Source organism: Trifolium pratense, linkage group LG5 (assembly GCF_020283565.1).
Source record: "Trifolium pratense cultivar HEN17-A07 linkage group LG5, ARS_RC_1.1, whole genome shotgun sequence".
Lineage (NCBI taxonomy): Eukaryota > Viridiplantae > Streptophyta > Magnoliopsida > Fabales > Fabaceae > Trifolium > Trifolium pratense.
The window spans coordinates 42,653,646-42,778,274 of record NC_060063.1 but is presented as its reverse complement, the minus strand read 5'-3'; the positions used below and the strand labels follow the sequence as shown (position 1 = coordinate 42,778,274).

Genomic DNA, 124,629 nt, shown 5'->3' with positions numbered 1-124,629 from the left:
TGTATACTGTATGATAACTAATACTGGAGTATTGTTTAATTCGCAAAAGTTTTTTAGTTTAGCTAAAAAAAACAAATTGTCCACTAATTCAAAATCTTTGTTAACTTTATTATATTTTATTAATGCAACAAAAAATATAATTGTATTTTTCTAAATTACATCATCTCTTACTTTAATTTTCTATGAAAACTTATTTTTATGAGAACATTAGTTAAAATTTGTTTTTAGAATAATAATAACATTGAATTTGGTAAAAAAATAAAAGAGAACTTGTTTTTATGAGAACATTAGTTGAAATTTGCTTGAATCCACCAAATATAACTTTTATTTTATTTTGACAAAAGAACTTTTCTTTTATTATTTTATATCGAGTTTATAATTTTTCACCGAATTTAATCCTCGATTTTTTTTTTCTTATTGTAAAAATCATATATATGACTTATTTTATATTTGCACTTTTGAGTTTTGAAACCCAAACTAGTTTACTAGTCCAATTGGTAGTGGGAATGCGTTAGACATTACTTGAATCCCATGGTATATGGTTCGATTCTCACGGAAGACAAAAACTCCACTAGTGATGGAGGTAGAGAAGATCGTGAGATAATAGTGCCGGGATGCACCAAGGTGGGGCCTGGGCTGTTACACCTAGTGGCTAGAAATTAACTTTTTTAAGGTGAAATAGTGGGAGTACCAGGGTTCGAACCCCGGTCCCTACATTTTACATGCAATGTCCCAATCAAGTGAGCTATGTTCACGGGACAAAATTTCACCATTTTCAAGGTGTGAAAAAATTAAGGGCATAAACGCACTTTTGGTCCCCCTATTTTGATATTTTTAAACTTTTGGTTTTCCTATTTTAAAAATCAACTTTTTAGTCCCCAATTATCAAAGTCAACACATTTTTTTGGTCTCCTTTCTATTTTAGTGATGTGGCACTGATGACAGTGAATTTATAGCTATTTTAGTATAGTTATTTAGGTAGAATTAGCAACAAAAGCCATGGAAACAAGCCAAGAAACCGAAGAAATGAAGAAATCAGAGCTACAACACAAGGAAATGAAGAATCTTGAAGAAAAGACCAAAAAAGGGCAAAAAAGGGATAAAAAGGCTGTGTCCATCGTGCCACGATGGTTTGTGCCACGATGGAAACCATCGTGGCACGATGAGGATTTGTTTTAAAAATAAAAACAAAACAAATCTGCGCAAGCCTTTGTCCCCAAGTAACCCATCGTGCCACGATGGATCTCATCGTGGCACGATGAAGATATGCTTCAGAAATATGTCTGCACCTTTTTCTCATCGTGTCACGATGGATTTCATCGTGACACGATAGATTTGCATGCGAAACCCTAATTTTACTGGGCCATCGTGGCACGATGGGTCTCATCGTGGCACGATGGTGCGTAACTTCCAAGTTAGAAAAAACTATAAATAGAGTCCTCCTCCTCACTATTTTACAGACAATTCAAAGACTGAGTTAGACACAATTCAGCAAACTCAGAGAGGAGCAAGAGAGGAGGAGCTTAGGAAGGCTTAGGGCTTCCAAAGGCAAGGCATCTACGCCATTGGTAAGCATGATTCTTTTCATGTAGATCATTTGTCTAGGTTTCTTGTTAGGTTTTAGGAGGTGAATTGAAACCACCTCCATGATGCTTGTAACCCTCTTGGCCCACGCTGTTAATATAATGTATTTCAATTATGTTATTTAGGGTTGGTTCGGTCGTGACGTGAAACCACCAACCTGGAAAATATAAATAATAAGGCTAGTTGATGAGGTATGATAACTCACAAACATTCTCAGCCTATGAACTCTGGAACGGAGGGAGGCCAGTGAAAGACTGGGCTGGATAGCTATCGTATTTAGTTGTTCATACGAGACTAGGGGCCAATGCGTCCGATGCGCAGAAAATATTACCACGCATGTAGTGAGGCCAGACTATGGGTTGGGATAGTGACATCTTGGAGGCCACCAAGAGTCCCTTCTCATAGGACTGGAAGAATCTTGGGCTTGTGAAGGGCGGTATAGGTACGCCTATATTGCCAATAATGATTATCGGTCCGACCGGGCACATAATGCGAATACTGTTGTTAAGCGGCAAGCGGAGAGGGTCGGATAGGATCCTACCTAAAACCTACTCTTTTTATCTTTATTCTTTACTTTGAATTTGTCAACTTTACTTTTCCGCACTAAAGCCTATCGCGCTTATAATCAAAACCTTTTCAAAACCAAAGCGAAGGCAACTATCATGAACTCAAATAAAGTTGGTTGCACACTGATACGGTCCCTGTGGATACGAACTCATTCTATCTCGATAGAGTGTGAATTATTACTCGACGAACGACTGGTCCACTTGCCAGACTGCGGTCAAGTTTTTGGCGCCGTTGCCGGGGATTGTATTCTAAGGAGCACTAAGTTTGTTTGAGTTCATCAAAAAAAATTCAAAAATACAAAAAAATTAAAAAAACCCAAAAGTTGATGACTGTTATCTTGAACTATGGATGGTCTGGCTAGGCAAAGTCTTGGTACTTAAGCGATCCGTTTGCGATCCACCTCACTTACCTGGGACGTACCATAGAGAGAGAGAAAAACATGAAACACCCAAAAAGAAAACAACATATTTCTTCCAGTGCTACTAAGGTATTTTTTGTTGAGCATGAGAACAGGTACCTCAAGGCACGAGTTTAATCCGGAACCGGAGAGAACATTAAAGAAGAAATTAAGGGCGAGGAAGTTCGCCCTATATCAAGTCAGTACTCTCAAACAAAAAGGACGCTCTCAACAACAATGGGAGACCAGTCACCAACGAGTTACAATGAGAGGGTACTTCAAGAGAACTGACAACAATCAGATCTCTTCAAAGTGGTGGGAGGATGAGTCCAATGAACACTACGACAAACCACAACAAAGAAGAAGAAGAAGAAACAACACCAGAGACAAGTCTAGCAGGACAGAAGAACTAATGGATGAAGAACCTCCAAATATCATGCAATGAGACAACAAAATCCAAGTTTGGGGTGAAAGAAACCAGTTTCAAGAAAACTTCAAAGAAGAAAAAGACGCCAATTTGAGGTAATCAAGGGATGGTTATACCAATTATGCTAGACAGAAGATGAAGAATGGAGTGCTACGAGAGAAATTACGAAGCACATAGAGAGAGACATGCGAACCTATCCTTCTGAATAAGGAGGAAATGCGTCAAGCCAATGTGACGTGAAACCAGCGCTGCTTGGGAGGCAACCTAGGGTGTCAAGCTAATGAGACGTTAAACAAGCGCTGCTTGGGAGGCAACCCAAGGATAAGTTTTTAATTTCAGTATTTTCAATTCAATAAACAAAAATGCTATAATATTCCAGTCATGTCATCTTGTTAAACCCTTTGAGCTTTATTTAAAAATTCAATAACTGCTGTCGTTTATTATCTTGTGCATGCTAACACTGTTATAGGCAAGAGTGCGGCGGTTCGATAAATGAATTTCTGTGATAAGAATTTCATACCTCTAAATACAAGAAACCAAAGGTGAAAGTTCGGTAGGTGATGAAGTTCGAGAGACAACGAGACGAGTGAGGAAGTTGATATTGCAAGATAAGTGTTCAAATCTTTCAGATACCTCAGCCGGTGAGATTTTGAGCCAAATATTTCCAAAGTGGTATCACCAATCTTTTTTCGATCTACTATGAGAGTACCGTAAGTTTGTTTATTTTCTAGAACTTGCTTTAATTCTCTACTTGACTGATTATTTTGATATTACGCGCATTGAGGCAATTGTTTGTTATAACCCAGAGCCTTTTTCAAGCCATCCCTTATATTATTATTATCCTTTGCTAACCACTTTTGAGCCTTATTGTTGGTGTTTTGATTGGCTACATTTTGCAAAAGCCAACCAGCCAGATGCTGGACTGAGATGCTGTAGCATTATAGTACAGCATACTGAAGCTCTGTTTTTCGTGCAGAATTTTTATTTCAAATCTGAGTCAAGATTTGCTTCAATTATATGTTCTAGCACGTGCGCCTGGGCAAAACGAGCCTTGCTCAGCAAGCTTTATTGAAGTCGGTCAAAGGAAAGTTATTTAAAACAAAAATATAATTATATTATATTTTTGCGTTTTTTTTGTTTGGTACAACATGAATTATATTTCTGGAAATAATTTAGGGTTGGCCACAATTCTCACAGCTGTATTTGTCTGAAGACCTAGCTTGCCCATCAAGACAATTGAAGACTATAAATATGTGAAGCCTCAAGCTATTCTATTCGTGTATTCAAAACCTTGTCTTTTATAAAGCGTGCGTTTTTTAAGGTTTTGGTTGTGTGTCTTTTGTGAGCCTTTCTTGTATCGTTTTGATGCAAGTTTAGGACTGGGTTTGTGTTGTTTATTGTCAACTGCTCCTAAGCTTTTAAGCACGGAGTTAGTTTGTGTGATTCACTCATAAGCTTTTAAGCAAGAGTGTTGTCTAGTTTCTAGGAGAGTGTCTCCATCTTGATTATTATTATTGACAGCAACATGGTGCGTGTTGTTAGAGGGAATTTGGGACGGGGTCTCATTATCTAAGAGGTTCTTAGGTAGGATTGCACGGGTAGTGTCTAGGTGATAAGTCAAGTACCGGGTGTTGGTCGAGGGCTTTGAACTAGAGCTATTATAGTGGATTCATTCCTGGATTGGTATCCCCCAGAGTAGGTGACGTTGCACTGAACTGGGTTAACAATTTCTTGTCTTATTTATTGTTCTGCAATTTATTTATTTATTTACTGTGTTCTGCGACTGTCTTGCTGCAACGTGTGCTATAGCATCTTGTGCAGCATTGTGTTCACTGCGTGCCAGATTTCAATTGGCATCAGAGCAGGCACCCTTTCTGGTTATAGGGTGAGCTCCAGGGAAAATGTCTGGCAACATTGAAAAGGAAGGAGGGCTTGTAAGCAGACCACCGCTTCTAGTTGGTGTCTCCAACTATGATTATTGGAAATCACGCATGATTGCTTTCCTAAAATCTATGGATAGCAAAACTTGGAAGGCTGTTCTGAAAGGATGGGACCCCCCCGTGGTCATTGACAAGGATGGAAAGCCAACACTTAAACTAAAAGCTGAGGAGGACTGGTCTAAAGAAGAGGATGAGCTTGCTTTGGGAAACTCAAAAGCATTATATGCATTATACAATGGGGTAGATAAACACATCTTCAAACTAATCAAAAAATGTGTCTCAGCAAAGGAAGCTTGGAAGATTCTTGAAACTGTTCATGAAGGTACTCCTCAGGTAAAAATGTCTAAATTACAGATTCTTACTACTCAGTTTGAAAATTTACGTATGAAGGAGGAGGAAACAATTCAAGATTTTCATATGACTATTCTAGACTATGATAATCAATTTGATGCTTTGGGGGAGAAAATTCCCGAAGAAAAGTTAGTAAGAAAAATGCTTAGATCACTTCCAAAGAAATTTGATATGAAAGTCACAGCTATGGAAGAAGCCAAAAACATATCTGAGATGAAGCTGGATGAACTGGTTGGATCACTCCAAACTTATGAAAGTGTTGCAAATGGAAGAAGTGAAAAGAAAAATAAAAGCATTGCCTTCTCATCTAAAAATAATGAAGAAGAACTGGAGGATGAAGAAGAATCTAATGAGAGCATCTCTGAGGCCATGGTGTTATTGGGAAAACAATTCAACAAAGTTCTGAAACGAATGGATAAGAGACCCAGATCAAATTTCAAAAACAATGCTCCAGGCACTATGCGCAGCAATGAAAGTCAAGGAAAACCAAAAGGTGATGAAAAATCAAACTTAAACAGAAACATTCGATGTCACGAATGTGAAGGATATGGTCACATCAGACCTGAGTGCCCAACATATCAGAAGAGAGCAAAGAAAGGGCTAACTGTCAGTTGGTCTGAGGATGATGACTCAGAAGATGATACAGCATCTGTATCTGCTAAACATATCTCAGTCTTAACAGGTATTGTTACATCTGATACAGAATCTGATGATGGAGAGGTAACCTATGAAGAGCTTTCTGCATCCTACAAGGAACTTTGTCTTAAAAGTGAAGAAATCTGCAGGGTTATTGAGAAACAAAAGGTAACCATCAATGAGTTAAAAGTAGAAAAATCTGAGAATATCTCAAAAATAGAGGAACTTCAAAAGAAGGTAAATTTTCTGTCCTCTGATCTTGAGATCTGCAGGGTTATTGAGAAACAAAAGGTAACCATCAATGAGTTAAAAGCAGAAAAATTTGAGAATATCTCAAAGATGGAGGAACTTCAAAAGAAGGTAAATTATCTATCCTCTGATCTTGAAGAAGCTAAAGAAGTCATTGAAAAATTAAATACTGACATTTGGCGGCTGAGAAAATTCTCTGACATGTTGTATAAAGATGATGAGCATCTTGACAAACTTCATAAGGCTGATGGACAACTGGAGGAAATCTTAGAGAAAAATGTTCGAAAGCCTAGAAATATTGGGCTTAGCTATGATAATGTCAACAAATTCAAAAATTACAGTCCTGACCTCATGTACATGGAGCCTAAAGAAACTCAAAAGCAAAGGATGCCTTATCAGAAGCCGCAGCATCATCAGCAGCATCCCATGTCAAGAAATAGAAGAAAGCATCATGCTTGGAGATGTCATTACTGTGGTAGAAAAGGGCACATAAGGCCTTACTGCTACAAGCTATATGGGTACCCTAACAGACGTCCTCAGCACAAACCTGTTTCCACAACTGCTCCTACTCAACAAGAATGGAAACCTAAAGGAGAAAATGAGAAGAAAAGTGATACAACTCAACCTGAAGAAGAGATTACTGCTCTGATTGCTCACACATCACTTAGAGCTTCATCAAGGGAAGACTGGTACTTCGATAGTGGCTGTTCAAGACACATGACCGGAATAAGTAAATTTCTTGTCGGAATAAAGTCTTACTCAACTAGCTTTGTTACCTTTGGTGATGGTGCAAAAGGAGAAATTGTTGGGATAGGGGAGCTCAGAAGTAATAGCTTGCCTAAACTAAACAATGTACTGTTAGTAAGAGGATTGACTGCAAATTTGATAAGTATTAGTCAACTATGCGACCAAGGAATGAAAGTAAACTTCACCAAATCTGAATGTCTGGTTACAAATAACGAAGGTGAGATTTTGATGAAAGGTGTCAGATCAAAAGACAACTGCTATCTATGGGTTCCCCAAAAAGAAGCAAATATGTCAACATGCTTAATCACTAAAGAAGATGAAGTAAAACTATGGCACCAAAAGCTTGGTCATCTTAATCTAAGAAGCATGAAGAAAGCAATATCTAAAGAAGCCATCAGAGGACTGCCAAATCTCAAAATTGAAGAAGGTAGCATATGTGGAGATTGTCAGATTGGAAAGCAAACCAAGATGCCACATCCAAAGCTGCAGCATCTTACCACTACCAGAGTTCTTGAACTTCTACACATGGACTTGATGGGTCCTATGCAAACTGAAAGCTTGGGAGGTAAAAGGTACGCATATGTTGTTGTTGATGACTTTTCTAGATACACCTGGATAAATTTTATTAGAAAGAAATCAGAAACCTTTGATGTGTTCAAAGATCTATGTATTCAACTTCAAAGGGAGAAAAACAATGTGGTATTAAGGATCAGAAGTGATCATGGTAAGGAGTTTGAGAACTCCAGTTTCTCTGACTTCTGTGCCTCTGAAGGCATCATACATGAATTCTCATCTCCCATTACACCACAACAAAATGGTGTAGTAGAAAGGAAAAATAGAACTATACAAGAGTCTGCAAGGGTAATGTTACATGCAAAGAAGCTTTCACATGGTTTTTGGGCAGAAGCTATGAATACTGCCTGCTATATTCATAATCGTGTCACCCTGAGATCTGGAACAACAACTACTCTGTACGAATTATGGAAGGAGAGGAAACCTACTGTTAAGCACTTCCATGTGTTTGGTAGTAAATGCTACATCTTGTCTGATAGAGAACCAAGAACCAAAATGGATCCTAAAAGTGATGAGGGCATATTCTTGGGATACTCAACAAATAGTAGAGCCTACAGAGTATATAATAATAGAACCAAAACCATGATGGAGTCTATAAATGTGGTAATAGATGACACCTCAAGTGAAACTGCTGAAGATGATGCAGAAGATGCTACAGCATCTATAACAGGTGATGTAGATTGTGAGACTACTAATGAATCAAAGAATGATACAGAGGTTACTGCATCTGAACAAATCTCTGCTACTCCAAAGAAAGGACCTTCCACTCGTACTCAAAAGAATCATCCTACAGACCTGATTATTGGTAATCCCAATCAAGGAATTACTACTAGAAGGACACTTGACTTAGTTTCTAATGCTTGTTTTGTGTCTAAATTTGAGCCAAAAAATGTGAAGGAAGCTCTGACTGATGAGTTCTGGATAAATGCTATGCAAGAAGAGCTAAATCAGTTCAAGAGGAATGAAGTTTGGGACTTGGTTCCTAGACCTGAAAATGCAAATGTAATTGGTACCAAATGGGTCTACAAGAACAAGTCTGATGAAAGTGGAACTGTGACCAGAAACAAGGCAAGGCTGGTTGCACAAGGATACTCACAGATTGAAGGGATAGATTTTGATGAGACTTTTGCTCCGGTTGCTCGTCTTGAATCCATTAGATTACTTCTAGGAGTGGCATGCATTCTAAAATTCAAGTTATTCCAAATGGATGTGAAAAGTGCCTTCCTCAATGGGTACTTAAATGAAGAAGTATATGTGGAACAACCAAAGGGGTTTGTTGATCCAAGCTTTCCAAATCATGTTTACAAATTAAAGAAAGCCCTTTATGGATTAAAACAAGCACCTCGAGCATGGTATGAAAGATTGACTGAGTTCCTTATTAGTCAAGGCTACAGGAAAGGAGGAAATGACAAGACTCTATTTGTGAAAGAAGATCAAGGCAAATTTCTAATAGCACAAATCTATGTTGATGACATTGTCTTTGGAGGAATGTCTAGTGAGATGGTACAGCATTTCGTGCAGCAAATGCAGTCTGAGTTTGAGATGAGTCTTGTAGGTGAACTAACCTACTTTCTTGGGCTCCAAGTAAAGCAGATGGAAGATACTATTTTTATCTCCCAAAGCAAGTATGCAAGAAATATAGTGAAAAAGTTTGGTATGGAAAGTGCTGCTCATAAAAGAACACCTGCAGCAACCCATTTAAAGCTTACCAAAGATGAAAAGGGAGTTGATGTAGATCAAAGTCTTTATAGAAGCATGATAGGAAGCTTATTATATCTTACAGCCAGCAGGCCTGATATTACTTTTGCTGTAGGAGTATGTGCTAGGTACCAAGCTGAGCCAAAGATGAGTCATCTTGCTCAAGTGAAAAGAATTTTGAAGTATGTGAATGGTACATGTGATTATGGGATCTTGTATACTCATGGTGAGAACTCTATGCTAGTAGGATATTGTGATGCTGATTGGGCAGGTTGTGCAGATGATAGAAAAAGCACCTCAGAAGCTTGTTTCTTTTTGGGCAACAACCTTATATCTTGGTTCAGCAAGAAACAGAATTGTGTATCTTTATCTACAGCTGAAGCAGAGTACATAGCTGCCGGTAGCAGCTGCTCCCAGCTATTATGGATGAAACAAATGTTGCTGGAGTACAATGTGGTACAAGATGCTATGGCATTGTACTGTGACAATCTTAGTGCCATCAATATTTCAAAGAATCCTATCCAACATAGCAGGACGAAGCATATTGATATTAGGCACCACTTTATTAGAGACCTAGTTGAAGAAGGTATTGTGACTCTTGAGCATATTTCAACTGAAGAACAATTGGCTGATATTTTTACTAAGGCTCTAGATGCGGTCCAATTTGAAAAATTGCGAGGCAAACTTGGGATTTGCCTATCTGAAGAGTTATAGCAATTATTGCAAGTGTGGCGTGCAGTTTTCTCTTCAACTTATTTGGTAATGCACGCTGTTATGGGTAATGTTGAAACATCTGAAGATTTGGTAAGAATTGTGTGTTTGTTGATGATAAGGATGTTTCTTGTGGTGAGAAAGTATTTGTCAGAGGAAGTTATGTGGTGTTCCCCCCTGCTGTGTTTAACATTTGTTGGTAATGATATTAGCGCTCCAACTGAGGTCAAAGATGACTTTGTGTTGGAACATGTCAAGAAGAGTGTTCCTGAGAAAGATGTTGCACATGATGCTACAACATCTGCAGCACGGGAAAATTTGGATAACATTGTTATACCCGAGTCTCCAGATAATGTTATTGTTTCTAACAAAGAAAAGGGTTCTGAAGCAACTACTACTGATAATGTTTTTGTTCATCATATCTATGTGATCCCTTATGTTGATGATAGTGGTAAAACTATGTCTGTTCCTTTGAATGTTGATGAATCTGCTGAGAAAGATTCAAATGTTATTTATGTGGACAATCTCACTGAGAGGACTCCTGCTTCTAGTACTAGGAGGTTAAGGAGCAATGCTGGTAAAGGTGTAGCTGTTTCTAATGTTCCTGTCAAGACTGCCAAGGAAAAGAAAATCTATGGTCTTAAAAGACAGTGAAGTAAGATTACTAGGCCCTCTGAGCCAAAGAAGAAGCTTTTGAGGAGGAAGACTATTTCCTCTAGTGATTCAGAGTTTGAGGAAGACCAACATGCTACTGCATCGCCTGCAGCATCCTCAAAGAAGTCTGTGAAGAAAAAGAGGATCCCTCAAGATGTATCCCCTGTACCCATTGACAACATTTCCTTTCATCATTTTGAAAATGTTGACAGGTGGAAATTTGTGATAAAAAGAAGGCTTGTTGTGGAAAGGAATTTAAGTGAAGATTTTTTACAATGCCAAAAGCTTGTTGATTTGATTAAAGCAGAAAACTGCAACCGGCTTCAACTACTCATTCCAATACTCTGACTACAGGTTTGGCTCGGTTTATAAATGTTGTAGGGACCAGATCACCTCTTGACCTTGGTTTCCATATTCTTGATGAAACTGTTCTGCATGGTAAGTCATGTGCTGTGAAAATGCCTATAGTTTTCCCTACACTGATGTGTGATTTTATTCTAGCTCAACATCCTGGCATTTGTACTGAGGCTGGTGTTTCTAGTAAGAGAGGTTGTGATTTGTCTTTTGATTTTAGACTGTTTGAGGGTACACATGTTGCAGACTGTGCTGCATCATCTGTCAATCAGTCAACTGATGTTTTGTCTAGGAAGCAAATGATTGTTGACCTCAAGGTGTTCTCCAATGTCAATCCTGGTGTTCTTGATGATAATTCAGGTGGTGATACTAAGGTAGAGGAGGAGGACTCTGACGCATGTCCTTCTATGTGACCTGCTTATGCTTTATTTGCATGTCCTCTCGGATTTTAATTTTGTGGGCTACGCCCTGATGCTCTCTGGGTTGTAACATGTACAATCCATGTCTTTTGGCTCTGATACTCCAGATTTTCTATGCCCTGATGGTTTGTCATATGCACTTTATGAGTTCCTATGCTCTTATTCTCTCTGCACTCTATGTTTCTCTATGATCTGATAACTCTGTGGAAGTTCTGCTCCTACTGTGTGATACTGATTTTATTTGTCAGAATTTATGGCTAAAAAGGGGGAGTAATATGTTGTGCATGATGTGATGCATATTGCTATAGCATCTAGTATAGCATGTCTGTTCTATGTGATATGCAAGTTTTGAGGGGGAGTAAAGTTTATGCATATATTGAGGGGGAGTAGGTAGAATTTACTTTTCTACTACTTTTAATATGCATGCTTATATAGGAATTTATTTTTCCTATTCTCTGTGGCGTTGCTTAAATTTTAAGGAGTTTATTTCTCCGATCTTAAATCCACTATGTGAGAGTTTATTTCTCTCTGTCTGTACTTTGAGGCTAAGATGTGTTATGTTCCGCTGTTGCATGCCTCTGATGCTTACGTGCTAGCTATCTATTCATCTGATGAATTTCTTTACTCTCTTTCCTAGTTGTGTGCGTATGTTGACTCGAAGGAAAGTTTAGACTGTATCTCTCTATGCACTGGCCTAAGGTTGTTTTAGCCAAAATTTGCCAAAGGGGGAGATTGTTGGTGTTTTGATTGGCTACATTTTGCAAAAGCCAACCAGCCAGATGCTGGACTGAGATGCTGTAGCATTATAGTACAGCATACTGAAGCTCTGTTTTTCGTGCAGAATTTTTATTTCAAATCTGAGTCAAGATTTGCTTCAATTATATGTTCTAGCACGTGCGCCTGGGCAAAACGAGCCTTGCTCAGCAAGCTTTATTGAAGTCGGTCAAAGGAAAGTTATTTAAAACAAAAATATAATTATATTATATTTTTGCGTTTTTTTTGTTTGGTACAACATGAATTATATTTCTGGAAATAATTTAGGGTTGGCCACAATTCTCACAGCTGTATTTGTCTGAAGACCTAGCTTGCCCATCAAGACAATTGAAGACTATAAATATGTGAAGCCTCAAGCTATTCTATTCGTGTATTCAAAACCTTGTCTTTTATAAAGCGTGCGTTTTTTAAGGTTTTGGTTGTGTGTCTTTTGTGAGCCTTTCTTGTATCGTTTTGATGCAAGTTTAGGACTGGGTTTGTGTTGTTTATTGTCAACTGCTCCTAAGCTTTTAAGCACGGAGTTAGTTTGTGTGATTCACTCATAAGCTTTTAAGCAAGAGTGTTGTCTAGTTTCTAGGAGAGTGTCTCCATCTTGATTATTATTATTGACAGCAACATGGTGCGTGTTGTTAGAGGGAATTTGGGACGGGGTCTCATTATCTAAGAGGTTCTTAGGTAGGATTGCACGGGTAGTGTCTAGGTGATAAGTCAAGTACCGGGTGTTGGTCGAGGGCTTTGAACTAGAGCTATTATAGTGGATTCATTCCTGGATTGGTATCCCCCAGAGTAGGTGACGTTGCACTGAACTGGGTTAACAATTTCTTGTCTTATTTATTGTTCTGCAATTTATTTATTTATTTACTGTGTTCTGCGACTGTCTTGCTGCAACGTGTGCTATAGCATCTTGTGCAGCATTGTGTTCACTGCGTGCCAGATTTCACTTATAATCCTATTCTTTTGGTGACAAACCATGTTATAAGCCAAATGACCAGAAAAACAACTACTAAACCCTTGTTGGAGTTAGGTAGAAATAGTTCTCTAGTCACGGCAACAACATAAGTTTGGGGTTACTCATGGAACTAGCAACATCTAAGTTTGGGGTGGGGTAACAAGAGAACTATCACAAAAAGAAAAAAATGAATGAAAAAAGAGACGGGAAAACATCAAAAATCCCTAAAAAAATAGTCTCTACAAAAAAAAAAAAAAAAAGAAGAAAAGAGGTGATAGAAAAAGAACCATACAAAGACACATCCGGTTCTCATTCTCTTGTACCAAACACAAAAAGGCCCCCAAAGGTAATGTTGCATATAAAAATCAAAAGTAGAAGCGCTTAACTCCAATATTTTAGCCTACTTTTCCAAAATATATCCCACCTTTACCTAAGTCACGTTATAACCCTTAAAGACCTCCAAAAATGCGTGAATATCAAAGTTGATCGGTTGTTTAGAATTCTTGCAAGTCTATGGTAAAATGGCAAATTTTACGATGATTGAGAGATAACCCTTTCAATTATGAGTGAAAAATGTGAGAAGAGAGAAAAGATTGAACACAGACTCTTGTGATTATCGGTCCGACTTGCTACTATTGACGTCTCTCGAACCAAGGTACCAACTGAACAGGATCGCAGAGGTAAAAAGATCAGCGGTACCATTGCTGACTATAGAGGATGAAATTCACGTCATCAGTTATTTTGTTTCTTGAACCGCTAACGCTTTTGTTTGACAGACATGTTACTCGAGGACGAGCAACAGTTTAAGTTTGGGGTTGTGATGACAGTGAATTTATAGCTATTTTAGTATAGTTATTTAGGTAGAATTAGCAGCAAAAGCCATGGAAACAAGCCAAGAAATGAAGAAATCAGAGCTACAACACAAGGAAATGAAGAATCTTGAAGAAAAGACCAAAAAAGGGCAAAAAAGGGATAAAAAGGTTGTGTCCATCGTGCCACGATGGAAACCATCGTGGCACGATGAGGATTTGTTTTAAAAATAAAAACAAAACAAATCTGCGCAAGCCTTTGTCCCCAAGTAACCCATCATGCCACGATGGATCTCATCGTGGCACGATGAAGATATGCTTCAGAAATATGTCTGCGCCTTTTTCTCATCGTGTCACGATGGATTTCATCGTGACACGATAGATTTGCATGCGAAACCCTAATTTTACTGGGCCATCGTGGCACGATGGTGCGTAACTTTCAAGTTAGAAAAAACTATAAATAGAGCCCTCCTCCTCACTATTTTACAGACAATTCAAAGACTGAGTTAGACACAATTCAGCAAACTCAGAGAGGAGCAAGAGAGGAGGAGCTTAGGAAGGCTTAGGGCTTCCAAAGGCAAGACATCCACGCCATTGGTAAGCATGATTCTTTTCATGTAGATCATTTGTCTAGGTTTCTTGTTAGGTTTTAGGAGGTGAATTGAAACCACCTCCATGATGCTTGTAACCCTCTTGGCCCACGCTGTTAATATAATGTATTTCAATTATGTTTTTTTGTCTTTTATTATTTAAGAGCTTATTCGTTATTATTGTACAGCCATATAATAATAATGCCATTAGGGTTGGTTCGGTCGTGACGTGAAACCACCAACCCGGAAAATATAAATAATAAGGCTAGTTGATGAGGTATGATAACTCACAGACATTCTCAGCCTATGAACTCTGGAACGGAGGGAGGCCAGTGAAAGACTGGGCTGGATAGCTATCATATTTAGTTGTTCATACGAGACTAGGGGCCAATGCGTCCGATGCGCAGAAAATATTACCACGCATGTAGTGAGGCCAGACTATGGGTTGGGATAGTGACATCTTGGAGGCCACCAAGAGTCCCTTCTCATAGGACTGGAATAATCTTGGGCTTGTGAAGGGCGGTATAGGTACGCCTATATTGCCAATAATGATTATCGGTCCGACCGGGCACATAATGCGAATACTGTTGTTAAGCGGCAAGCGGAGAGGGTCGGATAGGATCCTACCTAAAACCTACTCTTTTTATCTTTATTCTTTACTTTGAATTTGTCAACTTTACTTTTCCGCACTAAAGCCTATCGCGCTTTTAATCAAAACCTTTTCAAAACCAAAGCGAAGGCAACTATCATGAACTCAAATAAAGTTGGTTGCACACTGATACGGTCCCTGTGGATACGAACTCATTCTATCTCGATAGAGTGTGAATTATTACTCGACGAACGACTGGTCCACTTGCCAGACTGCAGTCAGACACTTATGTGGCATTAGTGAATTGAGAAACTTGTTTTTCGTTTGCATTTGACACTTTTTGTTTTTTAGCTCCAGAGGCCGTACACCTTTTGAAAAGAGTTCAAAGGGTCATGCATAGTAATGTTATGTCGCCTAGGTCTATGAATGTCGTTTTTCAAATATTAGGTTTTGCTATACAGAAAGGTTTAGCGGCGCAACTTATTGTCCGTCTACCTTTTGTTCATATGTAATTATATAATAATAATATATTTGCTGTTTAAAAAAGTCATTATTATTTATAATTAATATTATTATTTAATTTCTTTACAAATTAAAATATTAAAAATCAATTAAAATAAATAATAATATTAATTATAAATGACAATGACATGGAAAATAAGTGCCACATGACTAACATAGGAGGAGACCAAAAAAATGTTGACTTTGATAATAGGGGACCAAAAAGTTGATTTTAGAAATAGGAGGACCAAATTTTTTATTTAACTAAATGGTCAAGATTCTAGTATCTTCCTCTTTTTTCTTCTCTCCTTCTTCTCCGCAGCCCCCATTCTCCCAACCCTAGTTTTTCTTATTCTTCATCCACCAAAAGAGGGGTGGTTTTTGGGTCAATTTTTGATCCAAAATCACCCCTCTGAATTGTTTTTCCTTTTTTAATCAAATAAGTGATTTTCACATATCTTTAATTTTTCCTTTGTGTTTGTCGTTGTCTTTTGCGGCGTTGTGTTTATCGTCGTCCTGTGCGGCGTTTGTTGGCTTTTTGTTTTAGTATCGTGATTTGTTGATTCAGATTGACATATCTACCTCAATTCATTACAGATCTGATGAAGATGAAGACATGGATATCAACGTTGCATATCCGGGAGTATGAATATTCCGGTTACATTTATTTTATCATATTTGTAGGCACTTTCATGATGCCGTTGTATGTTATTAACCTAGGTGCTGCGATATTCTTTGCAGATTCACCTTTTTCAGTTTATAGCAATCTTGAATTTGTAATGATCTATGTAAGTTTCAATTTGAATGAATGAATTTTATTTTTAGTCAAAAAAAAAAAAAAATAGGAGGACCACAAGTGCATTTAAGCTAAAATTAAATATTTTCTGATTTTACTTTTATGCATAGATTTGCTCAACTTGGTGTTATTAGATTGTGTAGTTCATATTTTTATGTGTAAATTTCTTCAAAAAATAAAAATTATTATTCGGGTAAAATTACATTTAAAGGTCGAAAATATGAAATCTAATATAGGAAAATCGACTAACACCAAAGTTACAAATTTATCCTTAGTAGGTTTAACCACGTTCCACGATTTATATACTTCATTGTAATTTCACTAAAAATAATATTTTAAAAATACAGATAGAATATAAGATAAATACAATAAGAGTCTGTTTGGTGCGCAGGATAGGATATAAAGATGATATTATAAGAAGTTGGATAAGAAAATCGTAGAATAGTGGAAAAATAAGCACATATAATAACTTTTTATTAAAAATAACAATAATAATAAACAATAAGTAGAAAAAATTGACTACACATATATATATATAGACGAAAATTAAAGAAAAAACTTGCAAAAAAAAAAATACTATAATGTTGCTAAGCTAACTTAAAATAAGGATTGAAAATTTGATAAAAAAAAAAAAATAAGAATTAAAATAACAAAGAGCCAACATGATAGTATTAAAAATAGGTTAAATTTATTTTTCCTATTGGTGCACCAAACAAAAGATTTAAACATGATAGATTAATTTTATACTATCTTGTCTCTCTATCCAGCGCACTAAACCGACCGTAAGAAGATGATATGGTTAAAAATAAGGAAAACAATTATAGATAAGAACAATAGAGAACAATCTATATTCATTGAAAATGTAAAGAAAATTATACATGAATCTATGCATAAAAATAGAAAATAAACAAAACAACATTAAAAAAAAGGAAAATGCTAACGAGTGCCCCCGAGACACTCTTTAAGCACTTAAAATAGTAATTTTTTGTGAAATTTTTATTAAAATGCGTGAAGTTAACGCATTGGAAATTGTAATGTTTTACTTTTTGAATGAATAATTTTCTTAAATAGTATGCTTAAAGAGTGCCCCGGGGCACTTGTTCGCAAAACCCTTAAAAAAATTATAGAATATAGAAAAAAAATAAATTAAATGCACATAAAAATATAAACAATAGAATATAGAAAAAATAAAATAAATACACATAAAATATAAACTTATAGAAATATAAACAATATTTCTGTCAAAAATAAATAAATAAACAATATTTTTACTAATAATGTAAATAAAATATAATAAAATTAATTACTTTCAAATTTATTAAATTACCGTAAACAATTCTAATAAAATTTAATATAATGATCCTAAACGTGATTTTGTTCTGTGCATTACATAAACTATAGCTAAATAAATATTGAAGTGTCATACTCATACCAAATAGGAAGTGATCAAGACTTTTGTTAGGCACATATTCATAGATAAGTATCTTTTCTTGATCTTCAAGGCAAAATCCTATCAATCTCACCAAATTTCTATGTTGAAGTTTGGCTATTAACATCACTTAGTATTCTTTGTGACTCTTTGTGTCCTAGATGTCAAACAGGACCTGAGACTATGGAGCATGCTTTCATGCATTGTGAGTGGACAAAAAGGGTCTGGTTCAGTTCTCCTCTAACCTTACATCATGTTCATGACATCAATTTTAATGAATGGTACCAGAATATGCTAAACATTACAGACCGACAGTGCATGCAAATGATAAACTCTATTCTGTATAGCATTTGGAAGTCTAGAAACGATTTAGTCTTTAATAAGAAAGACATACCTGCCTATAGTGCAATGGAGAAAGCTCTTCAATGCCTTGAGGATTACCAGCGCAGCTGTGATACTGAGAAAGCTCACCCAGATGACTCCACCTCTTCGAAAACTCGGAACGATATAAGCTGGAGTCCACCTCCTATGTCCTGCTTGAAGCTCAACGTGGATTCTCACCTTCTTGAAGGTGTTAGCCGTTGGGGTTTAGGTATGGTTCTGCGGAGGGAGGATGGCCGCTGCATCGGGGCGATGACGAAATTGGTAACAGGGTCGGGGGATGTGGCTTTAGCTGAAACAACAGGTCTCTTTGAAGCTCTTCAGTGGGCAACAAACATCAAGGATATGGAGGTCATTGTTGAGATGGACGCTGCGGTGGTGGTTCGTGCGATTCAGACACGGCGGTTCCCTAAAAAAAAACATCACTTCATTTTTGAATTCTTCTGCTCCTTGGCCAGAAGTTTTGGACCGTCTCTCACAGCTATTTCTTGTCCATTAGGAAGTGTTCCCTAAAACTAAAAAAAATCAGCAGAATGATGGGAAAAAATGCATTATTTACTTATCACATTCATTCATATATTACCTTGTAGACTTGTCCACTCCATATCCCCTTTGCCAATTTTGCTATCATCTGAAAATTTGTTTGTTGCTATTTCAATTGTAGCAAAATCAAATTCCAAGGACTCAGTGTTACTAAATTCAAGCCCGGCCAACTGCATCATATAACAGAAGAGCATTTTTTTTTTTTTTTTTTGGCTTTCGCACTGGTTCCGACCCACCAAAGGTGGACGACTAATCCAACTCGTGCGTAGAGGCATGCGCACTGGCCAAGCGTTGTTCCCCCTGGGAATCGAACCCGGTATTCCCCGGGTACGTCCTTGGAAGGAGCTCCTTGCCACTTGAGCCCAATCAACTTGGTTAGAAGAGCATTTTGAAATTAGTACTCATAGACATACCATATACTAATAATTAATTAAGGGAGATTCTATGATAGAGTCTCTAAATTGAATATTTTGATAGAGTCAATTGTATTGACCAATAGAAAATGAGCTAATACCACATAAGCAAATATAGTGTGACAAGTCCATAGTAAGCCCTTTTTATATAAAACTTCTTATTATTGCATATAAGTCCCCTGTTAAGTTTATAATTAACAATAATTTGCAATAGTCAAAAACAAAAATTTACAAAATAAAAACAATTTATATTTGACAAAATTAAAAACAACTTATATTTTAGAAACTTAAAAACAACCTATAATCATAAAAATGAATCGTGAAATTATTAGGGACTTATAGTTGCAGTTTTTAATTTGTGTTTTATTTGATTTTTACATTTACAATAAAATACAAATTAATAAATAATATAAAGATTGTGATAATTTTGTCACTTTTAAATTATTAGGGACTTAGTTGCAACAATAAAAGATATGAGGGTGCATGATATGTGAGATGTATAATATAATCTTACGTGGCATTGACTAAGTCATCTCTGCTTTCTGATTGGTCAGACACGTGACTCTATCAAAAGAGTCAATTTAGAGACTCTATCATAAAATTTCCCATTAATTAAGGGAGATTAAGCTCAAACATTAAATGATAATACGTTTTTTGACATTACGGTTTTCTTTGTGACTAGCCTTGAGTCTCTTTTTCGCTTTTATCCATAAGAAATAGCAGCCAATGCAAAAAATCACCACCAAAATGACAACCAAGACAACAATGATGGCAACCAAATGTGCTGAAATATTTCTTCCCCCCCGTCAAACATTGTCATATTGACATTAATTCCATGCACAATTAAAACTTATAGCACGCTGAAAGGGTCTAATAAGTCTTGATTTGGGAAGCAACTCATTCCATGTGGCACATATCCTAGGATTATTCTTGTAGCACGCTCAAAAGGTCTAAGCTATAATAAAGATACTTTGGCGCGCCTGTTGGAGTCAAATACGCTAATTGCAGTAGAATAAAAAAAAAACATTATGAGACACATCCATCACAAAACATCAGAAAACAGAACAAACCCTTGTTTGAAGTTACTATTGATGTCGAGGTTCCAAAATGCTGATAAAACGGATAAGTCTCATATCTAACAAAACAACTTGAAAACAAAATAGTCTCCCCTATGTATGCTACCTTGTTGAAAGAACTTTCGGCAAGTATGTTTCAAATATCGTATCCACAGGGACTAGTGTGATATCAATTGTAAATACACAAATTCCATGATTCTAAGTGCGGGTTTGTTTCGATTTGGTTTCGTAACAAAAAATTGCGATAAAAGTGCGTGATAAACTTTTGATATAAAAACTTGTTGGAATTGGATTTCATCAAATCATTCACATGTATCAGTTTAACTATTGATATATATATTTCATTTACCAATCAATATCGTCACGTATTACTCGTTGATCATATCCGTGTCCGGAATATGTCTTTGAAATCTATTGTATCTATTAACTTTCCGATGTCTCGAATCATTAATTGATAAAATAGCATTAAGCTCTAATACTTTAAGTGACTATTAAATCTCAAAATCTATGTCTAGAACTCTGAACTTTAACAAGTGATTATCCTACCTTTGATTCAAATAACATATGTCTATATCATTTAAATCTTTTAATAACAACATGAAAACAAGGATATCACTAATATTGATTAATAAATAAAACACATATATAAAAGTTAAGCTAGATTCATGATCATAATTCAATTACATCCAACCCCAACAAAAGAGATTTAGCTATGAATAGCCATGATAAACTTACAAAAGAGTGAAGATGAGAAGGATTGAAAGACCATAGAGCTTGATTTCTCAAGTTGTGTGGAATCCACCTTCAAAACCTCACTAACAGGAGACCTCTATGAAAATCGTGTTTTTCTCTCTAATATTGACTCAAATCCCCCTTTACAAAATGATCAAAATGCTATTTATAGACTTCTGAAATAGGCATGTTCGCTGAGCGAATCCTTGTTCGCTAAGCGAAGAAGTTGCTTAGTTGAAGAGGTTTGCTGACACGTGTATTTAACTGTGACTCATCCTTTGCTCGCTGGGTGTTCGCTGCAGCGAGCTTATTCGCTGCATGCTCGCTGGGTGTTCGCCAAGTACCCTGGACTCCCTGCCTTCGTTCGCTGAGTGTTCGCTGTGGCTTCGCTGCAGCGAGTTTGTTCGCTGAGGACTCGCTGGGTGTTCGCCAAGTACCCTGAACTCCCTGCCTTTGTTCGCTGAGTGTTCGCTGATGCTTCGCTGCAGCGAATGCTTCAGAATTTTGTTTCTTTTCTAAGTCTCAGCATAAACCTAACAAAATGGTTGGATTTGATAATTCTTGCACACATTCTTAGTACATACTATATTTACATCAAAAGTGATTTCTATTCCAAGGATTTGTTATCAAAATTCATTCAATAAGTGCTTTTTAAACATGTATTTTAACCAATATTTAGCACTTATCAAATCTCCCCAACTTAGGACTTTGTTTGTCCTCAAACAAAAGGTATTTTAACAAGCTCAAGTTTCATTCAAAAGAGTGGGTTTGTAATCAATCAAAGTTTTCAAAATCTTTTCTCAGAGCACAAGTAAAGCAATGTCATCTCAGAGACTAGTTCCCAAAACTTTCAAAGAAAACAAAGCATGATCATGAAATGATTCCTATACTTAAGCAAAATTCTCAACATTCTTATCAAACAATCAAGACTCAAGTGTTATCTCAAATTTCTCACAATTATTTCTCTCAAGGGTAAGTGTTTAACTCACTCCAGGCAATGTGCATGCAACAATTTAATTCAAACATTCATCCAAGCAATATCACAAAACATGCTATCAGTCGTGGATCACTAAGGACTTTATCAAGCTTGTAATGGGGCTGGGCTACAAAAATTCATTGTTTTTCTATGGATTCAAAAAGCCTCAAGGATAAGAGAGCACAAGATCTGCAAAATTCATCTCATGATTCATTCACTCCCTTTCTTTTTCTTTCTATTTCCATTTGTGGTGATTCTTTTGTTTTGACACTTTTTTCACAAAATTTTGTTTTCTTTTCTCATTTCCTTTTGACTTTCAATTGTGTCAAGCAACTCTTTTATTTTTTTCACATATTTTCTTTTCTTTTTCAATCACCACAACACTACCTTTTTCAACCAATTTATTTATCTATTTTTTTTTTTAACCTACTTCTCCCCAACTTGAATCTTCTCATAACCCTCATAAAAATACACTTGCTCTCCTATCCTAAGACAAGGGTAGAGTAGTTGTTTTTCTTTTCTTTCGGTTTCAGGGTTTATAAAACAAACAATTTTCAAAATTTAAGGCTCAAATGGGGACACAAAAGATCACTATCTCACAAGGTAGGTTAAATTTGGCCAAGTAGTTATCACTCAAAAAGAAACAAGGCCTTGATCATATCCACAACATCCAACACATTAGTGACAGCAAGATTAAGCTAAAATCAAATGAGCATACACAATTGCCGGCACTCTCATATTTATGTAAACAATGGAAAGTTCACACATTCTCACCCGGCTAGATTGGATAACACAAGTTTCAATCATGTTCAACAAAAATAGTGAGAATCATCTTAGGACAAGTAACACATTTCAAAAACATGTTAAGTTTCTAAGCCTATTTTGAACACTAATCAAAGAAAATTGACATACATCTCTACAAATCAACTATCATGTTCAACACATTGATTTATCACAAACCTATCTTTCAATTTCAAACACATGTGAGCTTGTTCATCAAAATGCTATTCACAATATTTCACATTACTAGACTACCATACTACTATATTATACTACTAATTATCATGCATTAAACTTCAAACATTCATCATATATTCACAACAAAACACGAAACAAGTGACACACATTCATACTTCCACATGTTCCACATAGTTAACACAAAAGATAAACTACTCAAACTTAAACATTAAATGACTGAAAGCTTTTTAAAGTTCACTCATTTTGGCGAGCTTTTCAGCCATCTCCTTGCTTGCTTTACTCGGATGCAGAACCGGCTTCCGAACCAGATTCGGAGCCAGATGCGGAACCAGATCCCGAGCTAGCATCACTTTCATTTCCTTCTTGCATAGATGCATCCGAACCAGCTTCTCCTTCACTTGCATTGTCTCCTTCATTAGCAGCTTCAGCATCTGCTACATTACCCCCTCCAAGAAAAGTAGGCCTGACCTCAGGCCATGCAACATAGGCTTGGAAATCTTGCGGTGTCATCACGGACTGCCCGATGTGCTGATTATAGAAGGACTGCTGTATTGCACTCAGGGCTCTATACCCTGCATCATTCTGATCATACAAATAAGTGAAATGGTTATAAAAATTCTGATCATGAACAGCAGAGGTGGAGGCCTGGGGTGGTGGGGGTGGTGGTGGTTGTTGAGCAGCTCTTCTCTTCTTCGGCTTGCAGTACCGATCCACATAATTATCATCAATTGTTCCAATTTCCTCACTTCCAACTTCAGGAATGTGTATCCTATTAGCTGTACACAATCCCATAATTAAGCACGGGAACCCCATAGGACTATCGGATCTTACAGCAGTGGACTTAAGGTTTTTGTCAGGGTGGCCACACATGGTAATTTCTTTCATCCAATGAGAGATGATACCGGCCAAATCCACTTCGAGGCCTTCATTTAAGTAATGAATGAGGCCAAGGATATTCATGATAGCATCAGAAGTGTGGGAGTTAGGCAAGATGTTATAGAGGACAAGCAGGAAAAGGAGTTGGGTGAAGGTGCGCATATCATCTCTAAGGGCCCTCAAGGGTTTGTTGGTTGTGCCATATTGGAAGTCATGGTTAGGCCTGAGAAGTTTCCTTCGCATTAGGTCAATATCCCAATTCTTGCGGGCTCTTTGTTTCTGAAAATCACACAAGGTTTCACGGGCGGGTAGGGTGAAAGGGTTGCCGAGAAACTGATTGATGGCATTGCGGTCAAAATGGATAGTTTTTCCGCGCACCATGGTGGTGAAAGAGAAGGGCTCATCTTCAGAAGGGTAAGCATTTGCATAAAATTCTCGCACAAGGGTGGGGTTGAATTTTTTTGGTGGGTCAATAATCTTACCCCAACGCCTATCATTGATGATTTTGGCAAACTTCTCATAGCTTCCGTGCTTAAAAATGTCAAATTTCCTTTCATTCCAAATCTTTTTCCTTTCAAGTATTTGGTAACGCTTAAACTGTTCTGGTCCACGAAACCTGCTGGGGTCAAAAGCTGTTTGCGATGAACTTGCCCCAGTCTTTTGCTTCTTTCCGGTGCTAGCTGCTGGTTTTTTTGGTGCCATTCCTGAAATTACTTCTAAAAACCACATAAGTCTTTTGCTCAGAAAATTAGGTAATTTATATTACAGAGCATGAATTTCAACTTTTCAAAGTTTCTTTCGCGAATTGTTAGCGAAAAATTCTGGTTATGAAGTAACACAAGGGTTTTCAGGATTTACTTTAGCAAACAACAACTATACACACACAGAGAGTTGGATTTAGGGTTGACAAATTCAATCTCTTGAGATTAGTTTGTACCATGTGTGAACCAATTTACAGAATTCAAAACAAATTATTTATTCACAAATGTTCACAATTTGTCAAAAGGAAATTCAAAATGAAGAGATTCAAATTTGTGTACCCTAATTCATTGAAGAACACCCACAATTTCATCAAAATTTGCAAACAATCTACACAATCATGCATCTTTCTACCCACAATATCATGCATCTTTCACTTTAAACAAAAATGGATGAGAATTGGAAATTGAAATTAAATTTCTACATACCTTAGTGATGAAGATGCACAGAAGTGAAATTATAGATGAGTGGGTAGTGGGTGTTGTCTTGATTTTGAAGGATGGAGATGGAAAATTTTTGGGAATTTTGTGAGAAGAGGGAGTTATGAAAATGGGATTAGGGTTGAAAATGGGGAGATTTCGTACTCCCTCTTGTTTTTGTGGAAGTGGTGTGTGAGGTGGCATGTGAGGTGGCCAAAATTGGCCAGCTGTCACTTAAATTTTAATCTGCAGAATTCGCACCGTTCGCTTAGCGAATGTATTATTCGCTTAGCGAACAAACACCAGAAAAAAAAATTTCTGCATAATTGGCCTTCTGTGTCTGGCCAACTTGCTTCCTTCATAACAAAAGTGTTTAATGCATGCTAAAACTCAAAAATACTTACAAAATTGGGTTGCCTCCCAACAAGCGCTTGTTTTACGTCATTAGCTCGACGTTCTTCTTGGAGCTTCAAGGATCGGAAAGTGGGATTTTGGTAGTGACACGATCAAATTCACCACCAAAATAGAGCTTCAATCTTTGACCATTCACAGTCCATGTGTCATTGGTAGCTGGATCTTCCAACACAACTGCACCATATGGTTTTACTTCACGGATTTTGAAAGGACCGGACCATTTGGATTTGAGCTTTCCGGGAAATAACTTCAATCTTGAGTTGAAAAGCAAAACCATTTGGCCTGGCCTGAATTCTTTGTTGACAAGCCGTTTATCATGATAGCTTTTGACCTTCTCTTTGTACAGCTTAGAAGATTCATAAGCTTGGCATCTCAATTCATCCAGCTGTTGTAGCTGAACTTTTCTTTTCTCTCCGGCTTGGCTTTCATCAAAATTCAAAAATTTCAAAGCCCAATAGGCTTTATGTTCAAGCTCGACCGGAAGATGACATGCCTTACCATATACCATCTGAAAAGGTGTAAGGCCTATTGGTGCTTTGAAAGCAGTTCGATATGCCCATAATGCCTCGTCTAACTTCAATGACCAATCTTTTCTTGATGCGGACACAGTTTTTTCCAGAATTTTCTTTATTTCACGATTCGAAACTTCTGCTTGTCCGTTGGTCTGAGGATGGTATGGTGATGCTACTTTGTGCTTAACTCCATAATGCTCGAGTGCTTTGGCTAGTTGAGAATTGCAAAAATGTGACCCTCCATCACTGATAAGCACACGAGGAGTTCCAAAACGAGTGAAAATGTTTCTTTTTAGAAATTTTATCACCGTTTTGCCATCGGCTTTTGGTGACGCAATTGCTTCCACCCATTTAGACACATAATCTACTGCCACAAGAATGTATTCATTTGAAAATGATGATGGAAAAGGGCCAACGAAATCAATACCCCAGCAATCAAATACTTCAACAACATGCATGTTTTGAAGTGACATTTCATTGCGCCTTGAAATTCCACCAATTCTTTGATAGTTATCACATCTCCGAGCATGTTCATAAGTGTCTTTGAACAAACTCGGCCAAAAGAATCCTGACTGCAAAATTTTTGCTGCTGTTCTCTCTCCATTATAGTGACCTCCATATGGTGAGTTATGACAATGCCACATGATGCTTGTGGCTTCCTCTTTGGTAACACATCTCCTCAACAGGTTGTCAGCTCCAATCTTAAACAAATAAGGATCATCCCAAACATATTGATTTGCTTCACGGAGGAACTTTTTCTTTTGGTGCCAATTGAGATCATCCGGTATTAATCCGGATGCTTTGAAATTAGCCATATCAGCAAACCATGGCCTCTCTTGTACCATAAGAAGTTTTTCATCGGGAAATTCTTCACGAACCTCACGTTCATGTTTGGTCACCTCATTGTTTACAAGTCTTGATAAGTGATCAGCTACCAAGTTTTCTGTTCCCTTTTTATCCTTTATCTCAAGATCAAACTCTTGTAATAAGAGCATCCACCGAATGAGTCTCGGCTTAGAATCAGCTTTTGTAATCAGATACTTGATAGCTGCATGGTCAATATACACAACAATCTTTGAACCAATCAAATAAGAACGAAATTTCTCAAGTGCGTACACTATAGCAAGCAATTCTTTCTCGGTTGTTGCATAATTAACTTGTGCATCATTTAATACTTTGCTTGCATAGTGTATAGCATGAAAAATTTTGTTCTTTCTTTGTCCAAGGACTGCACCAACTGCATAATCACTAGCATCACACATCAATTCAAATTCGAGTTTCCAATCGGGTGCTATGATTATGGGTGCAGTCACCAATCTTTCTTTCAATTCATTAAAAGCAATTAAACATTCATCATCAAATTTAAAAGATGTACCTTTGTTAAGCAAATTGCTTAATGGTTTGGCAATTTTGGAGAAATCCTTGATGAATCTTCGGTAGAAACCGGCATGACCTAGAAAACTTCTGATTCCTTTGACATTTACTGGAGGAGGAAGCTTTTCAATGACCTCTATCCACCTCAATACCTTTGGAAGAGATCTTGTGACCAAGAACAATACCTTCGGTCACCATGAAATGACACTTCTCCCAATTAAGAACCAGATTTGTTTCAACACACCGCTTCAGTACGATGTCCAAGTTCTTCAAGCAATGTTGGAATGACGTATCGAACACGGAGAAATCATCCATAAATATCTCAATGCATTTCTCTATCAAGTCAGCAAAGATTGCTTGCATACACCGTTGAAATGTTGCCGGTGCATTACACAATCCGAAAGGCATTCTTCTATAAGCAAAAACACCGAAAGGACATGTGAAAGCTGTTTTTTCATGATCCTCGGGGTTGACTGAAATCTGATTGTACCCCGAATATCCATCTAGAAAGCAATAGAACTTCTGACCGGATAATCTCTCAAGCATTTGATCCATAAATGGTAATGGAAAATGATCTTTTCTGGTTGCTTTGTTGAGTCTCCGGTAATCTATACACATCCGCCACCCGGTGACGGTTCTTGATGGAATCAATTCATTTTTGTCATTCGCAATCACTGTCATCCCTCCTTTCTTTGGAACCACCTGAACTGGACTAACCCAAGCACTATCGGAAATCGGATAGATCATACCAGCTTCAAGTAACTTTACCACTTCTTTTCTTACAACCTCCTTCATTGTTGGATTTAAACGACGTTGAGGCTGTGCAACTGGCTTATAATCATTCTCCATCATAATACTATGCATACAATAAGATGGACTAATACCTTTCAAGTCGGATAATGCCCATCCTATTGCTTCTTTGTTGTTCTTTAGTACTTGGATCAGACTTTCTTCTTCACCTTCTGATAGAGAATTACTGATTATTACTGGTTTTTGCTCATCATCTCCAAGGAAAACATACTTGAGGTGTGATGGTAGTGTTTTCAGCTCAAGTTTGACTTCTACCGGCTTTCCATCCTCCTTCAACTCTTCAATCTCAACTTCAGGTTGCGGTATTTCTTTAAAAGCATCAAGTTGCTTCAAGAAGTCCTCAATCTCTTCTTCTTTCTCGGGGTCTAGTGCTTCGAAAGCATCGGTCAAGGCCTGTTCAAGAGATGAAGGCCTATGAGCTTGCTTCCTCACATCTAATATGGCTTCTTCAGTTGCATCAAGTTTGAAGCACATATCTTTCTCATGTGGATGCTTCATAGCTTCCCACAAATTAAAACTGACTTCCTCATCTTGAACTCGGACTTTCATCACCCCGTCATCAATATCAATCATCATACGAGCAGTTTTCATGAATGGTCTTCCAAGAATTAACGGAACATCATCATCCTCTTCAATATCCATCACCACAAAGTCTATAGGGAACATAAACTTATCCACTTTCACAAGAACATCTTCAGCCATTCCCGATGGACGAGTGATGGATTTATCAGCAAGTTGCAACGTCATTCTTGTACGGGTGATGTCAAGACCACCAACCCGTTGAATCACCGATAACGGAATAAGATTGATGCTTGACCCTAAATCAATAAGGGCTTTTCCAACATTCACATTACCAATGGTAACCGGCAACGTGACTCTCCCCGGATCTTTTTCTTTTGTCGGAAGAGTTCGTTGAATAATGGCACTACAGCTTGCATCAAGTTGAATAACTTCATCATCATTGTACCTTCTCTTCTTGGTAAGGATTTCTTTCATGAATTTTGCATAAGTTGGCATCTGCTCCAAGGCTTCGGAAAATGGAATGTTAATCTGCAATCTTTTAAAGATATCCAGAAACCTTGCATACTGCCTTTCTTTGTCCTTCTTCGATGGAGCATGTGGATATGGTAAATGTTGAGGTAAACTTTTCTTTTCTTCTCTCACTTCAACCTCCTTCTTTCCCTTCTCTGCAATTTTTTTATTTTTTTTCTGTTTTTTCATTTTTTTTCTTTTTCAACTAATTCTTCCTTTTTATTCTTTTCTGCTTCATTCTCGCTTTCTCCTTCCTCCTCTTCATCTGCTCGTCTCATAACCTCCTCTTCCTTCCTCAAATTATCACCTATTCCCTTACCAACTTCCTTACCGCTTCTTGTTGTAATTGACTTGCATTGTTCTTTTGGATTCGGTTCGGTGTTGGCTGCAAATGATCCTCCTTGATTTTTGTTATTGGCCATTTCTTTTGCTATTTGACCAATCTGAGTTTCAAGATTTCTTAACACCGCATCATTGCCTCTTTGGTAAACTTGAGTTTCCTGCACAAACTGATTTTGTTGTTGATTCATCAAATTTTGTTGTTGATTTTGTTTGGTCTGCATCTCTATGAATGATCTCAAAGCTTCTTCCAAATTTGAATTTTGAGTTTGTTGTACCGGTGGTTGACTGTAGTTTTCATATTGTCTTTGCCTATTTGATGAGCCAACGTCTTGTCTCCAACCTTGACCATAGTTTGAGTTGTTTCCCCTTTGATAGCCAGCATTATTCGGATATTGACTCTGTCTTTGTTGATTTGCCATGAAGTTCACCTCTTCATGAGATGGAGGACAATGACCAGTTGGATGATCTCCGGTGCATAATTCACAAGAGGCTACTTGCTTTGCTTTCCCCGATCCTTCTTGTAAGGTGATTAGCTTAGACATTTGCTTTGATAGCTCTTCCACCGTGTTAGTAAGAAGCTTGTTTTGAGCTAACATAGCATCTGAAGTGTCAAGTTCAAGAATTCCGGGCTTCCGTTGAGTTTTGTTGCGTTCACCTTGTCGATCACTAAGTGCCATCTTCTCAATGATTGCCGTGGCATCTGCTGCACTTAATGATAACAAGGAACCACCAGCTGTGGCATCTAATAGAAGTTTTGATTCCTGCATAAGACCATTTCTGAAAATGTGAATTTGAGTTAGCTCATCAAACCCATGATTCGGACACTTTCGTAACATTGCTTTGTATCGGTCCCATGCTTCGCTTAGAGTCTCATTTAAACCTTGAGAAAACACCGCAATAGATGTCTTTGACTCCATGAACTTGTGATGTGGAAAGAATCGATCAAGAAACTTCTCCTCCAATGTATTCCAATTGGTCATTACTTGAGCTGGTAAATCAAGGTACCAATCTTTGGCTTTCCCTATCAATGAATGAGGGAACATTCTCATGAACACCGCTTCCTCCTCCGCTTCAGGGGCTCCAAGTGAACCGGCTATTTCATAGAACTTCACCAAATGATTGTATGGATCTTCATGTGATAAACCTGTAAAAGGGTTAGCATATAACAGTTGTAAGAGACCGGTTTTCATCTCCGTCTGTCTTGCACCTCTGGGAGGTCTTGCAAGATGTGCAAGCCTTCGTGGACTGTTATGACACGGCATCGTACCGTCACCTCTACCGTCGTCACGGTTTAGTTCTTCTTGTCGTTCAGCCATCTCTTCGGCTATTAAGGATGTTGAAGAATTAGAAGCAGAATTTTCTTCTTGCAGCCTCTTTTGTTTGGCTAATTGTTTCCTTTTCTTTCTTTGATTGTTATTCCTTCGCGCTGTTCTTTCGATTTCTGGATCAAAAAGTAAATTCTCTGCAGAAACCTTTCCTCGCATAAACAGGACAACAATCTAACCAGACAAGTTAGCGTGCACAAAAGATAACGAATAGTAATTGGAATTAAAAAGTACAAAATTGCTTAAAACGACAGAAATTGCGATTAAACAACTAATATCAAACGCCAGTCCCCGGCAACGGCGCCATTTTGTTGAAAGAACTTTCGGCAAGTATGTTTCAAATATCGTATCCACAGGGACTAGTGTGATATCAATTGTAAATACACAAATTCCATGATTCTAAGTGCGGGTTTGTTTCGATTTGGTTTCGTAACAAAAAATTGCGATAAAAGTGCGTGATAAACTTTTGATATAAAAACTTGTTGGAATTGGATTTCATCAAATCATTCACATGTATCAGTTTAACTATTGATATATATATTTCATTTACCAATCAATATCGTCACGTATTACTCGTTGATCATATCCGTGTCCGGAATATGTCTTTGAAATCTATTGTATCTATTAACTTTCCGATGTCTCGAATCATTAATTGATAAAATAGCATTAAGCTCTAATACTTTAAGTGACTATTAAATCTCAAAATCTATGTCTAGAACTCTGAACTTTAACAAGTGATTATCCTACCTTTGATTCAAATAACATATGTCTATATCATTTAAATCTTTTAATAACAACATGAAAACAAGGATATCACTAATATTGATTAATAAATAAAACACATATATAAAAGTTAAGCTAGATTCATGATCATAATTCAATTACATCCAACCCCAACAAAAGAGATTTAGCTATGAATAGCCATGATAAACTTACAAAAGAGTGAAGATGAGAAGGATTGAAAGACCATAGAGCTTGATTTCTCAAGTTGTGTGGAATCCACCTTCAAAACCTCACTAACAGGAGACCTCTATGAAAATCGTGTTTTTCTCTCTAATATTGACTCAAATCCCCCTTTACAAAATGATCAAAATGCTATTTATAGACTTCTGAAATAGGCATGTTCGCTGAGCGAATCCTTGTTCGCTAAGCGAAGAAGTTGCTTAGTTGAAGAGGTTTGCTGACACGTGTATTTAACTGTGACTCATCCTTTGCTCGCTGGGTGTTCGCTGCAGCGAGCTTATTCGCTGCATGCTCGCTGGGTGTTCGCCAAGTACCCTGGACTCCCTGCCTTCGTTCGCTGAGTGTTCGCTGTGGCTTCGCTGCAGCGAGTTTGTTCGCTGAGGACTCGCTGGGTGTTCGCCAAGTACCCTGAACTCCCTGCCTTTGTTCGCTGAGTGTTCGCTGATGCTTCGCTGCAGCGAATGCTTCAGAATTTTGTTTCTTTTCTAAGTCTCAGCATAAACCTAACAAAATGGTTGGATTTGATAATTCTTGCACACATTCTTAGTACATACTATATTTACATCAAAAGTGATTTCTATTCCAAGGATTTGTTATCAAAATTCATTCAATAAGTGCTTTTTAAACATGTATTTTAACCAATATTTAGCACTTATCATACCTCCACAACAAGCCTTAGGAAACTCCGCGGCCACATCCTCAATATATCGCCTACAATCCCCAGCTGACAGGTCCGGCGTACTCACACTAACGGAAGCTTTTTTTTTTTGGTTTACAATGTTGGCAACGAGGATCGAACATTCGAACCTAAGACCTCGTGCATACTACCCAAACCCCTCACCACTAGACAAAACCTAGTGGCTTACAAACATTTTCTTGCTTAACAGCATATTTATTAAAACCACCAATAAAAACCGCAGCTTCATTTGGAAGCACATTCAAAACAGATCTTAAAGCAGGATAAAACCCTCTAGTAACAAAACAGGGTCCCTGTTTCCATTCTTGAGAAGATGAATCTATATGAATATATATCTTAACAAACACTCGTTATACCAAATCACAGCTTCTCTTGAAGATGGACAATATTTTGGACGCCAAAACCAATACACTCTCTACATAAAGCAAATGGAACATCTCCACGACACAAATAAAGACCATAGACTTTGTCAAAACCTTTTCCTGATGTTGTGTTGAAGAATCTAACGTCATTTGTTACATTAGAAGAAAGTGATGAAATTATATAATGAACATCGGTCCACAACTCCACATTTTGAATTATAGAAAGTTGGTGCTCACTTTGTCAGTTAAGAATTTTATTGTCCTTTTGTGTGGGAGAAGAAAAACATGTTTCAAATTAGGAAAAAAAATGTATGAGTTGAATGAATGATTTCTTCTTTGTTTGTGTTGTAAAATTTGGCCTAGAATCACACCAACATAATAAATAACATGTAAATATTATCATCAAGTAAATATGAGAATAATATAACCAAGTTGATTGGGCTCAAGTGGCAAGGATCTCCTTTCAAGGACGTATCCGGCGAATAACGGGTTTGATTCCCAGAGGGAACAACGCTTGGCCAGTGCGCTTGCCTCTACGCACGAGCTGGATTAGTCGTCCAACTTTGTTGAGTCGGAACCAGTGCGAAAGCAAAAAAAAAAATATGAGAATAATATAAAGTAGAGATCAAAAAACTTATCTTTGATATTTGCCGTAATTTGATATTGCTAACGGCGAACTCAACCATCCTTAACTGCAAAACCGTAAACAAGGATATAATACCTGAGGTGTGCTGATCGCACTGTCCTTGAAGAGGTTGAACTTCTCGGAAGATGACCAAGTTCTTTATGTGGTGGCTTTATGTGATATCTCAATACTTGGTCAGTGTATGTGTTCTAACTTCCTTAGTTCCATAACAATGAATTCTCTTCTTATTATCCATGCACTCAACATTATATTTTGTTTCATATTGTCTCTAGAGTTAGTTACTGCTGGAAAGTAGATAGTGTATTTGTAATGTTTGTTTTTATTTAACTTAGTAGGTAGACTTAGTGATATTATTTCTAAGAGGAGTGTTATTAGAACATCAAATTTTTAGATAAAAATACGATAATATGACTAATTCACTCTATTCAAAATAGCAAAAAAATTATTAAAAAGGTCAAAAAGCACACAAATTGCCTTGATGTGGTATTTTTGTTAGGATCTTTGAAGTTTAGATAACATTTTTCTATTTCTAAATATAGTATCAACTTGCATAATGAAATTTGTATTTCTTGGCTTATACTGCATGCATTTCCTTTGTCTTTTGGAGGAGTGATGGGAAGATGATGAAAATGTTCAAAACATGTTTTTTTTTTTATTATCTTGCTCTCTTTTATAAGTTAATTGTATAACTCACAGTTTGTAATGGTGTAAAGTTTAAAAAAATAGCTCCTGATTAGTTGAAAATGATAGCTTAAAGATCACATTGTATTGTTGCATATATGTCACGAAAGGGTAAACAGATAGGTATAATGTTGCATATTCTCATAAACTTGGAATTTGGAAGCACTTGGAGGAAATTATTTTAAGTCTTATGCATCTAAAATAATATCCATTTTTAAATAAAAAAAAAAAAGTGTTTTTAAATAAATTTTGCTCTCATGAGTACTCATACATGTGAGCCTTTTAGGTATTAGTGTTGCTTTGCTCCATGTCAATTATCATTATTGTTCATACATTTTCTACTTAAATTTATGAGATGTGATATTAGAACATCTCGAATCTAAACATCATATTAACATTTATACCAAAATCTGCCCTGCACGCATACCGAGATGAGAGAGAAAATATTAAAAAAATAAAAAACAGTGCAACAACATATAGGGTGTCGTATATTTGTTGGTAATGAGATGTTCAAATAACTTTATTCTAATTTTATGTTATACATTGAACTTAATGAACTTTATATTTTGTCAAACTATAATGCAACACCAAGAAAGGTTAACACATTATTCATACTTAAAAGGATTTTGACCAAAAATAATATATTCCGACATGATTGACCAACAATAATTTGAAATCTTTCCCTTCCTTCTTAGCTTTCACTCTCTTCCTTATCCATATTCACCGATTCACAAAAAGATCCATTTTGGTGAATATATATGTTATTCTGCTAATTTATAGGCATGAGCTAATTCAAAGAGTTTCATGATTTATGTTTTGAATTTCTTTTTTTTTGGATACAAAAAGGGGCCAAAGCCCATGTTTTAAGTTTCTTGAAAATTCGGTTATCCATCCAAATTAAATTTTCGGATTTTGTTTTAACTAGTTAAAATTCGGTTATTACTTTTAGAAGCTAATATGACAACTTTTAATACTAGGTTTGTCCAATGACATACACGTAACATATATTGTAGTGATGAATTAAAATAAAATAAAAAACAGAAACTTTATTTGTATAAGTTTGTTTAAAAGGAAGACAAAACGCTTACCAAAAAAAAAAAAAGACAAAACAAAATTTCTATAATTTGGGATTTCTTCGTCTTCATCACGATTGTGTTCTTTTCCCTGATTTTTTTTATCATTATCTCATAAAATTCAAAACAAAAAACTTCAATCTTCTTCCTTATCATGCAACACAAAATTTAAGATTTAAACAACAACAAAATTGTTTAAACATTTTTCATAATCATAACAAAAAAATTGTTTTATTTTTATGTGACATGGTAGTGTGGCGGTGGGTGTTGAACAATTGGTATGCAAAGTTTCAGTTACGACAGAAGCTTTTCAAACAGAAGTTTGCTCAAATCTGGAAAATGAATATGAGACGAAGAAACACAGAAGTTCTGTGAAATTAAGGTTTATTTGTTAAATTGGATTTCTCCTTATTCCTACAACCACGATTTTTTTCACAAATTTTGATAAACTATAAGACATGGCTACACGATAGTAAGACGCCATTGAAGAAGAAGGTGAATCGTTACACGATTAATTAAGTTGTAGATTTGCAGAAAAACATAGGGAGTTGCTGCTGCGATGAAGAAGATAAGAGAAGGAATTTGAGGAAAGTTTTTAATTTAGTCTTAAAAATAACCGGTTTAAAATTGGTTTAAAAAATTAACCACTTTTAAACCGGTTTTATAAAAATATCCGGATATGTATCCGCATCCAGATTAAGAACCAATTATATAACCGGTTTATAAAAAAATATAGTTATGGTCATGTATCCAAATTCATATAAGTGGTTTTGGTTTGGATATGATTTGGTTTGTCAAAATATCCGACCATACACAAGCCTATTAAATTGTGTTATTTTGTACTTCTTTCTAATATTATGCACTAAATAAAATTGGGTTATGCTAAACAGTATCCTGTGACACTTGTTAAACATGTTAAAAAAGGAAAAAAAAATATAAAATTAATGGTGATAAAATAATTTTTTACAATTTTAGTGCATTGAATACCCAATTTTCAAGACAAAATGTCTATATGCTTAATTAGTGCACCCGGGGCACTGTTTAACATTTTCGAATAAAAATTTAGAATTACAAGAGAAATATGGTTAGTTTTGTAAGAGACTATGACTGTCCGTTTGGTGTGCTGGATAGAGAGGCAAGATAGTATAAAATTAACCTATCATGTTTAAATATTTTGTTTGGTGCACCAATAATAAAAGATAAATTTAACCTATTTTTAATCCCATCATATTGGTTCTTTGTTATTTTATTTTAATCCTTAGTTTAAGCTGAGTTAACAATATGATAGTATATTTTTTTTTTCGCACACTTCTCTTTCCAAAAAATTGAATATATTGTTTACAAAAAAACAACAAATCTAATTTTTCAAATATATAGCATTAATTAGTTTTATTGAAAAGAATGCTTATTCTGCATGCACCAAACGCATGACAAAATATGTGCTTATCCTGCCACTATCCTATCATTTCCTTATCCAACTTCTTATATTATCTTATCTCTATTCTATCCTGCGTACTAAACGGACCCTAAAATTTTAGAATTTCTATCCCTCCATTTATCATTCCTTCAATTGGAGAAAAATAGACACAAGTGAATGTTAGTGGTGGATCCCACTAATCATCATGGAAATTACCATGTTACCCTTACAAGAATATAAAAATTACACCTTTTATGTCGTATTTTTGTTTCCTACGTGTGATGTTGCTATAACATTCATGTTTTTTCTATTTTGTTTCATTTTTCTCTCTCTGCAAACTCCTTTTCTTCGTCTTCTACCCACATCACCACCGCCACATTCAGGCCACCAATGGCTTTCTGTGCAGCGACCACCGTATTTCCACCCCCGTTGAGATCTACATCCTCCACCGCCATATTCAGATGCCATTTCCGGCCACCTTCACTGGATCGCGAGTAATAACACCAGATTTGTACCACTCGTTCTCCCGTCTACAAAATCCATAGACTTATTTCATGATCCGAGCATTTTTTCCGGTTTACTTTCTTCAGTCAGATTCATAAGGTAAGAAACGTTTTTTTCTAATAAAGTTCTTTTTTTATTCCTACAACGATTCGACCCCCTAGTGATGCATGATACTTTATATGTATTTCCTTCCGTTAAACCCACATGAACATACGTTTGATACTATTTTTTTAATTTTGTTCTGGATTTTTATTTGCAACACAAATTTGTATTTCCCATTGTCTCTTCATTTTATAGGTTTATGGTTTGTTTTAAGTTAGATCTGTAGTGTAATACAGGGTTTTGATTGATGTATTTATTTTTTAGATTTTTTATATTGAATTTGAATGTTTCATTTTGGATTTCATCGATTTTGATTAGGTATTTTACGAGGAAGCTGAAGTAGGTGAAGAAGGATTTGGATTCATGTTTTGTCTCATTTTGCTTAATTTGCAAAAGAAGAGAAAACCTAAGGAAAAATTGGAGAAATCCAAATCGGGTGAAGAAGAGCAATGGTCAAGTTCTTGCTATCAACGAGGTAAATTTTCACTCAGCCTATTTATACAGATGTTTTGACAATGAATTGAATGGAAAGTATTGCAAAGTCTCTTCAAAATATGAGAAGGATTCTGCATTATTTTTTTCTAGATCTGGTATTGTTAGTTTCGTTTTTTTGGAGATCCCATTTTTGTAACAACTAACAACATATCCCTCTTTTTTAAAAGGTGATAATAAATTTATCAACTTTGGCAAAAAATTAATTTAATCTAAAAAAAAAAAATCTAAAATTGCGATTTCTAGAGTCGGTAGACCTTTTGAAAGAAGTTTGAAGGATCATACATTCATACTGCAGTAAAGTTATGTCGCCTAGGTTTAAGAACATAGTTTTACAAAAATTTTGATATACACAACGGCTTAGTTTGTTGTCCGCCTATATTTCACTCCAATGTAATTATTTGATAGCAAAAAGCTAACATGTGGTACATTTTAAGATATTTTATTTGGTTGGTGAATTCTTATCTTTTCCAATTTAAAACTTCTATAGTTCTTTTGTCAAAAAAAAAAAAAACTTCTATAGTTCTAGTATTTTAAACTTCTTATCAATATATATACTCCAAGATAGAGAGAGAGAGAGAATTTTTAATTGCTATATTTCATTTTTTAAGTGTTTTGTCCACGCGTGTCGTGTGTATTTGAAGGAAGAGAAGGAAATGACATGATATAACCACGTGTCAAGTGGATATTGGAAGAAGGATTGGTGTTAGTGACAGATGCACATGGGAGAGAGGGAAAAGACTTTGCTTCCCGTGCAGCTTTCTTGGGACGAGAATTACGGAGACTTTTCATGGAATCCAATGTTTGATGGGCACACTAGATTGTGTCTTGGATTTGAGAAGAGAATTACGCGGCCAAGATTGAAAGTTATTCTGCTGACGCGCTGAAAGTGTCAGACACGTGAGATCCGTGGAAAAATATCCAATGGTGGGTAAGATCTATCTCATTTTTTTGGAAGTACGTGTCTTCGTATAGTACTCCGCTTTATAAATGAGAGAATACACGATTATTTAGCCACAAAATTTAATCAATAGTTTAAATATATAATTTTTTTTAGGAGTATGAATAACAAAAAAATTAAAATAAAATAGTCAATTAATTAATATTATGTTAATAATAATTTTCTCTTTATTTAATCATATGACAACATGTCATACTGGCTAATTGCAATTTCTCCATAAAATTCCAGCAAGACAGAACATTTTTATAGTTTCTTTGTTCGATATTTTCTTTCAAACATAGTGTTGTGCCATAGAAAGGGAATTTGCATGTGTAATTGACACTGAGAGGTGAGAGATACGTTTTCTGTCTTCTTAAAGAGGAGGAAGACGTGGGAGAGAGAGCGAGGGATTACATGTGTCCTTATTTCCGTTTTAAACAAAACCTTCTAAAGTACTTTCACTTCACGTGTGTCCTTAATTACTTCCTTTTTGTAACTTTTCTTGGCATCGTCAGTACTTGTTTCTACCTCTTCTTTCTCATGATTTTCTACGACCTTCTCTATTTACAACTGGGTGGATTCGCAAGAAAGGTGAGAGATCCAGTTCATAATAATATACTATATATTTTTATTTCTATTATAACTGCATGAAGGTCATGTTTTTTTTTTTTTTTAATTTTTTACGAGCATAACCATTTATTTATTTTTTTGACAAACATAATCATTTATTTATTTATTATGATTTAGAAAACAAAAAGCGTGGCAGTGGACTCTTTTTTTTATGTAAAACACCCAATTAAAAATTGGGCCTTTGAGTCATGCAATAAAGCCCAAATTATATATACCAAACCCTAAATTGTAGATACAAATATGTTACATACTGTGGCCGCCACTTCTGTCTAAAAAAGCTTACTTCTTCTACCTTCTGCATATCATGCTGCCCCCTATCATCTTTCTCATATTTTTTTTTCTTTGAATCTCTTTGGTCAGGCTGTGCAAAATCCACAAACCAAACTTTAAAGGGTTCAACGTGAAAAAATATAAGATGCTATGTATATTTGTTACACCCACACTTGAACTTGGGTCCGCCCCGTGTGTAATTGTTGCAGCTAATGAGTCATATGTTGCTCTGCCGGCCTCATAATCGGGAATGGCAAGATATGTAAACCCAGGTATTTTATTTCTACCATTTTGATATTAAAATAATTTATTGATCTATTTTGCTTGGAATTTGTCATTAAATAATAATAGTTTTTTTCTTTCTTTCTTTCACAAATTACTTAATAAATGGTGCTTTGGTCTAATATAATCCTTTTAATTTGAAGGAAAAACAAGTTTAGAGACCCTTACAACATTCACACAAGTCTATTAACTTCTATTTGACATTTAAGTTCATTATAAACAATTTATTTAGAATAAAACATTTAAAATTTGTTATGATTACAATTTATAAAATTAATAAATTCGTTTTATTAAAACTATTGTCTCGTCCATATTTTTGAACAAGTTCTGGTTTTTTTGTTGATCAAGGAGCTCGTAGTTTGAATTTCACCTTTTTTAAGCTGATATTCGAAAGCTTTTCATCACCCTTAGAGCATCTACAATGGTGCAACTCAACTTTGAGTTCTTGAGTGGGCTCCACAGTGCCAAGTCATTATGCAGCAACTGATCTATTTTTCACTCCAACCATACAACCCATATGAACTCATAACGGGTCCCACAAATTATCCCACATATTGTTTACTTTGTTTCAGTTTTTTTTTTTTTTCCTTTATCGTTCGATCCATCTAGAAGAGGCGAATCCATCTCTTTACCGGAAAATACGATCTTTCTTTCAAGCTTCATCTCTCACAACAATAGAACATCATTTCCTCAGGCTCTCTAGAATACAATCTTTCTCTCAAGAAGCTTCAAATACAGAGACATGAATGTTTTCCATCTCATCTTCAAGCATCTTCAATCCAACAAAAATTTCAAGATCTGAATTTTACTTTTGCTTTTTAGTGTGATATGGGTTTCTACTGGAGAGTAAATGTAAATTTCAAGATCTAACTTTGTTTGATGTTAATTGATGGCGGGATGAATTTTATTCCTCTGGTTTTGGTTAATTTCTCAGTTATGTGATGATTATTTTATTATTAAATTACAGCGTTCTTTCCTCAATGAACATTGCGTCCTGACGGTCACGTGTCACCAGCTTGGCGGACTCCACTGGTAAAAGACAACAAAAGTTGGTTCGTCCTTCAAAGAACCGAGAAAGAATGAGCCGTTGGAGGGTGCTCTTAAGACCACAAGTAAGTATACTTAGCCTTCATCAACTACTCATGGTTTAAAACCCGCATATTTTTTGAACCCAAGACCCCTTAACAATAGAAAATTATTATAAGAGTAAGAATAAATAGGACATGAAATCAGGATATTATTAAAAGCTATGCATAGGTACTCCATTTTAGACAAAGTGTTGGTACCGGTACAACCCACATAGTACTTTTTTTATTTTTTATGTTTATTTATTTGTTTTAGAACGAGTCAATTCATGTATCGGTGCATTATGGACAAATAGTGAGAACTGTTGGATTAAGTAAACTCATAAAAGAGGCCAACCAAATAACAAGAAAACCGCCACTAGAGACTCAAAAAGAGTTTTGCAAATTTAAAAAGATTTGTAAACAGTCAGAGCATCAAGTATCGTAGAAACACCAATTACACACGACATCAACCACCCACCGGCGGCGCTAGATCCAAACGCCACAACAACAGCATCTCATCCCCTCTAGCCACCACAACATCACCTCACCACCACGACCGTGCCATAACCACCACTGGAGCCAAATCTAGTTGGCGGCTCCGCCAACTCCATCACCAAAAACAGCCTCGCAGTGTCTCAAAATCCATAACCAGAGAAGCAAAGGCATTACCCACTGACCAACGACCACCGCCACTACGGAGACGCTGTCAGTTGAAATCAAAATCCATAAACCACAGTCAAAACAAAAATTCGACCCAAAATAGCGGCAACTACTAACACCAGGAGAAAAAACTCGATGGAGAAGAATCAAACACAGTGAGGAAAGATCTCATCGCAGATCGCACCACCATCTGTGGTGGTTACATTGAGCCGGTTTGATTTTGGATCTAGGTTTGATTTTGGATCTGTGGTGGTAGTAGATATCATTTATACTACTATTTTGTTAGGCATTATATATATGCAGCCAATTGGGTCGGTTTCCGATTGGGAGTTTCTTGCTTAGGTTACTTCCCATGTGATTGGATGTAAAATTATAGCTGCTTCTCTTATTTTTCTGATAGCACGAGTTCCACCTTCTCACTCTCCACTGTTCTCTATTTTTTAGTAAAGATGTAACCAGTTTTCTCATTCTGACTTCAGGCTTTTGGAAAAACCGAAACAAAGATTCAAAGTGAAAATATGGAGCTATTAGAAAGAAAAAGGTGAACCAAGAGAAAGATTAAACTCTTGGATTATACATCTAAATCTATCACCACAAGTAAGAACACAACTCATACTCACAATATTCCTCTTTTCTCGAACTTTATAATTTTGTTATCAATATATAGTATTGATAACTTGATCGTTATACACAGATACCTAATTATATTGCTATGCTATGTGCCTATATAATATAATTTTTTTTATTTAACCTTATTTATTGTATACTACCGTCCCAAAATATAAGGGAAAATTGGTCAAACAAAGTTGATGTGTTTGGTCCAAATTTATAACCTAATACATAAACTTTTTTTGACCAATTTTCCCTTATATTTTGGGACGGAGGGAGTACATTGTATCGGTCCATTTTATATTATGAGATGAACCCATTTTATGTTGTGTCTGGTTTTGAAGAGAATGATTTCTCTAGTTAAGTGCTACAATGATTTTGCATGTTAAGAAGTATTAAAAGATGTATAATTTTATATGAATTGTATTGAAACTTGTGCATTTTATATTAAATGTATAGTTTTTTAATAAATAATTGTAATTTTTCAGTAAAAAGTAACTATTTTAAGTTGGCTTAACATGTGCATAATATTACACATGTTAGACAAACACATTAGTTAAAGGATAACTTCATGCACTTATTCTCTACCAAAAAAAACCTTCATGTGCTTATTTTCAATCTATAAACCTGGTTTACAAGAATTAGTTTTTTTGTGCAAAATCCTATTTTTAAATTATTCATAAAAGCGCTAGCCAAAATTATATTTGTGTTAATTTATACTTGAGTTAAAGTTGTAGCCAAAACATCACTACCAGGCAGAGTGCATTTTGCTTACAAAAAAATGTTGTAGCCAAACATTAGTTTGCTTAAAAAAAAAGTTGTAGCCAAACCATCACTACCGGTTGGTATAAGTTGTATCCAAACTATCACCACAATTGTCTTTAATGTAGCCAAGTGATAGATGAAGTCATTGCTTTGTAGACCATTTAAGATTGTAGGGAACTTGTATGAGAGTGCATTTATTAAAGTTTAAGGAAAAATTCTTGTTTCAAATTTTTATTATTGAAAAAAATATTCACTAAAACATTCCTAACATAAATATAAATATAGTTACCTTTCGTTAGTTGGTTCAATGACTATTAGCGCTAATTTTGGTAGGGAGAATCACGGTTCGATCCCCACAAAGGGTTGAAACCACCCTAAATAAAAATATAAGTAGTTATATTTATCAATGTTATAAATATACTACACTTTTTTATACAAAGTTAGTTCTTTAGGTTGCTTAATCAATACTCGTAAGACACTTGTCAATATTCTTATTAATTTATAATTTATTGTAGTGCAATGAATTGACTACGTGGAGACAATAATATCATATAAGTAAACCACTAGGTTAATTGGTATAATGGTGAGAGGTTTGAATAGAATACATGATGAGTAGATTGGATCATCATTGCCTCTATTGTAAACTAATAAATAAATCACATAACTGTGTCACATTGTATAAATATGACCCCACTGTCCCCACAATAGATTCGTGCCTGCCTGTTCGGCGAAGGCGGGATTGATGTCCCTCAGATTAGTAGTTCTTAGACCATATACTGAGTCTTAAACATAATATCATATAAATGGGTCACGATATATAAATATATAATAGAATAAGCAAGTGGAGTTCAGTGCACTAGCAATATGTATGATGTAGTCTCACTGTGTTCGGTTTGTATCCTTTCCACTAACAACCTTCCATCATTATTTGATTCATAAAAACTCTTCAATCTTCTTAAGATTGACGGAATGGGGCAGATGATGGCTAGCAACATGATTGGACTTTCCTGGTATGTACAAAATGTCAAAGTTACACCTTGTATTTTTGAAGCCATTTTTGTATGGGTGTTTGAATCTTGTGTTAGCATATTAAAATGTGAAATTGATGACCAATGAGATCTTGACATCATTTCTTAACTGCCTCTGTTACAACATTCATTTCGCAGACATATGAAGCCAATTGCAATCGAGGATTCAAGTTTTTGTTGAAGAAAGTGAAGGTGTGGCGAGCTTGTGATAAAATGGCGACAAGCATCTTCATTTTTGTCATTCTAATTTTTAATTTTGTAACTGCATTAGTGGCTTATGTACTAGATGTAAACTTATTGTGATTCCAAAGATCGGTGGGCGGAACTGCGAGAGTGGCGTAATGGCGGACGAATCGCCCATAAAAGCCAACATGATCTTAAATTCGTGAGAGTTGTGAGTGAACTTGGCAGCAGTCAATCGAATATTACTTTCATGTTATATGTGGGCAGCACCCCTATTAGAAATTAGATGACCTAGGCAATCTACAATATCAATCTAAAAACACATTTAATGAATTTGGCAACAAAATAAATTGATAGGTCCAAAAATGTGGAAAACGATGTAATTGAAATTTTGTCATTAACATTTGTTAATTAATTTAGTGATAAGAATTAAAAAAAATATTTCAGAATTTAAACCAAAACTACAAAATAATTGTTTATAATACTAAGTTATATTTGCAATGTAATTATGTGTTTTTCTTCACAAAATAGTTGCATTAGAAAGTAAATAACGTATAAAGAAATGATAATTTTAATTTTGCTACTACGTAGTGTTTTTTACAATTAAACTTCAAAATTAATGTCTCCATTTTTTTACTGTGAAGTGGGTTTATTAAAAGCCCAAACACTGTTTGTCAAAAACAAAAAGCCCAAACACTGAAAATGTGCTATAAAATAGGGAGTCTCTGAATTAGGGTTTAGGGTTTGTTTTTACTTTTGTTCTGCCGCATAACATTTCTAAATCCATTTGACCTTCAATTCACATTTTGTCAAGGTTTGGATTCAGCGAACATTTTTAATATTCCTCTAATGGGTTTTGTTTTGCTAGCCTATGTTTGTGGAAGTTCAATTAGGATTATCTACCTCTCAATTAGGATTAGGATTAATCCGTTATTGCTAGCTCATAAGATAACAGATTGAAGGAAAAAGTTTTTATGTTTTTACACAATTTCATTGTTCATTATTTGTATAATCTTTCTGGTCTATTAGGTGTTTTTTTGGGTCTTAAGAGTAAATTGTATCTTTTCTTTATTCCTGGATAGTGTATCGAGTTTTCTCAGTTGCTAAATAGAGTATTCTATAACATTTGCATCATAATTTAATGTACCCAAAAAATGATCATCTTATTTAGAGTTATCTCATTTGTGTTTTTGAGGAATCATTCATTAGGTGGTTTGGTTTCATCAAAAGATCATCTCTTATTTTTGAGTTATCTCAGTTGCTTTATATGTTGTAATTTGATCTGTTTCTTGAATATAGAGTTATCTCAGTTGCTATAGAGTTATCTCATTTTTGTTTTTGAGGAATTATTCATTATGTGGTTTGGTTTCATCAAAAAGATCATCTATTATTTTTGAGTTATCTCAGTTGCTTTATATGTTGTAATTTGATCTGTTTCTTGAACATAGAGTTATCTCAGTTGCTATAGAGTTATCTCATTTGTGTTTTTGAGGAATCATTCATTAGGTGGTTTGGTTTCATCAAAAAGATCATCTATTATTTTTGAGTTATCTCAGTTGTTTTATATGTTGTAGTTTGATCATATGTTATTGAGGAATCGTTCAATTAGATGGTTTGGTTTTAATAGATGTTGTTTTTAATAGTTTGTATCTTGCTGTTTATTCCACAGATGGGATTCAAGACCAAAGAAAAAGCCAAAGCCAAAGCTAAAGCTGGTCCGTCCACCGCCCATGCTGCAGCTGCTGCAGCCGTTGCTCCACCTGAAGTAGCTGCCGGTAACCCTGCTGCAGCCGTTGCCCCTGCTGCAGCCCTTGCTCCACCTGCAGTAGCTGCCGGTGACCCCGCTGCAGCCCTTGCTCCACCTGAGATAGCTGCCGCTGCCGGTGACCCCGCTGCAGCCCTGGCTCTACCTGAAGTAGCTGCCGGTGACCCTGCTGCAGCCGTTGCTCCACCTGAAGTAGCTGCCGGTTACCCTGCTGCAGCCGTTGCCCCTGCTGCAGCCCTTGCTCCACCTGCAGTAGCTGCCGGTGACCCCGCTGCAGCCCTTGCTCCACCTGAGATAGCTGCCGCTGCCGGTGACCCCGCTGCAGACCTGGCTCTACCTGAAGTAGCTGCCGGTGACCCTGCTGCAGCCCTTGCTCCACCTGCAGTCGCTGCCGGTGCCGGTGCCCCTGGGCCTGCTGGCCCCCTGGTCCCCCTGAAGATCCTGGTCCCATCCCTGGTCTGCCAGATGTTCGTATTGTCAGTGCTCTTGGGTTTCGAAGTGTTCTTGCTAGAGCTAGGCGGGAGCACGCCAGATTCAATGTAGTTGTGGGATGGGGTGTGTCCGACCGCGACTATCGAATCATCAACAATCAAGTCTGGGCTGATAATGTCCGTCACCATAGGGATGATAAGGTTAAAAGTCGGTGGAGGGAGGGTCATGATGGGTGGTATCTCGTCATATAAGGTAGTTGGGTGTTTATGTGACGTTTTTATGTGATGTTTTTTGAACAAGTGTTTATGTGATGTTTTTTGAACAATTGTTTATGTGATGTTTTTATGTGATGTTCCTTGTTTATGTAATATTTCAGAACCTTAAATTGAAATATTTGGTTTTTATGTGATGTTCCTTGTTTTTTGAAATATTCGATATAAGTGTTTCACTAGCTACATTAAGTAATCTCTTTTCCTATAAATATGTGACAGATGTGATGTGCTATATTACCAATACATTGGTCGTAGGAAAAGAGATGTATTGGTAATATAGCACATCACATCTGTCACATATTTATAGGAAAAGAGATTACTTAATGTAGCTAGTGAAACACTTATATCGAATATTTCAAAAAACAAGGAACATCACATAAAAACCAAATATTTCAATTTAAGGTTCTGAAATATTACATAAACAAGGAACATCACATAAAAACATCACATAAACAATTGTTCAAAAAACATCACATAAACACTTGTTCAAAAAACATCACATAAAAACGTCACATAAACACCCAACTACCTTATATGACGAGATACCACCCATCATGACCCTCCCTCCACCGACTTTTAACCTTATCATCCCTATGGTGACGGACATTATCAGCCCAGACTTGATTGTTGATGATTCGATAGTCGCGGTCGGACACACCCCATCCCACAACTACATTGAATCTGGCGTGCTCCCGCCTAGCTCTAGCAAGAACACTTCGAAACCCAAGAGCACTGACAATACGAACATCTGGCAGACCAGGGATGGGACCAGGATCTTCAGGGGGGCCAGCAGGCCCAGGGGCACCGGCAGCGACTGCAGGTGGAGCAAGGGCTGCAGCAGGGTCACCGGCAGCTACTTCAGGTAGAGCCAGGTCTGCAGCGGGGTCACCGGCAGCGGCAGCTATCTCAGGTGGAGCAAGGGCTGCAGCGGGGTCACCGGCAGCTACTGCAGGTGGAGCAAGGGCTGCAGCAGGGGCAACGGCTGCAGCAGGGTAACCGGCAGCTACTTCAGGTGGAGCAACGGCTGCAGCAGGGTCACCGGCAGCTACTTCAGGTAGAGCCAGGGCTGCAGCGGGGTCACCGGCAGCGGCAGCTATCTCAGGTGGAGCAAGGGCTGCAGCGGGGTCACCGGCAGCTACTGCAGGTGGAGCAAGGGCTCAGCTGCTGCTATGCATAACTGTATAAGCCATCATAGCTTGAGATAGCAACTCAAATTGAACTTATTATACAGTAGAAGAATACAGCCTAAATGACAATGATACAAAAGAAGCTCCGCGTCACCCAAGCTATAGTTTAAAATACAACAAACAATACATTTGATAACAGAGGAACTGTTGGTGTTGCTATTTTGCATCAAATTGCAGGACGGCGTCTTTTGTAAGTAGTGCAGGAATTGCCCCTCTCTCCATCACCGTGATTCCACCACATACATTGGCGAAATATAGCGCTTTTCGGAGATTCTCTTTGTCCTGCCACATAAAATAAACCCATCAGCTCCAAACATAACATTCACACATTTTCTGAAACAACAACTAGAATGTGTAAAAATATCTGCCTTACCTTGAGTATACTTGGGTCAGAAGCTAAGCTGTACAGAAATCCGCTAACAAATGCGTCGCTAGCACCTGTTGTGTCAACTGGTTTAGCTTTGAAACCTGCAACTCTGCCCTTAAAATCCTGAATTGCACACAAATTTGACAATCACTATTACACTGGTCACTGGCGTGATAAGATAACATTGTGAAATACTGAACCTAGAAGCAAACCTTGCTCAAGTCAAGTTTCAGAACGAAGAGCAAAATAAAATATTGAAATGAAGGATTATAACTGAGTTAACTGACTTTGGCAAGCTTACCTAGTTACCTTGGTGTAATGTCTACAACCCTCTGACCCTTCGGTAACAATTAGAAGCTCGATATGAGGGTGAAAAAGCTTATTTAATACAACATCATCATCATAAGGATCATCACCACAAGTCAAAAAGGTAATATCTTCTTTACTAATCTGCATTACATATTAAATGATGGAATGCTTATTTTTGAAACAAAACAGAAAATAAAATAAAAAATTAAACAATGGGTAGTGGCATTTATGAAGTGTATATGATAAATGGCACATGTGTCCTCCCATATGCTAGTTCAAATAAAAACTAATCTTTATGACATCGGCTAGTTCCCATATGCTCATTATACCATTCCGAGCAGCCTCAGCTGATGGCCATAGTGCCTATCTCAAATTGGTTGGGATCATATGAGAGGATGCAATTATTCAATCGGAGTCTTTAGCCATTCTCAAAGCAGCAAGATGAGCTGATTTGCATGGCTCGTCAATCAAACTGATGGAACCATAATGGAATATTTTTGGCTGCAATTAGTATTAAAACTTTACAGACTTATATACCAAAGAGGCCTTTATAAACATTTTATAAACAGAGACAAAAATTCAAGACACCTTCTCAATGAGGTTTCGATCAAGCTCTGACTTATCCAGAAGCATATCATCTTCAGAATACTACACCCAAGAGTATTATTTCAAGGTACAATCTACAATTAAGTACATTATATTTCTAAGGAAGTTTTAAAATTTATTTAATTCAACAATAAAAATGGGTTAAAAAAGGTAGGACATGAGTTTTGACTTTCTCAACTCTATGGAAAAAAAATGATATGGCCTTCACCTGATACCAATTATAACACCCCTTATCTAGAATATCAACAAGAGCATACATATCTGAATCGGAATACATTAAAGTTCGGAATAAATTGAGTTCTACACAAAGTAGTCTGAGGAAAATACCAACATTACATGGTTTAACTAAACTGAATAAACTGTCATAATGTAATCGTTAACAACTTTACATCAGAGCCATGATAGCTCATAAATACATGTACATATAGCATTATCCTATAAAAGAGTTTCTTAAGTTGGAAACAAGTAACCATCAAACAGACTTCCATAAACTCGCTAATTTGTCCAATCCTTAGCTTCTTGAATGATCAACCTGTTACCTATAATCAAATAATTGTGGGGTGAAACTACTAAGCCTCAGTGGATTTCTTACTACCCATCCACTACTTGGTGTGCTAACACCGTGCTTTGAACAAATGTTCACCAATAATATATATTCATTAAAGAATAGCATAACATAATTAGAGGTGTAGAACACTGTTGGAAGAAAGTTCACATTTGTGTGTGAATTGAAAATAAAATTGAGTCCCACATTGGATACTAAAACATTTTAGTGTGTATATTATACTAGTGTATTTGAGAATAAATAAATGAATAAAATTATACTAGTGTATTTGAGAATAAATAAATGAATAAATGAGGTGTTAAATCTCACTAATGTGAGACTTCATTGTACAATTTATTTATTTTCTTCGGTTACAATATGTGTCACAATATATGTGCAAGTCTTTTGGGATAAAGACATTTGGAATAGAGAGGAAAAATACCACATTCTAGTGATGTGCCGCCACCGCCAGTTAGTTTTCCCATTTGAGTCCTAAACCTAACATATGATACGGCTGGAACAATGAGAGGTGCTTGCAATGCGAGCAAATAATTCTGATGAATATCTCATATCGTGCTACCTACTATTATTTCAGGTATGCTCATTTTTACTTGTTTTGAAAATGTTCAAGTGGTCATGTGGAACAAGAACCAAAATAAAATTTGGATGCATATATGTGAGTCTTAAATTAGAATATGCATTTGCTGCTTTCGGTATAATTTGCCGTAAATACGAACTTTGAATGTTTCTTATAATATCGAGTTAACAATATTGCTTGTTCCTATTAAAAACATGACTGCTACATTTGATAATATTTATGATTGGAGTACATAAACATTTTTTGTCATATTTGTAAACAAAATAAAAAGGGGTTTTTCATTGATGATGATATTCAATTGTTAATATGCTTTTGGTTATCAAATTGTTGTTTTCAGTTTTGACGAATTTATTTGATTAAGAACTTGATATCGATCACGAACCTTGTCGATGTCTGTAACATGGATTCTCTCCTTGTTATTTCACTAGTTTGAAATTTTGAACATAAAATGAACCTTATTATTATTAATTTGGTTTAAAGGTGAATAATGTATCACTAGTTTCCTACAAATCAAGAATGATCTTAGTACCATAATCCCTGAATGATCTTAGTACCACATTTGAATGATATCATATGAGAATGGTATTGTAGTACCATTTGTTTATCTATTGATATTGTAGTATCAATAAAGGTGGTATCGTAGTACCATAGATTCCTATATTGATATCGTAGTATCAATTCGAGTGGTGTTGTAGCACCATTCATGAAGGTGTAATTCTTGACCGATTTCTACAGTGCAGTAGCTAATCGGTATACAGTTGTAATTGTGCTGTTTTATCCTGGGGACTTCGTGGTTGATAATCTGCTTGCACAATTTTGGACAGTGCCGCGAAACGTCTTAAAGAGAGCGACCTAGTCCGCGACTCAACATAGTAATATCTTCGGTATCTGAAAAATCTTTCTTAATCGGTTTTAACACCGGTAACAACAAAAACAATTATAATCTTTATCCATTTTACAGGAAGCTTCCGAGGTGAGTATGTCTCGAAAGGTCCACTAGGATGTTCTCCGTTTAGGATGTTCTCCACTCAGGATATCCACTCAGGATGTTCTCCTCTACCCTTTGTGACACAGCTATGCCACATTGGTCACTGCTCACATTATTTACTTAAAGGATTCCTATTAATGTGGGCAATCCTACTATAATCGAGTTTATACTAAATGATGGTTTGGGCGTTAACCACTAATCTACTCGACTATTCTAGTTCTTAGTGTTCTTAATTTGACAACTCATCTCGGGGAACTAAATAGCTTATGCTCTCACGAGTCGATATACGTTAACACTCATTTAGACAATTTAGGATTTACTTATGTTGTGCTAAGCACTTAGAGTTCACGGATAGATTAACGGTTATAAAAACAGTCAACTCGAAATGGTCACCACAATATAAACCATAATCGAATATGATGTTAAAATGTCTAATCTATGGGGAATTTGCACAAGTCATAAGCCTCTAAGTTATCATCATTTCACCCTAAACATTGATGTTGAAATGGTGTGGAAACATGTTTAATATTTAAGGATCATTATTGTACGAATCGGGAGTCGTCCGGGACTTAAAACAACAAAAACAGTTCTTAAATCCACTCTTAGCAAAGCCCCATTGACCCCTAACTTATACTTCATGAAATTATGATTATTAAACACATTCACATCACTTATAAGCAATGGGGAAAGAATTACTCAAACATTTCAAAGGTACTAATCTAACTATATCATCAATGTTATTAACTTGTAAAATAAATAAATTCCTATGCTTTGGACATATGGTTGCCATGTCTCTACTTAAACAAATCCACCTGAAATTGCAGTTGAACCGCACTAACGACGTCTCTGGAACTCGCCGAAATGCAGAATTTGTAGTTCGAGTACGTTTGATCCGTATCCATAATTTTCTTCATAAAATACTGCATCAGACCCTCCAATTAAAAATTGTCTACAGACTTCAATTGTTATCCAAAATTCACAAACCTGACACCCAAACGACCGAGATTTCATTAGCTTTCCAAAGAATCAAGCGGCATCTCAATCCGAGTTATAGGGAGAGAGCAGTTGCCTTTTTACTGAAGGCATGTCCAAGAATACGGGTTTCAGAACTCTTCCAATTCCTCTTAATTTCTTCAAGCTTTGTTCTTCAATCTCAACCTCAATCTTTGTTCTTATGTTGAAAGCTCAGTTTAAAATCATTACCCAACTGATAATTGCTCACCTCATCACATGTAAGAGGGTCAAAACTAAGAAATAACTACGGGGTTCATTAAAGTGGAAAAAGAAGAGAAATCTGAATGCATTATTCTTACCTCTCTCTCTCACGAACAGAACATCAACACCACCACAACTCCAAAAGCTTCTCTCTTTTCTATCTTTCAACTCATGCATGCCTTAGATTTAAGTTTCAAAACCCAAAACCACCAACACTAATTAATTTGCATTTTTTATTTCCTTTCTAAAGAGCCAAGAATTATCTCATGAACAACTCCCTCACCTCTCTCGTCCCATATTGATTTATCTAGAATATCAATAGGAGCATGTCTAAATGGATCGGAATACATTAAAATTGCGGAATTAAAACTGATCTATTACACAAGTAGTCTGAAGGAAATACCAGATATACATGATTTATTTAAAATTATAATTGTCACAATGTAATTGTTAACATATTTACATTAGAGCCATGGTAACTACTAAATACATGTACATGTAGCATAATCCTATACAAGTGTTTATTTAGCTTGAAACAGGTGATCAACGAGCAGAATTCAATAACCTCACTAATCCGTCCAATCCTCAGCTTCTTGAACGATAAACCTGTTACCTATAATCAATAATTATGGGGTGAGACTACTAAGCCTCAGTGGATTTCTTACTACCTCTATTTGGTGTGCTAACACCGGAATCCTGAAAAATAGCTGATCACTGAACTTATATCCATTAAAGAATAACATAACATAAATAAGGTGTATCACACAAATATTATCTTGTTCATTTTACAGGAAGCTTCTGAGGTGAGTATGTCTCGAAAGGTCCACTAAGAATGTACTCCTCTTAGGATGTTCTACACTTAGGATGTTCTCCACTACCCGTTGTGACATAGCTATGCCACGTTGGTCTTACTCACATTAATTACTTAACTCAACGGATTCCATATTAAAGTACGAAAACTTTTCATAGTATAAAGCTATACTAATAAGTGGTTTGGGAATTAACCACTGTTGATCAACTATTCTAATTTCTTAGTGTTCTTATTAACAACCCATTCCGGGGGAAACTAAATGGCATATGCTCTTATGTGTTGTCACATGTTAGATCACATTTAAACGATTAAGGATTTATTTACATCGTACTAAGCATTTGGAATTCACGGATAAGTTATTTGTTGTAAAAGAACTCCGTCAACTTGATGTGATCATGAGTTGCCTAAGCATGTGGAAAGAAACTTAAAAAAAAATGCACTAAAATATTTTTGATGAAGATGCTTGGAGCCCAACTTGAAGCCCAATTCACATGATTAGAAGCATCAATGGTTTGATTTTGTAGTCTAATAATATTGGACTAAATAAAAAAGAATTAAGTCCAATTTTCTTAATTTTTATTGTAATTTTCGTTTTTGGTATTAGGAGGATTTTTAGATGACTTTTAGTTGCTCCCTAGGCTCTCTAGATGCTTCCTAGTGGTGCACTAAGTCATTATAGTGGTTAGTGGGAATTTTCTAAGATCTATCATGAATGTACTCCCTCCGGCCTCATTTGTAAGCAAAAGTCAACAATAAAATTTGGCCTTAAATATAAGCAAAAGTTACTAAAAGTAACTTTATTTATTGCTATTCTTACAAAAGTACCCCTATTAATTGTTATACTTTTTAACATGATTGCATAGTCCCAATACAAATTTAATATATTATAAAGGGCAATTTAGTAAAAATAACAACTTCTTTAATAAGTGTGCAAATGAACATTTTTGCTTAAAAATGAGGCCGGAGGGAGTATATGGTAGTGGACAATAAATCCTACTATGTAGGATAGACTATAAATAGGGATATCATGTACTTTTCAAAACAACTTGAAGTTTAGTAAAAATATGAGATTTGTTCTCTTTGGTTCTATGAACCCTATCTTTAGCTTATCGGTTTTCCGTGGCGCTATCCTTTGACTTATCAACCGGGACTTTCATAGTCGGTTGTGGCGTCCTCACGACTTATCAATCGGTTTTCCACCCCGATTGTGGCGTCTTTCCACCACATCCACCATCTCAACTCTTGTTTTTTGTTCCGACCGCTCCGTGTTTCTCATCATTTGGTAATCAGAGCTTACGTTCAAATCTAGTGTTATCTATCCTTTTCAATTTTGTTGTTGATTTTATTTTATTGTACTTTTTCATACCTTCAAAAAAAAAAGTTGAAAAAAAAAATTTCAAAAAAAAATGTTTGGAAAAAAATTTGATGAAGAAATAGAACTCTTTCTCAATGATATGGAGAAGTTGTTTCATAGTGAGTTTAAAAAAATTCATGAAAGTTTTGACCGCATCGAGAGGAAACTTGGAAGAAATTATGGAAAAAGAGATAGAGAAAAGGAGAGAGAAGATAGAAGAATGAAAAGTGAGGAACAAATAAAAAGTCATTCGGCAAATTTTGATGTGTTGTTGAATGATCTCCTTAAAGCTCTAAAGAAGGATAGAGAAAAAGAAAGAGAATGGAGTAAGGAGAAAATTGAAAGTGTGGCAAAAGAAAAAGATATTATTGTGAAAGAAGGGGACAATAAAAAAAATCATGAAGAAAAAGAAGAATTAGAGGAGACGAGAAATAATGAGACAATTGAGTTCAAGGAGAGGGAGACAAAAATAAGTGCTAAGAAGTCATGCCTACAAACTACACTAGTACCTTCTTCTAAGTTGGTTTGTATTGTCAAATGTTGGGATTCTTCTAATATTATTCAATTGCCTAACAATTTTTCTTTATGTCATGAAGGCAACCAGGTGAATGAAGAAGAACTTTCTCAACGAGTGGAAAGAAATTACGATTTTTGGAAATATGATTATATCCATGAATCACAAGGGAAAGGAAAACACACATTTCTTGCTAATCAAATTGAAAAGTTCTCTAAAGTAGAAGTTGTTACATGTCATGGATTCTTTAGATTCATTTTTGATCCAGGAGGTATTGAAGCTATAAATTCGAGGTCGAATTCTCTCTAAGAGGGAGAGAAAGATGTGATCATGAGTTGCCTAAGCATGTGGAAAGAAACTTAAAAAAAAATGCACTAAAATATTTTTGATGAAGATGCTTGGAGCCCAACTTGAAGCCCAATTCACATGATTAGAAGCATCAATGGTTTGATTTTGTAGTCTAATAATATTGGACTAAATAAAAAACAATTAAGTCCAATTTTCTTAATTTTTATTGTAATTTTTGTTTTTGGTATTAGGAGGATTTTTAGATGACTTTTAGTTGCTCCCTAGGCTCTCTAGATGCTTCCTAGTGGTGCACTAAGTCATTATAGTGGTTAGTGGGAATTTTCTAAGATCTATCATGAATGTATATGGTAGTGGACAATAAATCCTACTATGTAGGATAGACTATAAATAGGGATATAATGTACTTTTCAAAACAACTTGAAGTTTAGTAAAAATATGAGATTTGTTCTCTTTGGTTCTATGAACCCTATCTTTAGCTTATCGGTTTTCCGTGCCCTATCCTTTGACTTATCAACCGGGACTTTCATAGTCGGTTGTGGCGTCCTCACGACTTATCAATCGGTTTTCCACCCCGATTGTGGCGTCTTTCCACCACATCCACCATCTCAACTCTTGTTGTCGTTCCTTCCGCTCCTTGTTTCTCATCACAACTCTCAAGAATTACCACAATACAAACCATATTCGTACGTGATGCTAACATGTCTAAATTTATGGGGGAGTTGCACAAGTCATAAGCCATAATTATCATTATTCTAATGTAGCATTGATGTTGAAATGGTGTGTGTGTACATGTTTAATAATTATTCTAACCTAGCATTGATGTTGAAATGGTGTGTGTGTGTACATTTTTTTAGGGATCATCTAGGCCTTTAAATAATGTTTTTCCATGTACAAAGCTTGGGTAAATAGATTTACATTCTGCATGGTTTTTTCTTGGTTGCATGAAGAGGTGGGCAAATTGCACACCATGATGTGGATCCAATTAAAATTGGACAGTTGGATAATTTATTCCTAACTTTTAATTTAAAGATTTGGTGTATATACTTTTAATTGCACACATGTATTATTCCACTATCTTTTTTTTTTTAGGGCTAGAATTGCACACATGTATTATTCCACTATCTTTTAATTGCACACATGTATTATTCCACTATATATCTTTTAAAGATTTGGCTAGAATTTCACTTTTTTAAAGTGAATAAGTGGGAGTACCTGAGTTAGAACCCCGGTTCATGCAATAACTTACAATGTCGCTTACTAATTAAGCTATGCTTAGGGCTGAAAAATGGAAATGAGTCAAGTCGAACCTGTCTGAGCTCGACTCGACTCGATAAGAATTGGTTTGGCTCGAAACTCGACTCGAGTTCGACACGAACTCTTTTTTCAGCTCGAGTTCGGCTCATTTAAAGTTCACGAACAGTTTGGTTTGACTCGTTAGGTTCATTTAGTTTATTTGACTTAAATCAAATGAACGTATCATATGATTCAAACTAAACCCATACTATTATGAATAGCTCATAAATCTCTTAGTTGGATTCAAAATAACTTACATGATTAATAAACTATATAGCAATGGATTTGGATCATCTCCAATTTTTTTTCTCCAATGGTATTCTTAATCCTCCATTTTTTTCTCTCTCTCTCTTCTTAAATTCTTTTTTACTTTTCATGGTTTACTAACTATTAGATGAAGAATTGGAGACAAAACATAAAAAGAAAATTGGAGAGGATCGAATTTGTATATCAACTAGATATCCCACCCGTGCAACGCACGGGCAAGAATTTGTTTAGACCCTATGATTGAATATTATTTTTGTTAGTATGACAAATAAATAGTTTCATATGATATGGCGATGTGGAAGATTTTATAGCTTAACACCTGTTTTTTTTTCTTCAATTTGTTGGTTCTAATTTCTGTAGTTTTAAAGATATATACTATTGAAAGCTTGAGGAAAGAAGATGAAGATTTTAGATTTATTTCAGTTTCTCTGTTACTCTTTTTACTCTTATTTATTTATACTAAAAAATAATGAGGTTTAAGGTGAGAAAGATGGGTTGATGAGAAATAAGAATTGCAATGCAGCTGTGTTGCGTGTTGTTTTAACTTTAAAGTAGGTAGTACTATTTTTTGCAATCTATACATTTGAAACACTAAAATCGAAAAGAAAGAGTTATTGAAGAAGTCCTCAATATTTATAAGGTTGGTGAATGAGAAACGGAGTTATGAGATATAGGTGAAATGAGTTCATGTGTATGACTTTATGAGAGGGCAAAACAGAAAAATTAATTTGTACAATATTTTTATTGTAATTAAGAAATTAAATGTAAATTAGTCCCTCGTAATTATAAGAAAAATATACTTTTTAGATAGATTGATAGTTTGATGTATCGAGCAAATAAAAATATTACTTCTTTGTCATTAGATTAAGTAGAAAATAATTATACAGCTCAACCAATACAAACAACACATGGTTTTTAAAATAAAAGTTGAAACTCATAGTAAACAAAATATAAAACACTACATGGTTTTTAAAATGAGCGCAATTAAACAAAATGACCATCATAGAATTGTGCATTTTAATTGATGAGGCCAACGCTCAAAACTCCGGGTGGATCTGAAATAGTTAACTTAATTCTGCGGCCGACATTGATATTAGCTTGATTGAGAAATGCAATCCACTCTTGAGATAGATACTTCTCATTCCTATTCCTTGGTGTTGTTTTTATACTACAATTGACTGAAATGTTTGAGTTGTCTAAAACCATCACAATACCATGTTGGTGATGTGGCAAATAGTTAGTCACAATACTGCGGGGAAAATGCTGGCAAGTGAAAAAATTGAAAATTAAATTAGTAGTCGAATTCAACAAAATGTGAAAGTAATGCTAAAATTAAAAGTAGACAAAATAAGGCATAGTACCAAAACTCCTCTGCCTTGAACATGAGCAGCAGTGATAACCATCTCCCAAGATCTCGGTGGTTCAACAGGTTCGTCATTAACAACATTCATCTGATAATATGTTAATTGTAAGATACAATGAAAATTATAACACATATGCTATGTTTTTCAAATTGACCATATATAAGAAATCATTTAAAAATTAGATATTATATAATTTTTTAAAAAAGTTGTAATATTGATGATTTACTGCAATAATCATCAGAATTGTAGGTCTATGAACAGATTTAGAATAACCAATCTCAAAAACCAACAAAACTACTAATATTGATGTAGATCAATAAGTCTATCAACAGAGTTAGCATAATCAATCTCAGAATGGTACAAATGGTGAGGTATAAAATAGATATAGAATAGCATAAGAGTATCTTATCATAAGCTTTAATAGGTTGAAAATATATCCAATTCAATATATACCACTACAAAGTGCATTTAACTGTAACAATTCAATTCAAAAAATAATCACCTAACATCAAAGGTAAACTAATTATAATTTGATTCTTATATAAGCTATGTGAACTGAACTGTAGAGGAGAGAAGATTACACGTATCAAACATTGATTAGAAAAACAGAGCATAAAATCAAAACAAACATGAAGCACAACATTAATAATTAGCTTAGCAAAGGCCACTACCACCATTAACAACCTTCTCATAACCACAACATTGAAACAAACTCCCCTACATAAATGAATCATAATTGGATATACACCAATTCCTTAAATTTAGGTTTTAGATAAACATGGAGAATAGATTGATAGTAAAAACATACCTTTGTATGGATTGAACACTAGTGCAGAAAGGGGATTCCACTACCGGCCAAATAGGGATTCCACTACTGGCCGCGGCCGGTAGTAAACACACTCGTCGTTGTAAGTCAATACTTTCCACGACGGGTCTTTTTATACCCGTCGTGGTATGTCAGGTTTCTACTGTATTATTAATTAAATTTATGAGGATTCCACGACGGTTTTTACAAATACCGGTAGTGGTATGTATGAGATTCCACTACGGGTATTTTCAATATCCGTAGTGGTATGTATGGTTTTCATTTTTTTTTTTTAGAGTCTGGGATTCCACTACCGGTATTTGTAAATACCGGTAGTGGTATGTATAGTTTTCATTTTTTTTTTTTTAGAGTCTGGGATTCCACTACCGGTATTTACAAATACCGGTAGTGGTATGTATGGTTTTCATTTTTTTTTTTTTTAGAATCTGGGATTCCACTACCGGTATTTGTAAATACCGGTAGTGGTATGTATGCTATTCCATTTTTTTTTTTAGAATTGAGGATTCCACTACGGGTAATTACAAATACCCGTAGTGGTATGTTAGTTTTCACTACTGATTGTTATAAATATCAGTAGTGGTATGTTAGTTTTTTTTTTTTTTTTTTCGTTTTTTTGTAGCTTCCTGTGCCTGCATATTAATATGAAAAATCAAAACTCTAGAACAGTAGTGGTATGTATGGTTTCAAATTTTTTTAATATAAATCATGGGGATTCCACTACGGGTAAGAAATTTGGCATTCACTTAAAATGTCTATATAGAGCAGATACAACTACAAAACATAATTTAAACGCCAGCCTAAAAGGAACGGTACAACTTGAGTAGAATCAAGTGTTAAAATACTGGAAAATTATGGGTTACAACTTACAACAATAAAAAGTCACAAGGTTTTCATATAATCAACTATAATTTTCATGTTACTTAAGGCTAGTTACCTAACAAGGCTTTCTTAAACTCATATAAACATAGGAATAGAGAGGAGAAGAGAAGATGCAATGAAGAAAGCAACCATACTTGTATCATGAGCTTGTGTGTGCGAGAATGATGCGTGATTTGTTTTCAATAATAGGTCGCAGCTGTCTTCTTTCTGCCTCCAAAAATAAGTGACGATGAAACTGATCCTGTAACAGAAATAGAGACATAAGATAAATAATAAGCATAACAAACACACTAAACTATACCAAATCCGTCCGAGCTTATGCATGGATATCATTGTCATTAAGAAATGTATATGTGGTATCAAATTGTAAATGCTCACTAAGAAAGAAGAAGCCCAAAAAGATCAGCAGGATCAATTAAACTTGTGCGTGCCCCTTTCTCAATTTTGTTGGACTAAAGAATAAATATATTTAACACTGGTGAATAAAGAATGTGCAGGCAACTTATAAGTTATATCTAGTGCAGCACAAATAAGCTTATAAAGATTTGAGTATACAAACTCGCAGCAGATCACTAGCACATATTCTTTAAATTGAACAAACTATATATATATATATATATATATATATATATATATATATATATATATATATATCACGAATGAGAATAAATGCTAAGCATGAGAAATACCAGTACTCGGGAAGAATTTACCTGCAAAACATTCTCAAAGAACTTATTCAAAGCCTACAAAAAGGAGGACGATGATTTAGAATTGGAACAGTCATGTTATAGAATTCATTCACAGCAGTATGTAACTATTATCATTTTAAAAGAGAGGCAGACAGAGAGAACATACTTTCTCAAAACCAGCAATTGCAGCCCCATGCTTGCGAGGAATTGAAGCTTTTATCCGTGAACGAGTAACAGTCATACTGTTATGTCAGTCATAAGATGATGAATAAATACATCAACAAGAAGAACCAGTATTTAATATACATGTGGTATGTGGTTCCACACAGAAATCAAACACACCCGACACCAACAATCCTACTACTCTATCGAATGGTCATCTTAATCTTAATATAAAAATGATAAGTGAAACCTATTTAATGAATGTTACTAATATAGTACCTTCTACCAACAAGGAGGATATGGGCTAATCCTTCTTGCATTAACACCACGGCTAGATCAGCACTTGCAGCAGGATCTGCAAAATAAACATGGAATATTGTTTACCATATTGACATTATTTACACCAACAATCATATTACAAGCCGACCAGATGAAGAACATGACTTCCATTTTGCTTAATGAATATGAATGTGATTCTACATGAAACATTTACTTAATTACTTCACTTTTGCACATTTTTCCCTACTTTAAATGGGTGCAGGGTTAAAGATATATTACATAAACTAGCAGATCCATTATTTCCCATGGTTCATCAATCAAACAAATAGCACCAGTTTGAATCAACTTAGGTATCAAATGAAACTCAGTACCTTCAACATCCATTTTCACAACAACAAAATCTTTACTTGTAACAACAATCTTTAACCAATAAGCAAAATCAATACCTTGAATCTTATCCTTATCACCCATATGACTTGAAATTGTTTGAACAGGATTAATCCTATTCCTACCCATTCCTCTACCTTTCATCATCATTTTCTTACTCGGGTCTCTCGTAATCTCGAAAAATGATGTCTAACCCAAGCGAATGAAAACGAATGAACAAGAATGAAAACGAATGAAAACGAAAACGAATGAAATTTGGAGGAAGTTTGATTTATTCATACCTTTACCGAATAAAAACGAAGAAATTTGGAGGCGATTCAAGCATTCTAGGGTTTGGAGAATGAAACCGAATGAAATTGGAGAGATTGGAGAATGGAGAATGGAGAATGGAGAATGGAGAGATTGGAGAATGATTGGGAAATTGGAGTGTTTGATTTGAAGAACTTGGGACGATTTGGAAGAACTTGGGACGATTGAGAATGGAGAGTTTGCAGTGGGAGGGAGATTGAACGCGTATGAAAATTGGGAATGAAAATGACAATATGAAAAATATTATAACACTATTAGGATTCCACTACCGGTGAATCCTAGATCGGTAGTGAAAAGTGGGAATATGAAAAAAATAATAACACTATTAGGATTCCACTACCGTTGAATCCTAGATCGGTAGTGGAAGATAATTAAAACAAATTTGTACGTAATTACGACATTGCCACCGTGTCTACTTTCCACTACGGATTTAGCAAAGCCGGTAGTGAAATCCCTTGTCTCTGAACTTTCCACTACCGTTTTAAAAATATCAGTAGTGGAATCCTTTGGTCAAATGTATTTCACTACTGGTATTCACATACCGGTAGTGGTATCTCCAAACCAAAAGTCATTTTTCTACTAGTGTGAATCAAAACTGTTCCTTGAAAACTGATGTCTTTGATTGCTTGCTACTGTTTTTCTTGTTTGGAGAGGCGCAATATTGACAACTTGTTGTATCTTAATGAGATGTATGAGATGTGGTTTGCAAATTTATGATATAGGCTTTGTCATAGGCCAAAATTGAGTTTCGGCCCAAATTCTACATCAATAATATTGGTCCCCCATTTGGCCACATTCTAAGTACCTAATACCTTAAGTATATAGAATTAAAACAAATATATTAAAAAAGTAAGCATAGGTTCATATAATTAACAAAATAACATATGTAAGATATTATGTACGAAAAATATAAAATATATACAATAATAGATACATATATAACATATAAATTTAATTTATTATATTTAAAATAATAGTGGCTTATATAAAGAATATCCAACAAAGGGGGTAATTTTTACCTAACTAATAAAATTTGAATGTCAGGAACCAGTGATTCCGATCCAAAAAATGCACCATCAAAAGATAGAAAATATAATATCTTGTGAACCTGAAAGAATATGACCACATTATATTATAATTATTTGTCAAAAAACAGTTAAACTAACAATACCATAATAATTTTTAAGTCATTCAACTGATTAAAACTATAAAACTTACCATGTGTTGCTGAGCTTTGTTTTTAAACCTTTAAATTCTCAAAAATTTCAGGAAATACGACATTTTTAGTTGTCGTGCAGGTCTTGCCATCTTCATCTAATATAAGAAACTTTAAGCCTTTCTTTGTTGTTACTCTTGAAACTGCTACGTACAATTGACCATGTGTAAAAACTGGTCGAGGTAAATAAACCGCAACCTTGGAGAGAGATTGTCCTTGGTTGTTGTTGATGGTCATTGCAAAACACAAGCATATGGGAAATTGGCGGCGACAAAACTTGAAAGGAAGTCCAGGATCTGAAGGAACTAAGTCCATTCTTGGAATATAGACAACTTCACCGTCATTTGTTGCATTGATAACCACAACTGTTATAACATTCTTGCCTAATTCTCTAACCTGTAACCTGGTACCATTACATAATCCCCTTGCTTGATCAATATTGCGCAGCAGCATAACTGGGACACCCTCTTTTAGGGTTAACCGATGATGAGGTATCCCAGAACATGTGATATCATTTAAAAATTCCGATGTAAACCAATCTCCTTGAACCTCATTATCCTCATCAGATTTACATGGTGTATCACAACTTAAATAATCTTTCGATTCACCTGGAATCATAGATAGCACATAATCGTTTACCTCTTTAACAACCTCCAATGTTGGAGCAAGAATTGCTTCATCCTCAAAGAAATTGTTTTTGCCAATATCGTTAACAATATTAGGGTAAACAAAATCAACCAAAGAAAGCAAAGGGTTGTCATTTTGTAGAACAGACAATTCTTCAGGGATTTTAATTTCAGCCTCTCCATTTTCATCTCCATCTAATAAGCCATCTCCAATTTTCAAAATCCAATCGGCAAATTCTTTGAGTTCAATTTCTGAGTTGTTAGTCAAATCACCTTTCAACCTCATGTTTTTGGTCAATTTCAGAACTTTGCAATGCTTCCATATCTTTGATGAGCCAATAGCTGCCCTAACAACTTCACTTCTCGATCCTTTCCTAATTACCGGCAATATCTGTCTAAAGTCTCCACCTAAGACAATAACTTTTCCACCAAATGGCTTGTTTCTGTTATTCTTATCCACCTTTCCCATCAAGTCTCTCATCGTACGATCAAATGCTTCAAAGCAATATCTATTCATCATTGGAGCTTCATCCCATATGAATAGACTGGCAGCTCTTAATAGTTCTGCTCTAAAACAATTTTGTTTAATGTTGCAAGTAGATTTATCATTGATTTCCAATGGGATGCAAAAAGTTGAGTGAGCTGTTTTTCCATTAGGAAGCAATAAAGAAGCTATTCCGCTCGAAGCAACATTGATTACAATTTCTCCTTTAGATCTTAGAGCTGCTGAAATTGTCTTCCACAAGAAAGTCTTGCCAGTACCACCGTAACCATACAAAAAGAAGAATTGACCATTACCAGATAACACAGATGTCATTATTTCTTGATAGACACCATGTTGCTCTTCAGTTAACTTTTGAACCAAACTTTCATGAAGAGCAGCTAATTCAACTCTATTATAGTTGAGTTCATCGGCTATGAGTTTGTTATGAAAGGTATTGACATCTTCAACTATAGGGGTAGGCATAGACGGGTAATCACTTAATGTTCTTCCATTTTCAGTCAACAGTTTTGCAATTTCAATAAGACAGAGATTCTGCAAGTCATCATCAGATATTTGTAAATCTGCAATTATATTATCATCGAATCAGCACGGAGTTGTTATATAATTCGTAGGTTAATAAACAAAATATTATATGCAAAAACGTAACAATCATTTGATTACCTGGAAGATTGAGTTCCCTTCTCCTATTGTAAAGAATGCCATCAGCCAACATCTTCCAAGTACAGCTCCAAACATCGAATGGATTAGTCATTGTATTCATGTTAAGTAATCTAACAAACAAACTCCTCATCTGCCAACCTGACGCTGTTTGATAAGACTCTTTAATTGCATCTTTGAACTCCTGGTCATCTTTTAAAAGCCTTAACTCACTACACGCCTCTTGGAATGTTTTGCATATCTTGCCATCAACTGTTTTAATATCTTCGTAACTTGTGCATCCTTTTTGTTGTGTCAACAACACCCTCAAGTAGTATAACTCACCGGCTCCAACAGGAACATATGTTAATCTTCCGATGCTAAAACCCCTTTGTCTTGGTTGCCAACGATGTTCCTTTGGTATATAAACAAATTTTGTAGGAAACTGCGAATATGTCAAATTGCGACCTTCTTCGTAGTCCATATTAGCTTTAAACCAAGCAAGAAACATTGTGTCAACCATTTCCCGATAACGGACAACATTATGCAGTGAACTATTATCATCAAATTTAACTACTTGTTCATTTTCCAAGTGAATAGATAACCTAATAACAGCTGGAAAATGTTGATGAATGTCAAATGCAAATGTCCTCCAAACAGCTTCTGCCGGAGATAAATACCGGCAGTCATAAAATCTTTTAATTTCATCAACCGGCTCTTTTGAATTTTTGGCATTGGATATTTCAACATTTGAACGGTCGGGACCTTTATTTACATATTTGAATAAGTACTTGATGGCATTGGATTTATTGCAATATTCAACATTAATATGAGCTTGATATCTCATCAAAAGAAAAGGATTGTAAGGAACAACAAAGCCGTTGTCTAAGCTGGCCTTAGGCTTTTTTACTGTAACTCCAGTATTACGTCTCCGGTAAGAAGGATAGCCTTCATTATCAATAGTTGTGGACGATTTATACTTTTTTGGAAAGAACTTCGAGCAACGGTAACCAACCATGCAAGGAGAATTGACATTTGCTTCACCACATGGGCCATGCATCATAAATGATGATACAGCGGCATAAAGTTTTGGATATAATTTAGGATGAGGAAGCTCAGCAGATATCACCTTGTCAATATCATGACCAGTTTTAATCTTATTTTTTTCATCTAACCACATTAACATATGTGCATGTGGAAGACCTCTTTTTTGAAACTCCACAGTATACATACCTATTATAACGTAAACATATCAATGTACTATTACTAATTAAGCTACAATAAATGACAAAACGAATTGAGTGGAGTAAATCATCTATAAATAGCACGTACCTGCTATGACGTTGCCAAATATTTGTTCTTTTTTTAAGTCCGACATCATTTGATCCAGTTTCATCTTGAATACTCTGGCAACAATATCTGGTTGGTCCGAAGGTTGAAGTCCTCTCGGTTCAATGAAATTACGTATTTCAGGCCAATTTGCATTACATGTAACTGTTATGAACAGATCAGGATAACCAAATCTCTTGCAAATTCCTTGAGCATCTTGACAATTGTTGAACATGTATCGCGGACCTCCAGTGAAAGAATCAGGCAAAATAATGCGTCTTCCGACTGTTGAAGCATCCACATCCCCCCTATCGACAGCTTCTTGTAGACCACTTAGTACATCAGAATGAATTTTATCTTGGTTTTCTCTTATGAATGATAGCCTTTGGGCTTCTATCATAGTGTAATAATCCACCACAAACTGCTGAAACAATCTCCTAGAAAAAACAATGTTCCCAAATTCTTTTTTTCTTTCTTGAATGCGGAACGCCATGAATTCTCTAATTTTAACTCTTTCTTCCTTCTCACTTGTTGGTACTTCTTTTGTCTTTCTATGTGGAATATCTGGTTCCCAACCATTTTCACCCCAAGGAAACAACAACGGGTATTGAAGAGGCAGGAACAACACATGAGTTTCATGAATTCTAGTCAAGCCATACTGTTTATCATTAACAATAATATCTCTTCCAATTTCTGAGTCTTCAAAGTCACCAACTATCAAACCAGCAACCTCATCAACTGTAGGTATATTATGCATTCTTGAATCATTTGTTCGCTTTCGATATAATCTTAATGACAAATTATGAGTAGTACCGGATTGAATAGCATCTCTAACCTTCCTAAAAGACTTAGCAAGTGGATTGCAATAATCTATCATTTCTTTAAGATCTTTAACTAAAGAAATATCAATGGGATCTTTTTTGTTGTTATCAGACCTGAAAAATAGAAAAGTATTAGGCATATATAACACATGTAATTGTAATTATGTTTCGATTAAACTTTACAAACTACTAACCTAAAGCACGCAGCTCGGTTGTTCACTTCATTTTCAGTATCATGGATATATAACTGTGCAAACTTAGGAGTTGTTCCTGCTTCTGGTACTAAAGATCCAATTCTGTGATAATTTTGACCACTTAAAATAAATTGAGGAGGTCCACCACCATCATTAATGTTGTAATTTATGTGACCGCCTAATGACGTGAAAGCAAACATACTGTTGAAAGCTCTATAGTTCTCCTGAAAGTTCTTACTACGTCGATCACGGCCATTTATTAAAGCTAGTAAAAGGTCTGGAGGTTTTTTAAGAAGAGGAAGTTCAACTTTTCCTTTTGCACAACAAATTGAAAATTCTATATCAATACCATGCCTTGTCTTTTCCGCTCTTTCCTCATACCATAATTCAGCATTACACCACTTGCATGTAATTTCAGGCATGCCAAAGTTAATGACTCCTGGTTGACCATTATAATCAATATATTAATAAAGACTAATTTAAAAAAATATTCTTTTATACATATAGAAGTAGATTCAATACATACCTTCAATTTCAGAACTTGCATACAAATTGGATTTATATACATCCATGTCATTTACCACATTAGAAGAACCTGAATTGCAATGTAGTAATTAGTTTAGTAGCCCAACATTATATTTAACGCATTAGACAAATAAAACTTAGTAGTAATATACTGACCATTGGTTTCATCATCAAAATCTATTCTTTGAACACCAATATATTTATTATGTAGCGGAAACCTTTTTGAAGTGTGATTATTTCTTCTTGATAACGCAGGAACTGCAACTTTAGATTTACCTGTATTTGTTCCTGTATATGTAAAACCGTATAATATTAGATTAATAAATCGCTTGCTTTTATGATAAATGCAAAACCAGATAATACAAAGTGTCAAATAAATAATATTGTAATTAACCTTGTTGCTTAGGTCTTGATCTTGATGATTTAGAGCTCGACTCATTTGAAGAGTTAACAACACATGATACAGGAGAAAAATACTTAGGATTTGGAATTCTAATTCTTTTTGCAGGAATGTTTTGGTTCATATCACTTTCTACGTTTGTAGTCAATATGCTTCCTGTTTCAAATAGAAATATATCGTTACGGTATGCTACTTGCAAAGAATCCTATTGACATTAAAAATATCATTTGCAATACCTTGAGTCAAAGGTGACAATGGAATCCTGTCTGCTTTCCTCTTAAATAGTTCTCCCTTTGTTGTATAGTTGGATTGGATACTGATATCCATTGGCATGATATTCTCTGTCATTTCAAATATACCTCCAAGTTATAAAAAATAAAGGTAAGTGAAATAACAAAAAAAATAGCCAATTGTATACTTCAAAAATTATGGAAGCTCATGAATCTTGTTTTACCTGAACCAGATGATGTATTATTGAAAGAGCTTTGACCCAAATTTGGTTGAATATTTTCTGTCAGTAAGAACAATTAGATTAGACATGAATACTAAATATAAATATTAAATATAAACCTCTAAGTATTTTGAAGAAACAAAGGATTGGGAAGTACAAACCTGAAGAAGAGCCATTCTTGTTGCTTGTATGATTATGTAACTTTTGTTTCCTACTGAATCTTGCTATCTTTGATTGAGAAATATTCATTGATTGAACTTTGAATTTATAAATATACCATGAAGGTATTTTAGTTAAACATATTTTGGCTAACAAATGTTGAAACCTATAGGAGTGATGATCCTCAAATTATAGGAACTCATGAAAATTTTTGTGAAGAATGCATTGGTTTGAGGAGAGATGAAACCCAAGGCTTTTCACAAAGTTGTTCGGTATTGGTGTAATAAACAAATTGGGAAGAAAACAAAAAAGATAGTCAACTTAAGATAAACCTTCTTTAGGTTATATTGTGTGTTCACTTTCAACATATTGGTATAAGTGGCATAAAAAATGGAAATGCAAAAGAGTGTTGTCTCTTTCATCAACCTATAATATCTAACTTTCCTATAGGAAAGTAAAATTTGGAGAATAGGTAATACTTTGTATTGTCTTTGTCAAGACAATAATGTTGGACGAAAAAGGGCAAATATGCCTTGAGAATAAGACAATTTGCTATGTGCTTTGAGGATTCAACAATTAAAAATGATATTTAGGCATCACATGCAATTGTGGATGCAATTGCTTGTCTTCTTATACTTGTTATTACCCTAACAGGTTATAAGTTTAGCATGATATTAATAAAAAGAAAACCTTTAAAACTGAATTTGTATGCATACCATCAAACCATATATAATTGAAATTTATATAGAGATACGATGGCCAAGCATTGTTTGTATATCGTAATTAAAAAACCTTCAATTAATAATGGAATACTAATAAACCAAGAATGCATAAAACAACATTATATATCAAATGCCTAATATTGGCATAACTCTTGTAGCATTGAAAATATTACAACAAATTCTCACAACATGTTCCACTAACACAATAATTGAAATATTGTTTAAAACACAATATATATTAAATATCTATATACAACAAAAGGCTAATACAATTTGAACCCTCCATTGACTTCTACATAGGTTGATTTCATTTTTTTCTGAACCGCAAGACATCGCCAACCATCAACCTATTTTTCAACTTAAAGTGGTAACACCCTTCACCAACATCTTTTTTGACTTGGCCAACATGATTACATGGCATTATTTCGCAATTCCAAACTTCGCTTGTGTCCAAAGCCGTAACAGAAATTTTCTCAGCCTTGACTTTGAGAACATACTTCGACGATGTGTTTTGAAATTCCTGATATAAAATTAAAAGTGAAACTCAAAATAGTAAAAAAATTTAGTTGAAACACAACAGTTATTGATGGATTAAATATGACCTACTTGAAATTCATTATTGTTAATGATTGCACTTGTGATCTTGACATCAAATTTATAGATATGTGATTGATCCATATCTTCAGTACCTTGAGTATTAAGTTGTTGAACCTCAACATCCTCATTGTTTTGCTCATTATAAAAAAAACCAGAACATGGATGTTCATCGGATTCACAGGGAGCCTCATAAGGAGGAGCGAATTGACTCATAATTGATTCGAACATCAATAAATTATTACGCTTCATTTGGTAATAAAGATAAACTTCCGTTGGTACTGTAAATCCATTTCTCACGGCAACTATAATTCCAGAACTAATATACCATTTACCATTGTCACAGTTGAACACCACCATAGTTCTCTCTTTATTACCATTTATAATCCATCCAGTTTTTTCAAAATTCATCTGACTTGACCAATTCTTAACAAAAAGTGGACACATATGAATTTCGTCCTAAAACAAAGTTGATGTATGCAAATTATATCAGCATCAACGCTAAATATTAAACCAATGTATATCTAAATAAAATATCAAATAAATGAAATAAATTGAGAATACCTTATCAGGGTCAATAACTGTTTTAAACCAAGCAGGTCTATCATGGAGAGATTGTGAAGGAATGCTGAAATTCATTGTATAAACACATTAACATTATTACATTCGTCAGTATTATGTCAATATTTCTATCATTTAGATGTTCGCTGAAAAAAGATTTAGAAATTAGAGTAATGTAATTAACTTTTTGACTAATTATGCGAATGATGAGGAATTCATATTTTCTCCAAAAACAAATCTGCTCCTAATAACCTATGTCACTATCCTCTTTCTATCCAACATTAGATGACGATTAAAAAAAATTGTGGGTCGCAAATCAATTGAATGTCGCAAAGAGTAAGGTATAGATAGTTGTTACCTGTTAATTGAAGATTCCATTGTAGAAGATGGTGTGAACAGTATGACGAAGAAGAGGATGAAGGAGGAAGATGATGTCGTGCCACGATGACTTTTCTAATATGTATTTGCAAATGTAGGCTGGATCAAGAGTTGGGCCTAAATAATCTATGATATTATCAGATTTGTAAGCCCAATTGAAGTAGACGATAAAAATGTGTGTATAAGACTCTTTTATATTAGAGTTTAATTGTTATGCACCGTCGGTGTAATTTTTTTTTTACACATATATCTAATGATGCGTTGCCACACCATTTAAAGAATGTGACACATAATGTATTTTTAATTAGCATAGATAATGCGAAGGAATGACATTATTGGACGCGTGTGCAAAATAAGTTTATACATACGGTGCATATAAATTAAATTCTTTATGTTATTATTGATAACCATAATCTTTTCAAAATTGAAGTTGACGTGGTAATGAAAACTGCATCGAACGGGTTGGATATATAATTTTTACCATTGGCTTGTTTGAAACTAATGAGAGCTTATACATTGACATAAATTGTTATAATAGTGTGTTGATAAATTAAAAAGAACTGATATTTGTCGCGAACAGTGTTCCACTCAATTTCACGAACTTAGGTTTTCTATTTAGTTTTTTATATTTTGTAACAAAAAGTTTTGCAAAATCGAACCAGAGAAGTGCTATTTGTCATTAACGATGTTCCACTCAACTTTCACGAACTTGGGTTTTCTATTTATTTTTTTATTTTCTTCAAAAATAAAAATTGCAAAATCGGATTAGTATTCTTTGAAATTTTTTATACATCATTATTTTAAATATTTGGTATGGCAAAATAAAAGTTCAATAAACCTTTGTTATATATTGAATGATGCTGAGATATTATGTCATACTTTGCCATAGTGCTTATATACATTTTGTTAACAATTTATAAGTGCTTATGTAATCACACTTGGAAACATTTTAGTTTATGTAAGTACTTTTCAAAGTACATATTGAAATGTAAAGAGGTTATTAATCATTTATGATATAAGCTCCTATGCAATAAGCTGCAATGCTATAAGCACTAAATTCATACGCAAGATTAATACACACAATATAAGTCTTGAAACATAGTTAAAGTACATTACATGATAGTAATTCATAAGTTGTTCAAAATATATTACATATAATAGCCAAAACAGCAGAAACATGGATGCATTGTTTGCCAAAATAATCCAAACTATAAACCATCATTACATAATTGCCAAATGCTCTTATAATCAACAGGTCCTTCTTAACAAAATCAAGCTCGACGGATAATCATGACATTGAGGTAATGTGGCGGGTCTTCAACTGAGCACTTCAACACATCTCCAGGCATCAACATAAGCTCTTGCTTGAAATCATACCAACCTTTCCCAAGATATCTTTCATTCTTATTGCGGGTCGAAGTCTTGATTTTGCAATTGATTACTCTTCCTGTGTTAATATCTCGAATATAAATCTCCGTCTGACTTGGCCGAAGAGCATGTTTCGATGTTGGGTTGGGAAAATGCTACAATAAAATGAAATTAGGGATAAATAAATTGAAGGAAGAATTAAAGTTATAAAGCAACTGTTAACATTACTAATTAGAAATTACACTTACCATAACTTGGTTGGAATATGCCATGGACTCTGTGATCTCAACATCAAAGTGATTATAACAAAGACGATCTTCATCATCCTCAACAACATCCTCAACATTATAAACCATGCCAAAAGGTCCAGGGTCCTCATCCTCATCGTGATCGTCATCGTCATCTTCGTCTTCTGATTCGTCATCCTCATCGTCATCGTCATCTTCTTCTTCGTTGGAATCAGAAGATATCTCAATCACTGGGATTTTATCAGCAAGATCTTCAACAATAGGAGCAGTCTGCCTAGCTCTTTTTTCAATAAGATCAAAAGGATTATCCTTAAATTGAAAATTCAAGAAGACAGACGTGGGTTTCTTAAATCCAAATGCCTTGCAAACTTCTTCTCCATCACTGAAATACCATATACCTTTACTACATTTAAGAAACACCTCACATTCTTGTTTCTTACTGTTTATTAATGATACAGGATTTTCAAAATTGATGATGCTTTCAAAGTTTCCCACAAAGGTAGGGCAAATGTCAATTCTTTCCTACATTTCATATAGGCATATAAATCATAAGTTATAAATAACTCTATCAATAGGAATAGTTTGAAATAAAAATTTCGTATATACAAATAAAAGTATTTGCTACATAGTCAATACCTTATATGGGTAAATAACAGTTTCGAAATGCGTTTCTGGATTAAATGACCAGCCATTAGAGCTGTTTGATAAGAAAATTACGAAGATATACATTAGTATATAATTAAATAACAATTCACATTTGTTATTGGCAATATACAAAAAAACACATAAATAGTTACCTATTAGGATAAATTGAATGACTCAATTTAAAAAATTTAGGACGTTCTTCAAGTGTTCCAGGCCACATGGTAAAAGTGTTATCTTCGCCCTCAAAGTATAGGGTGACAATGGTTGGTACCTTAATGCCATTCCTCCTGGCAACAACTCTACCATCACTAATATAATATTGATCATTCTTCCACTTGAAAACAACCATAGTGCATCCATAGTTTTGATTTCTATTTTTACTCTTGATCCATCCAAAGTATTTCAAGTTCATTTTGGGTATGTACTTCTTAGCAAATGCAGGACAAATATAAATTTCCTCCTAATATAATATAAAGATAAAGTATAATGTCCATTAATTGAATGTGAGAAACTGTTAATTAATTGATTCACATGAAGAACAATAACTCAACTATTGGTTCATGAAATTTACCTTAGAAGGATGTACTTCAGTTTGGAACCAACATGTAACTTTGGATTGATCACCAGATTTGTTTCTTATAAAATATGAAAAAGTCAAAATAAAAGTAACATGAGTATTTTTTTTCAATGTTTGAATAATATACCTACTAAGAAAGCAAAGTTTCACCTAAGACCCAATTTATGTTGAAAACGACATATAGAGAGATTGAGAAACATGTGTATAATTGACAAAAAGTATTAATTAATTTTGTTAAAGTACATGTTACAGATGAATATACAGTATACTATATTATCCACAAATAGATTGAGAGTTCAAAGTCGTATGAAATGGTCCCTCATGTTGTCGAAAAGTACAAAAGAAAAAAACAATTGAAAAAGATACTACCTGATCGCAGATGAAGAAGCCATCCTCGATAATGAACGGATACGATTTGAAGACTTGAGCGAATATCCTTGTTGAGCGGCAACTTTGACGGGAAGTTGGGAAATCGCGTGGAACTCGTTGGAAGGATAAGATGAATGGATAGGGTTTACTTTGTTTGTCTCTTCCTTTGTTAAACAAACATCCAAACGGACCGGGCTCAAAAACGGGTTGTGGGTCGTAAGACCCAACAGGTCCTTCTGCCTACAATAATTGCACCTCCCGATACTTACTATATTAAAATTTGTAGGTAAATTGTAGTGTTTTATTTAAGTTCCAATAAGAACCAATAATTTTGATGTAGAATCCTAATGGATTGGCTTAATCAACTAAAAATGCAAGAACGGTCCAAAAAGCCCGCATGAATGGAAAAAAAAAGAATATGTGGACTTAAAATCCTATGTGGACTATCTTAGAGATTGACACTTGTCTTTTTTTGCTATTAGAACCTTATTGTCTCTCTCTTATGTATTATGTTGTGTATATGGTGGTTGGTTGCAAGTTGCTAACGGTGGTTAATATCTTGAACTACCACGATATTTTATTTCTTGTTATCAGTTGGTTTTCCTTCTACACCGTTATTTCATTTACCTATGTGAACAAAATTCCATAAATAAAATTGACTCATATTAAAAAATGAGCAATACGTTTTGTAACGACCCATTTTTCGTATTCGTATATTTTGTTAAATGTTATTTTATTTATTAATTGGCTTTTATTATTTTAGTGAGCGACGAATAATTGTTTAGCCGAACGTAAGTTATTAGACGCGAGAACCATTGTTTTGGGCTTATGGGCGTGAGAGGCATGGGCCTAAGCCATTTGGGCTTGGTTCATGACATTTGGAAAGTAGTATAAGTAACAAGTCAAACACATGAATAATTTCATAAATTCATTTCTTTGAGTTTGAGTGAGTAGAAGCAAGATAGAGCAAGAGCTAGGGTTTGGCTAAGAGATTCACGAGCAAGAGAGGAGAGGAAAGGCTTGGATCATCATCTTTGCTTAAGGTAAGAGATTAGAATTCATGATTCTTGAGTGACAAGGAGGGGGGAGATTGTCTATGTCTCCGTTCCCGAACTCTCCCACTCAATTTCTTTTAGACTTTTGATAAGCTTTTGTATGTGAGTGTGATGTTCTTCATCATTACTTTGTATGTGTTAATCACTAGCTTGATTTCATGATAAATATGTATGTGTTTGGATCATGTTGAAAAAGTTTATAAAAGTTGCTTAAAACTCAAGAAATTGGCTTGATTTTGATTATTAGAGGTATTTGGATGTTTGGAAGGGATGATTAATGTTCCTTGATACCATATATGTTTAGAATAGCTGTTTATATGAATTTATAACATGTTTAGATGAATTTTTGAGTGGAATCAATGTTAAACCGCCTTAGATAACTCAAGAACAGATATTTCTGGTGTAGTTCGCTACCTGTTCGCTACAGCGAACGTGTTCGCTACGTGTTCGCTACGTGTTCGCTACGTGTTCGCTACGGGTTCGCTACGGATTCGCTCAGCGAACAGCACTGTGACAGCAACTTTTTGATAATTGTTTTAAGTGCAATTAGGCACTTGTAACATGGTTTAAGGGTATCCTTACATGTTTGTTGATACATGTTGATGTTGTTAATGCTTATTGTTAATCGTTATATGATTCGCACGCGTATGCAATGACTTGCAGTTCAAGTGACTATGTTTATGTTTTAACATTAATTTGCAATGTTAAGAGAATGATGTATGTTTTATGACATAAGTGTAAATGAAACCTTGTGTGTATAAAAATGAGTATGCAGATAATTATCATGTGAATAATTATGAATTGAGTGATAGGATATTGTGTTATTCTAATGTGTTAGATGTCGGAATTGTGTTTCCGCATCAGTGAATGAATAGCTTCGAGCTAGATAGCGTCATGTATTTGATGTGTTTAAAAGTAATCATGCATTCATGATTGTATGTGAACATTGGAAACTTGGGTTCCAATAACGAAAATGGATTATGTGTCCATAATGAAGCCGAGGATCGGATTAGATGAATCCATGAGTCCAGAGCTGCTATCCAACAGGATATAAAACTGTTTTGGCTTATCCAAGGGAGATAAGATGGTTCGGTAAGTTCCGACATATCCAGCATGATATAAAACTGTTCTTGGTCCACCGTTGGTGTGACATCTTGGTACCACATGCATTTAGTTATGTCTAGGGATGGCATGACAGTGAATTAATTGGCATTAGATACCTTAGGGTAAATGCGCATATATTTGATAAGTGGTATGTGACATTATCTGGTCGAATTGTGTTGAACTTTATTAATTGATAATTGTTTAGTACAATGTTTTGGCGTGAGTTAGAATATGTATGATAGCTCGAAAGTGTAAGGCTTTTCTTATGCTCGTATGATATGCGATTATGTTTTTCTAACTCTCTGCTTTGTGTTATTTGCTGGACCTTTGGGGGTTCAGATATTCAGGCTGAGGATTGTGCCGACGTTTAGACTGCGGTTCTAGCGTGGTGTTGAAGTACCTTTTGGTGAGGAGACTTAGAATAGATTACTCCTCTTAGTACTAGCTTTTGACTAGAATTTGTAAATAGTAAATGCTCTGGTAATGTAACATCGAGTCGGGGTTTACGCTTGGATTTCATCGTATATCGGTGTTACCTTTTGATATGCTAGTTCTTGTATAAGTGACATCCTTAGGGATGAATTTGGCTTATGTATATATATATGTATATATATGCATGCTTGGTTTGATTGGAATCCGTTGTTGCTTTTCATGTTAAATTTCATGATGCTCTGTGTGTATGCTTGTGTTTTAATTACCGCGTGGCACTCTGCCTTTACACTTGTTAAAAAGTTTTTAAAATTGCGTTTTTAAGGGTAGTATGGGTTAGGGTGTTACAATAGTGGTATCAGAGCAGGTCGGTTCGTGTGAACCAATTAGGACTTTTCTTTTCCCCGTATGAACATGTGTAGGGAACACTGTTAGTACTTTCTAACGTCTAGTTGTGATTCGTTCAGGAATCATGGCTGCTGCGAGAACGAATGCTCAGATTGCGGAGGCTTTGGCCGCACTCACCAACATTGTGGTTAGAGATCATCAACCTGGAAGAGAGGTAGAGATGAGGTTGGAAAGGTTCATGAAGCAGAAACCGCCAACATTTACCGGAGGTTACAACCCGGATGGAGCTCACAAGTGGCTGGAGGAGCTTGAAATAATTTTTGAAGCAATGGATTGTTCCGAGGAAGGGAAGACAACCCTTGGAACATATGTGTTGCGTGAGGAAGCGAATGTGTGGTGGAAGAATGCTAAGTTGAGGCTAGGACCCGGTGGTATGGCTATACCATGGGCGAGGTTTAAAAGAGAATTTTTGGTTAAGTATTTTCCTGTGGATGTGAAGAACAAGAAAGTGGTGGAATTCATGGAACTGAAACAGGGGAATATGACGGTAGCTGACTATGCCGTCAAGTTTGAGACTTTGTGTGCGTTTAGCCCGCATTACAACACTTTGGAAGCGGAGAACGACAAGTGTGTGAAGTTTGAAAGTGGTCTACGTCCAGACATCAAGCATATGATTGGATTTTCGCAGATAAGGGATTTTGCGACCCTTGTGAACAAAAGTAGGATTTGTGATGAAGATGGTAGGGCAAAGGTGAACTACTACAAGGCTGCGAATGACCGAAAAGGGAAAGGACAAGAGCGCGGAAAACCTTATGACAACCGCGGTAAAGGGAATACCAGTGGTGGTAAGAAGCCGGTGAATGGAAGTTGTTACAACTGTGGAGAAAGGGGTCATATGTCTTATGATTGCCCTAAGAAAGGAGATAGGTGTAAGAATTGTGGAAAGCTGGGCCACAAGACCGAAGTGTGTAGGACAAAAGTGGTGTGTTTCAACTGTGGTGAAGAAGGCCACAAGAGTCCGACTTGTAAGAAGCCCAAGAAGGTGATGGGCAAGGTGTTTGCTTTAAGTGGAGAGGATGCTAGCCTTGAGGACAATCTCATTAGAGGTACGTGTTTCATCTATGACACTCCTTTAATTGCGATTATAGATACGGGAGCGACGCATTCTTTTATTTCTTTGGATTGTGCAAAGCGTCTTAGTATTCCTTTAACGGATATGACGGGTAGGATGGAAATAGAAACTCCTGCTAATGGTTCAGTGATTACCCGACAAGTATGTCGTAATTGCCCCGTAACCATTTTTGATAGGCACTTTGGTATGGATTTAGTGTGTATTCCACTTAGTGGTATGGATGTGATTTTTGGTATGAATTGGTTAATCTTTAATCGAATTCATATCAACTGTCGTGAGAAGGCCGTTGTTTTTCCGAAGCCGGAGGAGAACTTGCATTTGATGAGCGGGAAGGAAGTATCGGAAGCATTGAAAGAACATGCCGAGATGTTCATGATGTTTGCATCATTGAAACTCGAAGGAGGAGTTAAGATAGAAGAGTTACCGATCGTTTGTGAATTCCCAGATGTGTTTCCGGATGATATATCTGACGTGCCTCCAAAGCGAGAGGTAGAGTTTTCTATCGACCTAGTACCTGGAACTAGTCCGATATCGATGGCGCCGTATCGAATGTCAGCATCAGAGTTGAATGAGTTGAAGAAGCAACTTGAAGAGCTGCTTGAGAAGAGGTTTGTTCGACCGAGTGTTTCGCCATGGGGAGCGCCGGTATTGCTTGTAAAGAAGAAAGATGGAAGCATGAGATTATGTATAGACTATCGTCAGTTGAACAAAGTGACGATCAAGAATAAATATCCACTTCCAAGGATAGATGATTTGATGGATCAACTAGTTGGAGCTTGTGTGTTTAGTAAGATCGATTTGAGATCTGGATACCATCAAATTAGAGTGAAGACGGAAGACATACCTAAGACTGCATTTAGGACGAGGTATGGGCACTACGAGTATTCAGTTATGCCGTTTGGTGTGACCAATGCACCTGGAGTTTTCATGGAGTATATGAACCGAATTTTCCATTCATTTTTGGATAGATTCGTGGTGGTGTTCATCGACGACATTTTGATTTACTCAAAATCCGAGGAAGAGCACGAAGAGCACTTGAGGATTGTTTTGCAAGTCTTGAAGGAGAAGAAGTTGTATGCCAAGTTGTCAAAGTGTGAATTTTGGATGAAAGAGGTGAGTTTCCTAGGGCATATAATTTCAAGTGGAGGAATCGCGGTAGATCCTGCGAAGGTTGACGCTGTGTCACAGTGGGGAACGCCGGAATCTGTTTCAGAGATTAGAAGTTTCCTTGGTTTAGCCGGTTATTATAGAAGATTCATCGAAGGTTTTTCGAAGTTGGCTTTGCCGTTAACCAAGTTGACGAGGAAAGATCAAGCGTTTGTTTGGGATGGTATTTGTGAGAAGAGTTTCCAAGAGCTCAAGAGAAGATTGACTACTGCACCCGTGTTGATTTTACCTGATGCCAAAGAGTCGTTCGTCGTGTATTGCGATGCTTCGAAGTTAGGACTTGGCGGAGTGCTTATGCAAGGGGGTAATGTGGTAGCATATGCTTCGAGACAACTGAAGGTTCACGAGAGGAACTATCCAACGCATGATTTGGAGTTAGCCGCAGTGGTGTTTGCTTTGAAAGTGTGGAGACACTACTTGTATGGATCGAGGTTTGAAGTATTTAGTGATCACAAGAGTTTGAAGTACTTATTCGACCAGAAGGAGTTGAATATGAGGCAACGAAGATGGCTCGAATTCTTAAAGGACTACGATTTTGAATTGAGTTATCATCCCGGAAAAGCCAATGTGGTGGCCGATGCATTAAGTAGGAAGACTTTGCATATGTCATCATTGATGGTGAAAGAGTTAGAGTTGATTGAAGAATTCCGAGACTTGAGTCTTGTGTGTGAGGTTACTTCTACAAGTGTGAAGCTTGGGATGTTGAAGTTGACGAATCCTTTTCTTGAAGATATTAAAGAACGTCAGAAATCGGATAAGAAATTGATGGAGAAGATGGTACTCATCAATGAAGGTAAGGAGACCAATATCAAGATGGACGAAAGTGGAGTCATGAGATTTCAAGGAAGAGTTTGTGTACCGGATGTACCCGAATTAAAGAGAATGATCATGGAAGAAGGTCACAGAAGTGGGTTGAGTATTCATCCTGGGGTAACCAAGATGTATCAGGATTTGAGGAAGTTGTTTTGGTGGCCGGGAATGAAGAGGCAAATTTCTGAATTTGTTTATTCATGCTTAACTTGTCAGAAATCGAAGATTGAGCATCAGAAGCCGTTTGGTTTGTTACAACCAATGTTTATACCCGAATGGAAATGGGATAGCATTGCAATGGATTTTGTGGGAGGTTTACCGAAGACCAAGAAAAGTAACGAGGTGATTTGGGTAGTGGTAGATCGTCTGACGAAGTGTGCTCACTTCATTGCTATCAGGAAAGGTACCTTGGTGCCTAAGTTGGCCGAGATTTATGTGGAGCAGATTGTGAAGCTACATGGTATTCCAACAAGTATTATTTCGGATAGAGATCCGAGATTTACTTCTAGATTTTGGGAAAGCTTGCAAGAAGCTTTAGGAACGAAGTTGAGGTTGAGTTCAGCGTATCACCCTCAGACAGATGGTCAGTCGGAGAGGACGATACAATCCTTAGAGGATTTGTTGAGGGCTTGTGTTTTGGAGCAAAACGTGAATTGGGATTCTTGTTTGCCGTTGGTAGAGTTTACATACAACAACAGTTACCATTCTAGTATCGGAATGGCACCGTTTGAGGCTTTGTATGGGAGAAGGTGTAGGACACCTCTGTGTTGGTATGAAACTGGAGAAGGTGCAATTCTTGGACCAGAGATTGTACAAGAAACAACAGAGAAGATTCGGATGATTCGTGAGAAGATGAAAGTGTCTCAGAGTCGACAGAAGAGTTATCATGATAAGAGGAGGAAGGACATTGAATTCCAAGAGGGGGATCATGTATTCCTACGAGTTACATCGACTACTGGAGTAGGACGTGCGTTGAAGTCAAGGAAGTTGACATCGAGGTTTATTGGGCCGTTTGAGATTTTGAAGCGAGTTGGGAAAGTTGCGTATAGGATTGCATTGCCGCCATCATTGGCGAATTTGCACGATGTTTTTCATGTATCACAGTTGCGCAAGTATGTGTCTGATCCGACACACGTGATTGAATCGGACGATGTTCAAGTGAGGGATGACTTGACCATCGAGACTGTGCCTTTGAGAATCGAAGGGAGAGAAGTGAAGAGGTTGAGAAACAAAGAGATTGCATCCGTGAAAGTCGTGTGGGGAGGACCGGCTGGTGAGAATGCAACGTGGGAGTTGGAAAGCAAGATGAGAGATTCTTATCCCGATCTGTTTCTAGGTAATTTCGAGGGCGAAATTCTTTTAAGGGGGGTAGGATTGTAACGACCCATTTTTCGTATTCGTATATTTTGTTAAATGTTATTTTATTTATTAATTGGCTTTTATTATTTTAGTGAGCGACGAATAATTGTTTAGCCGAACGTAAGTTATTAGACGCGAGAACCATTGTTTTGGGCTTATGGGCGTGAGAGGCATGGGCCTAAGCCATTTGGGCTTGGTTCATGACATTTGGAAAGTAGTATAAGTAACAAGTCAAACACATGAATAATTTCATAAATTCATTTCTTTGAGTTTGAGTGAGTAGAAGCAAGATAGAGCAAGAGCTAGGGTTTGGCTAAGAGATTCACGAGCAAGAGAGGAGAGGAAAGGCTTGGATCATCATCTTTGCTTAAGGTAAGAGATTAGAATTCATGATTCTTGAGTGACAAGGAGGGGGGAGATTGTCTATGTCTCCGTTCCCGAACTCTCCCACTCAATTTCTTTTAGACTTTTGATAAGCTTTTGTATGTGAGTGTGATGTTCTTCATCATTACTTTGTATGTGTTAATCACTAGCTTGATTTCATGATAAATATGTATGTGTTTGGATCATGTTGAAAAAGTTTATAAAAGTTGCTTAAAACTCAAGAAATTGGCTTGATTTTGATTATTAGAGGTATTTGGATGTTTGGAAGGGATGATTAATGTTCCTTGATACCATATATGTTTAGAATAGCTGTTTATATGAATTTATAACATGTTTAGATGAATTTTTGAGTGGAATCAATGTTAAACCGCCTTAGATAACTCAAGAACAGATATTTCTGGTGTAGTTCGCTACCTGTTCGCTACAGCGAACGTGTTCGCTACGTGTTCGCTACGTGTTCGCTACGGGTTCGCTACGGATTCGCTCAGCGAACAGCACTGTGACAGCAACTTTTTGATAATTGTTTTAAGTGCAATTAGGCACTTGTAACATGGTTTAAGGGTATCCTTACATGTTTGTTGATACATGTTGATGTTGTTAATGCTTATTGTTAATCGTTATATGATTCGCACGCGTATGCAATGACTTGCAGTTCAAGTGACTATGTTTATGTTTTAACATTAATTTGCAATGTTAAGAGAATGATGTATGTTTTATGACATAAGTGTAAATGAAACCTTGTGTGTATAAAAATGAGTATGCAGATAATTATCATGTGAATAATTATGAATTGAGTGATAGGATATTGTGTTATTCTAATGTGTTAGATGTCGGAATTGTGTTTCCGCATCAGTGAATGAATAGCTTCGAGCTAGATAGCGTCATGTATTTGATGTGTTTAAAAGTAATCATGCATTCATGATTGTATGTGAACATTGGAAACTTGGGTTCCAATAACGAAAATGGATTATGTGTCCATAATGAAGCCGAGGATCGGATTAGATGAATCCATGAGTCCAGAGCTGCTATCCAACAGGATATAAAACTGTTTTGGCTTATCCAAGGGAGATAAGATGGTTCGGTAAGTTCCGACATATCCAGCATGATATAAAACTGTTCTTGGTCCACCGTTGGTGTGACATCTTGGTACCACATGCATTTAGTTATGTCTAGGGATGGCATGACAGTGAATTAATTGGCATTAGATACCTTAGGGTAAATGCGCATATATTTGATAAGTGGTATGTGACATTATCTGGTCGAATTGTGTTGAACTTTATTAATTGATAATTGTTTAGTACAATGTTTTGGCGTGAGTTAGAATATGTATGATAGCTCGAAAGTGTAAGGCTTTTCTTATGCTCGTATGATATGCGATTATGTTTTTCTAACTCTCTGCTTTGTGTTATTTGCTGGACCTTTGGGGGTTCAGATATTCAGGCTGAGGATTGTGCCGACGTTTAGACTGCGGTTCTAGCGTGGTGTTGAAGTACCTTTTGGTGAGGAGACTTAGAATAGATTACTCCTCTTAGTACTAGCTTTTGACTAGAATTTGTAAATAGTAAATGCTCTGGTAATGTAACATCGAGTCGGGGTTTACGCTTGGATTTCATCGTATATCGGTGTTACCTTTTGATATGCTAGTTCTTGTATAAGTGACATCCTTAGGGATGAATTTGGCTTATGTATATATATATGTATATATATGCATGCTTGGTTTGATTGGAATCCGTTGTTGCTTTTCATGTTAAATTTCATGATGCTCTGTGTGTATGCTTGTGTTTTAATTACCGCGTGGCACTCTGCCTTTACACTTGTTAAAAAGTTTTTAAAATTGCGTTTTTAAGGGTAGTATGGGTTAGGGTGTTACACGTTTCCCACGCCAGATGGACGAATAAGACTGGACCTGTTTCAATGATCAATGATTTAGCAATTACACATAGGATTTTAGGTTGCAATTACAATAATGTATTTTGACGTAGTGTCACAATAGATTGGTTGGCTTCACGGACGGAAAATGCAAGAACCGTCCAAAAAGCCCGCATGAATGGCAAAAAAAAAATATGTGGACTTAAAATCCTATGTGGACTATCTTAGAGATTGACAGTTGTCTTTTCTTGCTATTAGAATCTTATTGTCTCTCGCTTATGTTTTATGTTGTGTATATGATCGTTGGTTGCAAGTTGCTAACGGTGGTTAATATCTTGAACTATCACGATATTTTATTTCTTGTTATCAGTTGGTTTTCCTTCTACACCGTTATTTCATTTACCTATGTGAACAAAATTCCATAAATAAAATCGACTCATATTAAAAAATGAGCAATATGTTTCCCACGCCAGATGGACAAATAATACTGGACCTGTTTCAATGATCAATGATTTAGCAATTACACATAGGATTCTAGGTTGCAATTACAATAATTTATTTTGACGTAGTGTCACAATAGATTGGTTGGCTTCACGGACTGAAAATGCAAGAACCGTCCAAAAAGCCCGCATGAATGGGAAAACAAAAATATCGAGATAAAATCCTATGTGGACTATCTCAGAGATTGACACATGTCTTTTCTTGCTATTAGAACCTTATTTATGTTGAACAGTTATTCTTTGGTGTGAAACTAAAGTTTTACTTTTGGTTTTTGACAGATTATGCTATCAACATAAATGTTAATACCTAAATTATTAGATTAAATTTTGGGTTTTTTCCTATACTAATAATCGAAAAGACAATATCATAAGAAATATATATTAAAGATTAATTGAAAAGTACCAAGATCAACTCAAAACAATAACACATAATAACTAAGATCAAATCCACTACAGCAGTTGTAGTCATTGGTACATGAAAAGATAAATTAGTATAAAAGAAAACAACACATGTTGATTGTTGGATTACTTAACAAATCTAACAACATCAACATCAACTCTGTTGCTCTTTGCAATATTAAAAAAACTAAACTTTAGAATATCTCCAGGTGAGAAGAAATTATCACAGCAGAATCTGGACCATGCTACTGCCTCCAATTTTCGAACTCCAGTCCGACCTGGTGCTTCAATAATTTCTGCCAGATGAGGTTCTGCGACCGGACCTTGAAGCACCAAGTAATTATGAAAAGATGTGATATAGTCACCTAACCACTTGTCAAAGATCTGCATAATATGGTTGACATTAAGAAAAGTGTGTAAGTACTAATATGTAAAAGTATAACTAAAAATGTTGACTAACATTAAAATACTTAACTAATTGTTTTCTTGTTTCATTTGAGTCAATTCCACAAACAAACTCAAATGTTAATGGTTCGGGGATTTTAGTAGATAGGGAGTGAAATGAAGGAAATTCATCAGTTGTGCATGGTTCTATAGAAGGAAGAAGCAGGTAAAACATGCTATCACCATAATAAACCAAATTAATTTCATGATATTGGTACTGCAAGTCAAAGTGTTGACGAAGTTTTGTCCATCCGTCTGTTATTAGAGGTTGTTCAAGAGATTGATTCCAAGTAAGGAAATGCAAGTCATTTCCTGCATAAACTTTCCAAACTCGGTCCAACTCTTTGACATGTATTGTAGTCAAAATAGCCTTTTGTAATCTGGTAGCAAGAATTGTATTGATATCATCATAAGCACCTTCAGCCATGTATGTCTTGCAAAATCAAGTGCAAAAAAATAAAACACAAATCACTGCAAATCATATGAACCTCCAATGGTAAATATATAGCAACTTGTGTTAGTCCAATAACATAATGACCATTTGAAGGTAGGTACAGGATATTTAATGTAGCAAGTTGGGAAAATGAACATGCCATGAGGTAGATAATAAATGTGGTACTAAACTATGTAACCATGCAATAAATTTGAAATAACTACTTGCAGAAATAATATAAAGGTTGTACCCAAAGTCACATAATAATTCAAATTGATCATAGTAAAGGACCACTGCCACTGGACCTCATTACAAAAGTGATTAATCCTAATTAAAGCCCTACTTAAAAGACTACCACAATTAATCAAACTGAAACATAACATTGTCCTAATTAAAGGCCCACTGCCACTGGGCCACAAAACAACAGTACTTAAGCCCACTGCCACTGGGACAAACTACAACACATAATCTAATTAAAGCTTAAACATAATAGCAAGCAATGACTATCCCTAACATAGCCAGCTTAGGGTATCTTCTCAATCTTCACAGCCCTCTTCAACAACTTGATAGGAGCATTGTCATCTTCAACCGTCGTGTTCTCATGTTGAGGAGACACTCTCTTAGCTAAGGATTTCTTCCGCTGTCCACATGGGCGAGCAGAGGATGAAGATCGCATGCTGACATCATTACCAGAAGTAGAGTTTACTGGTTTGACAGCAGCAGCAGATTATTGAGTAACCACATCAGAGATAGTTGGGTTCGCAGAAACAGCGGAGAGCATTGGGTTCACAGCAGCAACAAAGTTGATTGGCTTCACAGGTGGATCAGATGTAATTGGCTTGACAGTCAATGTAGAGGTCATTGGGCTCACACAAGGTGTCATTGGCTTAACACAAAAAGAAGTATTAACAGAATCATCGTCAAGATTAACAATAGATTCTGAAAATTTCAACATCAAATCTTGTGAAACTTCAAGAGGTGTTCCATCAACAATCAAACCTTTTCCCTTGTCAGAATCTCCACTAAAGTTTTGACACTCCTAAACAACATGAATAACATAAGGCATCTAACTAACTACATTATATGTTATAAAAGTAAGGCATCTAACTAACTAACATAGCATCATTTACACAGACACCTAACATTAAAAAAATTTACCTCAGAAAGGAAATTAGAGGTACCACCAACATAAACATCTTTCCCCTTATCGAGCAAAGTACTCAAAGAACCACCCTCCTACAAAACACAAAGTTCAAAAAGTTATAAAACATATTAGACCATTTATGTCAGGGTGTTCATAAATAGGATAATAAGATAAAGGCATACATTTCTTTTTTTATTACAGACAGCATCCTCATTATCCCACTTGTCCTTAAACTGCTTAATTATAACCTCATCGGTACAAATCTTTCTAACACGGAAAGATTGCTCAAACCTAGGATTCTGAGAAGGTTTAGCTTCAACCATAAAAAGCCAAGTATGATTAACCAGCATGTCATCAATTTCAGGTGGCACAATTTGCTCACCATCAGCCTGCTAAATAAAATTATGACATTAATAAATGTTTGCATTGCACAATGATATTTGACTAATTAAAAAACAAACTTAAAAATCATCACATACAACATCCCCAAGTTGAAGCATATCAGCACAAGACATATTAAATATCGCACTTGCTTCTTTGTCAAAAACAACAAACGTGGCAGAATCAGTATCATCCATGACTCTAAGTTTGACACAATACCTGATGCATAATAAAATAGTTCGTATTATAACATAACCAAAATATAAATGAAATATTCATAATGAGTAGTGAAATTTCACATTTTAATATATTTACCTAGGAACAACCTTTGGAACATGCCTATTACACTTTTCACAAAACCATAACCTTGAATCTTGTATAACAGCTTTACCGCAAAAACATGCTGTATACCAATAACGATCAGGATTTAAAGTTCTCTTCACAGTAGCAGCTACAACATGTGATGATACCTATAAAAAAATAAGTAGTGGCTTATTAAAAAATGTAATAGGATTAATAATAAACATCATTAAAGGTTGAGTTGTCTAAATGCCTACTTTTGTAGCATCCTTGAGATCTTGCAAGGTTGCCCTTGGAGTATTGTACAGAAACTCATCAAGTGGGGTCACAGCTGACTCATTACTAAGTTGAGTAAAGGTCAATGGAGAATGATTCTCATCGGAATCATTAAGACTAATAAGGAAAATAAAAGTTAACTGTAATCAGTGCATATGTTTTGATACATAATGATAATATAAAAAATAAAAGTTAAAAATAATAAAAGTTAAAGTTGTTGATCACATACCTTGCCCTAAAGATCTTACTTTCCTCACAGTTTGGGTTAAATATCAAAACAGAACAATTCATGCAATTCTGTATGTGTATCTTGTCTACAAATTGCCAATCAATAACTTCAGATTTAAAATGGAACAACATATACATATTTAGAAAACAATAGTGTTATAATAGGTATGAAAATAAATAGTGGATTTGAATTAACAACCTTGAAAGGTCTTAGCTTTTGCAAGATGAACAATGACCACATGATTGTTTAGATCACCAGCTCCCACAAAGGTATTCAGTTCATCAACATATGGTCCAAAAAGTGTACACTGCAGCTTATGCCTAAAGTAATAGTATAAAAAATTTATAAATAAATAAAAGTTCCCATAGTTGATATTTATAAATTGAAATAGTTTATGAAAGTTAACAGCAAGGTAATATCATACCCATCAGCCTCCAAGGAAATGACATTCAGCTTTGTTGTGCTACCATTTTGATTAGTGATCTCACGTTCCTGACCAATCTCAGTTAAAAGACCAATCACATCTGACATGAAGTTCATAACAAAAATTTGGGTTAGTAAGATATTAAACACAGAAAAGAAAAAAAAATTAAAACTATATAATCAAACTCACCAACTAAGAAATCAGTGTCATATAAGCCACCTACAACTTCAGAAATTGGAACAAAGGTAAATGGAGATTTAACAATATCACAATTTGACAACCTTTGAACAATGGAACCAAACTGAAAGTTCAGTTTGTATGGATGATGTGTGGTCCTATAAGCTCCAGTATTAGCAGCCACACCAATATTTTCAAAAGAATAAACTTTTCCCTCAATTACATCATGTTTAAACTTGTAAATAAGTGTTTTTTTGATGGTGGCATGAATCTTAGAACCATCTGAATCCATTAACACCATTTCAACAGAAAAAGGCATATTAGGTCGATTAAAATCGTTCACTTGCCAAAGTCTTATGATCTTTGCCTTAAAATTCCAATTTGTTCTATCAGAATTGATTTCATCAATGTTTGAAAACATACTACGATTACCAAGAGTCAAAGCCATTTCAGAAATCAGATAATTTAGGATTTGTTGAATAAAAAGGCGTTGAAAATATTTATCTAATAATTTTTGCGATAAAAAAGAGAGAAAGAGGAGGGGCAGGCAAATATGTTGGCTGCGGTGCAAATGTCTCAATGAACAACCAAACCTTTAAATACCAAGAACACAGAAACCCTAAAAACAATAAAATAATAATTAAACCAAAAATAATGAAGGCGGGAGATATTGAATCCGAAATTACCTTAGGGTTATGAGTTCAAATAAAATCATGTTGGAGGGAAAAATTGTTTTCCTCAGAGATATCAGTAGAAAACTGCATAGGGGTTTTTGAGGAAGCACCGATATGGCAATTTTTAACATTGGAGAAAGGGTATACGTAAAGAAGAAAATATTGAGAGCCAGATTAGTTTGATGTTTAAATGAGGTGGAAGGGTTTGGATTTGAATTTCAAACCCGTGAGGAATCTTAACAGAAGAAGCTTGCATACATATGGGATTTTGATTTGTTTTGAATAAACTTGCTTCTTACTTGTTTGCCAGAAGAGGAAAACATCGCAGATGAAGAAAACGACTTGTCACTACTTTCTTCTGCCACCGAGTTTTTTTATTGTTTCCTTGTTTTGGGCCTAAACCATATGGGCCTTGCATTTCGGTTCAAATTTTGGCCCATTGATCATTCATTCATTCAATTTTCCCTCCACTTTCAAGTTTGAAAACATTGCCTAATTGAGGTAAAAATTTTGTCACCTATTGAAACTCAAAATCCTATGTGGACATGCTTAGAGGATGACACCTGTTTTTTTTTTTTGCTATTTAGTGTTGCTAATTTGTGTAGTTTGAAAGATAGCATTATTAATCCCATTCCAAGAGGACATTATGGGTCTGTTTGGCAACACCACCAAACTGACTTATAACTTATGTCTTATGGCTTATAAGCTAAAAGACCTGTTTGGTAACAACCTTTTCAACACTGACTTATAGCTTATTTTAGTGACTTATAGCTTATTTTCCATAAGCTATTTCAATTAGCTTATGAACTTATATCTTATAGCTTATCATCTTTTCTTCCATTTTTACCCTTATCATTTTACCTGAAATCCATTTTTACCCTTTTTAATATATTATAATATAAAATAAAAACGTGATTCCTTTGCTTCCAATATTTTTTTTTTTTGACATTTTGCTTCCAATTCTTATGAAATAAAATAAATACCCTTTCTATTTTTCAATTGGTATAGTTTACGCTATGTTCTACGACGTCGTCAGTTTTTTTTTTTTTTTGATGGGTCGACGTCGTCAGTTTTTAATATACTATACTAGAAATATGCATTTATGTATAATATTAGTTTGCGTAAAAAAAAAGTATAATATTAGTTTATTTATATATAATGAAAATAAATATCCTACATAAAAATAATGAAGATAAATGTTGATTTAATCCGAAATAAATTAAAATTAAAATATACAGTAGTACTATATAAATGTTTAAAATGTTGTTGTACATAAAGGCCAAAAAAAAAATTGTTTTACGTGACAATATTTGATGGCGCATTTGTACATAACTATATTATCACCCCTTCATTTTAGTACTTTTGATTTATTCTTATGTATTTTATTCTTTTGATTTATCTTTTATGTATTTGTTATAAAAACCTAAAAAATGTAATGTTTAATATTTTATATAAAGTGTAATAAATGAAATGAAATTAAACTTAAAATAAAATTTCAAAGAATAAATTTTAATTCTTTATAAAAAAAATTAATAATAATAAAAGATATATTAAGTTAATAAATTTGAATAACTAAATTTGAAGTGTTTTAAATATTAATTAGATATAGGTTTAATAATAATTTTTTATAAGAGATTTTATATGTCCTTCTTTGTCATTTTACATTTACTAGTCAGTGAACCGCTAATTTTACCAAACACTTCAATCAGCTTATCAGCCATCAGTCATCAGCCATCAGCCATAAGCTATAAGTTATAAGCTATCAGCCAACAACCATCAGCCATAAGCTAACTTATCAGCCATCCGCTATTTTTGCCAAACAGAGTCTATGTACTGTGATTCACACTCTTTTTATAGATAAACTCTTCTATATCTTTTACAAAATATTCGATGTGGGACTTTTGAAATTGCTTGTTTGCAAGCAATTTGTATTATATCATATCATCATATCATATGACACATTTGAATGTGGGCATATGGAGGTATTTGTTTCACACATTGGATTTGTTGTTACATTTTTTTTTTCTTATAATTTTTAATAAAGTAGTAATAAAACACACTTACAGAAACACAAAAGTATATATATGGGGCTTCTATTATGAGAATGATTTTATTTTATGTAAAAACGGTGAGAACTATTAGTGACCTTTGGATTAAAATTTAAGGGTCAAGATTAAATGTTCCATTTAAGCCTCACACTATTCAATTATTTTTCCTAGTCCTCACTCATCTTCTTCCTTTCTTTCTTCTAAACGAAAACGGAGATTTATTTTTTCAGATCCATTGTTTTTTATTTTTCCTCCAAATTCTCTAAAATACAAGATGAGAGTTTATTCTTTAGAACACAACCATGGGGTTTTCGTTTCTCCATTTTTTTGGTTTCTCATATTGGTTCTTGATTTTGGAACTTGTTTAACTTTTGAAAGATTGATTTTTTATTTTAATTTATCAACTTAATTCTTGAAATTGAAACCTGGATTTTTTAAAAAAGATCCAGTCTTGGAAATTGGATTTAATCCAAGCACTTGGATGTGTGGATGTTATAGGGTTAACTGAATCAAAAGAAAAATAATGGTGGGTGGGTGGTCTGATATCTAGTAAAGGGAGGTAGTGAGAATGACGAGAATGCAAAGAATGGAAATGGTGAGAACTGAGAAACACTAATAATAGGGCGGGGAGAGGAATTGAAGAGATGCAAACAGGGAGTTGAATGGAATTGAGGAATTGAAGGGAGTTGCAGAAATTTCATGGAGAAATGAAGAGCTGCAAACTTTCTTTGAAGAAGATGAAAAGATTAAAATGAATTAATTGAGTAGATGTGTTGCTTAAAACTGACATTTAATCTTAACCGTTGAATTTTGATCTAATGGCTATAAATCATTCTCATATATAACTATCGACCTTTTCATGAACCAAACGAGTCGAACTATATATAGTTCAAGTTCAGCTCGTTTGTTTAACGAGCTTAATTTTCAACTCAAGTTCGACTCGTTTGGTTCATGAACCAAGTTCAACGAGTTAATTACCGAACCAAGTACCGAACTATTTTTGAGTTAGTTCGGATCATTTCCACCACTAGCTATGCTCATGGGGACCACATGTATTCCAATATCTATCTCATACTTATGATTATATTTTACACTTTTACTCTATATTTTTTTAAAGAGAATGTTAACTTGTGCCCTTAAGACACGTGTTAAGAAGACAAATATAGAAAAAATTTATTGAACTTGTGGTGCATTCATTTCATCTAAGCATTAAATTCTTTGTATCATTAAATGCTATGTTTCTATTTTTAGGTAGCTTAATATGTGCCCTTAGGGCACAAGTTAACATGACATTTTTTTAATCATTTGTATTTTCATCTTACTCTCAATTAATGACATTTTGTATCTCCAAACATCAAATTATTCTAATTAGGTTAGCAAAATACACACCGAGGTGAGCAAAATAAAGACATAAAGTTAAATAAAAATGGTTAAAAGAAAACAAATTCAAGAAATCGTATAGTTATGATGATTAATAATAGTACGTCTTAATAATTAAATATGTGAGTATTCTAATTAGGTTTAATTTGTGGTCTATATTATATATCAACTATTTTTTGGTAAGGCATATATATCAATTATTTCAATTATCTTTAAAGTGAATTTTTGTTTATAGCAACCAATAGTGAACAATGTCTCGTATTTTATGTACATGTGCGAAAATAAGAAAGAAAAAGGAGAAATACATAAAAAATAGATGAAAACATGTGAGATATGATTTTTTTTTTAATGCAGATACGAAACATATAATAATTAGATTTTGATAAAATAATATAATATTATAATTTGTTATGCAATTATTCAAATATAATAATTTACTCCCTCTAGTTCTAAATATAAGAAACAAAACACTTTTTAGATTCATTGAAAAATATATAGATGTATTTGGTCGATCTATAATATAGACTAGATACATTCTTTTTTTAGATACATTCTTTTTTCAATGAATCTAAAAAGTGTTTTGTTTATTATATTTAGGATCGGAGAGGGTATTTAATAAATAATATAGATACATAATGTAATAGGTGTTTCGTAAAAATAAAATTAAAGAGATTAAAATTTACAATACAATCACTTTATATTTTAATATATGATATATAATATTAATTCTTACATGACATGCATGATTTAAATAATCGTCTTTTTTTTTTATGATAAAAAAAATAATCGTCTTTAATACCTGGAAAAAAAAAGTGAGTGGTATTATTCGATACAAGATATATTGTGGGTATATATATATAGTTGTGGTGTTATTTTTTGGAAAATGAGGACTTTTCAACATGTATATTTTCAACCGATACCAACAATATTTGTTATCAAAATGCATGACTATAGTCATATTTAATTTAGAGAATGAGAGAAAATCAATTTAGTGTGAATTATCTAATATTTTAAATTGATTTTTAAATTTAAAATTAGTAATATATATTTTTTTTTTATATTTTCTTGCCACAACATGTTTTTGATAAGATAACTATATAATCTCCCAAGGACAGAAAAAATGTATGAGAAGGTAAAATTAACGGTCGAAAGAACCACAATATTTAGCAATACCTTTTTGAATTGCAAAATTTGTAGGACTAGCTAGCCTTTCAGCTGCAGGTGATACCCTTCTATAAAATGGATACCACTCTATTATAGCCTTCAATGATTTATAAAATATTAGTCAAATGAAGTATTAGTATATGGTTCATAATAAATGATTTTACTTGCTCAATATCTATTAAAAGTTACTCCCTCCGGTCTTGAATATAGGAAACAAAAAAAAATACACACTTTTTAATAAAATTGGATAAAGTCTAAAAAGAAATAGTCATTTTCACTTTCATCATTAGAAAAGTTAAGTTTTGGAGACCGTGCTAATGATTATAAGCTTTGCATAAAATAAAACTAGGGGTAAAATTGGAATATCCAAAATATATATAATCATTGTAGTTGCTTTTTCTTATATTAAGACTTTGAATTTATTTTTTTTCGTTTCTTATATATGAGACCGGAGGGAGTAAATGATTAAACAAGACAACTTCAGTTATATTCTATTTGATTTTATAACTGTTAACTGGATAAATTGAGAGTAAAGGACGAGACAAAATCGTAGGTCCTTATTCTCCAATGAACCAAGGATAATTTTTTGTCCTATGTACAACTTATTTAAAATATTAAAATAACTTTATTTTTACTAAATATCGTATAAGATAAATTTTTTTCAATATTGTACATTAAACGTTTGTCATGTGTTATCTATATTGTATTATCATATACTCTTATGTATTGTTCTGTTTAGTATTTTACAAAATTGTGAATTCTTATTTTTTTGCCTTTTGGACTTATTGTAAAAAAAAACCTTTTGGACTTACTTAGTGTTAGATGAACCTCCTGCACTGTGGATTCCGCATGACACACAGTGGCGGAGTTAGACAAGAATATTGGAGCGGACTCTGATATAGCTTAAATTTATTTTTTTATCGGAGAAAAAAAATGTATAAACCAATAATTTTAACGTATTTAATAACATATCAAATGAGAGAAAAACTCAAATAAGATAACAATTTCAACTCCATTAAGATTTTTTTGTTTCAACTCAAATAAAATAATCTTTCTTTTGTTTTTGTTTTTCTTAACTTACTTACCATTAAGATTTCAATAACATATATATTAAATAGTTTTTAATTTATGTAAAATTTTAATATAGAATTTAATTCCTCCAATATATATTTGTATAATATATATCACTCCTAGAAAGAAAGAGAAAACAATTATAATAATTTGACCAACAATTTTAGAGAAAAATAGCAGTTTCTTTTAGGAGGGTGTATTCAATTGAGATTTCATGAGATTTTAAAAGATTTTTTAAAAATAAAAAAGTCTTGAGATATCCGATCAGGACTTTTATAAAAAATAAATAAATTCAGTTGTATTCAATTAAGACAATTAAAATTGTTTTTTCAAGGCAACGAAATCAGTTGGTTGAGATTTCTCTAGATTTATAAAATGTCCGTTGATATTCAAAAACATATAGATTCTGATAGACTCTTTTGTTGAATGGATTTTGTGAGACTTTTTGGTTGAAAATATAAATACCAAACTCATTCAACAATCTCACACAAACCTTCAAGACTTTTCATACTCTCCCACAAATATTTTTGGCCGTCAGGATTGAGTGTTGGTGAATGCAAAATTGATTTTCTTTTCGGCGCTGTCTAGCATGAGGATGCGATTTAAGTGCCTCACCGGTGAGGATGGACCATATGAACCCGTTAGATTAAGTGAATGGTTAAGATCTGTAGTATGTTATGTGCATTTCATCACATACAGTTACAATTCTAAGCAACACACACCATTTCACACAAACATGGCACCACCTGTGAACTACTCCGACCATCCATTTCGACGACGACCTCACGTGTCTCCGACGACAGCTCCGGCTACGGCGCCCCCACAACGCCAGCCACTCTATTTTACTTCGTAAAATAAAATACACCATTACAACGACGGCGACCACCCCAAACCTCCACCCCCACAACGGCAGCCACTATATTTTACTTCGTAATCCACAGATCCGACGTCGCCATACACCATTACGACGACGGCGGCAACCCAAACCTCTGCCAATCACCAGACGATGGCAGGAAAGAACCCCGAATACATAATCATTAACATTATTGACTTCAATTCGCACATCTTGCATCAACCAATTCAATTTGTTGGATCGGTTAACACAATGCATCGAAACATCACCAATTGATGCAACATTAAAAGTGTATCGATGCATAAGACAGATGTGCCGAAACATAACAGATGTAAAGTATCACACCACTACTAATTAACCAAGGGTTAGTGGGAAGTTAAAGTGTTTCGGTGTTCCATAAATACTCCTTGTTCAGTATCTATAATCTATAAACCATTAACCCCTCAAGTATTGTTGATGAAACAATTTCTTGCAGTCCTAGAGAAGGACATTTATCTTCGCTTTGCTGAATACGTAGATGATCTTGTCTTCTGCCAAATTAACTTTCAAATATGGTACAGACTGAAATAGGTTGCCACCCGGATTCGCTTTTCAGTCAAACTTTCATCATTACTTTCCATTTGAGACTTAATGAGGCCGTTTTCATGACATTTTTTCTGAACAAATACGGTTTCATGAACAAGAACTTCAGCGTAAAAAGTTTTCTCAAGAGGCTCTACATAAGAAGTTTTCTGATGACTTAGCCGTTTGTGGTCAATTATCTCTCATTAATTAATGTGAATTCAAAATTTCAAATCAAGTGGCAAGGAGCTCCTTCCAAGGACGTACCTGGGGAATACCGGGTTCGATTCCCAGGGAGAACAACGTTTGGCCAGTGCGCATGCCTCTACGCACGAGCTGGATTAGTCGTCCACCTTTGGTGGGTCGGAACCAGTGCGAAAGCAAAAAAAAAAATTCAAATCATTCCCCATTATTTATAGGCATATCCTCACACAAAAACAAATATGTTATTTGCATGTGTTGTATGTTTCATCGGTTTCTTTCTTGCGTCAAAAAAATGAGTTTCTTACATGTTCATTGATCTTATTCTATACTTACTTTCTTACCTTTTTTTTTGTTTTAATTTTTTTTCCAATGATCTCTACCTTTTTTCCTTTTTTTTGGTGTTATCTACCCTTTTCTTTTTATTGTTTTTTATCAATATTTTGTAATATATATTTTCTGAATATGATTTTATAGTGTGCGGAGAGATAGCTATTTGAAGATTCACCCATGAGCATCCAATGAGTACATAGATGGTTGCTTTATTATTTGATATACTAATTTTTTTTTTAAGAAATTTTTTGATACTAATGTTATATCTTTTATATTTTTATAGGCGGCTATTGTGTTCATGTATCACAAGTTATATCTCGATGAATCTTATGCTCTAATAAGGGATATTCCTCCAGGTCAAAAAGCTGCTCCACAGTTCAGATATGAAGACTCAAATAGGGATGCACTCGCAACAGAATTAATGTTACATCTATTTTATTTTTTATATTTGTTTATTTTTCGGTACCAAAGAAATAACTTTTTTTAAAAGGTACTAAAAACACGATTTATCTACAATTTAGGAAAATTGTATATGTAATGTATATGATCACAACATTCCTTATGTTTCTTTAAAATTCCTAAATTTATATTATTATTTATATTTAAGTAAGATAAATATAAAATAAATTTTACAAATAATTGAAAAAATAAAAATATCAAAATGAATCTCTATGTAATATATAAATAAAAACTATATACTAATATGGAGACGTATTTTATTTGTAAGTTTGATGAGGACATTTTTCTACGAAGATCTAAACCATTTTTTTTTAAATTGTTACGGGACCTACATTTATAATCATGTAGGGTTTATTTTTTTGTAATTTTGATGGGGTTACATTTCTACGGATATTTTAATAAGAGGTTTATTAATACGTGGACGGACTATGGAGGGCCTAATTTTTTTTTTCTTCTTTCTATTTCTTTTGACGAGCCTTTTGTTTTTTTCTTTCTTTCTATGCAACTCATATTTATTTATACTTCTATATTAATTAAAACATATACTTAATATTTTTTGTAATTTACATCGAACATATATTTATACTCATATATTAATTAATACATATATTTAATTTTTTTTTTTATAATTTACATGAGACTTATATTTATACTCATATATTAATATATGCCCTATTTTTTGTATTTTTTTTTATAATTTCTACGGGGACGGGTGGGAAAACACTGTATTGTTGGAAACGGGGAGCGGGAGAACATTCCCCATGTTGCTCTAACTATGATCCACTTATAGAAATTTGTTTTTAAGTGCAAAAATTGGAAAGAAGGGGTATAAAAGAAACAGGCAGCGTGGAAATAGAAATATTCAATTTCAATTTACAAACAGATATAAAAGGATATTGGGCTTATACAAAGGTTCAATTGGGCATATACAAAATCCAATAGAAGTGAGGGCTAGGGTTTATATAAAAGCGTTTATATAATTGGGCATATACAAAATCCAATAGAAGTGAGAGGGTTTATATAAAAGTGTTTATATAAAATACGAATTGTCTTACAGGGTGATCAGCCGCAGGCAAAGAACAACAGCAACAATGGTGATGGTGAGTTTGTTAAATACTTCTGACAAATTGATCTATTTTCAAAGAAGAGAACTTTTAACGATGGTGGGATCTGAATATTTGAATTTCCATTTTGCAGGAAGTCGTTGAGGTCGATGCTGCAGCCGCCGGAATCCCAAAGAAGAGAACTTTTAAGAAGTTCAGTTACAGAGGTGTTGATTTGGATGCTCTCCTTGACATGTCCGCTGCTGATGTCGTCAAGCTCTTCACCGCTCGTCCTCGTAGAAGGTTCCAAAGAGGTCTCACCAGATTGCCCATGTCTTTAATCAAACGGCTTCGCAAAGCGGTATGATACCATTTTTTTTTTTTATTAATTACTTCTGTTGTATCTGGAAAATAAACAATATTCTAGTAAATCTATTTTGTTAGGTCAATTTAGTCACTTACATTAAATTAAATTAAGAACTGGCAATGTTTGGCACATGCAAGTGATTTTTTATTGATTCTGATTGATGTTTACTATGAGATATCTTGAATGAGTAACTGATTTGATTAGTGTTTTTAAATTTTAGGGATTAATTTGTTACGTATTAGTTAGCCCAACACATTAGGAGGAATTCTAAGGTGGATCTAAGAATATGAGGCTTTTTAAAGTTCATGAACATATTTTTTGTAAAATGACTCCATTTTATTTTTCATACGTTTTCTAAATACAAAATTATTTATTAAATAAATAAATCAATTTTGTTTCATATTTTCTCAATTGATAATTAATCAAATTAATTTTAGATAAGATTGTTTAATTTAGTTTTGAAAATAGTTGAACACGGAGCTTTTTTCTTATCCCAACCCCAAAAAATGAAGATGATGCCTTTTATTATGTAATTTTTAAATTTTTTAAGGCCTTAGGTGATTGCCTTGTTGGCCTTCCCATTGGGCTCTCTGCTATATTGCTTCTAAGTTTACAATTTAAACGACTGAAATGTTGATTCATATTGTTATTTTTTAATTCTGTGAATTGATTGTAGAAAAGGGAGGCACCACCTGGTGAGAAGCCAGAACCTGTTAGGACCCATCTTCGCAACATGATTATTGTTCCTGAGATGATTGGGAGCATAGTTGGAGTGTACAATGGGAAGACATTTAACCAGGTTGAAATCAAACCTGAGATGATTGGGCATTACCTTGCTGAGTTCTCAATTTCATACAAGCCAGTTAAGCATGGTAGACCCGGTATTGGTGCTACTCACTCCTCCAGGTTCATTCCTCTCAAGTGAATTGCCCTTTGTAGGAGGCCACAGCTTATTTTGAAGGAAAAACCCAAGATGATTATGTTTCTTATGTTTAGTGCATTTTAATTTGATTGCTTGGTAATGACTTATTTATAACTTTTCAGCAGTGTCGTTTGGTTTGTTTTGGTCTCTAAACTTTATCGTGCAAGACACACGCACAAAGTTTTATCGTAGGTTATTGAAATTGACATTTTAAGTTTTAAATTGTTGAAATGTGGCTGATGTTTAGTCTTTTGAAAATTTACATAAGCTTTGGTTTTATTGTTATAATCTTTTAATTCTTTCTATTTGTTGTCGTTAGTGAGGGACCTTGATAGGTCTCTCCCACGGTGGTTGAGTCCTATATGTTTCTTTTAGCGGTTGGATGCTGAAGCTTATAGATCTTCGTGTGTACTGTCAACACTCGATACTTTTTTTAATTTCATTTTCACTTTTCCAATTCTCAACCCAGGTCTGCAGCAACTAACCAAGAAAAAGCGGAATAGTATTTTGTTTATTTTACCTCCCTAATTTTTTTGAAGCTGGCTGATATATAACAAAGAAATATGTCATCTGAAGTTAGAGCTGGCAGTAGGCCGTACATTGCTAACATACCAATATGGGCGGAGCCATGGCTATCCAATGGCATGAATATTTCGGTCCCTGATACAAGTGTAATTCAGCCTCACATTACTAATGTTGCTGCACTTATTGATCAAAACACTAAGAGTTGGAACCATAGTTTAATCAATAATTTATTTGATCATATTACAGCTGAAGCAATAAATAAAACACCTCTGTTTGATCAAGTTATTGAAGATAGATTGATTTGGAAAGGCGAGAAAAATGGTCAATATTGGGTTAAGAGAGCTTACTACCAGCTATGTGTAGATGAATTAATTGATACTAATCATCTTAGAATTTCATGTTTTTGGGCTAGTCTGTGGCATTTAAAAGTCCCCCCCAAAGGTTAAAAATCTTATTTGGCGAGGTTGTCGGGGTTGCTTTCCGACACGTGTGCGGCTTCGTGATAAAGGGATTAATTGTCTGCTTAATTGTGTTGTGTGTAACGATGATTTTGAAGATACTACTCATGTATTTTTCCTTTGTCCCTTCGCTGCGAGTATATGGCGTGATAGTGGTCTTTGGAATCATGTAGAGTCTGCTGTAAACAGCAGCAACACTGTAGCAGAAACTATCTTCATGTTACTGCAGAATTTAGAGGAACAAAATTCTGCTCGGTTGGCTGTTATTATGTGGAGCATTTGGAAAAATCGTAACATGAAATTGTGGAACAAAGCAACTGAAACAAAGGAGCAAATATTGAACAGAGTCGATCACCTTCTTGAGGACTGGCACGCTGCAAAGAATATGCAAAAAAAAGCAACGCAGCAGAGGTTGAAAGTGCTGCTGTCATGACAGAATCGCGAGTGCAGACGCATAGGCAGGAGCAGGCTGAGATGCGTTTGCAGAAACCTGAAAAGGGTAGGTACAAATGTAACATCTATGCTTCATTTTCATCTCACCGGAACCGTGTTAGTTTTGGTATATGTATCAGTGACGATGAATGCCATTTCGTGCTTGCCAAAACAATGTGGAGTTCATCTATGTGCAGTGTAGATTTAGGAGAAGCGTCAGGACTTTACCATGCTCTTAATTGGGTTAAAGAGTTACAACTAGAACGAGTGGATTTTGTGCTTGACTTGAAAAGAGTTTTTGATTATTTTCATAATGGTGAGAATGATGTCACATAGTTTAGTGATGTTATAAGAGAATGTCATTGTGTGTTTGATCTAATTTTGAAAACTATCATGTTGAGTTTAATAGGAGACAATCGAATGAGGTCGCTCATGCACTTGTAAGGGTAGCCACATCGAAAGCTATAAAAAAAAATTAACCTTTTTAAATTTTTTTAAAAAAAAAAACAAACAGATTTTTAGCATAGAATCTGATTTTAAGCTCTCTTAAAAATCTGGTTTCAGGTGAAGTGAAAAAAGTGTCTCATTCTTTATAGGCATTCATGTTTTATCAAGTGAGGACTTGCACAAGATATCATTGTTCTGTGAATATTTCCTAATCTCGGATTTTATTTAGCCAATACTCCAAACTAGATTTGTAACACTTTTACAATGATAATAATTGGTCTAGAAGAAAAAAATCTTTCATCAGATAAGTGGCCTAACCTCAAGTGCCATAGAACACTACTTCTATCTTCACTGACAGAATGTATATACCTGCCGAGGCTTCAAATAGTATAGTCCATCCAATTGCTTAGCCAAACCAATACCCCTCATAGTGTCCTTTGCCTGTATAATACAAGAATCATTTTCAAAAGACAACACACAATTGTTTCCTTTGGCTAGTCTTGAGACAAATATCAAATTAACATTAAATTCTGGCAAATATAAAACTCAGTCCATAAGCAACTCATCTTGTAATCTGAATTTACCAATTATGTGTGCTTGAATGCTATTACCTGCTACTCCTGTAGAATAGCAGTGACTGGTTTCTCCCTTCACCGTGTTGGTGGAATGCTTTATGTCATCCATAGTGTTCCTTTCAAGTAAATCAAGTAAACTGTTGTATTGGTCCTTGGTCAATGATACATGTCCTTCATCTACAGGTTGCACATTGCCACCATTAACTCCCTCATTGTCAGCTCCAACATTGTTAGCATATGCATTTCCTCCATTACCTTGATTGTCTCTTCCATAACCCCAATTGGGTGGATAGCCATGTTTCTTGTAACATATATCAACTATGTGACCTTTCTTGCCACAATAGGTGCACACTCTTGTGGAATTGTTCACATTTCCACGACCTCTTCCTCCTTTGTTGACCATTGTGTCCTCCTCTACCTCTACCATAACCTCTACTATCAACTGCATTAGCCAATGCATCTGTTACTTCATTTTTGTTATCAGATTGATTTGCAACTCCATAATTATGCTGCCTTTCTTCTTGTAAAACTACGGAAAGAACCTTGTTTATGGTAGGAAGAGGTTCCATTAACAGAATTTGAGATCTCACATTTTGATATTATAATCTTGTCTTCATTGTTGTACAATCTTGCATTTCGCTTAGATGCACACACACATGCATTAGGACAAACACATTATGGCATAGGTCTGAATTGATCAAGTTCTTCCCACAATGCTCGCATCTCAGTGAAGTGATCTGAAACCCTTGAAGCTCCTTGTTCGTTGAGGACATGTCTTTGTGTTGCATGGCTTTAAAACTTGGTATGTATTGAGAGTTGAGACATAGTCAATAGGCTTAACATAACCCCTGGTTTGAGTATGACAATTAGAATTAAGACTCATTTTTCATGTCAAACCATTAACAATGTAAGAGTTTAATAACCCCTCCAATTCTGCATCAAGGTTGTTATTCCTGGCCAATAGTTTACATTCTTTGCTGCAGTTTGGAGGTACATCACCTTAGTAAGATATGAGATAAGATTTGCAGCTATCCCTCAAATTATATTTAAACAATAGTTACAAACTTCATAAGAAAAAAAATGATGAACACAAGTAGAAATCTTACTGAAAACAAAGTGAGAAGCTATCCATACACCAGTTGAAGCATGAAGAGGAACTCAAACTCTGTCTTTAGAATCCACAGAACCATCATAAACCCATTTCTCTTTTTCACTTTCTTCTCTTTTTCTTGATCCATATTTACAAATGAAAAAAAAAACACTGAACTTTGAGGAACACCGCATGAATCAAACTGAACAAAAACTAAAATCGGAACTAAAGGACACTGAAATCAAGTAAAAGCAGAAGTCTGATCTGATCAACCCTAATGGTTAGACAACAAATCATGGCGACAAACCGGACAAGTAGTTCCTCCTCCCCGTAACCAAGAGTTAAGGCACGATGTGTGAAATTCATGGGCGCAGACAACAAAAGGTTGAACCAACTCTCCTGCCTTCAACTCCTCTAGACAAATAGGGCATTGCATATCTTCACCACCAAAATTTTTAACTGGAGGTAATGCTCTCATTGCCAACCTAGTAATCTCCGAGATTGTGTTAAAAGACATGTTGACCCTTAAATTTGGTCTGTAAGGCTCCCTCACAGACCATGAATTTCTCCTAGTAATAGATTGAAGTTCTTGTGTCCTTCCACGATCTTTTATACAAAACCCTATACACATAACGAACGATATCAATGTACCTATGCAAACAAAATAAATGTATGCCGCGGCTTTTGGTAACATTGCCGGTGGAATGAATATCACAGCAGGAACTATGTACTTATAAATGGAGTCTGTCATTCTTTGGCTGGTTGAGAAACAAAGAAGGTGGTGAAGAGACTATAACAGCAAGAGTAAAATAACAATACAGAAGCAAGATTTTCAAACTTAGTGTTGCAATTGGTCTTCAAGCTTGTCAAATTTCATGGGATGATGATGATGATGGACACTTTTACAGAGCTGGTTCACCTTGGTGGAGGATATGACTAACTTTGAAGTTATTATGTTTTAGTTTTGCCCTCAGTTTTGAGGTTACAAGCACTAAATTGTTTCTGCATCGGAAAGGGACAGAATTTCCATTCCCATGCATACTATGCTATTATCTTGGACAAAACACACTTTCTACTTCTGGCACTGGCTACTACATTATAAGATGGGATTTGGAATTGATCTCACCTGTCTGATCTATTTGATCAGAAAACTGTGTGAAACACAAGAACCGTTCGATCTTGAATCAGTGGCTTAGATTTAAAACTGAATGAAACTGTGTGATAAATGAACAGCAGGAATCTAGGTCCGGACACTCTTGGTTGTGGTCTTGTACATATATCTGGTAAATAATATAGACCGGATACATTATTTTTTCAATGAACCTAAAAAGTGATTTTTTGCTTATAATATTGATTGGAGGGAGTATAGTTAAACTCTTTATATACATACATTGAAACTAAAAAACTAATTAGTGATCCGGAGTATTGGGAAATAAAAATTATAAAAATATTTTAGAATTTGTATAGTTAAACTCTTTTTTTGACTAGTATGCATGAATCATATTTGAAATATCACATTGAATGGACACAAAATTTTGGTCATACTTACATAAAAATGCATGTTATTTAATTACTTAAAAAATATACAATAGTCAATTATTTTCTCTTTCTAGTTTTCTTCAATTTTGTGTGAGTGACCAAATTTTATGATCAAACTCTTATGACGCACACAAGAGTTTCTCTATACACAAAACATATTATCAGATTAACACATCAAATAATTTTGTCGGTTTGATATATCCACTAAGAACTTTTAATTCAACCGTTCGATAGAAAAACACCAAAATAATAAGTGTAATAGTAATAGATAAATAAAACAATAGATTAAATTTTCAATTTTAATACAAAGTATCTATCCATCCAGAGAAAGGACAGACCAGATTATAACATTTGTAACAGACCAAAATTTAAATTTCAAAAGCCAAAACATCTATGACATTATGCCCCTACAAAGTTTTTCAGTTCATGTATTCCCTTAGTCTCTCCCACCATGTAAGAATTTGCAGTTATCTCCAAAATGGCATCTTCCACGCGCAAAATGTCTACAAAACTGTTTTTGCTGATAGCTTTCTCTGTTTGGGATCACTGTATGCTTGTGACTTGCATTTGCAAAACACGGAACAAAGTGATTTGCACTTGACAAAGGCTTCCTTGGATAAAAAGTTCTCTCAGCAAAATTGTTTGTCTCAACCATGGAAGGATGGTATCTCTCAACAGTAGTTGGTTTGTCTCTGTAATTATAGTCGGCATAATAGTGGTTTGAATTAAAAGACGGTTTTCCTGAATTTCGGAACTGGTTTAGAGACATGCTTTATGACAGAAGATTGTAACGATGTTTTATCCATCTATCAGACTCACCTAATGGGACAGGACTTGGTTGTTGCTATTATAGCCTTTGCTCTAACTGTTGATACAAAAATAGAAGCGTTGTTATGCTTTCAAATTTCATGAAGTGTATCTTACTTACATTTATCCTTCGGACTTTTTATCAGGCATAAACTTCAGTTCAAGATGAAAAAGCCGGACCAGCCCATTAAAAAGCAGAATACATATACCCCGCAACATTTGGCAGCTCATCTTGCAAATGCAAATGAAGGATTGGTAGATGAGTCCAGTTCTTTGTCAAAGTCACTTATAGGTGGTAGTATGAACACATGCAAAATGAGAGTGTCAAGTTTCATTTGGAATGAGCGGGTAGTTCAAGGTTTGTTGCAATTTTTGCTCAATCTCCTATTCTTGGCAATATGTAGTTCTTTCTCTTGTCTTACACTCACTTTCTTCTACAGGGAATGTTGTCACTGTAGTTCCCAAGTGTCGAACTAGGATGATAATGGCTGAAAAACCATCTGATGGTACAGTGGCTTTGCATTATGGGGACATAGACGAAAGTGATTACATAGGCGCTGAAGATCATCTCCCTACATTACCGAATACTGTAAGTTTCGTTGCATACATTTTTGTGTTATATGTATATTGAGGATTTACATCTGAAGTTAGTTGAATGCGAATGTTAAGCCATTCAAACATTCATTTCCCATCTATGTTTATCATAGCTTTTCTTAACCTTGTGGCTTTGACGCCCTTTTTGAGGAATCCTTTGCCATTTTATCTCATTGCTACCATTGCTTTCATTTCTCCATATATATTTTGGCCATAATGTTTACTTTCACTTCCTCGGCACACATTTCTTGTTAAAAGTCATAATTTATTCCCCCTCTTGTTATTCTGGATAGATAGTTTTTGTATGTATAATTTCATAATTTCTCAGCATTAACATGATGGTGTTTCGGTCGTTGTCGACCATGAAATCACTATGAAAAGTTAATGAACTGTAAGAGTTATTGTAGTACACATTTGACTTTCATGCCTTTCAATATAATAGAAAGGAGTTTCTGCAAGTTTATTGCTCTGATTTATGTATCCTATTTGTGGACAGCATTTTGCGGATTTGCTTGCAGACCAGTTCATTTCACAGGTATGTTACTCTGTCTGCACTTGAAGCACATGAAGGACAAATCTTTGTTAAATTGTTTTTTTAATTGGAAAAAAATTGCCTACTGCAGATAGACAAGGAAGGATATGTTAAAGAAGATGACAGATTCCAACTCAGGCCAAACCCTGTGAACCTTCCATTGGGCAGTCAATCTAGTTTACCTCCTAATGACATGCAGCAATATGGAGAACCAAGTCCGGGTCAGTCTTATAATGAAGCTGCAAAACTAGCCAGTGGCAGTAATGCATCGTTAAATATACCGCAGAACCTTGTAGCAAATGCAAGGATGTTGCCACCTGGAAACTCTCAGGCCTTGCAGATGTCCCAAGCACTTCTCTCTGGTGTCTCAATGGCTCAAAGACCACAGCAAATGGACTCACAACAACAAGCAGTTTAGCAGCAGCAGCAGCAGCAGCTTCAACAAAATCAACACTCTCTCATTCAACAGCAAAATCCACAGCTTCAGAGATCTTTGCTCAGTGCAAATCAGCTTTCACATTTGAATGCGGTTGGACAGAACTCCAACATGCCATTAGGTAATCACTTGCTGAACAAAGCCTCACCTCTTCAGATTCAGATGCTACAGCAACAGCACCAGCAACAACTGCTGCAACAGAACCAGCAACCACAAATGCAAAGGAAAATGATGTTGGGACTTGGAACTGCTATGGGAATGAGTAACTTCAGAAATAGCTTAGTTGGTCTTTCACCTATGGCCAATGCCATGGGAATTGGAGCTGCAAGGGGAATAGGAGGAACTGGAATCTCAGCACCAATGACGTCTATTGCTGGCATGGGAAATATAGGTCAGAACCCAATGAATCTTGGCCAAGCTTCAAATATTAGTAATTCTATAAGCCAACAATATAGGCACAGAGTCGCGAAGGCATGTTAGGTTCACCTCAGTCTAGCATTGCCGGCATGTCAGGAGCTCGGCAGATGCACCCCAGCTCTTCCAGTCTTTCAGTGTTGAACCAGTCTCTGAATAGGGCTAATATGAGTACGCTGCAGCGAGCAATGGGTCCTATGGGTCCACCAAAGCTTATGCCAGGGGGGATGAGTCTATATATGAATCGGCAACAGCAACAGCAACACCAACAATCCCAGCAGCAACAGCAGCAGCAACAGCAACAGCAGCATATACAACAACAGTTGCAGCAGCAATTACAGCAGCAACAACAGCAGCAAGACACAACGTCACAATTGCAGGCAGTTGTTTCACCTCCACAGGTGGGATCGCCATCTACAATGGGAGTTCCATCGATGAGCCAGCAAACACATCAGCAAGCAAGCCCTCAACAAATGAGTCAACGAACTCCGATGAGTCCACAACAGATGAGCTCAGGGGCAATTCATGCGATGAGTACCGGTAATCCTGAAGCTTGTCCAGCAAGTCCGCAGTTGAGCTCTCAGACACTAGGGTCTGTTGGTAGCATAACCAATTCCCCTATGGACATGCAAGGTGTTAACAAGAGCAATTCTGTAAACAACAATGCACAGTGAAATTACAAAACTTAGAAAGTTCAAAGCCAAATTCTTACTTGGAAGCGAATGATGACAAAAATTTGAGCACCAAAATCAGTGCTATAAAACAACTGCATCCTAAAGGATCAAATGACATGGTTATTTACATATAAATAAAGCATATATTAGGGGAATTAGTTTATGCTGCTCTATAACCAACTCAAGAAGGAATCACATATCATGCTAGATGTAAATAGCTTTTTTGGTTTTCCCCTACTCTCATTGATCATCACATGAATGTTTGGGATATTTTAGACTAAGATTAGCATGTATTATTTGTACTTTGTAGCTCCATAACTTTGCCCAGAGGTTCAATTTTTAATCATCCCTTGAATGATTATAAGTTTAGTAAAGCTGTGAAGACTAAATAATATATAATATTAACAACAAACATTTGCTTATTAAAAAAATTGCTCCTCAAACCAGAAGATAAAGAATTAAGAATGTTTGCTGCTAACATTTCCCCCTCCCCTTAAGTTAAACTAAAGAAGGTTTGCTATCTTTTTATGACTTCACGACTTTAACGTCTGTTCTTGAAATTTAGTTAAGTTGGACTTTTAGTGTAATGAACTTATTTGTTGGTGGAATTTCTTTTCAAAATTGTATTGAGAGCTACTTTTGCCATCCTACTAGTTACTCGCGCGTCGTATTTTTACACATCCGCGACTTAAGTAGCGTATGCGTAAAAATAAGGCATTTTGGAAAAAAAAGTTGTCTGCTACTTAAGTCGCGGACAGTGTTTGAGTAACCAGTATGGCGGCAAAAGTAACTCCCAGTTGTATTAGAGATGACTTTTTCATTGATTGGCCTGGTTTCCCTAATTTTCGGTTATGTTGATTTTCTTTAATTGAGTGCCAACATAGTTAGAGTGTTATCCAGTTAGTATAAAGATGTTGCTGCACTTTCAATTTTGCTTAAAATAATTTATTTTACATCTAATTAACAGAAACTTAAAAAAATCAAGTTTAGTGTGATTTAAAATATTATCAAAGAGAAATACAAATCTAAAAATTAAAAGAAGGATAAGTTACGAGTGTCTAATTAGCGTGAAGATGAAGAAAGGGATAGAATTAAATATTTACCTAATTGTTTCAAAAAAATTAAAATTTGACTAACTTTATCATTTTTTAAATGTTTTTATGTTTAATGGAATTTCACGACTAAGTCATATTTAATATTTCATTAAACAAGCTTTTTTACACTGAAACAAACAAAAAGTTTATGTAAAGAAAAAAACACAAAATAAATAACGGTCTTATATACTATTAATAAATAGTGGCACAACAATTGCATTTTCTTCTTCCACGTCTAATTGTTCAATTAATACATAATAACAAGTTCAATGTAAAAATAGCGGGCTTTTGGAATCAAAACACGTGGATCAGCAATTACATTTTCCTCTTCCTCGTCTAATTGCTCAACAATTGCTGCAGGTTCAACTTGTTGTGTATGTATGGCTATGTTTGATAAATTCTCTGAGATAATTGATTAATTCAGACTCAAACTCATTCAAATCTCCAATCCGATCACTATACTCATGCTTTATATTGCACCGGAAGATTTTGTATTCTCTACTCTCTCCATGCGCCTAAATACTGTCGAGAATAATGCCTCAATATCTTTTTGAAGATTTTATATTTAAATATAGTTTAGATTTATATTTGAAATAAAATAATATTAGGATTTATGATTTATATTTCTGTTTAGAATATTTAAGATTTGTTTAGAATTTATTATAGGATTAATTTCTTTTTTTTAAAATATATGATTTGTTTTTATGTAGCTCTATATATAGAGCCATAAGCATGATGAATAAAACAAGAACTTTAGTATTCTTCATATAACCCTATATTTGAGGAGTCAACCAGGTAAAGATGTTGCCTCCGTCGCCGTTGTCGTCTTGCTGTGTTGCAGGGAATTTTATATTGGATTGTTACTGTGTTGGCGGTCAATTCATTCCTATGCGCGCTGTTTTGTTAGAAGCTATCCACGAGCTAGACTATCATGACCCAATTCGGCCTAATTTACTCGAAAGAGCTAGGTACGGAGATACTCCGTGTTGACGGTAGTAGTCACCGGTGTTTTGATCTTTCTTGTGGGGCTAGACCGTGTTGATTGACCATCCCTTGATATGGCGCTCAATTGGTTCTGGCTTGCTTTAACAAGATTTGATTCGTCATAGGTTGTTACGGAGGTCTCACTTTGTCGGGTCTATCTCAATATCCGTATCATTCCATGATTTCGGACTGTTTAGCTTGAAAAAGCCATCATCGCTTGCTGCTTGCTGCATGGAGTAGTGGGTACGTGTGCCGTTCCGTGCTGACGGTCAGTTCATTCGCCTTAATTGAATATGGACTCCTATTTTATCTTTTAGGAATAAATAGAAGTTTGCATGCTTCTTCGTTGTTCTACGTTTATCTCTTTGGGACGTTTGCCACACTCGTGCTTGAGGATAATCAGTTAGGCTCGATTAAGTTGATTAAACTTGTGCTGATTTATGTATTTGTATCACCCATTTGGGTCGAGTTGCACTTTGCTGGGTCAGGTTTCATGTCCCCCCAGTTTATTTTTCTTTTGTACTTTTTTTCTTTTTTATTATTACATATGAGACTATGGTAGACGACGAGGGACTTTATGTGTGCCTTAATTGGTATTCTTAAAATCTCTTTGATACCCGCTATTCTCTTAATTTATCAAAAAAAAAAAATATATTTGAGGAGAGTTTTCTCCCTAAAATTATATCCCACCAAATTCCGCAATACCAAAAACACAAAAATCCCTATCAAATACATACCTATCCCCTAATGAAACCCTAATAGTTGGTGTTGCCTTAATGGAAACTAAGTGCCCGTTTGACCCTTCTTATTTTTTACTTCTCTACTTCTTTTAAGGAGAAGTAGGGCCAAACACGATTTTGATAAAGTTATTAAAATAATAAGTGTCTTTTTCTAATAAAAAACACAATATAAGTGACTTAAAAAAAATTAATTTTCATAAAAAAAATTATGATAATTATCTTTTTTAAGTTGTTATTATTATTATTATTATTATTATTATTATTATCTTTTTTTATGTTTGTTATATTATTAGGATAATTATCTTTTAATTAAATTTAGATGATCATGAAATTTATGATAAGTTAGTTATTAATCTATTTTACCAAACAGATTTAACTTAAAAGTGATAATTAAGTTGAAAAAAATAATAAATATCAAACAACTTTAACTTTAAGTTTAAAGCTTTTATTTTCAACTTTATTCTTAAAATAACTTTTAAGACAAAATTAAGGAGGCCCAAACGGGCACTAAGACAACAACTGAGTGAAGGCAAGGTAGGCTGATAAATAGGCTGGAAACTAAGCCACCCTCTGTGAACTTTACCATCAATGATGATAAGTCAATTTAATGAAGCTGAATAGTAAAGCAAAGAGAGCTACTATCCAAAAGCTCTTCTTCCACACAATTAGCATGACAACTGAGACTAGAAATGTTGTAATCCAAAGATACTTGATGCAGGGATGAACAAGATTGTCCAATAGATCATGGACAATACACCTAGGAGATCATCCATGTGATCGATGCCATGGGGAAATGTGCTTTGAAATGCTAAGGAGAGTGTAGTCGTCCATCTCAGCTGTTAACATTCACAGGAAAAAAGTTACTTCATATTTAAGACATTTATGGAAACTAGAAATTGAAAGATGAAAAAGAAAGAAAAAAAAAAACATAAGAAAAGAATTGAAATCACCTTGGAGGAGTGGTCATTTTCACCTTTCTCGATGCTTATAGAATTAATTTCAATAGACATTGGAGAAGTTAATTAACTGTATAAGATAAAAATGACACAACAAAAGTCTCTCTCTCAGCACACTCTCTCTATGTGTCTCTGCTTGAGTTACAAGTTATTAATGATTTCTATTTCTATGAGCATTAAATAGGTGCTAATTAAAGACCCAACAAACAAAGTTATAGGGGAACATGAGAATTTCATTTCTTTTTTGGAAGGTTTTGTTACGAATTTGGTTGCTGTTTTCTTCATCTACAAGACTACAACTGCTTTATAATATTCTTAAGTAAAGAGAGCAACTATCTGTAACCAAAAAAAAAAAAAAAAAAAGAGAGCAACTATCCAAAAGCTCTTCTTCCACACAATTAGCATGACAACTGAGACTAGAAATGTTGTAATAGCCATATCACAGGCTATTGTAACCCCTGCATCAAACATAACACTTGGTTAGTATTCAAACTTACATATGTGATATAAATGTAGTTGTGTGGGCGAGAAAATTACCATAAGCATTACTCAGTTTTTCGGATGGCCGAAAGATATAGGTAATCGCAATACATGCACCCATAAACATGTAATTGACCACAATAATGTAAATTTGGCCTTCATGTTTTGTGGATGTATGTATATATAACCTTAAGCTTTGGGAAACAACCCATACTTAAGGCTTGCGATACCATGGAGAACGATGCTGAAATAATTGCTTGGCTTGCAATTATTGAAGCAACAACGGCCAAGGGACCTATATGAAGAAAAAAAAAGAAAAGAAATAATTAACATGTATAGCTGAAGACTGAAATATATAAGGATAAATAATGCATAATCACTCTAATGGAATATGAACACATAATATTTTAGCTTTTAATTACTTGTAAATGATATTTAGCATCAGACTTTTGATTTTCACACTTTTACCTCTTTGCTTAATCATTTAGCCACATTTAGGTTAAAAGATTCAAGAAAGGCTAATTTTGTGCTCTTTTAAAAAATAAAAACAATGAAATAAATTGAAGAAACCTAACAGATTAACAAAAAAATTAAATAAAATATATAACACTAGAAAATAGAATTTTTGTGACTTACCTCATTAATCAAAGAAATTACAGTCGTTGAATTAGGAACCAAATAAAGCTCCTCGTTGAATTAGGAATCAAAAGTAGTAAGTATTGTTGAAGAAGTGGTTATTAATTAGAGGGGGGAGGAATTGATATTAGAGGGAGAGATAAGTTGACATGAGCTTACTACATAGAAGAACCAAGGATCTATCAATTTAGATATGATCTTTCTCTTAGGAATTTTGTGATGAAAATTTTGTTCCTTTTAACTTTTTTGTTACAATAGTTTTGAGAAAATAGTAACATGAAAGAAAATAGTTTTGAGATAAGAGCTAACTACTACATGTAAGAACTCTATCTTGGTTTTATAGAGAGTTGAGAGCTATATCTTGGTATGTGGCAGGTTCAACATGGTTGATGCTTAGGCAGGTTCCACATGATCTACCTAACTAAGGCAAATTTATTGATGGGTGACCTTATGTCTAGAATTATGAGCGAAAAAGATTAATTTTATCATTTTAAAAATTTACTTTTATTTATTCTCATTTAATTTACTACATCTTTTTCTTTTTCCCATAATCAATAACCAATAACTAATAAAAAGTAAGTTTATATTTTTCTATTAAACTTATTTTAAGAAAAACACAAAAAAATTATACTTCAAATTACGAAAAGTAACTATGTGAATCATTGTTCTCATTGTTTGTTGAATAAATATCTTCATTTTTTTAAGATGTAATCTTGATAAAACTAATTTTTATTATAAATAATAAAACTTTTATAACAAAATTTTATATTTTACTATAAATAAAAAAAATAAATTGTATTTTAAAATATTTATTTACAAGACCTTTATTCAAAGATGGTATGGTATTGTTTTTTATGAAAACAAAATAAAATCATTCATTTTCATACTTACTTTTCCAATTTTATTTTAAAAGTAGTGTTAATGCTCTCTTCTTTCCTACGCGCTTTTGTGTGGACGCACTAAGTTAGGTCTATTTCCCCCGTTTATATATATATATCTTTTTTATATATATACTACTAGAAATTTGTTGTTTTCCTGCGAATTTCCTGCGGATTTGGGGAAAACATTTGCAGGAAACACGTTACCTGCGAAATTCCCTGCGGATTGAGGTTCCCAGCTAAAACCTTTGTGGGTAATTGTTTCCTGCCGTTTTTGGAATCCTCAGGAAACTTTCCTGCGGAATTTCCTGCCCAAAATGAGAATAAATCCGCAGTACATGTTTCTGCAACATTTCCGCAGGTAGTTCCGCTGTAAAATCCGCGGGAAAAGCTCCAGGAAACATGTTTCCACAGAGAAGATAAATCTGCTGGAACTTCTCTGAATTTTTTAATATTTTTACAATGATATTTTTTTAAACACCAAAATAAATATTAAAAAACCTTTAATAATCATATCATAACAGTAAATCATAATGTCTTTCATCAAAATGTTATTTACAAAGTCATATCAGCAGTTATGCATTACTAGTGTAAATAGTACTCCCTCCGTCCCAAATTATAAGGGAAAATAAAAAAATCACATTTATTAAGAAAAAGTAAAACATGAAAATTTGAAGTATGTTTTTGTGGGTTTTTCTTGGAATAAGTTGCATAGGAAGATGTAAAAATAATTTTTATTGGTTGTTTTTTTTTTGGTATTCTTTATTGGTTGTTGTTTATTGAGAAAATGAGAGAAAAGAAATTAAATGCAATTTGCATTTACTTTCATGAAAATAAGGAAAAAACATTCTTGAAAATGATTTTTTCTCTTATAATTTGGGACAAAAAAAAAAAGGGTTTTTTTCCCTTATAATTTCGGACGGAGGGAGTATTACTCAAGAAATTTCCATAGGCAGCAAACACACATTTCATGCTGCAACTATACTTCATAATCATAAATTAGAAGTATAAATAAGAGGGGATACATATTCTGCAATAGATTCAATACATATTCTTCCAAAACACATTTTATTGTGGACATCAGCTTCTTCTGTGGGACGAGCTGGAATTGCTTCCTTTCTAGTAGTTGTAATTGCTCCACATGCTTTTGCAAATTTGAGCACTTCCCTCAACTTTAATTCATCCTGCAATTAAAAACATGAAAACAAATCGATCACTAACTATATGAGTAGTGACGATCTATATAAATCACTTTCAAATTTTACAAAAACACTTTGCTAATATATAGCTGAACACTCACTTCAAGTATAGATTGATCATACATACAACATGAAACTAAACATGGACACGGAAATCAATTTAAAAGAGTTAACCAAATAGAAATAAATCACTGGAAATTGGCAATAGCACAATTAATAAGAGTAACTACTAAATTTGATCTTCAAGTGTCATTATAGTATCCTATATCGGAAACATTTCATAGTGATCCATACAATTACAAATTGTTAATCAAACTCGTTCTATGTTGATATATGTATTAGGGACTATATAATGGGATTAAATTGGTAATTAGAGGAATGACTGCATTTAAAAACATATCCAAATAGAACAATATTAATGTATGCTAGAACTATAGTTTTTTTTTTTTTAAGAAATATGCTAGAACTATAGTGATACACAGTCCTGCATTTTCAGTCCAAAACATTTTATTTTAGTTAAGTCACTCATGACAAAATTAAAATCTAAATGCAGAAAGAGAAGTTCATTGAGGTCATAGCACAAGTATGAATGTATCACGTAAGTTCATAGAGACGAAAAATAAAACTATCTTAAAGCTTATCTCAGCATAAGGGCAGAGGAAAACATCATCTGCATAATGATGGGAAATAGCATACTGATGATAACATAAGCCTATAATACAGGCACATTCAAGTTCTGTTGATTCCTCAACTAATTAGAAAGGTGATTTTGTTTATCTATTAATTACCTTATCGCAACTTACATATAGTTTAGACCAAACTGTGGTGTATAAGGGCAGAGAAAAGAACAAACATAGCTAATACAGAAGCCTATAATACAGAAGCCTGTGGTAGAGTGTGAGATTGAGTGTACTGAGATTGTGATTGTGGTTGAGGTTGAATGAATTGAGGTTGGGGTTGAGAACCCTTTGCACAATTCTTCTTTGAATTTTTTGGTAGCATCATGTATAGTATAGCTAAAGCAAACTAACAAAATTATTTAGCACCATTTAGAATACATTCAGATTATGGCTTCAAACTTTTTATATAGCTAAACCTGAACAATAACAAATTAATAAAACTCCTAGTTCAACATATAAGCACACTAACACAATCAAACATTCAAACTCCTAGTTCAACATACTAGAAAATAAACAATAACAAATTAATATTCAGCACCTTTTATATGCTACTAGTTCTATCCACTGGACTTATACTATAAAATCTTTCATTTTCCCATAACAGTGTTAAAAACTTACACTTTAGTATATACTACTTTCTTAATATTTGTGAATTGATCAATTAAAACAACACTTATAAATTTAGCTTCTTTGGTAGTTCATAGAGTACATTGAAAATTAGTTTTATGAATAAAATGTTATGAATCATTTTTTTTTCGCTTCCTTGCTTATTAAAAAAATTGCTCCTCAATCCTTCCTGAACACTAAAGAATTAAAAATGTTTGTACTTACTTTTTATTAAACTAAAGAATGTTTGCTATCTTTTTATGACTTCTGGACTTTTAATGTGAATTTAACTAAAGAGTTAAGGTTTTTAATTGGGATAAGTTTTTTTTTTTGACAACCAATAAACTATAGCATTTCATTATTCAATAAAGGAGTAATACAAAGAGGTAATGTCTCAAAGATACGGCGGCTAGTCTAGAAAATGGCCGCACTAGCAAGTGTGTGAGCAACCATGTTAGCTTGCCGCTTAATAAACTTAACCTTGAAGTTTGGATTACATAACAAAATTCTATTAATATTGAAAACAATAGAACTAAATTCAGAATTGCCACCACGTAAATTAGAAATGGCATCCACCACGCTTTTTGAATCCGTCTCAATAACAACGTGAGACAAGCCTCTTTGTTCCAATGTTCTCAAAGCTTCAAGCAAGGCTATAGATTCACCTTCCACTATGGAGCAATTTCCTTCCAACCACGCCGTCGCTGCCATGACAAAGCTCCCCCTATCATCACGCAGACACCATCCAAAGCTGGTTTTATTCAGTGCTTTGTGAAAACACGCATCGACATTGCACTTATACCAACCAACTGCTGGTTTCTGCCATCGCAAGGCCTGCTGCTGCTGAGTATTATCGCGCCTGTCATGCTGTGTATTAGCTGCTACTGTGTCATGTTGCAGCTGCTGAACAGATAGCCAATCTTCCCACATATGCCGAGCCTTGAATCCCAAAGTTCGTCCCGATTCGTGTGAATCATTCCAAACTTCGCAATTACGGTTATTCCATAAAACCCAAGCTAAAGTCGCAAAAATGCCTGCTGCTTGCTTATCATTTGCAGAACAAATCGCATGTATAGCATGTTTTGCACTGCTGGCCTGCACTAAAAAAGGCTCTAAAAACTGCTCTATACCTGCTGCTTGTCGTGCTTGGATACTAGCATCACAACCAAATAAAACATGCCAATCATCTTCATTATGGTGATTACACAACGGACATAACAACGGGCAAGGTACACGTCTTTCTTGCAGTCGCATTCGAGTAGGTAAACACCCTTTACTAATCCTCCATAAGAGATGTTTTGTCTTAGGGGGAGCAAGGATTGTCCAAAGGCTATGCCAATCTTCTCGTTGTGGCCCAACATCTACCTTGCCTGTGACATCCAACAATAGTTTATAACCACTCTTGACACGACCATGTGTATTATCTATGAAGCACGGACTCCGACACGGACACCGCGACACGACACGGACACGGATACCGCGACACCGCTAATGTAAAAAATATAGGACACTGACACCGCTACATATTTATAAAACATATAAATTGAGAATCAAAATATATACATTTAAATCTAATTAGAGCAAGTTATTTTTTTTAAAAAAGTTTTAAAACAAGATATGATAGTATTTTACCTTTATTTATCCATCTACAATCGAAAAAACTAAAAATATCGTAATCAAAATGTAATGTCTTAAATCCCTCATTGATCAATAATTCAATATTGTTGTTTCTACGCATCTTTAACTCTTGTAGATATGTCTAATATGTGCATAAGGAGAGTATAAGCAAAGAAAAAATAATTATTTTTGGGACACTTGTCCGACACGTGTCATACGAGTGTTTTACATGTATCGGACACCGATCAAAGGTGTGTCAAACTAAAGGAAAAATTCAATTTTTTCCAACACCGATATGAGCTATCCGACATGTGTCGGAGGAGTGTCATACGAGTGTCGGACACGGACACGTGTCGGACACCGCGACACGCCTAATCATAGAGGTGTCGGTGCTTCCTAGTGTATTATTAATCCAAACAAGCTTATCCTCTTCAACAATGTCAAGTAAAGGAATGGCAAGTATACGATTAGCAATATGCAGCGGAAAAATAGATACAATTTTGTCCTTATCCCACAACTTTAAATTTGGAATCATAAGGTCATTAACGGTTAAATTATGCACACCTTGGCTTTGTGGTGAAGGAAGCCAGGCACCATCGTCTCCTCTTAGCCACGGTTCACTCATTAATTTGATGCTAGCTCCACTTCTAATACCCCACCTACAACCATGCATAAGAATTTCCCGAGATTTCCAAATACCTCTCCAAGCATAGCTCGGATTATGACCCAATTTTGACTCAAAAAAAAGGAGTTCGGAAAATACCTTGCTTTATACAATTTAGTCAGAAGCGTGTTGGGTTTTGTCATGATATTCCAACCTTGCTTAGCTATCATCGCCAAGTTGAAATAACTAAAGAGTGTGTTCAAATATATTTATACACCCGCAGTTCAAAAATTTGAGTAATTTAGAATTTCAAACAAACTTCAAATAACTTTAATATTCACCTTCACGCCTAACTTGAGTTATGAGTATAATTTACACATTATAATTGTTAGCCACAGTGGATTAGTCCTAGATCAAGGGTGCAAAATTTTTAACGTAATTAATAATTTATAACAAATAATGAATTAGTCCAAGTGATAAAAAATTTAAGCCCCTTTAACAGATGATTAGTAGTTCAATTTCTTTTTTTCTTTTGGTAAAAGAAGTTCAATTTCTAATTGCTCCTATTTTTATTTTTTTTGTAATAATAATAGGCAGCTGATAAATTAAATATGAATTAATTTGTTATATATATTAATTAACTTTGCGAAAAATATTCATATGTTTTTTTGGTGAATAAAGAGGGCAAAGCCAACAACTACAAGACTATGCAACCCCGGGATATATCATCAAAGAGGAGTTGTTGGAGTTTCCTAGGAGGATATCCTCCAAAATTCTCACATCATATGAACTTTGGTTGAGACTAAAACAAGCTAACCAATTTGCGCATCTATTTTCTTCACGTCATATGTGCTTAAAAATAACGTGCCACATAAATATATACTTCCTCAGTCCCATTTTATAAGACCCATTTTGACAAAATGCATTATTCATATGTCTTGTTTTGACCGTATTTTTCTAAGAGTATATAAATGTAAATATTATCATATAAGATCTTGTTTAATTTGTTTCGATAAATATTTTTAAAATATCAAATTTCTATAATTTTTACTAATACACAATTAAAAATATTCGTAATCAAAATTATGTATTGGTATACGTGCAATGGTCAAAGAATCCTTATAATTTAGGACGGAGGGAGTATTACGAGCTGCTTTGTAGTCTATTTTTTTTTTATATGTGACATGTGAGTATGAATAAAATAATTGTGAAAAGGATTTTTCTCTTTTATCTTGATATTGGCATAAGTCTTTGGTGACAAATTTATTTTCTATTAATGCTAGTAATGAGAATAAGTAATTTAAATTTAGAAACATAAAGTTGGGAACTGCAAGGTGGAAGTTGAGGATTTAAATTTGTAAATACAAGCTCTTAATTTTCTTTTCATGGTTTTGAAGTTCTTTGATAATTTTAGGATTTACTGAGGCTCGTCTACTATATAACTAGATCAATTGTGATGATTTATGTGTGTTAGGTACATGGAGTATCATTAGTTAAGGGTTTAGGCTCTCAAAACATGGTGTTGTTGATAACGTGAGCACAAATAAAGACGATTTTCTTTTCATATGATATATTGATATTGATATTACTCGAGTTTATCTTAATGTTACAAGTTATCATTTAGTCACTTTTTATTGTGGGAATAGAGAGTTAACTACTGGTAGAAGAAATCATTTATGAAGATTAATACTACTTGCAAACAAGATGAGATTGTGTGAAGGAAGAGTATGCAAATTTATTTGGAGAATTAGGAAACAAGTGCATGTGAAATTTGTGATAGAGTGGTATCTAATGTAAAGTTGTGAATTAGTCGTTGAGGTTGTTTAAATTGAATTTGATTATTGAAGCTTGTTGTGCAAGGAGATTAGGGAGGAAGAATTACTCTATATTGTGTATAGAGATTAGGGATGAAGATGTTAATGCTTAAAATGACAATGAGAGAGCTATTAATTGATCAGAGTATGGAGCGAAAGTTTAAATTGTTAAGTAGTGCAAAATTTCGAGGATGGAATTTTCTTTAAGGATGGTAGATTGTAATATTCCAGAAAATTAAAATAACTAATTAATACCCGATAACGACTGATAAAAAAATATATAAAAAAAGAAAAGAAAAAACAAGATGGTTCAATTTTTGTGAAAGTTTTATTTTCCTTTTGATGAAAAAAAAAGTTGTTGTGTAAAGTTGGGCTAATTGGGCTGCTGCAAACCGGGATACTTGTTTAAGGTGTTCCGGTAAATTTAACAAATTGGAAAAAGTTTAGGTGCCTACCGGAATTGTTTTGAAGCATGTACAACATTTTGAGGAGGAAAAGTTAAAAAATGATAAAGTAAAAAAAGAAAGTAAAATAAGGGTATAATAGGAATATTTTAAAATATGTTGTGGTAGAGGATTAAATGTAGGGGTAGGAAATTTTTTTTTCCGTCGGTGATAGTTGAATGGGCCTAGGTGAAAAATCATTAGATAAGGTGCAAACTAAAATATTCAGGGTGCAAGTGCAAAATATAATGGAGTATCATATGTAAATATAAAAAATTCAGGGTGTGTAAGTGTAGGTCCAACCCTGATTAGTCAAGTCTAATGGAACAAGATTTCCTGCAGTCCAGTTTGCACGCAATTTCACGCGGTTTTGGATCTCCGCCGTTCGATCATAAATGAATGGTTCAGATTGCAAACAGTTGATTTTATTAATATATAATCTGGACCGTTTGTTCTTAATCTAACGGTTGAGATCCAAAACTGCGTGCAAACCGGACTGCAGGAAATCCAAATCCAAGTCTAATACCATGTTAGAATAAAATACAAAGTAGAAACATTAGGAAGATGAGAGGAAATCAAATATGAAAGTTGGGGACATTTTGAGGTCTTGGTTCCATTACAATATAATAGAATAACGAAACTTGACAGTACAAAGTAATACTAGAAATGTATAAATACTAAAGGTCAAACAATATATATTATCTAACACATGTCATCCCAAACTTAATTCCTTCAGAATCTATAGCAATATATATAAGCTCCCAAATAAATATTAATTTAAAAAAAATGAATAGTTTTGAGATGTCAGAAATGTTTTTAGCAAATGTTGATGTATATTTGCTATAGATTATGGAGGAATTAAGGCAACATTAATATTTTATAATCTTAGCTTTCTTCTTCTTCTCCAAATTATTTTTTCTTTCTCGTTACAATAAATAAGTAGTTCTCTTTACTTTACCATATCCAGCTTCATTGAATTGATTTATTTATCATCATTGATGGTAAAGTTTGTTAAGGCAAATGCAATCACTGAGTTCTCATTGACATAGGCAAGGCTTTATATAGCTCTTGCAAGACAGTTACAATCAATCAACAACAAACTAACAAACTTATTCAACTAACTTGTGCCTTAAGCAACCACGCGCGCGCAGGCCTAGCAGCCGCAGTTGGCTCACACGCGGGCTTGGCTTGCCAATGAGCATGCCTGCAGCTCACACTCTAACAAAGTTCAGGGTGGTTTTCTTCAACTAGTATCAGTGGCCTTCTTCAGCTTAGTGATGAGAGTTTGGTTCTGGACATAGCTGTTGGGTTTTGGGCTCCCTTCCTATGTGGAGAAAAGTCCAATTTAATTAGCCCATTATGTCTCACTTATATAAGTGGAGAGTGGTCATACTAGGGTTATTGTGTGAGTAAATTTTGTGAGAGAACAACCTTCAAAAAGAGAGAAAAGAAGAGAGAAAACAATTCCCGTTTTTCTCAAACCAGTCCCACTAAAACTTCGATTCCGGATTCGTTAACCGTTGGATATCACTCAAATTTGGAGGGCAGGTTCGCAACTCCAGAGGCTATCTTTTGACCGTTCGGATCGTCGAAACAAGGTCTGGTTCGTGAGATATTCAGTCCGCAATACAGCAGGTGTTTTGGGTATTTTCATCTTCTTGTTCTTGTTTTGTAAGCTTTAGTGCTTTGTTGTGTAATTGGTTGTTAGCACTTATTTGTGCCTCACTTGGAGACTCTTTTGTACCCTTATTTGATTATAGTGGAGCTATTTCTTTGGTCTGGACGACCCGTGGTTTTTTACTCTCACATCGAGGGTTTTCCACGTTAAAATTCCGGTGTCTTTATTTTGCTTTATTGTCTGCCATATTATTTGTTGTTGATCCTCAAGGTTCTTACAAGTTTGGGGAATTTTATTTCCGCTGCGTATTGCTCGTTATTATTATTATTGTGCTAATTCCCCATCAGAGTGGTATCAGAGCTCTTGGTTAAGGGCAATTTTACTTGTTTGAAAGATGGAGTCAAATACAAATATGAAGATGGTATTGTTGAATGGGTCTAATTACCATTTGTGGAAGGGCAAGATGAAAGACTTGTTATTTGTGAAGAAATTGCACTTACCGGTATTTAGTTCCGCAAAGCCGAATTCTAAGTCTGATGAAGAATGGGAGTTTGAACATCTACAGGTATGTGGCTTTATTCGGCAATATGTTGAAGATAATATTTATAATCATATTGCTAATGAGAAACATGCAAAAACTTTGTGGGAGAAGTTAGAGTCCTTGTATGCCTCTAAATCAGGGAATAATAAATTGTTCTTGTTGAATAGCTTCATAAGTTTGAAGTATAAGGAGGGGACTTCTATTTCAGATCACTTGAGTGAATTTCAGGGGCTCCTTGATCAGATGTCAGGAATGGGTATTAAATTTGAAGATGAACTTTTGGGACTATTTCTATTGCTATCTTTACCAGAGTCTTGGGAGACGTTTCGGGTTTCTATTACAAGTTCTGCTCCTAAAGGTGTTGTTTCTTTGGAAACGGCTAAGGGTGGTATTCTTAATGAGGAGATGAGAAGGAAGGCACAAGGTACTTCATCTCAATCCGAGGTACTTGTCACTGAAAATAGGGGGAGAAGTCAGAAGAAAGAACCGAAGGGTGGTAGAGAGAATAGCAGAAGCAAGTCCAAAGGGCGATACAAGAATATGGAGTGTAATTATTGTCATAAATCAGGGCACATACAAAAGTACTGTTATCAGTGGAGAAAAGATAACAAAGGCAAGAAGGGTAAGCAGAAACAAAGAGATCGTGAAGATCATGATGATGATCGTGTTACTACTGCTATCAATGATGATCTTGTTATTCTCCGTGATCATGAGTCCATTAATCTTGTATCAGATGAGAGCATGTGAATTGTTGACAGTGGTGCTACATTGCATGTTACACCGAGGAAGGAGTTCTTCACATCTTATACTTCCGGTGACTTTGGAGGGTTGAAGATGGGTAATGATGGTGTAGCTAAGGTAATTGGTGTTGGTGATATTTGCTTGCAAACCAACATGGGAATGCAATTGTTGCTTAGAGATGTCAAACATGCTCCGGATGTTCGTTTTAATTTGATCTCTGTGCATATGCTTGATGATTGTGGTTATGATAATCACTTTGGTTCTGGAAAGTGGAAACTCAGTAAAGGTAACTTGGTTGTGGCTAGAGGGGAGAAAACTTCTAAACTGTATTGGACAAAAGCTTTGGTTGCTAGAGACAGTGTGAATGTTATCGACATGAAAGCATCTTTGTGGCACCGAAGACTTAGTCATATTAGTGAAAAGGGGCTGAATGTTTTAGCCAAAAAGGATGTGCTTCCAGGATTAAAGAATGCAGATTTGGAGAAGTGTTCTCATTGCATGACTGGTAAACAGACTAGAGTATCCTTCAAGAAGCATCCTCCCTCAAGAAAGTCAGAGTTGCTTCAATTGGTGCATTCTGATGTTTGTGGTCCATTAAAGGTAAAATCTTTTAGTGGTGCACTTTATTTTGTTACTTTTATTGATGACTGTTCCAGGAAACTATGGGTATATGCTATAAAGACAAAAGACCAAGTGTTGGAGAAATTCAAAGAATTTCATGCTTTGGTTGAGAGGCAATCAGGTAAGAAGCTGAAATGTGTTCGTTCTGATAATGGTGGTGAGTATTGTGGTCCCTTTGATGTCTATTGTAAGCAGCAGGGTATTGCACATGAAAAGACTCCTCCTAAAACTCCTCAGTTGAATGGTTTAGCAGAGAGGATGAATCGAACACTTGTTGAGAGAGTTAG

The 124,629-nt window shown here is 34.9% G+C and overlaps 7 protein-coding genes, 1 long non-coding RNA gene and 1 pseudogene across 24 annotated transcripts; 4 read left to right on the top strand and 5 right to left on the bottom strand.

The window, feature by feature from the left end:
• Positions 1-17,927: 17,927 nt before the first annotated feature.
• Positions 17,928-18,638, top strand: LOC123886725. The gene has a single exon (XM_045936016.1). It carries the CDS (start codon positions 17,928-17,930, stop codon positions 18,636-18,638), a length of 711 nt encoding a protein of 236 aa, XP_045791972.1.
• An 18,195-nt stretch (positions 18,639-36,833) lies between these two features.
• LOC123883917 (testis-specific gene A8 protein-like) lies at positions 36,834-46,600 on the top strand. 17 transcript variants are annotated; one of them, XR_006800555.1, is made up of 9 exons: positions 36,834-37,148; positions 37,470-37,626; positions 38,288-38,570; positions 39,574-39,755; positions 40,733-40,877; positions 41,972-43,876; positions 44,033-44,086; positions 45,747-45,842; positions 45,945-46,105. XR_006800555.1 is itself a non-coding variant. In XM_045932875.1 (8 exons), exon 8 carries the CDS (start codon positions 45,747-45,749, stop codon positions 46,383-46,385), a length of 639 nt encoding a protein of 212 aa, XP_045788831.1. In that variant the 5' UTR covers positions 36,834-37,148; positions 37,470-37,626; positions 39,574-39,755; positions 40,733-40,877; positions 41,972-42,089; positions 43,827-43,876; positions 44,033-44,086; the 3' UTR covers positions 46,386-46,600. The 17 variants fall into 17 exon arrangements, 1 of the variants encoding a protein (XP_045788831.1); XR_006800550.1 differs by lacking the exon at positions 45,945-46,105 and having other exon boundaries at positions 41,972-42,089; positions 43,827-43,876; positions 45,747-45,907; XR_006800554.1 differs by lacking the exon at positions 45,945-46,105 and having other exon boundaries at positions 45,747-45,909.
• An 11,134-nt stretch (positions 46,601-57,734) lies between these two features.
• On the bottom strand, positions 57,735-59,090 carry LOC123887334. Its single transcript, XM_045936636.1, has 3 exons — positions 59,081-59,090; positions 58,270-58,359; positions 57,735-58,171 (listed from the first exon to the last, which is right to left on the bottom strand). Exons 2-3 carry the CDS (start codon positions 58,357-58,359, stop codon positions 57,926-57,928), a joined length of 336 nt encoding a protein of 111 aa, XP_045792592.1. The 5' UTR covers positions 59,081-59,090; the 3' UTR covers positions 57,735-57,925.
• Positions 59,091-59,895: 805 nt separating this feature from the next.
• On the bottom strand, positions 59,896-61,366 carry LOC123887333 (protein PELOTA 1-like). Its single transcript, XM_045936634.1, has 4 exons — positions 61,108-61,366; positions 60,833-60,908; positions 60,688-60,720; positions 59,896-60,218 (listed from the first exon to the last, which is right to left on the bottom strand). The coding sequence occupies exons 1-4, from the start codon at positions 61,146-61,148 to the stop codon at positions 60,117-60,119; spliced, it is 252 nt and encodes an 83-aa protein (XP_045792590.1). The 5' UTR covers positions 61,149-61,366; the 3' UTR covers positions 59,896-60,116.
• A 5-nt stretch (positions 61,367-61,371) lies between these two features.
• LOC123886724 lies at positions 61,372-70,920 on the bottom strand. Its single transcript, XM_045936015.1, has 17 exons — positions 70,901-70,920; positions 70,546-70,609; positions 69,994-70,440; positions 69,827-69,907; positions 68,668-68,734; positions 68,510-68,566; positions 68,292-68,396; positions 68,050-68,211; positions 67,812-67,943; positions 67,657-67,725; positions 67,131-67,569; positions 66,119-67,050; positions 65,979-66,019; positions 64,811-65,900; positions 63,050-64,710; positions 62,852-62,911; positions 61,372-61,683 (listed from the first exon to the last, which is right to left on the bottom strand). The coding sequence occupies exons 1-17, from the start codon at positions 70,918-70,920 to the stop codon at positions 61,372-61,374; spliced, it is 5,739 nt and encodes a 1,912-aa protein (XP_045791971.1).
• Positions 70,921-86,287: 15,367 nt separating this feature from the next.
• Positions 86,288-88,939, bottom strand: LOC123886723 (replication factor A protein 1-like). Its single transcript, XM_045936014.1, has 10 exons — positions 88,504-88,939; positions 88,315-88,414; positions 88,089-88,210; positions 87,891-87,975; positions 87,643-87,778; positions 87,401-87,555; positions 87,187-87,304; positions 86,887-87,093; positions 86,719-86,796; positions 86,288-86,599 (listed from the first exon to the last, which is right to left on the bottom strand). Exons 1-10 carry the CDS (start codon positions 88,937-88,939, stop codon positions 86,288-86,290), a joined length of 1,749 nt encoding a protein of 582 aa, XP_045791970.1.
• A 9,239-nt stretch (positions 88,940-98,178) lies between these two features.
• LOC123884574 (40S ribosomal protein S15-4-like) lies at positions 98,179-99,855 on the top strand. The gene is made up of 3 exons (XM_045933699.1): positions 98,179-98,335; positions 98,433-98,639; positions 99,322-99,855. Exons 1-3 carry the CDS (start codon positions 98,327-98,329, stop codon positions 99,568-99,570), a joined length of 465 nt encoding a protein of 154 aa, XP_045789655.1. The 5' UTR covers positions 98,179-98,326; the 3' UTR covers positions 99,571-99,855.
• A 5,573-nt stretch (positions 99,856-105,428) lies between these two features.
• On the top strand, positions 105,429-108,459 carry LOC123884573 (annotated as a pseudogene).
• Positions 108,460-111,336: 2,877 nt separating this feature from the next.
• On the bottom strand, positions 111,337-113,290 carry LOC123885508. Its single transcript, XR_006801170.1, has 4 exons — positions 112,981-113,290; positions 112,402-112,639; positions 111,859-112,322; positions 111,337-111,744 (listed from the first exon to the last, which is right to left on the bottom strand). It is a non-coding gene; the product is annotated as an uncharacterized LOC123885508 (long non-coding RNA).
• Between the last annotated feature and the right edge of the window lie 11,339 nt (positions 113,291-124,629).

Bases quoted from the DNA above. Each gene is read 5' to 3' on its own strand.
- LOC123886725 (XM_045936016.1), top strand. From the start codon at position 17,928: ATGGAGCATGCTTTCATGCATTGTGAGTGGACAAAAAGGGTCTGGTTC.
- LOC123883917 (XM_045932875.1), top strand. From the start codon at position 45,747: ATGGGATTCAAGACCAAAGAAAAAGCCAAAGCCAAAGCTAAAGCTGGT.
- LOC123887334 (XM_045936636.1), bottom strand. From the start codon at position 58,359: ATGAATGTTGTTAATGACGAACCTGTTGAACCACCGAGATCTTGGGAG. The intron at 58,172-58,269 runs GTACTATGCCTT...TTCACTTGCCAG, and splicing joins TTCAAGGCAGAGGAGTTTTG to CATTTTCCCCGCAGTATTGT.
- LOC123887333 (XM_045936634.1), bottom strand. From the start codon at position 61,148: ATGCAAGAAGGATTAGCCCATATCCTCCTTGTTGGTAGAAG. The intron at 60,909-61,107 runs GTACTATATTAG...CTGACATAACAG, and splicing joins ATCCTCCTTGTTGGTAGAAG to TATGACTGTTACTCGTTCAC. The intron at 60,721-60,832 runs GTATGTTCTCTC...TCCTTTTTGTAG, and splicing joins CAATTGCTGGTTTTGAGAAA to GCTTTGAATAAGTTCTTTGA.
- LOC123886724 (XM_045936015.1), bottom strand. From the start codon at position 70,920: ATGGAATCTTCAATTAACAG. The intron at 67,726-67,811 runs GTCAGTATATTA...ATTGCAATTCAG, and splicing joins TTTTGATGATGAAACCAATG to GTTCTTCTAATGTGGTAAAT. The intron at 67,051-67,130 runs GTTAGTAGTTTG...TCTATTTTTCAG, and splicing joins AACCGAGCTGCGTGCTTTAG to GTCTGATAACAACAAAAAAG.
- LOC123886723 (XM_045936014.1), bottom strand. From the start codon at position 88,939: ATGGCTTTGACTCTTGGTAATCGTAGTATGTTTTCAAACATTGATGAA. The intron at 87,976-88,088 runs GTTGTTAATTCA...GGCAATTTGTAG, and splicing joins AAAAGCTAAGACCTTTCAAG to ACAAGATACACATACAGAAT. The intron at 87,779-87,890 runs GTATGTGATCAA...TTTCCTTATTAG, and splicing joins AGTAAGATCTTTAGGGCAAG to TCTTAATGATTCCGATGAGA.
- LOC123884574 (XM_045933699.1), top strand. The intron at 98,640-99,321 runs GTATGATACCAT...AATTGATTGTAG, and splicing joins TCAAACGGCTTCGCAAAGCG to AAAAGGGAGGCACCACCTGG.